Consider the following 144,179-nt stretch of genomic DNA (forward strand, 5'->3'; position numbering starts at 1 on the left):
GTCTTGTTGTTGCCGGGGCCTGGAGCCCGAAGTCTTCGCTGGTGTCTGTTGTGCTGCCAGCAGGCTTGTGCTCCGATCTGACGACGGTTTGGTCAGTCGTAATTTATTAATATCTGTTGTGTTTGATCTTCTGCAATCCTTTTAAAATTGTGAAGCATGTCTAAATTGTTTAACATCTAGTATTTTGCATTTTATAATTTTTCTTAAAACGTATCGTTAATATTTTCCTTTTTTATATATAAAATAAAACATTGATGATTGTATTCTGTTACTGTATTAGAAAACAACTTCTTGTTGATTAACAAATTTTTGGAGGAGGTACTTAATAACAAATGATGTTACCCCAGTCCTCCCTTAGGACCTGACTGTTTGTGTCCTCTAACTAGCCACACGTCCCTGGTCTAAGTTACAATCTTTACTTTCATCACCATATTGAAAAACAAGTCTATCCTCTGTTTCCCTTAGTGCCTCTGTATCCCCTCTACTTTTCATTTTCTCTAGGTCCCCTGCCGCTTTAGACATCCCATTATCTATCCCTGTTGCTGCGCTCATGTCTCCCGCTGCATTCATCTTTCCTATGGTTTCTCCGATAGCCGCACTTTTTAACATTCACGTCTGACTTCTTGTACACAATCGTTGAGTATCTCATACCTGAATCTTATTAGCTTTTTCGTCGGTATCACAGTCTACTAATTGTGATGTTCGCTTCAGATGTTTCTATTTACTTTACATACATATTAGTACATCCTTATAAATTGTGACAATGCTGGTCAACGCAGTATTCAAATCAGTAGATGGTGCTGCCACCAAAACCCACACAAGCTTATGCATACACTGGAATACAAGCTGGAAAGGAAAGGTACACGTATCATTATTCTTGTGCATGCTGTTCTACTATGACTGAAAAAAGCTGTTCTCTGCTGTCCAGAATTTTCACAAAGCAAATCCTTGCATGTCTATCTATCATACTATTTTTAAATTTTCTCACTACAATCGGAAGATACCACATGGGATCAAATTCTGGGTAGGATACGCCAGATGTAAGACTTGACTCTCTTGCGTACCCTTCATACATGACTGGTGTGATTGGTCTAATCAATTTTTCACGTGCTAAGATTCTCCAACCAATCGCCCATTTTGCCGCCAATATTTGACAGTGGCATAATTTTGTTGGTTGGTTGGTTGGGTTAAAGATTAAAGGGACCAAACTACAAAGGTCATCGGTCCCTTGTTTCATAAAAACACAGAGCACAGGGAAACTATCCACCAGTCAAGCGAAGCACTAAAAGAAAAACTCCAGGGGAAGAAAAGCCCCATGGTCCATTGTAAGACAACACGGAAAACAGAGCACAGCAACAAAAACAACATAGAGAACAAAGGCAGAAGGAATTAAAACTGCACAGCAGAGGACTGTGTCTGGCTGATCACGAAAATAATAGGATGAGCCAGCCACACTGCAACACGTTAAAACCTCCAGCCTAACAGTGTAGGGTGGAGTCGAATTACAACACAAAACTAATTAAAAGAGACAGCTCGAAAGAGGGTGATGTTAAAAAAAAAATTAAATGGACCTATAAAAGCCGCTTGCGCGAAGAAAACTTAAAACCCGATCTGCCATAGAGACATTGTCACCTAAAAGAGATGATAAAGCACCCTGGAGATTAAAAGTTCGCCTGAGGGCGGTTAAAAGAGGACAGTCCAACAATATATGGGCCACCGTCAAAATCGCACCACAGCGACAATGAGGGGGGTCCTCTCGACGCAGCAGATGACCATGCGTCAGCCAAGAGTGACCAATGCGGAGCCTACAGAGAACCACAGAATCCCTCCGAGAGGCCCGCATGGAGGAACCCCACACAGTCGTTGTCTCCTTTACCTGCCGCAGCTTGTTGGGTGCAGACAGAGTGCGCCATTCGTCGCCCCACAACCCAAAGACCCGACGGTGCAAAACGGTTCGGAGATCAGTTTCCGGGAGGCCGATCTCCAACGGCAGTTTGCGGGTAGCCTCTTTGGCTAACTTGTCGGCGAGTTCGTTTCCCGCGATCCCAACGTGTCCCGGGGTCCATATGAACACCACCGAACGACCACACTGTTCAAGAGCGTGGATGGACCCCTGGATGGCACCAACAATGGGATGGCGTGGGTAGCACTGGTCAAGAGCCTGTAGACTACTGAGCGAGTCACTGCAAATGACGAAGGACTTTCCAGTGCTGGTACAAATATGCTCAAGGGCACGAAAAATGGCTGTCAGTTCTGCGGTGTAAACACTGCAGCCTTCCGGCAAGGAGCGCTGGTCGACATAGTCCGCATGAGCATAAGCGTACCCCACACGGCGATCAACCATCGAGCCATCGGTATAGATAACCTCCGAGGCATGGTACTCGCCTAGGAGAGCAAGGAATTGGCGGCGCAAGACTGCAGGAGGAACTGAATCTTTCGGCCATCGGGAAAGTTCCAGCCGAAGCTGCGGCCGACGAATACACCAAGGTGGTGTATGTGGGCGGACCTGGAAAGCAGATGGAAGAGGCAAACACTCGAGTTCATTAAGGAGCGACCAAACACGGATCCCAAGTGTATGGCCTGATCGTGGCCGCTGGTGTGGGATATGGACTGCCGCATTTTCGAAAAGGAGACGATAGTTAGGGTGACGGGGCGAACAACGGACATGGGCAGCATAGTTGGCTAACAGTTGTTGACGGCGAATACGAAGTGGAGGAACCCCAGCCTCAGCAAGGAGGCTATGAACAGGACTGGTGCGAAATGCTCCTGTCGCCTGTCGAACCCCACAGTGGTGAACGGGATCCAGCAGTTGCAACGCTGAGGGTGATGCTGAGCAATACGCCACACTCCCATAATCCATTTGGGACAGCACAAGGGCTTTGTAGAGCTGCAGCAGCGTGTTACGGTCTGCACCCCAAGTTGTGTTGCTTAGGCAGCGGAGGGCATTCAGATGCTGCCTGCACTGACGCTTGAGCTGACGAATATGTGGAAGCCAAGTAAGCCGGGCATCGAACAGCAATCCCAGAAAACGGTAAGTGTCAACAACCCTGAGCATGGCATCCTGAAGATAGAGCTCAGGGTGGGGATGGACAGTACGACGCCGACAAAAGTGCATAACACAGGTCTTCTCAGGAGAAAATTGAAACCCATGGGCTAGGGCCCACGCCTGCGCCTTGCGTATGGCTCCCTGCAACCTACGTTCTGCAACACTAATGGTGGAGGAGCTGAAAAAGATGCAGAAATCGTCAGCATATAACGTGGGTGAGACAGACGACCCTACTGCTGCTGCAAGGCCATTAATGGCCACAAGGAAAAGGGGCACGCTCAATACAGAGCCCTGTGGAACGCCGTTCTCCTGGATATGAAGTGAACTATGGGATGTGCCAATTAAAACGCGGAATGTCCGAATAGATAAAAAATTCTGAATAAAAATGGGGAGAGAGCCCCGAAGACCCCACCCGTGCAACGTGGCGAGAATATGGTGCCGCCACGTCGTGTCATATGCTCTGGAGAGATCGAAAAAGACGGAGACGAGATGTTGGCACCTGGAAAAAGCAGTGCGGATTGCAGACTCAAGAAAGACTAAAGTATCGGCAGTGGAACGGCCCTGACGGAAGCCGCTATGGCACGGAGCCAGAAGACCCCGAGTCTCGAGTAGCCAACACAGCCGTCGACTCACCATGCGTTCCAAGAGCTTACACAGAGTATTTGTCAAGCTGATGGGCCGATAGCTATCCACATTAAGTGGGTCCTTACCAGGCTTCAGCACCGGAATGACGGTACTCTCCCGCCACTGCGACGGAAAGACACCATCGCCCCATATGCGGTTGAAGATGGCAAGAACACACCGCTGACAGTCCGGGGAAAGGTGTTTGAGCATCTGATTGTGGATGCCATCTGGCCCAGAGGCTGTATCGGAGCACTGTGCCAGGGCGCTCTGCAGTTCCCACAAACTAAATGGGGCGTTATACGCCTCAGGGTGGCGAGAAGCAAAAGAAAGCCGTTTGCCTTCCTCCCGGCGTTGGAGCGCGCGAAACGCGGGCGGGTAATTCCCGGACGCAGAGGCCCGAACATAGTGCTGAGCGAAATGCTCTGCAATTGCATCGGCATCGGTAGATACCGCCCCGTTGATGGTAAGCCCTGCGACACCTGTAGAGTGCTGCAATCCAAAGATGCGCCGAATCTTCATCCACACCTGGGAGGGTGAAGTACGGTAACCAATGGTGGAAACGTACCGCTCCCAGCACTCCTGTTTCCGCCTTTTGATGAGCCGCCGTGCCTGAGCACGGAGACGTTTGAAAAAAATGAGGTTCTCCAAAGACGGGTGCCGCTTATGTCGCTGAAGAGCCCGCCGACGTTCTTTAATAGCTTCAGCGACCTCTGGAGACCACCAAGGCACTGACTTTCGCTGGGGGCACCCTAATGAACGAGGAATGGTACGTTCCGCAGCGGAAACAATCGCTGCAGTCAGTGTCTCAACCGCCACATCGATGGTACCGTGGGGGAGAGAGTCAACAGTGGCAGCAGAGCAGAACGTGTCCCAGTTTGCCTTGCTAAATGCCCATCTAGGCGAGCGCGCAAAGGAGCGACGCTGTGGTAGTGAAAGGAAGATCGGAAAATGATCACTACCACACAAGTCCTCGTGGACTCTCCAGTGGACCGATGGTACAAGCCCTGGGCTGCACAACGACAGATCTATGGCCGAGAACGTGCCATGCCCCACACTGAAATGTGTGGCAGCGCCACTGTTTAAGAGGCAGAGGTCGAGTTGGGAGATGAGATTCTCGACCTCCCTGCCTCGGCCAGTAACCTTCGTTCCACCCCACAGGGGATTGTGGGCGTTAAAATCCCCCAGGAGAAGAAAAGGCGTGGAGAGTTGAGCGACAAGTGCAGCCAAGTCGGTCAGGGAGACTGTACCACCTGGAGGGAGATAGACACTGCAGACGGTTATGTCCTGGGTAGTCCTTACACGCACAGCCACAGCTTCCAATGATGTTTGAAGGGGCACAGGAGCACTATATACAGAGGTAAGGACATACACGCAGGCTCCACCTGACACACAATTGTAAGTGCTACGGTTGCAGCAATAACCCCTGTATCCACGAAGGACAGGGGTCCGCATTGCCGGGAACCAGGTTTCCTGTAGGGCAATGCAGAAAGCAGGTGTCAGGCTTAGAAGCTGCCGTAGCTCAGGGAAATGGCTAAAATAACCGCCACAATTCCACTGGAGGATTGTACAAAGCGTGTCCGGTAGGGGCATTCAGGCACAGAAAAGGCAAATTACTTGGCAGGGTCACATGCTGCCACCGACTGAGCGACGGACGTCACTACGGCCATCGTTTCTGAGGAGACAACGAGATCCAGGTCATCAGGGGACGCAAAGAGCTCGACCTCGTCCTCAGAGGCTGAGCTGACAGGGAGCGTTGGTGCGGGAACCACTGGGTCCTTATCCTTCTTGGAGAGCTTCCTCTTCTCTCTCTTGTCTTTGGGAGGAGGGTTGTCATGCTGGGAGGGCTTTCCTGACGCATTATCAGGGACAGAGGAAGAGCGTGAAGCCCTTCGACCAGCAGCTGGTGGCTTCTTCAGCCACTGGCTAGTGTCTTGTGAGACACTGGGGAAGTCCTTGGAAGGGACGCCCCCAAGGGATCCCTTCCGAACAAGTGAGGCCGGAGGAAGCTGTTGCGTCCCCGGCTGAGCAGCTGGAGGGAGCTGTCGCTTGCCCGGCTGAGGAGCCGGAGAGGGCTGTGGCCGCTCCGGCTGAGAGGTGGGGACCAACGTCCCCGGTTGCTTGGGGCGCACTGCTCCCAAACTCGGTGTTTTGGGAGCAGTGGAAGAGAGAGCGGCCTGTCCCAGCGGTGGGGCAGACGTTACCTGATTTCTCTGTGGGCCAACAGAGAAGGGAGTCTGTGCAGGAGCTGGTGGCGGCAGTGTGACAGTAGCATAACTCCTTAACATAGGTGTGGGGTTGAGTCGTTCTAATTTCTTCTTTGCCTCTTGGTAACTTAAACGGTCCAAGGTCTTAATTTCTTGTATCTTCCGCTCTCGTTGATAGACTGCACAGTCTGGTGAGCAGGGAGAATGATGCTCCCCACAGTTAACGCAGGTGGGAGGCGGAGCACATGGAGCATTAGGATGTGGAGGTCGTCCACAATCACGACACGTGGGGCTGGAAGTGCACCTGGAGGACATGTGTCCGAATTTCCAGCACTGGAAGCATCGCATAGGGGGCGGGACATAGGGCTTGACATCGCACCGGTATATCATGACCTTGACTTTCTCAGGCAAGCAGTCGCCCTCAAAGGCCAGGATGAAAGCACCAGTAGCGACCCTATTATCCTTCGGCCCCCTAAAGACACGACGGACAAAGTGTACACCTCGTCGGGCCAGGTTCTCACGTAGCTCGTCATCAGACTGGAGCAGAAGTCTTTATGAAAAATAATCCCCTGGACCAAATTTAAGGACTTATGGGAAGTGACAGTAACGGGGATATCACCGAGCTTCTCACAGGCGAGTAATGCCTGGGACTGCGCAGATGAAGCTGCTTGTATCAAAATGGCCCCGCTCCTCATTTTGGAAAGAGACGCCACTTCCCCAAACTTATCTTCGAGATTGTGCACGAAGAAAACAGGCTTAGTCCCCAAAAACGAATGCCCATCAGTTCTGCTGCATACAAGGTATCGTGCCGAATACGGCTCTTGTCTGTCTGCAGCCCGACGTTCCTCCCATGGTGTGGCTAGGGAAGGGAACGACTTCGGGTTATACGTCACAGCGTTAAATTCCACCTTACCACGCTTAGAGACATTGGCGGTCGGACAACCACCAGATTGAGATTTCACCCGCTTTATTGCGGGGCATCCACCCCGATGCCACCCACTCCGACCAGGGGCTCTCCCCACGGGCGCCACCCAGCCACAGCAAAGGCCACCTGGCAGGATGGCCGTTGCCGGGAGTCCCGATGCCCCAGAGAGACGAGCATCTACTCCTTGGCTTACGTGGGGAGGTGTCAGCTCAGGCATCGGCAGTACGATCCCTGTGTTGTCAGGGGGCTACAACCTAGAGGGTACATGACGACCCCACCACAACGGGCTGGCTACCGTGCTGGATTTTGGGTGCCATAGGTAGTCCATAGTGATCGTGGGTGCTGGTGGTGACGCACTAAGGGCGGTACTTACACAATACATCAGGTATCTATACCCAAAATGAGGGATGGAGGGTGCAGGTACGACGCCAAGACGATCAAGAGGGCCAAGGTCGTAGGGCACAGAGGACTGATGGTGCACCACGTAAGGTGTCCTTCCCCAAAAGGCTCGTACTTCTGTGGAATTTGGAAAAATGGAGGTCAAACCCTAATGGGGACCATCACATTAAGGCCAAAACGTTTGAGACTCCTTTTAGTCGCCTCTTACGACAGGCAGGAATACCGCGGGCCTATTCTTACCCCCGAACCCGCAGCGGTTCTGTAAAAACTCTGCTTCGAATCAACTTCTTCACTGCCCATCTCTGCCCCAGAAGTGTAACCCAAGACTCATGTCACAGGCCGTCTACCAACGACAGAGCACGCTTTTTCCACCAGCATGATTTCACCACTGTGGCAAAACAAAGAGGAAAAAATGCATTCTATTCTCTCATCCTCGACATGGAGAGCTATCAGCCGGGCACTGGAGTCACAGTCAGTAGTGGTTTTCATTTAAAGGCTTTCTAAAAACCTTATCTGCAGCCAGAGTCTGTAATTCTGCGCACACAGAATATTATATCTTTGAATTCCCTCACAATACCAACGAGTTTTTGTTGCCACCTTGTGGATGCACTATACCGACCGCACACTAGTCTGGAGAAGTGGGCGCGATTGCATTTTTATCACCACAGCCGCACCCTGCCGTATTGTCCTAGGCCGGTGTGCTCTTTGGCCCAGTGCCGGTCTGCCCTCTCACACAACGCCCATTACTTCTGCTTTCTCCCTGCCGTGTGTTCACTGCTCAGTTTATGAAAGGACAGCACCACCAATGTTCCATGGGAATGACCTCTGTAGTGGTTCCATGCTCCCTCATGCTCATCTGCCCTGGACAGCTCAGTGTCTTCCTCTGCACCTCCACACCCTGAAAGCTCACAGAGACACAAAAAGCACAGGAAGTTAGCACTGCCTCTACAGTCAATGTCATATCCAGCCCTACGATCCTAAGCGCAATGGTCCCACTCTACACATCGTTAGTGTACTATTCCGTTCCATCTCGAACTGTGGGTGAGAAGTGACTAACAGGAAAGAGTTGCCACCTCTCAAGTAAGCTAGCATTTCCTGTGCAGCATGACAGAATGCCTTGTATCGGCACCACAGTTTAAGATAGGAAAGTTAGATTCGGTGCAACATTCCTAAGTGCACAAGTTACAGCCAGGCACGGGCCTATTGACAGTAAGTTACGCCGACGAGGGGTTTCGAAGTAGAATAGAGGCCACAGGGTCGTCGAACTGCTGAGAAGAGTAATCGCAGTGGTTTGCATGGCGCAAGCTACAGGCAGAAGTGGGCCCACTGGAGCAACCTAGGTGTGGTGAGTATGTGAATCAGAGCGTCGCTTTAGCAAAACAGGGACACACAGCCCTGTATAAATAGGTGTCGTTTTCTAACAAGATTCGTTCAAGTGTGGAAGCTCTCCTGGACGGCAGGGCGTGTCACACCACCAGCTACATGCAGGAGCAGATGGGGTGCCAGTGTTCCAGTCCATAGTGGGTCACTGCTTTGACCCTCTGAGGCTGACGTGGGTTCGGCAGCCAGCCAGTGGCGGGACACTCTTCGGCTCGCTACCACCCACGGGCAGTCGTCTTGGCTTCCAACTCACGCTGGAGGCATCCCGATGCGAGGGCTGCAGATTCGGACACCAGATGTGGTCATCGTGATCTCAGCTACGCCAGCGAGGAAGGACGTAGCGGGACGCTAGGTGGCTCCCAGCAGAGCAGTGCTGAGTCAACAGAGAAGAAGACCACTGAGCTGGCTGACAGCGCTGCCCTGATGACGCGCTCCTACGAGGCCGACACACAGCAGCAAGTTGCACTGGGTCACTGGGGCGGTGGCCTCAGCATTGCGGGACTCTGTGACGCAGACTGAGGTGAATGGGACACTGTGGTGGAAACAAATGAATCATTTGGAAAACTCGGATGAGTCTAAATACGATGCCTTCTACCTCTTCCCACTACATTTGGTCATCTTGTTACATTCGGTGGCAGAAGTTCTTACTGCAGCCTAATACCTACAGCCAGCAATAGAAAACCTGTCAGCATGTCTCGAAGGGGCATTTAAAGCTTATACCAAGTTCGCATTTGTGTCTATACTCCAAGAAGTACGGTGAGTTGCTGCGTAATTGACACACACCATAGCGACATCACACGAACATTCGACCACACACGGCATCAGAAATCTGCCTCTCAATGGTCTTTGAATGAACAACACAAGGGGGAGTCACTATATACAAATTGTGGCTTGTAGGAACCCAAAGGTAAATGTAACAGAGCTGCATGCAGCCGTTTTGGGAATGCTGTGCCGACCCAGTCTGTACTCAGTGACCCCCTTACGAATAATTTGGCGTCTCGGCATCGACAGTACAAACCTTGACAGGCTCTTCCTTTTTGTAATGAACTAAACTGAGTATCTACAGGGTTTGGACGGAAGTATACAAACAGAATGAGAAGTGCATGCTTGAACATAAATGCAGATCATAGCCAAGCAGGCTGCGTCGTTGTATTTGAGCTCGAACATCACCATTTGCAATGTCCTCAATATGTCGCAAATATTAGAAAGTCTTCTGTGTAGCTGTCAGCGCATTATTTCGGAAATAATTCGAACATAGAAAAAATGTTGGTGCTCATATGGTGACTGCTTCCGTATCCAAAGGGAGCCAAAATGTTTGGTGTTTCAAGAGGCACAGGTTTTTCCAAATGTTGTGACTGGTTTGATGCGGTCCGCCACGAATTCCTCTCCTGTACTAACCTTTCATCTCAGAGTAGCTGGATGTATTCCAGTCTCTGTCTTCCGCTACAGTTCCTATCCTCTACAGCCCCCTCTAGTATCAAAGAAGCTATTCCCTGATGTCTCAGCAGATGTCCTATCATCCACTCCCTTCTTATTGTCAGTGTTACCCATACATTCGTTTCTAGAGCGATTCTGCGGAGAACCTCCTCATTCATTATGTTATCAGTCCGTGGCCATTCGCAGCAATAATTACTGCTGTTATCAGTGCCAAAGGAGGGCATACCGGCTATTAGGTAGGTGCTCATAATGTCTTGGTTGGCCAGTGCATACCGGCCTGTCAAAGCCAAAACAACTGTTACATACAACATCACATACAGTGCACTGAATATATAGCATGGACACTTTCTTTAAAGTCGTTTGAGAAAGGTCTGTTCCCGCACTGCAGCCATTCACAACAGACAAACTGCATCGCTTAGTAGGCGAATCCAGACTAAGCCGGCTGCCCCTTCGGAACAGAGCGGTGGATTCGCCCATCGCTGACAACGACCACGTGTTTCTGCATAGCTCATCTGCTGAAGCTGTTAACTAATCTAAAACGTTTTTTCGTTATTCCGTCGTCAGTGGCACATTGCAAATCCAAAAGTTCAGGGTTCAAGCCCCAGTAACTTTAGGACGTAATCTGTCATTTATCACTTCATCACAATTTGCAATGAGTTTTTAATGTGAGAAATTATGTACTGTTGTTCGTTGTCCACGTTAAAATGCGGGTCCCCTGATAGATGCAAGCTAAGCCACTTCACAGATGGAGGAAGGCTAGAGCATTTAACCTCTGGAGGGACGATACCTTATAAAATACTGTGCTGCAAAAGTCACGTTCCGAACGAGAATTGCTTAATACTTATTGTCGTCAAGTAATCACGTATTTTAATCCACCAATTCACATACTTTTCTTTTGTAATTGCTTTTTCTCAGACCACAACTCACGTGAGCGGTATTATTTTCAATTAACGTCTGTAAAAGGACAACAATGGAATGTTAGCAACTTTCTTAATAAGTACCATAGCGTACAATAAAGGATGTTTTATTTAAATAATATAAATATATTTTTGTCATTTTTGTTTTTACTCATCGCTCAAAAATGAGACATCGTTACGGTCTCCTGGTTTTGTTAAAAGGGTGGTGCAAGAAAGGCGTCATTTGTTCGAATATCTTCTCGTAGACGAGCTCCTTTGCATGGATTCCCCAAATGAAATCCAGATGCGACCACTCGTCCATATCTACGCGAAATAATCCAATGGGGTTCTTCAATTCCTTATATGCTTTCTTCACATCCTGCAAAATAAAAATACAGTTATAGTGTTATTTCGTAAGATAATGATTAAGTGCGAAATGAAAATGATAAATTCTGAGTATAAAACAAAAGAGCAAATATAGCTGTTCTGCATAAGTCTCTGTTTGCCGATCTTAATGGATTGGTGTATTGTGGAATAATAATTTTATCGACATTTAGATCTACAAGAAAATTGCCCTTCACTACTTAATATGAAACAGGTTTGCAGAGCGAAATACATTGTTTCCTTATTATCGCAGGTACACTTTTACCAATAATTCATCCCTCATGTTACTGATAAGGCTTGGGAACAGCATCAGAGACGATGACTCGTAATGGAGACAGTAACACTTCAATTGCTTCATATGCGTACCCGGATCTTTTCCAATATTGTAACACACAATTTCATAGTTTGTATATATCTTTTAGATTAGTAGCATTTTACGTGTTTTTGAGTAGAAATAAAGAGTAACAGTTTATTTATCTCTTTTCGTATTTGCGATCGTTAGTATCCAGTGAGTTAATTTTGTAGTACAGATTCGCGTCACTGAAAACTTCAGTGACGCCTTACCTGCTTGATTCATTCTGCCTTTACAAATAGTAAACAATCAGTATATGTGTAACTGTAGAGCGGGAGAAGGCAAGCATCGCTGTTCATAATGTGTGTGTGTGTGTGTATCTCATTTAGATCCTACTATTCTTACGCGCTTCAACATCTATACTCCGCACGTCACCTTGAAGTGTGTGGCCGACGGTCACTATCTTGTCCCACTTTTCCTCTCCATTTCACGAATGACGTGCGGAAAATTATTACTATCGGCACTGCTCCGTACGAACTCCTCTTTCTCTAATTCTCTCGGCGCGATCATTTCGCGAGACGAATGTGGAAGTAATAAATTACCCTCTCACATTAATGTGACCACGTGTCAAAAGCCTGCATAACCACCTGTTGCATTTCGGACCGCTGCGAGATTTGGAGGAAGAGTGTCACTGAGTTTTTGGAAGCTACAGACGCAGTTGTGGAGCGATGCCGCCCCCAGTGCCCTGGGCAGCTTCGCTAGGTTTCTCTGATAAGGATCCATGCTACGTGCAGCACGATCGAGGTGGTCCCGTATATTCGTTGTTTTGTTTTAATACGTGGAGTCTGGCGACCAAGAGAGTACGGAAACTCTTCCTGGTGCTCTTCAAACCACCCAGACAAGACGTCGTTCCATTGATTGGTTTACGTCTTTATGGACTCGAGTACAAAATTTGATACTAAGTTCTTGGAGACAAACAAAAATTGTGGGTTGTAGTTTTCTGGAAATTATTGATCCGTGTCAGTTGTGATGATAAAATCTATTTAATAAAATTTGGAATCATTATTTCTTTTGCCATTAATTCCATTGTAATTCATGAACTCGCTAAAATATTGTCACGTATTACCACGACAACAAGAGAAAAGAAACATTAGACTGGATCTGAATACGACGCGCAACATTTCGAAACTGTGCCCTTAGTCACTGCGCTACCAACGCACTTCGTTTTACACAGCACGAGCATCGTTATGTTGTCGCGTCAAAACTTTGATCGCCATTTTCTAGAAAGCTATTGCGTGTTGACACCTGACCCAAAATAGGTGTCACTTTATTTTCATCCTTACATCACCCTGACAAGTTCTATGGTGTCGAAGAGCGACCTTTAGCGGGTGCCCCTGCAATTTGTATCCTGCCACTCTTGCTAACCGCAGATAATGCTGATACAGTACCTTATGATCACTGCTTTTCTACTCGACGTTAATTGCTTCCAAACGTTCAGGTATATTCTTTACTGCGATGAAACAAATTTCCGACGTTTGTTCTAATGTGACACTGAAATAACTCAATGGCGACTCATGAAAATTCGTACAAGTCCAAGATTAGAACCCTGATTTCCCGCTTTACGCGAGCGGTAGCCGTAATCGTGTTTTTTGTTTTCACATTAGATTACAGAAAATGACTGATTCGATTACTAATGAATCTTTATACTGAAAAACTACTTTCAGAATGTTTTTGTTATGGCTGCAACCCTATCCATTTTCTCATACTAGCAATAGGAGGCGAAAAGAAGTAGTAAGTACATAATTGAATTAACAAATAAAAAACATAAACTTTTCCTTCCATTATAAAACAATCTCATATGCTGATCTTATATTAGCAATGTGTCTCGCCGATCCCCGATGCTCCTCATGCTGGAGTCGGGCACGTCTTCTCGTGAAACTGCAGAGACGCACCACCGACCTCTTCTATTCTTGCTCTATATCATCATATATATTAATTAAACTCTCCTACTTGTTACCCCCCAAAGTGCATGGAAGAGTGGCGTTTATGCCACAGAGGTGCCCACCTTATTACATTTTAACATACAGTATAGGAAGATTTTGTTACGGGAGGTTGGCGGGTAGGTAGGATCACAAAGCAGACACAAAGCAGACATACAGCATGAGAACGGCCGGGAGAACAAGAGCCGTATCGTACTGAAGCAGAGAAAGACAGTGGGGATTCATCTATTACGCTTAGCGGCAAGAAGCGCTTATTGCTTGAATATTACTATACAGCTCCAATCGTTCTGAAGACGTTACTTGCACTGAGAACCTGTTAATAATAATTTCAGTGTTACTCAGGACACAAGGAAATGACAATTACAAATTTTGATTAGTCAGTGCTTATTGATGGAAAGGACAGGCAAATCACAAGTGTACCTTGCGAGGGCAGGCGTCAAACTGCTAAGAAAGCTCACTACCCGTCTACGATCAGGTTCCGAGGAGGTAACACATGAATCCGTGTATAAAATGTGATATCACGTAAGGAGGAACAGTTTGTTGAGAAATTGCTTCGAATTAGACACTTGTGCGTTATTGTGTTAATTCAAGGCCGTCTACGATCGGTTTTCGAGACGGCAACACGCGGCCTCGTGTGTGAAGTGCAACTCCTCATTAAGACGCAATTAATGGGTAAAGTTGCCTCGGAAAGCATACTTGTGCGATCTCATGTTGATCATAAGATTGTGTGAAGCATTTGGCTGACTTTTGCAGTGCTCGGGAAACAGTGATTAATTTCTGGGAACTCTGTTATGAATAGTAACGATAGAAATCTTTTTACTATTTTTGGGATTTATGAAATAAAACAAAAAGTCGTTGGCATCCTAACATTTTAAGATTCTTATTACGCTTAGCATTTAAACCTACCCACTTGTCAAGTTATTGCCGGCCGGTGTGGCCGAGCGGTTCTAGGCGCTTCAGTCTGGAACCGCACGACCGTTACGGTCGCAGGTTCGAACCCTGCCTCGGGCTTGGATGTATGTGATGTTCTTAGGTTAGTTAGGTTTAAGTAGTTCTAAGTTCTAGGGGACTGATGACCTCGTATGTTAAGTCCCATAGTGCTTAGGGCCATTTGAACCATTTTGTCAAGTTATTATGCACTGCTTAGGGCACAAGCGTTAGAGCTCGCAACCGACGGAAAAGAAACCAAGCGGAATAACAGCTACAGAACATATTTTATTGGACGTGAGGTAAGCAAGTTGCCTCTGGTTGTGCTAAGGAAAGTGATCGCGGCCATTCCTTGCTAAAACCCACCATGTTTCTTAATCCCGGCTTACCTTTAAGGCGAGAAGTTTCATTTACCCATTGTGTGGTATAAGAGGGTGAAATCTGCGTTTACTGTGTGACTACATTTTACCATTTCCCCTGATATTCGTTGCAGTACTTCCTAAAAAGTTACAGTAATAGAGTCTTTATATTGGATTTCCTGCAGAAACTTGCAAAATTCAAGTACATTCTTGCAGGCATCTAGAAAAACATAAAACATTGCATGAGTATCCAAAACATTCCACAGAGGGCACAGGGGAGTAGCCATCATATGAATAGCACGTAACTGGGAACCCATTTACTACCAGATATCATAGCGCAGGCGTCACTTCATCAAGGAAAACATGGTGCAATGAACGCCATAACACTGGCAACGCTGCTGTTGGTTGCTATCTCTCCCCCCTCCCCTTCCTTCCACCCTTTCCCCCCTCTATTGCCGGCCGCGATGGTCTCGCGGTTCTAGGCGCTCAGTCCGGAGCCGCGTGACTGCTACGGTCGCAGGTCCGAATCCTGCCTCGGGCATGGATGTGTGATGTCCTTAGGTTAGTTAGGTTTAAGTAGTCCTAAGTTCTAGGGGACTGATGACCACAGATGTTAAGTCCTATAGTGCTCAGAGCCATTTGAGCCATTTGAAGTCCCTCTATGATATTACTTGGCAATCCTCGTGACAATATATCATGTGCCGGTGCAAGCCTGGTACTCGGTAGGTCCGTTTGAACAGAGGTAGCTGAATTCGAGGATAAAGTTCGAATATGTGTAAGCGACAGTGAGACGTGATCCGCCTCTGCCGGCGCTAGTCGAGAGGGTTGTGCCAGTTCCTGTATCAGGGTACCAGGCACATTTGTCTGGTGTCGAATCCACATCTTGACATCGTACTAATGTAGATCGCTACTGTACGGTCTAGAAGGTGGACAAAGGCAAGGCCCTCTCGCCTAATTGTGAGGGTAAGGATTTCATAGCTGAATTTAAAAAGAAGACCTAAGCTCACAAAATTTCTTAACGTCGCAAGGAGCCGGCGCCATAATCATCGCCGGCATCGGCAGCACTTGAGCCAAGTTTGGGATATGTGACGCCACAGAGGTGCCTGTTGTGTCATGGTTAAAGCTCTTCACGTGTTACCTCGAAATCGTTCTAACTATTTGTAGGAGACGTTTGTAGTTGAGCGCTGCTGTGCGTCATTAGTGAATATTGTCCCAGAACATTTCATCTTGTTCATCATCCTTAACGATGCCACGCATCCGATAGGGAGCCCTCTGCCAATGTTCATTGCCCCCGTCTTCGCCATGTTCATGCAACTTTCTATAGCCGTCCCATAGTGAGCGATCCAATTCTGTGCCACTCGTACCTCGTCACTTTACCGTGCCACGAATACGAGGTCATTCGCATACGATTTACATATAAATGTGTGGCCCCTCATCGTCGGTCCTGAAGGCCACAATGTAACGGCTCGAGAGCTGTGGAATAAAGTATCGTAGACAGCGGTCGTACACTGTTGTCTCTACCGATCGAGGTTTGGTCAAGCAGAATGTATTTGAGAGGCACTGCAGGTATCCTGGTGTAAATCTTGAAGTCGCAGTTAGGAAGCGTCAACGGCCATAGTCCTTTATCCCTTTTCCTCCAGAAAGTTAGGAGATGGCAATAATCATGCCGTCCCTAAGGGCAGAAGGTATGGCGATGGGAATAATCGTACCTACCACAAAGGCAGGTAGGCGGGGCACATAGGGGGACATCGATTCGCAGTACATAGCAGTCCATCGAGGAGCCATGAGATCCTTAGATGTCCGATAAAACTCAAACGGAAATCCAATATATCAGATATCCCAGATAGTGTCCAGGGAACTTCGCGGAAGGCTGCCACATCGTGTTCCATTTCTTCCTAGAGGCGACTGTAATGTTTCACAAAAGAATTGGCAAATCGTTTTGCGATATCAGACAGCTAGCATACGGCATGTCGACGGCGACAGCTCCTATTACAGCTCTCAGATTTCGTTGTTTCTTTCCTATTACGTGATGCATAGACGGCGGTTTCCCTGAAACCGATCAAAAGCTTCCTCTCGGACTAGTGCTCCCTGTACGTTGCGTCGCACTAGGAAAGTTATCTAGCCCCCCTTCCGGTTAATTGCAGCTTGCCAATCTTGTGAAGGAACTTGGACAGACAGCTCCCATAGCATCATAAAATAAGATACCATCGTACTACGTCTTCACTCCGACTATTCCCATCCATTTGCGAAAAATGCCCAGTTCAAAGCAGGCTTGACACAATCCAGGCTCTATCGAAGAGCCGGAGGATACGTCAGGAGACGTTGTTCACATGTATTCCAGGTGTTTCCTATTACACTTCAGCGCTCCGCGTCTCGGAGGTGTGCTGTATTCCTCTTCCACGTGCCTCGAGTCCTCTACCCCTGCTGTCGTCGGAGCGGGGCCGTACATATATGCGCTGTATGATCGGAGAAGACCACAATTCTGCAACATGGATAACATTTGTGAGACTGCGTGGGATACAATGTCGATCGATACGACTTGTAACATATGTATATCCGCGACGGGCGCCATGCACACATTCCCAAGATCAATCAAATTCATAGCCCGCACCACCACCAGCTCGTGGCATGAGGTATAGCTTAGCCACCGACCTTCGGGGCGAGAACTCAGCTGGAATCGCCTACAAATAGAAAATGGTCATCTCTACCCAAGACGGGGAAATCTGCTCCGCATGAAGTCTGGAACGGTCTCGCCGCCTCTCTGTACCAGACGGAGCATTATTGATAATTCCGAAGTACAGTCACTGTCAACGCGAGTCATCTTGCAGACAGAAGATACACCACATTCTCATCCTCATTCTCATCCTCCTATTAGGGATGGGGAAAACAGACCAGTTAAAATCGATACCGGTATTTTGGTTCTGAATAACTGGCGTTTTTCGGTTTGATCTCGTTTATAACAGGTCGTCTTCATTTTTTCTAATAACCTACTAAGAAAACGAAATATCGATTAACTGTAGCAACAGTGCTAAAATTTTTCGTTTTTAAATAAATATTTTTTAAAGAAATTAATAATTTTTATTCGTAATTTTCATTGGTTTCAAATATTGCGTTAACACAGAAAACTGGAAAAGCCGTCAGCGCTATTTTAATAACAATTTTGAAGTGCGATACACTTGCAGATAGACGACGCGCTAAACGGAAGGGACTGCTCACTAAATTCCGAAATCCATTCTTCGCCGAGGATGTAGAGCGAATATTATTACCACCAACTTTCAAATCGCGCAATGATCACCATTCAAAGGTAAGGGAAATTAGAGATCGTACTGAGGCATTCAGACAGTCGTTTTGCCCTCGTGCGATCCGCGAGTAGAACAGAGGGGGGAGGGGGTGGGGGGGAATATGACTTTGGCGCGAATTGTACCCTCCACCACACACCTCTTGGTGGCTAGCGGAGTATATATGTAGATGTATGTAGATATAGAGTGGGCAATAAACAGGTGACATAATAATTGTAACAGAATTGCTGAAACAAATCTGTCCCTTTTGCCCTGTGTCGTGGCTTAAGTTATGCGTCTACGTACAGTATGCAAAACTTACCCCCATCTGGTCTATATGGTACTTTTTCTCTGTCGCTACCGACATACGTTGTATTGCAGAATAGCACCAACCCTAGTGACGTAGCAACCAAGTACAGTGCTTCATTTGCTTTAAGAGTTTAAAGACTTGTCTGCCATTTCTATCATAAGTATTGTTTCTCATGTCAACCTCACTTTTTCTCGACACATATTAATCTTTCAGGGAAGAATGAAACATAGCTGGAAAGGTTTCGTATCCGTTTTCTGACATTCCGTATCGATTTTGCGCTAAAACTTACTGTTTTAGGAAAGTTTTAACGTAAAAGAGACTTAACTACCTCAGGCAAAAGGGCATCATGGATGCCGAAGTTCATAACAGTATTTTACGAAGATGGCTTATCAAAACGAATGAAAGGTTCCATTTTCATATCATCTCATTACAATTACCGTTTTATTTGTTTTAAAATATTTATTAACTGCATAATCTGTATAGAGCATTGCGATGGTAATAACCGTTACCACTGTGATAGTCTTATCTCTGCCGTCGTACAACCTGACTTTTCTAAATGAATCTACATATTTCTCACTGTCGCCTTGAATTACGAGTTACCTACTGCTTCTAGACCTAACGTACTTACACAAAGTACGAAGTGCAATCAAGATTTCTAAATTCAGTTAGAGGTTATTGCGACCTTAGTGATGTTCCAGGTAACAAGCAAACACTATGTTCTACGAGGGTAATCCCAAAAGTAAGGTCTTCCATTTGTTATAAGTACATAGACCAGTTTATTTCTACAATGGTTTACGTCAGCTTACAGCTTGAACATTTAGCTATTTTTCGACATAATCATCATTTCTGTCAATGCATTTTTGTAGACGCTGTGGCAGTTTCTGTATGTCCATGTCATACCAGCTCGCCGCCATGCTGTTTAGAAAGTTATGAACCTCTTCTTTCACCTCGTCGTCGGAGCTGAATCGCTTTCCGGCCAAATGTTCTTTTAACCTAGGGAACAGGTGATAGTCACTGGGCGCCAAGTCAGGACTATAGGGTGGGTGCGTGATTAAGTTCCACTGAAACTGTTGCAGGAGGGCAATGGTTTGCCGAGCGATGTGTGGGCGAGCGTTGCCATGGAGAATGTGTACGCCCTTGCTCAGCACTCCTCTTCTCCTGTTCTGAATTGCCCGTTTGAGTTTTTTTCACAGTCTCATAGTATCTGGCAGCGTTAATTGTGGTCCCAGCGATTCAGCTCCGACGACGAGGTGAAAGAAGAGGTTCATAAGTTTGTGAACAGCATGGCGGCGAGCTGGTATGACATGGGCATACAAAAAGTGTCACAGCGTCTACAAAAATGAATCGACAGAAATGATGATTATGTCGAAAAATAGCTAAATGTTCAAGCTGTAAACTGATGTAAACTATTGTAGAAATAAACAGGTCTATGTACTTATAAAAAAATAGGAGACCTTACTTTTGGGATTACCCTCGTAACTTATACATTTCGCATTTATGTACATCCCTGTACTTTATATTCTTATTTCTCATTAAACTTCTCTTCAACAACAGTTAAATGTAAATATGACTGTCGAAAGTTAGAAATTACAAGCAATAATGCATGGATATGTGTATACAAGGCTGTATCATAAATTCATGATTATTATTTCACGTCATTCGGTTGATTTTTAAAAATGTTTTCTCTTCAGTTCCACGACTACTCTTATCCCAACGACTTCACTTATTCCAAATAGTGAGCTTATTAAAAAATATAAAAGCCCTACACTTTCGCAAGGGTCTCCTGGTGAATTAATAAAAGAGGAAGGAAACTATGCTAACACTAATAAATTAAAAACTTAACATTTCAGTCTTCGTATACGATAAAAATAGAATGTAGCTGATCTGCTGCTTATGTTCACATAATATTCCTTTATCTGCTTGTAGCCCTTGAAAGAGGACAAATTAATACGAAAAAGTGAGTTTTTCAACCTCAGTTCTGATTAATGGTAATGCTCAAATAGTGGTATGGTATCCGATTTTTGAGTAGAGTTTCAAAAAATTAAAACCTGTAGGAGAATACTGGTAATTTTTTGTAGAATTCGACCGCTTATCACTTTTCGAGAAAAGCTGTGAACGGATTAAGTTTTCTTTTTAGTTTTGCCTATTTAATTTAATATTTTGCTTCTTTGTGGAATCTTGAAACTGAGATTGTTTGAATTGTGAGGTGGAAAGTGCCTCCTCCTGAGAGTCAATGTGGTCATTGTCCTCGCTGTGCACATCGCTGTCTCCCGTTGAGCGCATCAGGCAGGTGGCCCACCGTGCCAGGCGTCGTTCCTTGCGATGTCTCCGCGATATTTGTTTGCGCGTCTGCGCCTCCATATCCTAATGAGGATTATGTGATGGTTAGCTGGCGTTCATTATGTCATTTCCATTTCCTTTTACAAATTATTGTTTACATAACGTTGCTCAAATCAGATTAGGTACTACCATCTTCATACTCAACAGTTTCGGATATGTCATAGACTCCAAAATCCACTACATCGGAAGTCATGTTTCCCAATTCGTATTCTTCGCATCGTTAATGTGCTTTCAGTTTCTAGCAGTTCGATGAGAAGTTTCACTTGCACCACCTTCTTCAGTTGTCCATGTGATAGGCTTCTCTATTGCTGTGCTATTAAGTAGTTAAAACGTGAATAGTTGTCTATGGTTTTGACATGCACATTTAATAAATTTATAAGCTGTTCCTTCTCTGTTTTTCTCCTTCGACACTTATTTTATTCTTTACAGTGTTAAGACGGGAGACGTTGTATTGTATTTGTAGTTCCAGGTGAGTGAAGTCCGTAATTGGCGCTCGGGACGTCGCATCGCAAATTTTCGCTCGAGTAATCTTCAGTAGTGGAGTACCATATGAGACCTCTTTGTGAGTAATGATGCGTAAATTCAGTATCTTTCTTTGGAGTCAACAGACTTCATTGCGCATAAATCGCCTTAAACGCAACTGTAGTACAGTAGTACACATCGAAACATACATAGACACCTGCTGTCTACCATCTGCTAAACACCATACACTGATGAGCCAAACCATAATGACCACCTGCTTAATAGGTTATTGGTCCGTCTTTGAAACGAAGTACATCACTGATTCTACATGTCAGGGATCCAACAGTTTGTTGCTAGGTTTGCGGAGGTACGTGGCATTAAACGTGTCCGCACAGGTCAAGTAATTCGCGTAAATAGCTGATTTGCGTGCACGATGATAACGCATGCTAACGACCCAGATGCTTTCCATACAATATACATCAGGCGAATTTGGTGACCGAGACATCGTCTGAGTTCACTATAATGCTCCTCAAACCACTGTACACGGTTATGGCTCCGAAGCACGGACAATTATACTCGTGAAAGACGACATCACCGTCAGGGAAGACATTAAGTATGAAGGGATGCAGGTGGTTCGCAGTTGTCAGAATGTCTTCAGTTACCACCACAGATCCCATGCAAGCGCAGTAATATGTCTCCATAGCATACTACTGCTTCCACCAGCCTACGTCCGTCGCGCGCTGCACGTTTCGAGCCGCCGTTCACCTCACTGGCGTTTGTGGAGACGACCATTGACCTAGCGTAGCAAAAATGCAATTCACTCTCTGGGCCGACAGGTTTGCATTGTTCGACGGTCGAATCCCCAAAGTCCTGTACTTACTACAGTCGTAACTAACGATGCCGTTGGGTCAGCATGTGAACACGTAGGGGTGGTCTGCTGCGGAGCTCCATGTTAAACAATGTACGATGATCGATGTGCTCCGAAACACTTGTTCGTGCAGTAGTCTTGTGGTCTTTCGGCAGAGATGTCATAGATCACCTCTGTATTACTTTGCAGAGCAGACAAGCCCTCGAACCTCACGTTCTGTGAAGAGTCATGAACGTCCAGCCATTAGCGCCTAGTGCTACTTTCACCATCCTTCTACCTCTCTCCTAGATGCTCACAACAGTAGCACGTGAACATTCTACCAGCTTCGCCATTTTCGAGATACTCGTTCACAGGCTCTGTTTAATAATAATCTGTCAAAGTCGCTTATCCCAATGGGTTTCCTCATTTGCAGCCGATATCTTCGCTAGGGTGATCCCCCGCCCGTGTCTGCTCCGCTTACAAACTTTTGTTACCGCGGTACATGCTCGCAACGCCACCAGGCGGCATCCATTGTCACGATGGGCAGTGGTCATGTTTTGGTTGATCTGTGTAAGAGATTATCACGAAACACAGGACGGAGTGAGCTAGTATGCTCGCAAATGCAGATGCGTGCTTGTGCAAAGTTGAACACAAAAGTGTATCGTGTGGAGGCAGATATACCGAGGACAAAAACGCTCGTTATCTGAATCTCGAGGGTGCCTTCAGTTGTGGATATCAGTGTAGGATTCGCTTTGAAACGACAAATCTTATCTGCCAAAAGATAGAACTCACCTGGTCGCGGGCCAGACAGTCGTTGTTCCCGTAGTACAAGGCGACAGGCGCAGTGGTGGCGGACAGCCGGTAGTCCGGAGGGACGCGGCTGCCGTAGCGCTCGCGGTTCGCCGTTGGCCCGAAGTCGAACTGCCGGAAGTGGCCTGCAACACCAACGCTACGCGTCGCATTCCGTCGTATTTGTACTCACGGTCTGAGGTGTGAGGTTGCCCTGTTATTCTGTTATTCTGCGCAACGGATTAATCTGAGATGTACCCTTTACACTGTGACTCCTGCAAGATGCAATTTCCACCCCCACACTACTACAGAAGTTAGACAGACGCTGCTAACGTTCTAAAGAGAAATGCCTGAAAAACTTTCAGCAATAAATATCTTCTGGAGTCGTCCGTTGTAAGGAAATGACACAAAAATTCACAAAATTTCTCACGTAACTAGTGGGATACTTGGGTACTGGAGTAGTGCTAGTTAGTGTAAGAAAAACATGAAACTATCGAAAGTTATTATTTATTTTGCAAAAATTCTGAGAAATCACAATGGCACTTTTAGTTATGAACTGAACAAGTTATATCCTGGTTCTTTCCGGAATGTGAAGTTACCTCTCAAGGATAGCATTCGCTAATGAAATTTCTATACAAAGTTTAAGGTGGTTGTTGACTTGGCAGAATGGCTGAGAGGCGCACCTGCTCAACATGAATAATTATCCTTTAGAATGTTGCTAGGTACAGTCGAGGCTGTCGCGTGTGAAATGCAGTGAACTGTGCTGTTGTGGAGGAAAAATGGGGCTCGCAATAGCTGTAGCGCACAATACCGTAAGCTGCGATGACTGCTGTCTGCGCCGCTCGCTGCTGACAAATAAGATAACTCTCGTTCTATCTGGATTGACCTTCGCCAATCAAACTCTCCCTATGCCTTGATGAAGTCAAGGATTCCTATTCGCCCCTAGTCTAACTATTGTCATGGTACACCAGTCAGATAACCAGTCCACCGCGATGCCACTCAAAATTCGCTCGCAGGCGTTTAACTATAACTCTGTCCGTTCACACCGCACATGAGTGTGTCGGCCAAGACAGTGAACTGGCCGGAGTGGCCGTGCGGTTCTAGGCGCTACAGTCTGGAACCGAGCGACCGCTACAGTCGCAGGTTCGAATCCTGCCTCGGGCATGGATGTGTGTGATGTTCTTAGGTTAGTTAGGTTTAAGTAGTTCTAAGTCTGATGACCTCAGAAGTTAAGTTGCATAGTGCTCAGAGCCATTTGAACCATTTGAACCAACCCAGTGAACAACGCTTAATCGCAAGGACTCAATATAGAGTAGCATTTCGATTCGCTCTCGACAGAGGTGCTCTCCCAGTGAAGTACTGAAGAGGGACTTGTTCCTCGCTCCAAGAGCGACAATGGAACGGCGCCTCTCCATGCCAGACGTTAAGGGGTATATCTTTCGGTGTCTTCCATTATTCCTTCACTCAAGGCGTCAGAAATATCGTCTGCCAATCAGCATTGCTCTTCTAAAACGGGAGAATGACGTTTCGTTTAAGGCGACCAATCCGGAAACCTGTAGCACTGGCGTTTGGCGTTTGCTGTCTCCCTGTGAAAATCTCTGAAACTGCGTGCTATGTGTAAAGAATGCGTAGGCTGGCCGCTCCCACACAACGTAGCGGAATTTGCTTTTAAGCCGAACACGGGGTTGTTCCCCCCTTTCACTCGGGCCCACGCTGTCTGCTACATGGGGAATCACCGGCTGACATAGGCTGGGTCGTCCTCTGAAGGGACCGGCGTCCCGTTGTGCGGTTACTATCCCGAACTAAAAGCTTCTGTGACCATCCTGTCTGGAATGTATGTGTGTACGCCAGCCTCGAGTATTTCAACCACAGTGCACTTACTTCTTAACTGCATATCGTTTACATGAATTCATACAATGTTGACTTTATCTTATCGAGTTTGGGTTCGAATGAAGCGTCTTGATGTGCAGAATATGATTGTGAGGGCGGAATATGTAAGCAATGAAGGTCAGGAGACCATGATGTCTTACAACGGCTGATGCCAAGTTGCTACCAAAATTAACACGGTAGTTACCAAGCCTTCCACCAACGTGTGCAGGCGTGATCATGGGGAAAGGGCGGGACGTGGGGGTGGAAGATGTGGAGAAAGCTACATGGACACATGTGTGAATAAAACCGCATAGTGTCCCTCTAAGACCACCCAGTTCGGCCTCGGTGGCACCTGCGCACCTTTGCTGATCACTTTAAAAATGTACCTGTACAGAACAGCCAGTCACCGATTACTTGGCGCTGGTGTGAGAGGCAATCATTTCGACACCCCTGAGATGAGTGGCGCTCTCTCTCTGAACTGCGCGCCTGCTGACCGCATGTGAAATGCAAGGTGTGTCGAAAGGGATGCCTGTCACACTGGCGGCTGGTACTCAGTAACTGACTGTCTCTGTAATGATATTCTGGGTGATCGGAAAAGCCCATTACAAACTTCTAGGACTTGCAGAAGGGAGTGAGTACATAATATACTGAGTAGGACCCCATGTCCAGAAACGTCCCGTTTCTGCGCTACAGCCTTTTGAAAACATGTTTGCTAGGTGGGTTTGCAACAGGGTAGTGATTGGGGGGGGGGGGGGAGAGGTGGCTGCTTACGTCGTATTCGCCAATGTCACTTGACGTCCATCCTTCCTCTCTCACCTGGTTTGAGCCTCAATGACGTGTCTGAGTGTTAGAGCAACATGGTTGAATACATCTTTGCAGAATGTACCGACATGACCCTATGACCCTTCTGACTACGGGAGTTCGCGACAATTGAGGAGCTGCTCTGCGCTGAGCGAGAAATTGGCGATAAATACAAGCTAAATGTCTGTGCCGTAGAGTACTCTGCTTGGAATCGAACTGCGAAGCCATCCGTACCTGAGGACTCATTTGTTTTCAACTCTCTCAGTTGCTTCTCTGTGCCAGATATGCCAATTACTATGTTCTCCAGAAGAAGTCTGTGCGACGGTCAAACTACGGTATGTTTGTGCCATCCTCTTGTGTGAATGATTTCATAAACGCTATATTTAAAACTTCAATTTTCCTTTTGCTGTCTTCTATTGCCACACCAGACTAGCTGAAGAGGGGCTGAGCAGAATCCTTCGATCCACTTGGCGATTTTATATAGGACCAGAATTTGCTCGTGTGCTCGGCAAGACCTTTTGCTAAGGGATGACGTGAAAGTTGTTGTATGCTTCCTATTTCGATCTTTTTACAGATATAAGACTTTCTATCAGCTTTTGCTTGCCGTCAATTGCGCGTTCTTTCTTTAACCGAAAGTGCAACCGTCCCTGCTTCCTCTGCATTTTCAGCATTCTGTCACTAAACCAGGGTGAGTCTTTTCCAATCTTAATCTACTTATTCGGCATATACTTCTCCAGAGTGTGATTTACAGTCCGTTCGAACTTAGTGTGATTTATAACCCTTTTAAACTAGACCGATAATTCGCCTACGTTCGTCATATTGGAACTAAATGATGTACATTCATTGTGTAAGTGGGATACCAACAACTGCCTATCTAATCTTTCTAGCAAAAATGGTTTCCTAGCTTTCTAAGTGGATTTATAAACTTCAGTAACCACCGTCACTTTGATGACGTTATGATTACTAATCCCTGTCTGACACTGTCGATAAGATCAGGCCTGTTTGCATCTGCTAAGTCCAAAATATTTAATTTGCATGCAGGCTGTCGAACTAGCTGTTCAAGACAGTTTTCGAAAAACGTGTTCAGAACTACTACACAGCCGCCCGGAATTAGCCGAGCGGTCTAAGGCGCTGCCGTCATGGACTGTGCGGCTGGTCCCGGCGGAGGTTCGAGTCCTCCCTCGGGCATGGGTGTGTGCGTTCGTCCTTAGGATAATTATATTAAGTAGTATATAAGCCCAAGGACTGATAACCTTAGCAGTTAAGTCCCATAATATTTCACACACATTTGAACATTTTTTTAGCTACTACACAAGACTGTCCATTACCTACAGCGAAGCCATAGACGTCCCAGTCTATACTTTGTATGTAAAGGCGCCTCCAACTAATTCTGTATGATCTGGGTATTTCCGTGCAACTGAGCGTAGACTTTATATGAATGATTTTAAAACTGTCACCATGGAATCGGATGGTCAGTAAAAAAAACCCTAATTAATTTTGAGTTCATAAAGATTTGTTACATGCGTCCTTAGTCCGACTCAATTTCAGCCTCAACATACACAATATTTTTGTCGATAGCGATCAACACTCTGCTCTCCTATGGCATCTAATCAGTTTTTTCTATATACAATCCATATTTCGCTTAATATTTCTGAGCTTTCTTTTGGGTTTCACCCATCTCTCGGATCCGAGAGTAATTTGAGCTTGAACTCCCCTGGTGGGCAGTCAATTCAGTCAACACTTTATTATAAATATAATAGTTTCCTATTAAGATTTTGACTTTCAACGTGTTTTTTCTTTGACCACTGTCTGATTTCAGTCTCTGTGTATCAGATATCGAGAGTTCATCAGAGGACCTCATATTACAACCGAACATAAAAAACGCACATGTGCAATTCATACGAACTCTGATAGCCCCTAGAAGACACTGAGCGCACACTGGACTTCTTTTCAGCCCTGTTCGACGCTCCATGATACGCCAAACATTAGAGTTCCCGATAACTAGTAAACTCCTGTACCCATGTCCCAGCTGAGACCCTGCTAAAGGAGTGACCACCTGTTCACTCACAGGGTGAATGGGCGATGACCAGATGGCCCGACTCCACGTCGACTCTCCCCCTAAAGCGACGCATCTACATCTACAGGGATACTCTGCAAATCACACTTAAGTGCCTGGCAGAGGGTTCATTGAACCACCTTCATGATGTTGTTGTTGTTGTTGTGGTCTTCAGTCCTGAGACTGGTTTGATGCAGCTCTCCATGCTACTCTATCCTGTGCAAGGTTGTTCATCTCCCAGTACCTACTGCAACCTACATCCTTTTGAATCTGCTTAGTGTAGTCATCTCTTGGTCTCCCTCTACGATTTTTACCCTCCACGCTGCCCTCCAATACTAAACTGGTGATCCCTTGATGCCTCAGAACATGTCATATCAACTGATCCCTTCTTCTAGTCAAGTTGTGCCACAAACTCCTCTTCTCCCCAATTCTGTTCAATACCTCCTCATTAGTTATGTGATCTACCCATCTAATCTTCAGCATTCTTCTGTAGCACCACATTTCGAAAGCTTCTATACTCTTCTTGTTCAAACTATTTATCATCCATGTTTCACTTCCATACATGGCTACACTCCATAAAAATACTTTCAGAAACGACTTCCTGACACTTAAATCAATATTCGTTGTTAACAAATTTCTCTTCTTCAGAAACGCTGTATCATTTCCTTGACTCTAACCCCTATTTCATGATAGTAAAACACGTGCTGCTCTTAGCTGAACTTTCTCGATGTACGCCGTTAATCCTACCCGGTAAGGGCCCCAGACTGCGCAACAGTGCTCCAAAAGACCATGGACAAGCGTAATGCAGGCAATCTCTTTAACAGATCTATCACATTTTCTAAGTGTTCTGCGAATAAAACCTAGTCTTTATTTTGCCTTCCCCACAACATTTTCTATATATTCTTTCCCATTTCAAATGATTGGTAAGTGTAGTTCCTAGATGTACAATTGCATTTACGCCATTTAGATTAGACTGATCTATCGTGTAATCGAAGTTTAACAGATTCCTTTTGGCACTCCTGTGGATATCCTCACACTTTTCAATATTTAGGGTCAATTGCAATTTTCGCACTATTCAGATATCTTTTCTAAATAATTTTGCAATTTCTTTTGATCTTCTTTTTTTGATGAGTTTACTAAGCGATAAAAGACAGAATCATCTGCAAACAATCTAAGAAGGCTGCTTAGATTGTCTCCCAGTAGTTTATATAGATAAGGAACAGCAGAGGGCCTATAACAGTACCTTGGGGAACGCCAGAAATCATCACTGTTTTACTCGGTGACTTTCCGTCAGTTACTACGAACTGTGACCTCGGACAGGAAATCACGTATCCAGTCACATAACTGGTGTCCAGTCACATAACTGAGACGATATTCCATAAGCACGCAATTTATCTACAAGCCGCTTGTGTGGTATAGTGTCAAAAGCCTTCTGGAAACCTTTAAATATGGAATCATATTGGAGTCGCTTGTCAATAGCACTAAATACTTCGTGTGTGTTGAGAGCTAGTTGTGTTTCACAAGAACGATGTTTTCTAAATCCGTATTGACTGTGTGTCAATAGACCGTTGTATTCGAGGTAATGCATAATGTTCGAATACAATACACGTTGCACAATTCTTCCACATATCGACGTTAATGATATCGGCCTGTAATTTAGTGGATAACTCCCACTACCTTTTTGAATATTGGTGTGAAATGTGCAACTTTTCAGTCTTTGGATACGGATCTTCCGTCGAGTGAGCGGTTGTATGTGACTCTTAAGTATGGAGTTACTCGATCAGCATACTCTGAAAGGAATCTCATTGGTGCACTGTGTGGACCAGAAGACTCGCCACTATTGAGTGGTTTAATTTGGTACACTACTCCGTGGATTCTACTTCTAAGTTACTGATTTTGGCAGCTGATCTTGATTCGAATTCTTGAATATTTACTTCGTCTTCTTCGGTGAAGGAATTTCGAAATTCTGTGTTTAATGACTCTGCTTTCGCAATACTGTCGTCGAAAGTATTTCCATCGCCATCGCGCAGAGAAGGCATTGAATTTGTCTTGCCGCTGACATACTTTACAAACGACTAGAATCTCTCTGTATTTTCTGCCAGGTTTCGAGATAAAGTTTCATCGTCGAAACTATTATAACCATGTCGCATTGATGTCCGCCCTAAATTTCAAGTTTCTGCAAGAGATCTCCAATCTTAGAGATTTTGCGTTCGTTTAAATTTGGCATGCTTTTTTCGTTGCCTCTGCACAGTATACCGATCTGTTTTGTGTACCAAAAGGGATCAGCTCCGTAGTTTCTTAATTTATCTGGTATAAATCTCTCAATTATTGTCGTCACTATTTCTCTTAATACAAGCCACTTCTGGTCTACACTTACGTTGTTAACTTGGTAGGAGTGAAGTTTGTCTCTCAGGAAGGCGGCAAGTCAATTTTTATTCTCTCAGGAAGACGTCAAGTGAATTTTTTCTCTGCTTTTTTGAATAGGTATATTTTTCGTTTATTTTTGGAGGATTTGAGGGTTACAACATTCAATCTCGCTGGGACAACCCTATGTTCACTAATCCCTGTACCCGTTTTGTTGCTCGCTATTAGCTCAGATTATTTGTTGCTAAGAGATCAAGTGTGGTTTCACAACTGTTTACTATTCGTGAGGGCTCATGAAGTAACTACTCGAAATAATGTTTATAAAATGCGTTTAGCACAATTTCAGATGATGTTTTATGCGTACTTCCGTATTTACACACGTATTTTCACTAACATATGGAGGGTAAACTGAAGTACCACCAACTAGAATTGTATGAGTCGGATATGGGTTTGAAATTAATTTCATTTTCTTTGAATTTCTGAGCACCTGTATCACTTGAGTCGGGAGGTCGGTAAAAGGATCCGATTACTACACTACTGGCCATTAAAACTGCTAACCCACAAAGGTCACGTGCTACAGACGCGAAATTTAACCGACAGAAAGAAGTTGCTGTGATATGCAAATAATTAGCTTTTCAGAGCATTCACACAAGGTTGGCGCCGTTGGCGACACATACAACGTGCTGACATGAGAAAATTTTCCAACCGATTTCTCATACACAAACAGCAGTTGACCGGCGTTGCCTGGTGAAACGTTGTTGTGATGCCTCGTGTAAGGAGGAGAAATGCATACCATCACGTTTCCGACTTTGAAAAGGTCGGATTGTAGCCTATCGCGATTGCGGTTTATCGTATCGCGCAATTACTGCTCGCGTTGGTCGAGATCCAATGACTGTTAGCACAATATGAAATCGTTGGGTTCAGGAGGGTATTACGGAACGCCGTGCTGGATCCCAACGGCCTCGTATCACTAGCAGTAGAGAAGACAGGCATCTTATCCGCATGGCTGTAACGGATCGGTCAGCCACGTCTCGATCCCTGTGTCAACAGATGGGGTCGTTTGCAAGACAAAAACCATCAGCACGAACAGTTCGACGACGTTTGCAGCAGCATGGACTATAAGCTCGGAGTCCATGGCTGCGGTTACCCTTGACGCCGAATCACAGACAGGAGCGCCTGCGATCGTGTACTCAACGACGAACCTGGGTGCACGAATGGCAAAACGTCATTTTTTTAGATGAATCCAGGTTCTGTTTACAGCATCATGATGGTCGCATCCGTGTTTGGCGACATGACGGTGAATGCACATTGGAAGCGTGTATTCGTCATCGTCATACTGGCATATCACCCGGTGCGATGGTATGGGGTGCCATTCGTTATACGTCTCGGTCACCTCTTGTTCGCACTGACGGCACTTTGAACAGTGGACGTTACATTTCAGATGTGTTACGACCCGTGGCTGTACCCTTCATTCGATCCCTGCGAAACCCTACATTTCAGCAGGATAATGTACGACCGCATGTTGCAGGTCCTGTACAGGCCTTTCTGGATACAGAAAATGTTCGGCTGCTGCCCTGGCCAGCACATTCTCCAGATCTCTCACCAATTGAAAACGTCTGGCCAATAGTGGCCGAGCAACTGGTTCGTCACAATACGCCAGTCACTACTCTTGATGAACTGTGGTATCGTGTTGAAGCTGCATGGGCAGCTGTACCTGTACACGCCATCCAAGCTCTGTTTGACTCAATGCCCAGGCGTATCAAGCCGTTATTACGGCCAGAGGTGGTTGTTCTGGGTACTGATTTCTCAGGATCTATGCACCCAAATTGCGTGAAAATGTAATCACATGTCAGTTCTAGTATAATATATTTGTAGAATGAATACCCGTTTCTCATCTGCATTTTTTCTTGGTGTAGCAATTTTAATGGCCAGTAGTGTATTATATTCCGATTGCCAAGAATGACCTCTGCCCATACTAGCTCACACTGACTGCCTGCTTCAATTTCGCTACAAGATAAACTACTTCTAACAGCAGCAACCACGCTAGCGCCAGCTGTGTTTATCCTATCCTTCCTGAACACCGTTGGGTTCTTTGCAAAATTTTCGCTGAACTTACCTCCGGCTTTAGCCAGCTGTCTTTGTCTGTAACGGTTTGAACGTCAGTGCCTTCTATTAGCGCTTGGAGCTCTGGTACTTCCCCAACACAGCTACGACAGTTTACAACTGTTGTACCGATGGTTCCTGTGTATAAATTCTTCCTGTGTTCGACCTGCATCTTGTGAGACTGAAGCCCTTCTTGTGTTTCCCCTAGACACTCTATCCTAAATAGCCGCCCAGTCCACGCCCTTCGTACCCGTGTAGCTGCCTCCTGCGTGACGTGGACTTCTGACTTATTCAGCAGAGCCCGAAACCCAACCACCGTATGGCGCAAGTCGAAGAGTCTGCTGCCTAAAAAGACGCAGAACCGTCTGAGCCTCTGATTCAGACCCTTCACCCAGCTCTGTACCAGAGGCCCGTAATCGGTCCTATCGACTATGCTGGAAATGGTGAACTCTGCTTTCATTTCACAAGCAAGACTGGCAGCCTTTATTACTTCTGTTAGCCGCTCGAAACCAGAAAGAATCTCTTTCGATAAAAAGCGACACACATCATTGGTACCGACGTGAGCCACCACCTGCAGTTTTTTTTGCAAAATGGTTCAAATGGCTCTAAGCACTATGGGACTTACCATCTGAGGTCATTAGTCCCCTAGACTTAGAACTACTTAAACCTAAATAACCTAAGGACATCACACACATCCATGCCCGAGCCAGGATTCGAACCTGCGACCATAGCAGCACTGCGGTTCCGGACTGAAGCGCCTAGAACCGTTCGGCTAGTTTTTTTTTCACCCTGTGCTCTTCATGATATTCGGAATGACCCGTTCCACGTCTGGAATGACTCCACCCAGTATGCACATGGAGTGTACATTGGCTGTCTCCCCTTCTTGGCATCCATGGTCTTAGGGGTGTCATTACGCGCCTAACGTTGGAGCTCCCAACTATCAACTATCCCGCCCTCTGTGATTGCCCGGATTTTGCAGGCTGAGAGGTTTCCTCTGAAACAGGACAACCGACTGCACCTGCCTGAGGGACAGTGTCAGCCACAGACAGCACCTGGAACCTGTTTGTCAGACTAACGGGGAAGGCCTTACGTGCGGCCGGCTGAGAGTCTTTCGCCGCCTGCCAAGCAAATATATTACAACTTTCCACCCACCACGCTGTGAGAGCAGTTCCCCCATGTCTGGTACACTGCAAGGTGCCCCTGCAGCAAAGCCAATGCACGAAACAAGACCTGAAATGTCCCATGCAATGCACCAGACTCTCCACCACCGTTACACTCTGAGGTAGAGGCCTGAAGATGGCCGACTACAGCCAAAAGCGTCTTCAGATGTTCATGAACTGGAGCCGGCTCTTCCTGCATCCGCATCCACCAGGCATAAATCCTATGTTAGAACTAATAACATAAGAATTAATTAAAAAAGCACGCAGACAGAGCCAAAATTTAACCGAGTCTCTCCTGGTGTCTCCGTGGCGGAGGCCGGTGCCTTTCTGAGCTGTGCAGCTGGCCAATCAAAACATGACAGCGGGAACTGCGCTACAGATTGCGCGAATTTACACTCTACGGTAACTAAAACGCGAGATTACACCTCTTCACTACAAAACCAGGCAAATAATTTAAGAATTAAATTACGAAAGCACACAGAAAAAGCTAAATATGTGACTTTCTACCCTCCTGATGTGGCACCAATGGCAGTTAGATCCTGTTTTAAGTAGATGTTCAGTCCTCCATTAACGTAGGCAATATGTCCTTTTTATATGCTCAAATTATCATCAGATGCACGCAAAACATTAAATTTCGATTCGGGGAAGGAACAAAATAATTTCAAAAGTAGTTGTAATACTATTTGTAATTCATAAACGAAAATTTGTAACTGTCATAAGTTATGAAAAAGCTTTTCCTTGACTTGGTTTGAGTTAAATCCGTGCTGACGGCACTGAGAACTAATTCAACCTAAGTTAATATGCTGAAGAATATATATGCCGCAGAACTAGGAACCAATTAAATTTAGGTCATGGGTTAGTGTCTTTTTATCACTGACTTATTCTGAATCATTTACTGAATAGTGAAGCATTGACACGACTGCTCAAAAAGCATGAGCATTGGTACTGGTCCAGGGAATGCGAGCCATCTTTTGAACAGATCAAGCAAGCTCTTTGCAATGCAAAGTTGTTATACCATCCAGACATGAGTTAGGATTTTCCCTCTCAACAGCTGCATCAAATATCTTTCTAGCATTGTATCTGTTTCACATACGACCAATCAATAGTAAATCAATCATTCGTACAATCGGTTTCAAAAGGAGGATTCTAACTAGTTGTGGCAGATCGTACTTCACCAACGAGTTAGAAGCTTTTGCTGTAATGATGGCTTTCAAAAGATTTCACTGTAACATATACAGCAATCATACAAATTTGTATGTGACTACCAAGCCCTCAGTTTTTTATTACATTGCATATTATTGCATGCAAGACTATCAAGGTTGTCGCTAGATGCAAAAGAGTACAGTTTTAACATAATACATGTCAGGGGCCAACATAATGTAGTGGCAAAAAAAATGTTCAAATGTGTGTGAAATCTTATGGGACTTAAGTGCTAAGATCATCAGTCCCTGAGCTTACACACTACTAAACCTAAATTCTCTTAAGGACAAACACACACACCCATGCCCGAGGGAGGACTCGAACCTCCGCCGGAACCAGCCGCACAGTCCATGACTGCAGCGCCTTAGACCGTTCGGCTAATCCCGCGCGGCCTCTAGTGGCAGATGCCCCACCTAGGCTGCGTGAAGAACTAGGAGACATGATCGTGAATGTGATATTCAACTATATTTATTGACGGATGAGTCAAATACGAATTGCTTCTTGGATCTACGCAAAACTATGGCACAGATGCTGGCAGAAAGTGGAACAACATTTACTAATTGATCCATCTGAGAAATTAAGCACTCATTATAAGATCCGCACTGGCGTGTTATTCAACAAGAGACATCCTGAGTTCAAGGCCTAGTGTGTTTGCATGCCTGCTGAGGCAGAAAATAAATTCATATGGCATGCTCATTGTGCCTGGGGTCATTTTGGAGAGATCATGTGTGCAAAACAGATTATAAAGATAGATGATGCAGTAATTATTTACAATTCATCTGCTTTACCAGAAGACAAGACCTCCATATACATGTAGGAAGTGTGAACTGCATCGTATCCTATCTACAAAAGAGTTACACATAGTTACTTCTAGCATCTGTGGATCCCTATCAGACGCAAAACAGGATCGAGGTATTGGTACTGTTATGACTTTTTTCTATATATGTTACACTGTATGAAACACGTACTGCTGTAAGTGAGCCTATCATCAGAAGGAATTCTTTCAGATAATGGCATTACTTTCACGGGTGATAAGTGGAAAGATTTTCTGCCAGAAACTTACATTAAGCATACATTAATATCTAACTACCAACTTGAAGCTACTCCTGCAGGGAGGGTTTTTAGGGACCTAAATAAGTATATGATACCTTACTGCAATCACAAGCACAATACATTTTACCAGTGTTTAGGAACATTTGAGGAAGGAATGGATGATTTTCCCCATACTTCCTCAGACTGAACTCCTAGGGAACTTATGCTAAACTAACCTGAATATAATGAATGGCGTTCACCCATTCAAAGCTTCCGTGTGATGAATCAGTGTATCAGGAAGAAATGAGGCTAGCTGTTATTACACTTACTGATAAAGCAATACAAAGTAAACAATATTGTGACAGCAAGCAAAGACTGACATACTGGTATCAGCTGGGTGACAAAGTACTCATATGATAGTTGTTGACAACACATGCATCAACGTCTGTGGAGAAGGCTAGCACCGACTCTCACCTCCATTACGAATCTCCTGGGCGTAGTGGTCGAGCTGCCTGACAGACGCTCCTGCCGGTGTGTGCGCCAGGTAGACGGGCAGCATTGTCTGGAAAGAGACACCAAAAAAATATTCCCTTACTCCAAATATGCATTTTCTCGTCATAGTTTAATACTGTACCAGTAGCTCGTTATCGGTCACTCATTCTGCTTTCTCATGAGGTATTTCAAGTGTAAAACGGGTAAAACTTAAGCAGCAGATTATATCCGAACAGGTCATGAATCCCCAACGGTACCGACCGGATGCCGTGTCATCCTCAGCCCATAGGCGTCACTGGATGCGGATATGGAGGGGCATGTGGTCAGCACACTGCCATCCCGGTCATATATACTGAAATGTAGACAATATGTATACATGGTGCGTCAGCTGCCCATACTGACTTCTGTTTATGCAACTCACAATGTTACCTTTTGCCTTCAAAAATCAAGCGCGAGATTTTCATATTCTCTCGCTTGCTCTATGAGCAGGATCTTTTTGTAGGAAATTTAATTTAGTTAAAGTTTTGAACATGGCTGCATGGTCAGCAAATGTTTACAAAGTGAACAGTAATAGCAGCCCTCGGTCGCAAAAAAGGAGTCTTCTGACCCAGGTTTCGGCACTGCTATGAGTGCCTTCATCAAAAATAAAACTCTCAAATTGTCCTATAACATAATTACAAAATTAGATAAAAGAAATAATTTTATTAATTGCAAGTACTAGCTAGTAGTGCAAAAAAAACAATACTTACACGTCACTTATTAAACTAAAAATCAAGCAATAAAGCTTTAGTCAAAAATTTGTAAAACAGAATACATAAAAAGGAAGCCACTATGGGCTGCTCACATGCGTCGAGCTACGGTAGTGTCAGACTGAGGCGCCCGCGTTAGCAATTGCGGGCAGGTGAACATTACACCAAGAGTGCCATCTAGTAGCCACAAATACCAACACACTAGTTAACATTCAAAATGTAGACAGACAAATGTTACGATGAACATTATTTTGTACACGCAGTGGAAGACAATAATTTTATCTGACAGCAGCAGACACGGTAACAAAATGTCTACATGAGAGCTTATAAATACAGTTTAAAGGCTGTAAGCGCCATTTTAGAATTACCAGGGGAGCTGAATAATTCAGCGAGCAGAAAATAATATATTTTTTTAAAAAACAGAAAAACTATGAGTCGACATAGATAGAAAAAATATTTCGCTAACTGCACGAGAGAACACGAAATCAAATATCAAGTAACGGCTTTATACCATTGAAGAAGCCTTTATTACGTTATTTCAGGGTTGCTGTATCTTAACCGGGGATGGTTTAGAGTTACGGGACGTAGGGAAATAGCCGGGAGGAGGCATCGTCAAAGGCGTTCTGGATGGGGTAACTCTTAAATCTCTACGCTCCCTCCAGATCAAATAACAGAGCTGCAAGGGCAAAGTTTTTTTACTGAAGATGTCCCGTATTATCTGAGGTAGGCGAAAGGTGAGATCATCATCGCAGGAGATTTTAATTCCGTCCTCAGCTGCCACAATATGGCCTCCAGTGGTCATAATAAAACGCTTAAGCGATCATTTTTCAAAATCTGTATGTTTTTTAGTATTAACAAATATTCTTATAATAACATAGCACACTGGTGTTATAAATAAATCTGTTCGTATTCTGGAGGCTATATTGTGGCAGCAGTCTTCGCTACTGCCGTCGAGTGAAACTGAAGCACGAAGATCGACTTGCAAGCCACCGGACATTCGCTGCCTCTTCTTCGTTCCGTCCTCTGCCACGGTTTCTGTGGTGGGTATCGCTGTAGTGCAACTGTGGATTCTGGCAAGCCATTACTATGGTAACCAAATGCAGTTGTCTCTGCTGCAGAAAGTACATAGAAATGCCCACAGGGGCAGTCCGCACACGATAGGGATTACGGACACGTAAAATGTATAAATACGTAATTTCTGTATTTATTGCTGTATCTATTTTTCTTATAAATTCGTCTAAACCAATCAATGTTGTATATCGCACGCATGACTGTTCATCAATGATGTAACGCTGTAGGCGATGGTCGGAGCATACATTATATAATCTCGTCCAAAGCTGCCTAATTCAGCAGTGATAACCATACTTCTAAGGATCTCTCTCCAACTGCCGCCACCGGCAGTCGTAATGTGTACAGCACTTTTTAATTATTTTAGCTCATATTCTAGACGTTGTTTAGGCGTATTTTCATTCCTCTGTACTGAATACGTATTGTTACTGTATTGCAACGGTAAAAAGGCTGACGATGGTATGAGGAAGGGGCCGAAACCGGATTCTAACAAATTAAAACTCTGCAAATACGATCTAGACTTTTTATATTTGATTTACAGCATTTTGTACTGATCGCTGTGCTCCAATTACAGAATGCTTTCTAAAATTTTACATTATTGTACAGCACCGGGTGCGCTGGTGTAGCGCCTCTCGCTGGGAAAATGTTACGATTGCACAAAGGGGGGGGGGGGGGGGGGGGCTGGTGTAGCGCCTGTAGGTGGGTCAATGATATCGAAGAGTTTCTGAAGCAGGACCACTGGATAGATCACTCAGAGCGAGAGGAACTATTAAAGAACTAATAACGAGTGAACAGAATAACAGGTAACTGAAATTCGGCTACATTTCCCTCTCATGACGTTAGACGCGACCAAAGCCAAGCCACCATAGGTTTCCTACTGTTGTTAATAAACTTTTCCGAATTGTTGGTATGTAAGGAGATGGAGCAAAAGGACAGTACGCATACTTCCGAGTTGACACAGACCAGTATCGCCAAGGAATATAGCAGTGAATGTAGCCGGCCGGTGTGGCCGTGCGGTTCTAGGAGCTACAGTCTGGAGCCGAGCGACCGCTACGGTCGCAGGTTCGAATCCTGCCTCGGGCATGGATGTGTGTGATGTCCTTAGGTTAGTTAGGTTTAATTAGTTCTAAGTTCTAGGCGACTGATGACCTCAGAAGTTAAGTCACATAGTGCTCAGAGCCATTTGAACCATTTTTGAAGCAGTGAACGACCCATTCTGATCATAGGTTAGTTTTGTTCCACATAGATGAAGACAAAGCTTGATCCATAGAACATGTATTTTTCTTGTAAGTTATTGGCGAAAAATAGTGAGTTACTGGTATAAACTGTTAGAAGCTGATGTGGAGAGGATTAGATAAGAGCAGACCAGATCGTAGTCGTAGAATGTCATGCTGATATACGTTCCCTTCCAAGTAGTGGAACCAAAAGCTGCTACCCAAAAAGAACTAATCTGATGAAGGACAAAGTATCCTACTAACAAAGACCTTTCCGTAGAACCAAATGGTAGTGAAGTCGGACAGAAAAGGCAAATGTTGCAAAGAAAAAAGTGACCTCGTTAGTGGTGGTTCAAATGTTCAAATGTGTGTGAAATCTTATGGAACTTCACTGTTAAGGTCATCGGTCCCTAAGCTTACACACTACTTAACCTAAATTATCCTAAGGACAAACACACACACACACACCCATGCCCGAGGGAGGACCCGAACCTCCGCCGGGACCAGCCGCACAGTCCATGACTGCAGCGCCGCAGACCACATGGCTAATCCCGCGCGGCGTTAGTGGTAGTAGAAATGTGAAGTGTATATGATTCTAAATAAACTAGTGACTGTGTTTGAGCAAAATTCGAGGGCGAACTTTTCCGTAGAAACGAGGAAATTGTAAACGGTAAGAGTAAAGATATAACGTGACTTAGACGCAGCGATAGAGCGCCAGGATGAATCAGGCCACAGATAAAGGCGGTCAGTGGTCACCAGAGGAGTGTCCAGTCAGCAGCTTTTCGACTGCCTCGGTGTCGACAGATCACATGTGCTGATGCCAGGCCAGCCTTCAGGGAAATATTACGGCCCAAATACGACAACTGGGTCGTCTCCACAGCGAAGAACATTCGACGCGACTCACTAACGTCTCCTTTACCGTGAAATCAGAAGGGAGCAGCAGCATTTAAACGTGAATGAACCAGCTCGGCATGTTCGAACAGCCCGGCAGTTTTGTGATGTCGAGCCTGTGCTAGTCAGCGTAGCGCTGATGGCGTGGACGCATCTCCCACCGCCGAGCACATCTGGGCCCCAATGCAGTCCCGCACTTTGCCACCATCCTGGGAATACGATGTGAGTGTCCAGCCACCTCTGCTGTCGCCTGTTCGAAGAAACACCGTACCGCGCCAGAGAATAGGGTACACTCAGAAGACTGTCTAAACTGAATAAGTTAAAGAAGAACTGCTGTACGATCGCCGTGAGTTTGTCTACAGCTTCCCCACACATCACACCTGCCTGCTAAACCACCTATGAACCTTACAACGCGCGCAGAAGATTCGAGCACAAACTCGCAAGCAAGAACTACTCGTGTTCCACTTCTGCACCGTCAGAAGTGGTATTGGTTTGGAGACTGATGAATCAATGACGATCAGGAGAGTACACATACTGGCAGAAGACTGCAAGCAGCGATTCAGCTGGGCAGCACGATATGTGAGTTGCATCCTGATTTTTAGAATCCACTCGTGGGGTTCCCTACATCCTTCAGACTGGTCTTTCCTTACTTTTCTCATAATATTGTGTTTGCAGTATTTGGTAAGAGATCGAGGGCCGAATCGTTAGCGTTTGTAATATGCAACCAGTACATTTTAACAGGGCACTGAATCACGTCCCGTAGTTCGTTTGGTTTGCCACAAAAAAGGGCGCTACGCCAGCCAGTGCAGACTCAGTGACTCAGGCGAAGAAAGCTTTGGGTGCCCCGAAAACTTCGGTAATTTTGTAAGGATAAACTAGAAGAGAGATAAGAAATTTTGCTGTAAACACGAAATGTAACTGTTCACGGATGTAAAAGGACGATATAAGTAACAAGTACATTAGTAATTAAAGATGGGCGCCATGTAGGATGTAAGATCGTGACTAAGTCAGGAACATTATGAGGTCCCTAGGGAAAATGGTTAACAGCTATGACTCATTCCATTAAAATAGGTTTGATCCGTGGTAGAACGCTGAGAAACTACAGTTTGAATAACACTAACCACCCCTATTTTGATAGTTTCAGTAGAAACTAATGTAGAGTCTGGATCGAGAATTCGAGAATCTCTTTCTGAAGCCCCATATGTTCTTGTGACGCCAGCGAAATTTGGTGAACTAACGTCTGAGCTGCGCGGGGTAGCCGTGCGGTGTAGGGCGCCTTGACACGTTTCGCGCGGCTCCCCCCCGTCGGAGGTTCGAGTCCTCCCTTGGGCATGGGTGTGTGTGTTGTCCTCAGTGTAAGTTAGTGTAAATTAGATTTAGTAGTGTGTAAGCCAACGTACCGGTGACCTCAGCAGTTTGGACCCATAGAACTTACCGCAAATTTCCAGTTTCCAACTAACGTCTGACCAGCCAAACGATATTTGACACTACGGGAGAAAAATCTCTATTATTGTTAGATTCTCGGGGTGGTCATTGTGAAAGAACCGTTTTGAGCGTAGTACCTGAGGACAACGAACTTATTCATCTGATGATATCAGAAGGCTATTGGACCTATACGACTAATAATGTTGGAAGAACTCTGTGAGAAGCTTTTCGTATCTAGTTACGCTTTTCATATCTAGTTACGCTGATATCAGTCCCCACTAGAACCACAATATAATCAAGCTACGGTCACTAGAACTTAGTCCATTCCCTTCGCCAACATTTTCAAATGTACTGAAATACGTCTCGCACAAATCCGGATGTTTAGCGGATCGCTCCCCATAGTTTGACAGCCTGCTGAATTATGTTTTATATTGTGTTGTCCATAGTATAGATCATGTGAAGAAATTTCATTCATTCTATATTTAAAATGCAATAAAACGTTATGTTTTAAGGATTTCTTTACAGATTATCGCTATCGTAATGATTTTTGTATCATACAAATTTACTTATTACTTTCCGTAAACAAAATACACATACGAGAAACGGATACTCCAACATCACGCTGTGTTTAGCTTAAGCACGCCATGTTTAGCTTATTTTCTAATAATTTTATTTCAGAAACCAGCTTTGTTACACAGGAATGGATCAGGCGTGAATGTGATCATATAGTTGTCAAGAACATTAATTACATTTCAACTTTTATGTGTAACACATTTTTTTTTATATTTCATGGTTTTAAAGACATTCCGTCTATAACTTAATGTACCAAATTATCTTTTGCGGTGTGTTCTACACGTTAAAAGTGAAAGTTGACAAAAACGAAAATATACATACTGCATTATTCTGACTCCTCCTCATATCCGCCTAATTTTATCAAGATCGTTTATTAACACCAGGTAATGTTCCCTTGTACGTATCTATGGCCAGAAAACTTGTTTATAACATGTAATGATACTCGTGAACCTTCCTCATAAATCAGTCTATCAGTGAAAAGCGTTCCTGGGATTAACCATCAAATACAGATAGAAAAAAGCATCACAGGCCTGAAATTTATAATATGTTTAGATTCTGGTCAACTTCGCAGTTGACTTGAGGTTTCAGTGTCTGTTTACTGCCCTTCCCGCCAGGCAACTCATTCTGTGTAGCTGAGCGGAACGTAGATCACACCATTGCCACAAGATATCATTCCAAACATCAACTAAATGTGGAACAAATAACAATATGTATAGCACCCACTGATCATTACTATAATCATAAACCGTATACACAAACCCTCCTCGTGTATCTTTCTACCGATTACTGAAAACTGAATCAAAATTCTTACAGTTGTTCCTTACATTATGCATAATACACAGAGAGAAAAACGTGGTGGAGGTTTAATTTATAATATTTATAGATTTCTGCGATATACTGCTGTATTTGAAACTGACTGTGTCACAAGTATTTGTGCTTTGCTGAATTCTTTAATTTTGCTTATTAATCTGCATTTATATGTGACATTTGTCAGAGATTATTTCCTCAATTTCTTATTGATCTAATTTCTCTCAGCCAGCCATGTGTCATATAAATGGTTATGTTATAAGTGGCGACCGTGGAAGAACATTGTAAGTTACCATATTTAAATTGAGATATAAGTGCTTTAAGAACTCTTTTGTAATTATAAATCTGTATATTTTTTGTATTTAATGTGCTTTTAATGTACATTAATGTACATTTAATGTAAATTACCTGTAGCAGATTTTTTTAATACTCCTTTTCATTTACCTTTCTTTACTTCAGAAGTTACGTTATCTTATGCATGCGTACAGGGCACTTCCCTCTTACGGTACGCTCAACACAGCCTCGTGGTGTGACAGCAGAACATGTATGCTGCCATGGGGAGTCGAAATTGTCTGTAACGAAGTCACGCCAGAAGTGCGGGTGAAAGACGACTGTAGAAGGCCACACGCCTGGCCTATGACACATGGTCTGCAGCAAGGCGTCAAAACTGGCCTACTCTCTGTCGTTTCCCGGAAATCATTCTGTGGAGAATTACGTCACATCGACTTCTGAAAAAGAATATAACTCTACCATGCGATCTGAGAAAGAAACTGCAGTGTACTGGGGAACATTATTACAATGCTGAAATGAGTTTCTGGCTGAGCTGACAGTTACCTAGAACCACCAAACAGTGAGACCAATTCTAAATTATTACTCCAGCGTTTGGAGTTCTTATCAAGTTGGCATGACAGACATCGAACAATTTCAAAAACTGGCTGTTGTTATTGCAATAAGCTATACCACACATTACGCAAGGGTAGCATAGAGGCCCAGCGAATGTATGAAAGAAAGGCGCAGCGCTAAATTCAGCAACCCACCTCGTTGATTTCCTTTCCGTTGTAACCAGCGACGAGGATGATGGCGTTGTTGCACACATTTTGCGCCAAAGAGCGGTCGCTACAGACAATGTCGGTTGCCCTCTTCGTAATCTCATTGGTGGGCTCGAATTCGTCTACTCCTACCATCTCCAACAAGACCTGAAGATAATTGAATACGAATTTTAAGTATCTGGGTGATATGAAATAAAGTGATAATGATGAGACAAAAAGGCCACACAGTGTGGGAATGAACGTTAACATGGCACTGCGGCTTGCGGTTTCTACAGGTGATGTACTCACAGGATAACTAGAGGCAAGAATCCCTGCTGGGAAAAGATAAAGGTAATAACCGTTGAGTCATTTACTTACATATCGCAACAACATAAGGGCTCTGGCATATGAACCAAGCAAATAATTACATATCGACGCCATAAAAAACAGCAGTAAAAATCTGACATAAATCAACTTTCAAAGACAACACAGCAGAAAATTGGAGAAAGAGAATAGGACAAAATTAATTTGAAGCAGTTCATATTTTAGATATCCGTGCGAAAAAAATTCACAAACACTCTGACGTGCCGAAACAATGTGAGCACCGGCCATCTAAGTAGGGGACTGATGACCTCAGATGTTAAGTCCCATCGTGCTTAGACCCATTTGAAGCACCGCCCATTGTACTCCGCCCGATTACACTGCGGGCACGTGACGCACTAAGGAAAGTACACAGTCTACTCACATTACTGTGACCACCGCCTGTGTTCGAATTCAACGTGCGATAACCACACATAAAGGGCAAGGTGGCAGCACTGGCTGTGGAAGGTATACAAAGCATGTCCAAGGGACGAGGAAAACAGCGCAGTCGTTATCGTAATGAGGAAACGGAGCGATTTATCTGAAGTCACAAAGTTTGTGAACCGTTCGCATGCAACCGTGGTTAAAGTACACCGTGCAGAGCAAAATGGCTCTATTCACAACCGGTGCCCGAGACAACTGTGGTACACCATGGGGCCCAATGACAGAGGTGGACGACAGCTGTGGAGACTTGAACGGGAGTACAGACGTCCAACTGTTTCGAATGGAAAACAGCTCACAGTTGCACTAACTATGTTTACACTAGATTTAATGTAAACATAATTAGTGCAACTTTGGGCTGTTTCTCATTCTAAACAATTTCGTAAAGGTTGCTGATGTTGCTGCCAGCCGGCAGGAGTGGCCGAGTGGTTCTAGGCGATACAGTCTGGATCCGCGCGACCACTACGGTCGCAGGTTCAAATGCTGCCTCGGGCATAGATGTGTGTGATGTCCTTAGGTTAGTTAGGTTTAAGTAGTTCTAAGTTCTAGGGGACTGATGACCTCAGAAGTCCCATAGTGCTCAGAGCCATTTGTTGCTGCCACGATGAAAATAATAAGACGCCCAACTGCTGAGCAACTGACCGCCCCCATGAACCGAGGGCCCACCAACAGTGTCTCCGCAACGACCATTAGGGAACGTTGCTGCGTTTGGACCTCTGCGGCAGGCGCCTGGTTCATGCACCCATGCTGACTGCTTGGGTGCGACGAAGGCTGGGATTTTCACGCCAATACTGAACTGACAGGCGACAGGTGGCATTTTCAGGTGTACTATCTTTTGTGCCCCATCGGACAGATGGCCATTGGCCTGTAAAGTGTGTAACATTTCAAAGCAAACACACTGCAACAATCGTTGGGAGGGACCAGGCCAGAGGTCAGAGCGTCATGGCATTCTCTGTGTGATCCCTAGATCAATACAAGCATATACAGGATGTTTCAAAAATGACCGGTATATTTGAAACGGCAATAAAAACTAAACGAGCAGCGATAGAAATACACCGTTTGTTGCAATATGCTTGGGACAACAGTCCATTTTCAGGCAGACAAACTTTCGAAATTACAGTAGTTACAATTTTCAACAACAGATGGCGCTGCGGTCTGGGAAACTCTATAGTACGATATTTTCCACATATCCACCATGCGTAGCAATAATATGGCGCAGTCTCTGAATGAAATTACCCGAAACCTTTGACAACGTGTCTGGCGGAATGGCTTCACATGCAGATGAGATGTACTGCTTCAGCTGTTCAATTGTTTCTGGATTCTGGCGGTACACCTGGTCTTTCAAGTGTCCCCACAGAAAGAAGTCACAGGGGTTCATGTCTGGCGAATAGGGAGGCCAATCCACGCCGCCTCCTGTATGTTTCGGATAGCCCAAAGCAATCACACGATCATCGAAATATTCATTCAGGAAATTAAAGACGTCGGCCGTGCGATGTCGCCGGGCACCATCTTGCATAAACCACGAGGTGTTCGCAGTGTCGTCTAAGGCAGTTTGTACCGCCACAAATTCACGAAGAATGTCCAGATAGCGTGATGCAGTAATCGTTTCGGATCTGAAAAATGGGCCAATGATTCCTTTGGAAGAAATAGCGGCCCAGACCAGTACTTTTTGAGGATGCAGGGACGATGGGACTGCAACATGGGGCTTTTCGGTTCCCCATATGCGCCAGTTCTGTTTATTGACGAAGCCGTTCAGTTAAAAATAAGCTTTGTCAGTAAACCAAATGCTGTCCACATGCATATCGCCGTCATCAATCCTGTGCACTATATCGTTAGCGAATGTCTCTCGTGCAGCAATGGTAGCGGCACTGAGGGGTTCGCGCGTTTGAATTTTGTATGGATAGAGGTGTAAACTCTGGCGCATGAGACGATACGTGGACGTTGGCGTCATTTGGACTGCAGCTGCAACACGGCGAACGGAAACCCGAGGCCGCTGTTGGATCACCTGCTGCACTAGCTGCGCGTTGCCCTCTGTGGTTGCCATACGCGGTCGCCCTAACTTTCCAGCACGTTCATCCGTCACGTTCCCAGTCCGTTGAAATTTTTCAAACAGATCCTTTATTGTATCGCTTTTCGGTCCTTTGGTTACATTAAACCTCCGTTGAAAACTTCATCTTGTTGCAACAACACTGTGTTCTAGGCGGTGGAATTCCAACACCAGAAAAATCCTCTGTTCTAAGGAATAAACCATGTTGTCTACAGCACACTTGCACGTTGTGAACAGCACACGCTTACAGCAGAAGACGACGTACAGAATGGCGCACCCACAGACTGCGTTGTCTTCTATATCTTTCACATCACTTGCAGCGCCATCTGTTGTTGAAAATTGTAACTACTGTAATTTCGAAAGTTTGTCCGCCTGAAAATGTACTGTTGTCCCAAGCATATTGCAACAAACGGTGTATTTCTATCGCTGCTCGTTTAGTTTTTATTGCCGTTTCAAATATACCGGTCATTTTTGAAACACCCTGTATCTATCCTTACGAACTACATTCAAGGTTTTGACAGGTGACCACATAGTGCGACTGGACAGTCTAAATAAAGCTACTGGATTGTTTGATTTGGCCACTTATTTATCATACTCTTCGTGAGTACGAGGAAGCAGCCTACCCGGTTAGCCATGCGGTCTAACGCATTGCTTTCTGGGCGGGAAGGCGTGCTGGTCCTCGGCGCGAATCCACCCTGCGGATGAGTGTCGTGTTCAGGTGTTGGTGGTTTTTTAGACGGTTACCTACCTCCCTCGGCGAATGTGGGCTGGTTCCCCTTATTCCGCTTCAGTTACACAATTCGGCGATTGCTGCCCAAACACTTTCTCCATTTACGCGCACACCATAATTACCTTACCACGCAAACATTGGGGTTACACTCGTCTTGTGTGAAACGGTCCTGTGGGGGGCCACTGGGGTCCGAACCGCACGATAACACTGGGTTCGGTCTGGGGCGGCCGTGGGGTGAGTGGATTGCTGTAGCCTGTTGTCGGGTTGAGGGCTACAGCGGGGACGAAGCCTCTCCGTCATTTCTAGATCCCCAGTTCCATACCTTTCAATACAAGATGAAGGAACTGACAATGTAAAATGGTAACGTTTCCAGAATTTAAAAGTTAAACACAAAAAAATGGCTCTGAGCACTATGGGACTTAACATCTGAGGTCATCAGTCCCCTAGAACTACTTAAACCTAACTAACCTAAGGACATCGCACACATCCATGCCCGAGGCAGGATTCGAACCTGCGACCGTAGCGGTAGCGTGGTTCCAGACTGAAGCGTCTAGAACCACTCGGCCACTCCGGCCGGGGCAGCCGGTTTACCAGTTGCTGGAAAGCAGTGCGTGAGTGGCAGTGGATGCTTGACATGTTGCCCAAATACAGCTTAGTGTCCGCATGATTTCGGTGGCGGTGGAAGCCACCAAATGCAGCGATATCTGTGCACATTCTGTTACTGCGTGTTCTTTAAACAGCAGTGTCAGTTTAATGACGTCACGCTCACATGGCGTATTTTTCTCCTCCGAGAGCGCACTTTTCTTCTTCTTTCTCTAATAATGCAGCCAACTGTAGCCTTATAGAGCATCAGTGTGAAACAAAGAGGTATCCTCATGAAAGCAGTGCCGTTACAGCTTATTTTCGAATATACAGTATTTGCACAATAGTGCAGAATTCTATGACGAATCCTGAATTGAACCTTACCCACAGAAATACGTCTGGATGCTCACCGTCAACGGTCCTTCAAATTCTGAAAACAGCTTCAGTAATGGACTGGTGATGTGGCGCATGTAGGCCACCGGTGCCATGAGGAATGCAGCCCTGATCTTTCTGTTGTACTCAGGCTTCTCGGACGCCATGACGAAGAACATGGTGGTGCCCATGGAATGGCCCATGTAGAAGAGGTCTCGATGTCCTGTTGTGTATAAGATGTGATCGATCACAGCTGGGATGTCGTACACCCCCTGCTCGTGCCAGCTGTAACCGATCAGAGCAGAGCACATTCCCATCGGCCCGTTACAGTTACTATCTACGGTTTAATATCTCTAAACAACAAGCAATTAACAACTTGCAGAACATCTGGCAAAGCAAAGTGCAATAAAATGTGCTTCATTTGTATGTAACAAAATGCCAGCAATTTGGTGTCTATATAATGTTCATTTTCCGCAAAGGATGATCTAATAAGATGTGAGTAGTAACAGATTACATCATCATAATTATTAAGCGAATCACGTAGGACAGACCTCAAAATCCAAACCGAAAGTTCACACCATGCAACTGCCGGTATTACTTCCCTTATGGTAACAATATTTATGGTCAGTTTTATGCCGATCAAAAAAAGTAGCCAACAAGTGCGCTGCTTCAAAGTCTGTCATCCCCTGGACTAAAAAAATGCTGGCTAACCCCTAAATGACATAACTAATATTAGGTCTCTGCTGACATTCGATCTCAGGCCCTTAAGACTGAGAATCGCTCGGGCCTGGGATGAGACTGCTGTGAACACGGCTCTGTTGAGATTTAAGTCTCTTTAGGTATCTCACCACAAGCTTCAGGCTCGGGCGGACTGTAATGCATCGAAGGCAGGGTTTTTGATATCTCTTCCGCCACGTGCAACCCTATCGGAGACAAGGAACAAGCTGTTGCGAGGTGGAAACAGTACTGTGAAAAGTTGCATTCTCGAGTTAACAAGTGTACTAGACATCAAGCAGTTGACAAGCTTACACTGGAGCATGCAATCTTACGCAGAGAAATATAGAACAAAATGCAACTATAAAGCCCTTGGTCTAGACAGTATATCTGGTGAGATGGTAAAGAAGATAGGTCAGGAAGGTGTTGATGTGCTGTATTCAGTGTGTACTAGAATATTTTAAACTGGGGAGTGGCCGAAAGACTGGTCGAAGTCTCTCTTCATCCCCATGCACAAGAAAGGGTCAATCAGAAACTTCTCCAACTACCTAATCATTGCTCTCATACCCAACGCAAGTAAAATTTGCTCTACATCTTGAACCAGCGTTTCATGGGTATGAGACATTGGCCCTTAAAGACAGAGATAAATAACGCATCAATGCGTTTGAGCTTTGGTGGTGGCGTAGGATGCTGCTCATAAGATGGACGGAAAAAAGAACAAGTATGTCCGTTATTGAATAACTCAGTATCTCCAAGCGCCTCTCTTCTAGTGTCAACCAAGACATTCTTCACTTCTTTGGCCGTATAACAGATGGGAAAAATATGGATAAAATACTCATAGAAGAGAGAACGAGGGCAGGAGACCAACGGAAATAGGAGGGAACACATGGACTGACCAAATCAAGAAGATCTCTGGATTACCTCTTCAGTAGGCTGTAAGTGACACAGGTAAGCATCCAGGATGGAGGCGCTTGTTGCATAGCGTCACGACGCTCAGCAGTGAGCACAACTATTTTTGATGATGACCGCGATGTGCAAGATGCTGGAACTTCGGTATTCTATCGCGATCGGATGAATATTTAACCTAAGGACGTCACACACATCCATGCCCGAGGCAGGATTCGAACCTGCGACCGTAGCTATCGCGCAGTTCCAGACTGTAGTGCCTGGAAACGCTCGGCCACCCCGGCCGGCAACTACAGAGTAACAGAGCAAATAGATAAATCGTGCGCTGTAATGGAAATAAGAAAATTAAAATATAGTCGTAGTAGATATTACAGAAATCACCGATTTGCCTTAAAAATAAAAAAATAAACATGTCACTGAAATTTATGTTGTTGCACCAAAATTCTCGCATTCTGATGAAAAGGTAACATGAACTCTATAAAGAGTTGCAGAAAGTAATGAACGGCAGTGAGATGGAAATCGAAGGTGTAAGGAAGAATTAAAATGCAAACTAAATAACGACTCTACTGCGAAAATCAATGTGCACGATTGCAGAAATGACATAGCTAATATGTTTGTCCTTAAAATATTGTTCCAGAAGAATGCAAATAGAAAATGAACTTCGCGAGTATCAGAGTAACTAAAAGTGAAACTGACTTATTTATGAAACAGTTACGACATAATATAGCATGTGCCAGTCCTAAACCATTTGCGAGTAGAAAGTGATTATGAACTCATGAGATAGAAAGAGAAAATATCTACAAAGCTAGAAAGAAATATATCTCATTGTCCAAAAATTTAGCATGTTAGAAAAATGAGAATTGTACACTAAATCTGGCAAATATGTCTCCATCCTTTCATGGAATGTATTTCAGATACTCGTTACTGGGCCTATCTAGAAAGTTTTAAGCGCCTTATGTTGGCAACCAGTATTCAGTACAGTTAAGAGAGTCTGTACTGATGAATACATTGATCTCGTAAGCTATAAGCCTACTATGGTCAGGTATCTAGTGTGCTATAGCCTTTAAAATAATAACAATGACATCTATGTCGAGACCAGAGCTTCATCAGTGAGAAATCAGCACACGTTAGTTGTTCTGCTTATATTAGTATTTGCTGAATTAAAGACTACTTTACTGTTGGAGACAGAAGCTCTTGTCACCATAAAATGGAACAGTTCATCATCTAAGTAGGTAGCGATGTCAAGAAAGCGAAGGCTATCGGTGTGACAGTGACGTGCAGCATTGGTTACTAAGTGTGATGTTAGTATGATACATTGGATGTGGAAATATACAGGATGATGCACCTTTTCTGTTCATCTCAGATACTTCCTAAATCGTTTAATATATCGTGATTCTGCTTACACCCAAATTAGTTGTGGAAATGTCCTCGATAAAAATTTAGACTCTTGTCATAGCGATATTAATTACAGACATATCAATATCAACTTCACTTTATCAAACAGAAATATAGTTATTTCTGCTACTGATATCCCAGTTCTAAAGGAGATTAATTCAATATTATTAAACTTTTAAAAACCTGATTACTAGATTTGTTGTTGTTGTGGTCTTCAGTCCTGAGACTGGTTTGATGCAGCTCTCCATGCTACTCTATCCTGTGCAAGCTTCTTCATCTCCCAGTACCTACTGCAATCTACATCCTTCTGAATCTGTTTAGTGTATTCATCTCTTGGTCTCCCTCTACGATTTTTACCCTCCACGCTGCCCTCCAATACTAAATTGGTGATCCATTGATGCCTCAGAACATGTCCTACCAACCGATCCCTTCTTCTAGTCAAGTTGTGCCACAAACTTCCCTTCTCCCCAATCCTATTCAATACCTCCTCATTAGTTATATGATCTACCCATCTAATCTTCAGCATTCTTCTGTAGCACCACATTTCGAAAGCTTCTATTCCCTTCTTGCCCGAACTATTTATCGTCCATGTTTCACTTCCATACACGGCTACGCTCCATACAAATACTTTCAGAAAGGACTTCCTGACACTTAAATCTATACTCGATGTTAACAAATTTCTCTTCTTCAGAAACGCTTTCCTTGCCATTGCCAGTCTACATTTGATATCCTTTCTACTTCGACCATCATCAGTTATTTTGCTCCCCAAATAGCAAAACTCGTTTACTACTTTAAGTGTCACATTTCCTAATCTAATTCCCTCAGCACCACCTGACTTAATTCGACTACATTCCATTATCCTCGTTTTCCTTTTGTTGATGTTCATCTTATACCCTCCTTTCATGATTTGTAGCATTTCAAATAATTATAACTTGGAAATTATCTGTTTTGAACATGAAACATATTGCTGTCTTATGCAGAAGTGGGTGTTGTTCTACTGAATTACCGCATTGATGAGGCACTCCAGATTAACACTGCTGACAGAGTCTGCTTACAAAAGCGGAATAGTGGAGGAACGCCTAATTTAAAAGTGATATTAGTCACTCTTGGCTAATTGTGGTTGGACTGACACACCAAATGGAAGGCAAAGGACTTGACATCTTGGGATGATTCACCAGTTAACTGCAGTAACAGTTCTGCTATTGTTTCTGCCAGAGCGTTCAAAAACCGTTGCGCATCATACGTTTGAGTTACCGTTGTAAAACAGAAAATTGAGGTATAACACAGTCTCACCAGCTGCGACATAGTCGCTTATATGAACAGTGATCCAATACTGTCAAATGTTTTTTATTCCAGTCTATGGTCACAATATCAGTTCTTTTGACGGTGACCAGTTTTAGTCCGTAATGACCTTATCACTTTATGACATGGTATAGAAAAGATCTGAGGATGGTCATTACGGACTGAAACCGTTCATCGTCAAGAGAATTGATATTGTGATCATAGACTGGAGTAAAATAACATTTGTATAACACAGTGTCATTAGTTTAATGTCCTGTTACACACCACTTACATTGCAAAATTACATCAGCAACAGCAAAACCAATGAAATCATGAATGAATTTTATAAATATTTCCTTAAAATTCAGTTTATGTCATCAAATTATCGAAATTCGCACTGCAACGCACGTTTGCAGTCGTTGATGTACGGACTTTTGACAAGCTGAAGAGATATTACTGCATTAGCAGCAACAATGAGAGGTTTTAAATGCTTGTGGGTCGTTGGAACTTGTGCATAGATTTCATCTCTGAGTTTACCCCAGATATGAAAGTAAAGTACTGTCAGATCAAGCTAAAGTGCTGGCTAACTGATAACCCCTTCATCTCCTGTCCAGCGACGAACTGGATGAGCGTTTTCATAGCCACACTCGAATAGCGAGCAGTCCAGCCATACATCTACGAATTTAAAGTGGTACTTCTCCCAGAACAGCCGGTAGCACATCGGTAAGAAATTGTGTGTATCATTTAGCCGTTAAGGTTTCTTTAGTGAAGTGAGGACAACTCCCCGCACCAAACGCTTACACTCACGGCCTCTGACATTCAACTTACATTAGCCAGTACGGACTCACAGTGGTTTAAAAATGTATATTTCTTACATTTATATTTCCATGATTTGTAAAGGTAGTTTCCACGATAAAGAGAATTCTCTGAAGAAAGAACTTATTTTTAATATCTCTGGTGATGGTCGATAGCGATGGTGGCTCAGAGGTGCTAGAGTTCACCAGGAGTGTGCGCGGCACATCACATGGCCTGAGCCACTTGCAGCAGCCTGCAAGGCAAGCAATTATGATTCAAAACATAAAGGAGTTACAGACTTTGGCTGCGAGTGGGCATTGATTTATATCACTGGGAAAAGTTGCCGGACCGAGATTCGAACCCGGATTTCTTACTCACTGGGCAAATGTTCTGACCACTAAGCCATCCAGACACAGGGGCCATGGCAACTGCACGGACTACGGTAGCACGCCTCCCGTCAGACGCAAATTCTCAACTTATCCCCATACACTGATGTAATGTCCCTTGCCCATTATCCTTATATATATATATATATATATATATATATATATATATATATATATATATAGCGATCCACCTGGCGCCTCGTGCAGCGGCTAAGTCCCGTTGAAGGTCACCCTGCTTCTAGAGCGTTATGCAATATAAACACACAGCCATGCATGAATACCCACCCACCTCCCCAGGGGTCGGAATCCCTGCAACCCACAGATAGATTATAATCAATAAACAATTAATTTATAGATCTAAAAGATAAGAATTTTTAAATTAAAATAGAGGTATACTATTTTTTTAAAAATCTCACGGGATAGATAACGATGGTTCGCAACTTTAAACTGAACAATAAAATAAAAAATAAGACATACACCACCCAAAAATGACCAATAGATAATCAAAGAGTACCCCAGAAAGCATCCCAGAGTGCCCCAGAGAGCATCCCAGAGTGCCCCAGAGAGCTAAAACACCAAGAAGAATCGCTTCTCGGCTTTTGGCAAGATCAATGTGTAGCAGTATGTAATAGATAAGATTGATGGAAATTAAGCGTTTCCGGACACATGTCCACATAACATCTTTTCTTTATTTGTGTATGGGGAATGTTTCCTGAAAGTTTGGCCGTGCCTTTTTGTAACACCCTATATATACATATTGTGTGAACTGCTATCAGTCGCATTGTAGATGGACTTTGTCGTTCTTGTTATAGCCGTTGATTCAGTGTTCAGCCCTCAACGAACTTGGCTTGGTTTGCACCCATATCGGGAGCTGAGAGAAAAATGATCCCTCCACAGCACATCTAATTTCTCTTGTTGGTCAAATACATTTAATTTTTCACACTGAATAGCACTCGACGCACAACAGAATGAGAGCTGCAGTTCCTCTGTGTCCCTAAAAAGGTTCAAAAATGGTTCAAATGGCTCTGAGCACTATGGGACTTAACATCTATGGTCATCAGTCCCCTAGAACTTAGAACTACTTAAACCTAACTAACCTAAGGACATCACACAACACCCAGTCATCACGAGGCAGAGAAACCCTAACAAGGTATTGTGGCTGTGTATAATTCAGTTTCCTCGTTATCTGACGACAATTTTTTCCTTATTGGACTTTAAAATCACGAATTCTCGCACAGGGTAGAAATTGGTATCATGTAGAAACAGATAAATTTTAAGTTTTAGATATTGTGTATATTCTAGGATTTTAAAGAACGAACGTCGCTGAATTCACATCCCTTACAGCTACGACGTTAGCAGCAGAAAGTGCCATCGTTCTATTTGAAAAAGGGATGGTGATACCGACATCTCTTAACTAACATAGCTATAAATAGACTTCACATTGAACAGCGTAACTAGATGACCCTGTATTATTCACTCACGGTAAGGGACACATGGGACGTATGGAAAACACAGACAAAAAGAAGGGTCCGGATGATAGGACGTTTGTTAAGACATGAGGGAATAATTTCCATAGTAATAAAGGGAGCTGTAGAGGGTAAAACCTGTAGATGAAGACAGGGATTGGAATACATAGAAGATGTAATTGATGTAGCAGGGTGCAAGTGCGCTCTGAGACGAAGACTTTCGCACGGAGAGGAAATAGTGGCAGAACGAACCAAACCAGTCGAAATACATGGAAAGTGAAAGAAGAAGGCGGGCGCACCGTTTGTGAAGTCGCAAAGGCATTGAGTTTTTCATGTACCGCCCTGTCAACGGGATACCAGAGTAGTCTACTTGTGTTGGGCGAAAACTACTGTCACCAGAGTCAACTACTATGGACACAACCCGTTGATGACAGGGTTCGCCGTCGACTGCTGCGAACTGCAAAAGCACGTAGACAGGCCACAGCGCATCGTTAAATGAGTGTTGGGCGTCTACAGCCAGTGAGCTACCGTACCACCCAGAATCGCCCCCTACTTACGGAGAAATAAAGTCGCCACTCCGCAGGTTCATCTTTAATAGCCGCGTGTCACAAAAGACAGAGGTTAGAATAACACTAAATTCAGAAGAAAAACTTCAAAAACCCATGATCACTAGTGAAGCGTTTATTTCTATGACCGGTTTTGGTAAGGCTATGCTGCCAATTTCGGGTCTTATCCTCTACAAATCCACATAACCTCCTCCACCTGTACTATGTTTCATCTTACATCATGAATATGCAAGTGAAGATCATGGAAATCCCTGGATACCCGCATGTCAGACTTAAAGTAAACAACACGTACAAAATATAGGATATTGCTCCGAATGCAAGTGTTCATGCAATTACAGACTCAACGTATACTTACAGAAACCAGTTATCAATATAAATGCTTTATTTGCGACTTTGCTTTTTGAAGTTTTCCTTCTGAGTTTGTTACACTGCAGATCGCCCCATTCTGGTACAATCTCATCTTGCATTGATGCATGCCTGTATTCGCCGTGGCATACTATCCACAAGGTCATCAAGGCACTGTTGGTCCAGATTGTCCCACTCCTCAACGCAGATTCGGCGTAGATCCCACAGAATGGTTGGTGGGTCACGACGCCCATAAACAGCCCTTTTCAATCTATGTCAGGCATGCTCGATAGGGTTCATGTCTGGTGAACATGGCCACTCTATTCGAGCGACGTCGTTATCCTGAAGGAAGTCATTCACAAGATGTGCACGATGGGGACGCAAATTGTGGTCCATGAAGACCAATGCCTCGTCAATATGCTGCCAATACGGTTGCACTATAGGTTGGAGGATGGCATTCACGTATCGTACAGCCGTTACAGCGCCTTCCATGACCACAGCGGCGTACGTCGGCCCCGCATAATGCCATCCCAAAACAGCAGGGAACCTCCACCTTTCTGTACTCGCTGGACAGTGTGTCTAAGGTGTTTAGTCTGACCGGGTTGCCCCCAAACACGTCTCCGGTGATTGTCTGGTTGAAGGCATATGCGACACTCATCGGTGAAGAGAACGTCATGCCAATCCCGAGCAGTCCATTCGGTATGTTGTTGGGCCCATCTGCACCGCACTGCATGGTGTCGTGGTTGCAAAGATGGACCTCGCCATGGACGCCGGGAGAGAAGAAATACAAAATGCAACCTACTGCGCACAGTTTGAGCCGTAACACGACGTTCTGCGGCTGCACGAAAAGCATTATTCAACATAGTGGCGTTGCTGTCAGGGTTCCTCCGAGCCATAATGCTTAGGTAGTGGTCACCCACTGCAGTAGTAGCCCTTGTGCGGCCTGGGCGAGGCACGTCATCGGCAGTTCCTGTCTCTCTGTATCTCCTCCACTTCCGAACAACATTTCTTTGGTTCACTCCGAGTTGCCTGGACACTTCCCTTGTTGAGAGCCCTTCCTGGTACAAAGTAACAATGTGGACGCACTTGAACCGCGTTATTGACCGTCTAGGCATGGTTGGACTTGACAACACGAGCCGTGTACCTCCCTCCTGGTGGAATGACTGGAACTGATGGGCTGTCGGAGCCCCTCCGTCTTATAGGCGGGTTTAATGTCATCTTTGAACAGTCAAAGGGACTGTGACTGTGATATAATACCCACAGTCAACATCTCTCTTCAGGGACTCTGGGAAGTAGGGTGACGCAAAACCTTTTTTGATGTGTGTATTGCATTGATTTCCACCTCCGTAGGAGCAAATAGCCATCACAATAAAAATAAAAGAAATCAGAGTTCACCTGTAAAGATTTAGATGTTTATTTTTCCCACGTCCTGTACGAGAGTGGAACACTCATTCTCTGCCAGGCATTTAAGAGTGCAGTTTAGTCATGTAGATGTAGATGCAGACGGTACAACGAAAATCCTGCGAGGTTCTGGATTCTGTTCCTAGACTGGCACACGGTTTTGAAATAGCACGTTGTTTCAAAACAGAGCACACTCCGCTATACAAGATACTGCATCACCTCACCACTTCCGAGTTGTTTCAAACCGTTTGAGAGGATTACCTCATGACTTGGATGGCATCCCATGTCAACTGATCTCGGTCTTATTGAACACATCTGGTTCATCATCGAGAAAGAGTGCATTTCCAGCATAAAAGGAGTTGCGGGTGGTGATTGAGCAGTCATCAATGACGACAGTTCCCTAAAATGTTCGGTGTTTCACGGCGTGCTTTGATGCCATACGGAAAGGGGGGGGGGGGGGGGGGAGTCACCGTCTTGTTAGGCAGAAGTCTGTAACTCAATCATTTATGATTAGATTTTCCTTAGTATCTATCCCAATGGCTATGCACCACACTTACCTGAATTTCCAGAATTTGGAATGTTTGGTGTTCAGACGGACGTGGTGCCTAGAGTAGACGTTACCGCGGCCGTTCCCCAGCCAGACATCGAAACCGGTGTCAGCCAAGAGGTACGCTAATGAAAAAAAGAGAGAGAGGTTAATACTTTCGAGGCCGTCATGCAAGCAACCAGGTTTTAATAAAATCTTCCCACCCTCCAGCCTAGTCGAGTGGTGCAAATCTAGAAACTTTGATGAAATCTTCTCAGGCGTCGATCCGGGTATCTGCGTCGAAAACCGCGACGTTTCGATGAGTGTCGATCCCATCATCTTCTGGCGAAGTGTCCACCCATCGAAACGTCGCGGATTTTCGACGCAGATACCCGGATGGAAGCCCGAAAAGATTTCATCAGTAGTATACATCAGTAGTTTGGCCTAGTTTTGGCTTCTCCGTAGACAACGGACGTACCCTCTCGGAATTTTAATAGCAGATCGCACCATGCTGCTTAATATTTCGCATGCAGCACCATCTCTGGAGCTGGATGAACATCTTACTGTCATTATAACGCTCACTAAACTGACTCTTGGCAAAACGTGGTGCTGTTCTTTGGCTCTTTTCCAGTCCCTGTAACATCACTGTCTAAGACTGCCGAGCGATATTAAATTATTGGTCGAACGACCGTTGTGACAGTTACCAATTTCGTGGGTGGACTGTACTTCCTGAAGAGTTTTCGAATGACTCTCACTCTGGTATCTGCCTTTCCTGATTGTTTTTGCATGGATGTTCCGCTTTAATCCACATACCCCCAGATTTTCTGTGGGCGTAACTGTTTCCAGTGATTGCTGGACAATCGTGTCATCATCTCTACGCGAGGAAGTCCTGACTGACGACGCTTATACACGTGTCCAGTGGACACTGGTGGCTAGCAGCGTGCCGGAGTGCTGAAGTGCCGGCTACAAACTATGGAGAGGACGGCGTAGCCGACGTTTCACGAAAACAACCTCCACCCCCCACCTCCACCCCCCAAAATGGTACAAACGGCACTCGTGTCGCAGCATGAACGGAGGAAGGAAAACTAAATAGTCAATAACACATTGGTGTGCAAAATTTAAGGATAAAAGTGACTTTCTCATAATGCGTCACTGCCAAGTAATATAGCTCAGTGCAGCTTGGGCTGTATATAGAAGTACTACAGTGTAGTACAGAATGTAATGGACAGAAATACGTAACGAGACGAACAGAAACAATGCTTTTATTCGAAGACAATAATTATACCAACGTTTCCGCTATTTATGATGGTACTCTGGACATTAAAAATGGTAGGACTTAGTGCTTAATAGCGTTGAGTGACCACCGTGGATGGTAATGTATGTCCTGTAACGTACCAAGTTGCTAAGGAGTTCTTCTTGTGGTACGGGGCTGCAATCCTCCACAAACGAGTTTGATAACTGCTGGACGTACCCTCATATGGGAAGAGTTGGCAACACATAATGCACACAGGAACACTGTCGAACACGAGCGTTTTGATGGTCCAGGTGTTATGCTGCAGGGGTGCATAATGCTGCATGGCCTTGCTGGCCTCCAAACCTATAAACACGGTACCATCTCCGGTCAACGTTATTGTGACGCTCCTTCCCCACGTGCCTCTTTTCAGAGGTGCATTCTACCATGACTATTTTTGTAGGTGACAGTCCTCGACCGCTTCGAACAGCGCAGGTAGATGAGTTCTTGGAACTACAGAATTTCGACAACGGGACTGGCCTTATCCTTTCCCTACCTAAATTCCATTGAGAACGAGCTAGGTGCGTTGGGCAGACTTGTTGTAGCAGTCCGCATGTACCAGTGACCGTCCAGCAGTTCTCAACCGCGCTGGTGGTGCAAAAGAACCCCCAGCAACTTCTTATCGACCTTATTACCAACGTGTAGGCATGGTGCAGAGCATACGTGCCGTCCGTGACGATCACACACCCTGTTAAGAACCATGTCCCGTCTTTCGTAATATCCAGTGGACACCATCACAAAATGCGATGATTTCAGTGTAATTATTTTCTTCGAATGAAAAGTGTCATTTCTTTTACTTATCTCCTGTACTGTACTGTACTGTAGAAGTTATTTCTATGTCTGGTCCAAGTTTCACCGAGCTTTGTTCCTTGGCAGTGACACGTCATGCGGAAGTTACTTTAGCCCTTAACGTTTGCACACGGTTGTATAGTCTCCATAAAAACTGAAAATTTGTGTAACTGCGTGTTACTAAATTAAATATATTCTACAGATCTTGTTTCAGCTAGCATTTCTTTGTTTTGATAAGAACAAGTTACGATGCTTACTTGTCACTATTTTATTTCGTACCTACACTGCTCGTAGAGGCAAAGCAACTGTAAATTGTAGTTCTTTATGCTTACTGTCATATGACTGTTAACTGTGGTTTTTATTCAATATTTGTGTGGACGATTCTGGCTTACCAGACTGACATTTCACTCTGGAGTTCACGCTGATTTGAAATTTCCTATGAGATTAAATCTATGTGCAGGACCAGGACTAGAATCTGGGAACTTCGCCATTCGCGGGGAAGTGTTCCATTTACTGAATTATTCAAGCACTAACAGCTTTCATTCCGTAAGCATTTTTTCCCCGTATCCTCCTAACTTCACAGAAGGTTCGATTCCCGGGCAGACAGGCAGTTTTAATCAGCGAGGAAGGTTTTAATCAGGGCATGCTTCACTGCAGAGTGAAATTTCATTCTGGTGACAGTTGCCTAGGATGCAGATAAGGCATTTATCTCCAGTATTCTCTCTTCTCTCCAAGCGAAGATACCTATAACAAATTCTGTGTGAAGTTTGGAAGGTAGAAGAAGAGGTACTGGCGGAAATAAAGCTGTGACGGTGAGTCGTGAGTCGTGTTTCGCTAGCCAAGTCGGTAGAGTACTTCACAGCGAATAGTGAAGTTCCCATGTTCGCGTCCCAGTCGGCCAGATTTAATATGGCACGAAGTTCCAGATTCTGGTTTTGCCCTTAGATACTGCTGTCGGTTCACTTCACTTGCAATCGTTACATTCTTTCTCTATGGCATTTTCGGCCATCGACATAGAAACGATCTTGATTTCAGCGTGCTACATGGTTCAGAGCAGTGACACAAAAGTAAGTAAACAGTTCGCTGTAGGATATTTCAAGGTCCAGGAACCCCCTGGGCAGAATCACAGAGTTGATGATTTTATGCGAAATTTTAAAATACACACATCAAAAAAAGTTTTGCATCACCCCAGTTCCCAGAACTCCTAAAGATAGACGTTGACTATGGCTATTGTATCACCGACACATTCGCTTTGACTGTTCAGAGATGTCACTAAACCAGTCCAAAGATGTAAGCAACCATACATGAGCAGGGCCTATTAGACGGAGGGGGTCCGAGAGCTGATCAGTTCCAGTCATTCTACCAGGAAGGAGATACACAGCTCTTGTTGTCTGTAGTTCAACCATGCCTAGACAGTCAGTACCGCGGTTGGACAGCGTCCGCGTTGTTACTTTGTGCCAGGAAGGGCTCTCAACAAGGGAAGTGTCCTGGCGTCTCAGAATGAACCAAAGCGATGTTGTTCGAACATCGAGGAGATATAGAGAGACAGGAACTGTCGATGACATGCCTTGCTCAGACCGCCCAAGGGCTGCTACTGAAGTGGATGATTGCTGCCTACGGATTGTGGCTCGAAGGAACCATGACAGCAACGCCACCATGTTGAACAATGCTTTTCGTGCAGCCACAGGACGTCGTGTTACGACTCAAATTGTGCGCAATAGCTTCCATGATGCGCAACTCCATTCCCGACGTCCATGGCGAGGTCCATCTTTGCAACCACGACACCACGCAGTGCGGTACAGATGGGTCCAACAACATGCCGAATGGACCGCTCAGGGTTGGCATCACGTTCTCTTCACCGATGAGTGTCACATATGCCTTCAACCAGACAACCGTCGGAGACGTGTTTGAAGCCAACCCGGTCGTGCCGAACGCCTTGGACACACTGTCCAGCGAGTGTAGCAAGATGGAGGTTCCCTGCTGTTTTGGAGTCTCATTTTGTTGGGCCGACGTGCGTAGCTGTGGTCATGGAAGGCGCCGTAACAGCTGTATGATATGTGAATGCCATCCTCCGACTGCTAGTGCAACCATATCGCCAGCATATTGACGAGGCATTCGTCTTCATGGACGACAATTCGCGCCCTCATCGTGCACATCTTGTGAATGACTTCTTCAGGACAACAACATCGCTCGACTAGAGTGGCCAGCATACTCTGTAGACATGAACCCTATCGAACATGCCTGGGACAGATTGAAAAGGGCTGTTTATGGACGACGTGACTCACCAACCACTCTTAGGGTTCTACGACGAATCGCCTTTGAGGAGTGGAGCAATGCCTTGATGAACTCGTGAATGGGCTGGACCAACACCTCTGAAGGTCTCGCTGTATGGTAGTATAACATGCAATGTGTGGTTTTCATGAGCAATAGAAAGGGCGGAAGTGATGTTTATGTTGATTTCTATTCCAATTTTCTGTACAGGTTCCGTAACTCTCGGAACCGAGGTGATGCAAAACTTTTTTTTTATATGTGTAGATACCTGGGTAGTCGAGTTGGATTGACAGCGCAATCTGTTGTTAGGTGCTGTAGGCGTAACGGGTCCCCTGAAGCTTTCCAGGTATGCGGAAAACCAAGCTGACGTGCTTTGACCACTGTGTTTCAGTACACATGTGTTTCCTTTGCGGCCGACTGAGATACTTTAACGGTAGCGGGGCAGATAGGGGCAGACAGACAGGAAGGGGGATTTGTACGCTTCTACTCCAGACCCGGTCCTACCTGTCCTATTGCGTAAGCGCATTGAGAGAAGCGGCGCATCACCTGCGCAGTGGCGAGTGCTCACCGAGCGCCTTGGCGGGCCCGCTGACGACCCAGTCGTCGGAGCTGGAGAGCAGGCCGTGCTGCACCAGCACCGGCGGCATGTCGACAGGACGGTGGCGCGGCGGTATCCGGAACAGGCGCAGCACGTAGCCGTCCTCCGTGACGACGTAGTGCTCCTCCACTCGGTAGCCGTGCTGCTGCAGCATCTGCGCCTGCCACACCAGACAGCGAGGCAGCGGGTTACAACTCACAGTAGGCTAGTGATTTTGGACGCTCATAAGTGGATCCAACAGTTCCCCACTGTCGGTTAGTGAACAAAGACTAAGCTTACCCAGTGTCGTCCCAGGACTTTCTCGCAGGTAGAACTCAAATGGTTCTTTAATGAACGAAATGACAATCCTAGGAATAAATTACGATGGTTCGAATCCCTCGGTTCCGACATAAATTTTCCGAAGCTGTAAGTAGGATGTTTGGGTTTTTATGTTGGTAACGCCACGCAGCGCTCTGTATGAAAATCACTGACTGTATTGCGTGCAGTCTGTGGCTGGTTGGACTCATTGTTGGAATATTCGAATATTCGCTTGTACTGTTGGGCAGTTGGATGTGAACAGCGCGTAGCGTTGGACAGTTGGAGGTGAGCCGCCAGCAGTGGTGGATGTGGAGAGAGAGATGCCAGAGTTTTGAGAGGTTACTATAAGCGGACGATTTGGACTTGGGTCCGCCAGAAAAAGGAAATTTGTAAAGATGAAGGTCATGAATTGATATATATATATATATATATATATATATATATATATATATATATATATATGTGTGTGTGTGTGTGTGTGTGTGTGTGTGTGTGTGTGTGTGTGTGTGTGTGAGAGAGAGAGAGAGAGAGAGAGAGAGAGAGAGACCACTTTTCAACACTATGAAAGGTATAGGTTATTCTTAGTTAGAGCCATTCTTTTGTAGGGATTATTGAAAGTCAGATTGCGTTGCGCTAAAAATATTGTGTGTCAGTTTAGTGATGATCAGAATAAGTAAAGAGAAAACTGTCTGAGTACGTTCAGTTTTACTCAGCTGTCTCTGTATCAAATAACGTAGAAGTTTAGCAGCACAGTAGTGCAGTTTGTGATTTTTATATAGAGCGCGACGTGGAGTTACCAACATAAAAACCTAAACAGCCTTCTTACAAATGTTTCCCCTGGATGTAAGGCGAATGCCAGAACTAGTCAGTTCCTCCCATTTATTCTCAATTATCATCCATTTGCCCATCAGCTCGTCTGATAACTGGATGAATAGAAACGCGACCCTTTAATCGCCTGGATCTACAACAGTCTGCTCCACTCCTTCGAATGGAGAGCGTAAAGACTACTTCAAAAAATAACCTGTAACGGTGACGACAACACCCAGCACTCCGCTCCGTTCAGTAACACATACACACTCATGCAACACAAATACACATTTTACACATACACAACATTTTAATTTTTGGCTGGGACATCGTTCTCATCGTAGCGTGTTGTCGCAGAAATAAATTAATATAATTCCAATCCTCCAGTCCCGACTAAGATTTTCGGAAGTTGTGCCTTGTTTGTAAAATGTGTGCCGGAAATGGTAAGCCCCTCCCATCTGTTTCCAAATTGGCTCCCCCTTTTGCCCCTCCGTACCAGCTTGTCTGATACTTGGATGAACAGAACCATGATTCTTCAATGAGCCGGATTTCGAACAGCTCACTCCAGTCCTAGCAGTGGATAACTAAAAGAATAAAAATAAGGACAAAAGAGATACAAAGTTAGTTTCAGATGTACCCGAGGAGGTACGTATTAAATGGACGTTAGTATTTACACACAGAGCAGAGAGGGATTTCCATTGTTTAACGTTGGGGAGAGAGTGGATATGTGGAAGGAATACGCATGAAGAGTGGAAATCTCGAACATTCTAAGCGCCACTTCTTCACAAAATTCATTTTCAATGCTATTGTGTTCTCGGTTCTCTATTGAATGCCCTTGACTTCCTCCAATTGCTAAACGTTTGACAAAATGTTTCAAACAATCATTGCTTGAAGACTCATCGTTTTTATGCCAAGCAATGTTTCCCTCTAGAGTTCCAACTGCCTTGTGTCAAGGTCTTTTCCTCCATTTAGTTGATGCAGTATTGATGGTAAGCAGAATTAATTTCAGCTTTAGTTTGTATTCAATAAAAATATCCGTAATGTAAGGAGAAAATTTGGCTTTCAAAACTAGTAAAAGCATTTGGAGAAGTAAACATGCAAAACAATGTGTGTCTGTAAAATGTTAGGAAAAGCCATTTCTTGCTCAACAGCACAGGAGTTCTACAGTAAACTTTGCAGCATCTGATTCTAAGACTGGAACTGTGCAACAAACATAACTCAGTACTAAAAGACTTTTTTTATTCTCTTGTAAAAAAATTAGAAAATGCTGGTAATGATTTTTTTATTATACATCTACTACTTAGAACAGTAGTGCTGTATTATTGTACTTGTCTCATCATAACCAAAAAGTGGTGTCTCTGTGGTAATCACATCTGCAACCACTTTTTTATTGGCCCTTCGTACCAGTTAGGTACCTGGTATGGCGCTTAGAAAGTGCTTAATAAATTATTTATTTTTTAATTTGCCTCATTTTTTTCAGTGACGAGGTCAGTAGCATAATTCTCTTCTCAATGTTTTGGATACAAGTAAGCTATGTACAAAAAGAGAGACATTATCTTTTTCATTAGCCTGACAAATTTGAGATGACATTTTTTCCTCAGTGTAAGTGAAGAAGAGATGCAGGATTTGTTGAATGGAATGAACAGCCGAATGAGTTCAGATTATGAATTGTGAGTGAACAGAAGGAAGATGATAGTAATGGGCAGTAGCTCAATTGGGCTTAGTGATAAGTTGACGTCAAAATTGGGGACCACAAAGTGAAGGAGTTCTACTACTCTGAAAGTGAAATAACATTCGAGGTCCAAAGCACGGCCACAGAAAGCGCAGGTAAAAAAGGCATTCCTGGTCCAAACAAGTCTGCTAGCGTCAAACATAGACCTTAATTGGCAGAAGAAGCTTCCGAGAATGTACGTGTGGAGCACAGCATTGTACAGAAGTCACTCCTGGACTGCTGAGTAACAGGGAAAGAAGAGAATCGAAGCATTTGAGAAATGCTGCTATGGCAGAACGTTGAAAATTAGGTAGACTGGTAAGGTTCTCCACAGAATATATAATATAATACGTGGAAAACACTTAAAAGAAGAAGAGACAGGTTGCTAGAACATGTGTTAAGATATCGTAGTACCGTAAAAGTCGGCAACTTTGAGACGCTTTCAGCACTTTTTGTAAAATAACTTGCATAAATATGAACGAAGACCTTTAATTTACAGTATATTGAAGTTTATGACCTCTATGCTTTAATATTGACTCAAGTAATGTTTTTATGTGCAATGAGATTTACGGAATATGGAATATTAATTGTCACGTTGTTATTCCTTGCTCAGGACAGAATTGTGACATGAAGTCTAAGACAGGTAAGGTAGCGTTAAATTCACCTATTACAACGGTGGGCTGACCTTGCGTTACTTTATAACGAACAGTTAAAACTTTATTAAAAATTTGCCACGTTTTATGAGTTTTATCTGTAAACATAATATTTGTCACATAGTTAGCCATAATTTTACTAGCTTTCTTAAAATCCTAATAATTACGGACCTATCCTCAATGAACTAAAATAAGAGTGAAAAAGTAAACTGCATTATGCAAAGTTATACACTTATTTAGGCATCTGCTAATTGGAACGATATAAAAAAATCAGCTCACAACAGATTTAACACAAAATCCTGTAAGCGAGGTAATTGGTTCAAACTGTTAGACTTTTCTTATAAGTTGAGTAGTATCAGAAAAAAGAAAGTTCTGATACATTCACTGCAATATTCTGAGCAAGTGCATATTATATTTAAAGAGTTATTATGCGAAAAAACATTCATAATTCCATTTGCGAGACTTGTTTTCTACCATTTCACTTGCCGCATATGTTAATGCAGGTATTTGTGCTGTCACAAAGTTACCTTCATAATGTATGGAAATAACTGTTTTTGTTTCCCAATGGCTGCAATTGATGGTAACTTACCTTCCATTAGTCAGCTCTTCAAAGAGTAGTCAGCAGCAAAATGTTTCTAAGAAATCCACAAACACACTTTTCCACCTTACAGCAAAATGGCTTTGTGATCATTGATCTGCTTGAACTACAATTTGCTTGAGACATATGGGTCTCAACCTTATCTTCGATAATGATAGAATCTGAAGAAATGAATTAAAATTTGCACCACAGCCAGGTCTTTTACCCATGTCTACTGCTTACAAGGCAGACGTACTATCCATTACAGCACAGTAGAGGTATAGCTAGCGCGTCTTAATGAACTTCACCAGTCCATCGCTGTCCCCAACAGAAATTTCGGTTCACGCCTTCAGCCCAGTTTCCAGTACTGGAGAGCCTCGGGAATGCCGACAGTTTAAGGAGGAGAAAATAGGCTGAAGGCGAGAACGGAAGTTAGTGTTGTGTGAGGGGGGGAGGGAGGGAGGCACTGGGCTAGGATAGTCCATGCAGCTGTGTTAGCTCTACTGCTAAGGTGGTATAATGGCTAGTATAGCTGCCCAGTAAGCAGGATACTCAGGTTCAAGTCCTAGCTGTCACACAAATTTTAATTCATTTCTTCAGCTTCTCTTATTAACGAAGTCTTTGTGACCAGCTCATTTGTAACTTATTCAATTTAAAAAAAATTCCAGTGAAAACCTCTTAATACGTCAACCGCAATTTTCCTATAACAATTACAGTGTGATAACTAGTCTCGATTGCTATCTACAACTGTCCTTAGATCTGTAAACAAACGGAGGACGAGTAGCCGAAGAAAATTATGTAAAACCAAATAGTGCATAAAAACACTGTGTAACAGCTGACCAAAACATATCATGGGGAGCCAATTCCAATGGTAAAAGTAATTGTTTGACAACTCGATTTAATAGTGTAATACATAATATGTTACCAATAATAAGACGTCACACTATTCAAAATGTAAAAAAGTATTGAATATGCATTTTAAGGCGTCATTAGCTGTAGTCGTGCAATGACATGTATTCGTAGTACCAAGACAATGATAGCACGTAATTTAAAAATATCACTTTGAGCAAGCCAGGTTGTAGACCTGCCGAAAGAATTGTAGACAATAAATCTGAAAAAGTTCGTATCTACATCGAAGCAAAAATAAAGATAACAATAGCATGAAGTTAAAATTGCAAGTAGGGATACTGTATTACATCGTTAACTGGCAACATGCCGTATGTAGGAGGGAAAACCTACATAACTGGAATAATTCTCGATTAACATCCAAGAAGATTGTATCTAAGTACAAATAATTTTTAAAGTATAAAAATATCGAAGGAACGAAGTTAAAAATTACAGGGAAGGGAAGCTGCCTTCTATAACTAACTGGCGATGTGCTGTACGCAAAAAAACGGATCCTACGTAAGAGTCAAACGATAACATCGAATATGCTACGTCTAGACCGCCATCTCCTCTTTGACAATGTCAGGTTTCACTAATTATTTGTAATGCATGTACCAGTAGTTTCCATTACAATTGCAGCACCACGTAGTAACACACTGCAGAATCCTATTGTCGAATGCTGACTCGAATTACAGTCAGTTAGAATAAAAAGCTGCAGCGCGTTGTTTTCACGAATTAATACGTCTGTGACAAAGTTGTCCACTTTCACGGTACTAGAGGGAGCTGTAAAGAGCAAAAACGGAGGAGGAGAGAGAAATTAGTTTATATCCAACCAATAGCTGAGAACGTACGGCGTAAGTAAATGTTAGGCTGAGATGAAGATGTTGACACAAGAATACCTACAGAATACCTATTACAGAATACCTACAGTACCACTGCTTCCATAAGTATGTGAATACTTGAACTATAATAAATGTAGGCCTACTGAATTGTAACTGTGGTGTATAACATTTATAATTATATGTAACCATGAAAATTGTTCTCTGTAATGGCTACAGTTAAGTCCAGCCTTAGAGTGAACATTGTACTACATACGAAAAAATGACTAAACAAATAAGTAAAAAAATAAATTATTGACATGAAGGGCATGCGAGCATCACCCCGATTTATTGCACAGTGTACAATGAATGCACACCAAGTGGTGACGAGATGGCTGTTTGTTTCTATCTCATAACGAATACAAGAGTGTATATGTGCTCTTGGGTGTCACACCTCACACTGATATTGATCATGTACATCAACTCCCACTTGAATAAAGTTTTAATTATTTAAGAAGGTACCCGTGGTCTAGGGGTAGCGTCTTTGATTAATAATAAAAACGTCTTCGGTCCCAGGTTCGATCCCCGCCACTGTCTAAATTTTGATAAATAATCAGCATTGGTGGCCGAAGACTTCCGGCATAAGAAGTCAGCCTCATTCTGCCAACGGCCTTGTCAAAGAGGGCGGAGGAGCGGATAGAGGTTCAGGGCACTCTCTTGTCCTAGGGGTGGGAAATTGCCCCTAAAGGCGGAAGAATCAGCAATGATCAACGACATGACGATGCAGAAGGCAATGGAAACCACTGCATTAAAGACACGTAACGTGTATCCACAGGACATGTGGCCTGTAATTGAAGAAGTGTCATGATGATCTCTCCATTGGCAAAAGATTCCGGAATAGTCCCCCATTCGGATCTCCGGGAGGGAACTGCCAAGGGGGAGGTTACCATGAGAAAAAGATTGAATAATCTACGAAAGGATAACGTTCTGCGAGTCGGGGCGTGGAATGTCAGAAGCTTGAACGTGGTAGGGAAACTAGAAAATCTGAAAAGGGAAATGCAAAGGCTCAATCTAGATATAGTAGGGGTCAGTGAAGTGAAGTGCAAGGAAGACAAGGATTTCTGGTCAGATGAGTATCGGGTAATATCAACAGCAGCAGAAAATGGTATAACAGGTGTAGGATTCGTTATGAATAGGAAGGTAGGACAGAGGGTGTGTTACTGTGAACAGTTCAGTGACCGGGTTGTTCTAATCAGAATCGACAGCAGACCAACACCGACAACGATAGTTCAGGTATACATGCCGACGTCGCAAGCTGAAGATGAACAGATAGAGAAAGTGTATGAGGATATTGAAAGGGTAATGCAGTATGTAAAGAGGGACGAAAATCTAATAGTCATGGGCGACTGGAATGCAGTTGTAGGGGAAGGAGTAGAAGAAAAGGTTACAGGAGAATATGGGCTTGGGACAAGGAATGAAAGAGGAGAAAGACTAATTGAGTTCTGTAACAAGTTTCAGCTAGTAATAGCGAATACCCTGTTCAAGAATCACAAGAGGAGGAGGTATACTTGGAAAAGGCCGGGAGATAGGGGAAGATTTCAATTAGATTACATCATGGTCACACAGAGATTCCTAAATCAGATACTGGATTTTAAGGCGTACCCAGGAGCAGATATAGACTCAGATCACAATATAGTAGTGATGAAGAGTAGGCTGAAGTTGAAGACATTAGTCGGGAATAATCAATACGCAAAGAAGTGGGATACGGAAGTACTAAGGAATGACGAGATACGTTTGAAGTTCTCTAACGCTATAGATACAGCAATAAGGAATAGCGCAGTAGGCAGTACAGTTGAAGAGGAATTGACATCTCTAAAAGGGGCCATAACAGAAGTTGGGAAGGAAAACATAGGTACAAAGAAGGTAGCTGCGAAGAAACCATGGGTAACAGAAGAAATACTTCAGTTGATTGACGAAAGGAGGAAGTACAAACATGTTCCGGGAAAACCAGAAATACAGCAATACAAGTCGCTGAGGAATGAAATAAATAGGAAGTGCAGGGAAGCTAAGACGAAATGGCTGCAGGAAAAATGTGAAGACATCGAAAAAGATATGATTGTCGGAAGGACAGACTCAGCATAAAGGAAAGTCAAAGCAGCCTTTGGTGACATTAAAAGCAACGGTGGTAACATTAAGAGTGCAACGGGAATTCCACTGTTAAATGCAGAGGAGAGAGCAGATAGGTGGAAAGAATACATTGAAAGCCTCTATGAGGGTGAAGATTTGTCTGATGTGATAGAAGAAGAAACAGGTGTCGATTTAGAAGAGATAGGGGATCCCGTATTAGAATCGGAATTTAAAAGAGCTTTGGAGGACTTACGGTCAAATAAGGCAGAAGGGATAGATAACATTCCATCAGAATTTCTAAAATCATTGGGGGAATTGGCAACAAAACGACTATTCACGTTCGTGTGTAGAATATATGAGTCTGGCGATATACCATCTGACTTTCGGAAAAGCATCATCCACACAATTTCGAAGACGGCAAGAGCTGATAAGTGCGAGAATTATCGCACAATCAGCTTAACAGCTCATGCATCGAAGCTGCTTACAAGAATAATATACAGAAGAATGGAAAAGAAAATTGAGAATGCGCTAGGTGACGATCAGTTTGGCTTTAGGAAAAGTAAAGGGACGAGAGAGGCAATTCTGACGTTACGGCTAATAATGAAAGCAAGGCTAAAGAAAAATCAAGACACTTTCATAGGATTTGTCGACCTGGAAAAAGCGTTCGACAATATAAAATGGTGCAAGCTGTTCGAGATTCTGAAAAAAGTAGGGGTAAGCTATATGGAGAGACGGGTCATATACAATATGTACAACAACCAAGAGGGAATAATAAGAGTGGATGATCAAGAACGAAGTGCTCGTATTAAGAAGGGTGTAAGACAAGGCTGTAGCCTTTCGCCCCTACTCTTCAATCTGTACATCGAGGAAGCAATGATGGGAATAAAAGAAAGGTTCAGGAGTGGAATTAAAATACAAAGTGAAAGGATATCAATGATACGATTCTCTGATGACATTGCTATCCTGAGTGAAAGTGAAGAAGAATTAAATGATCTGCTGAACGGAATGAACAGTCTAATGAGTACACAGTATGATTTGAGAGTAAATCGGAGAAAGACGAAGATAATGAGAACTAGTAGAAATGAGAACAACGAGAAACTTAACATCAGGATTTATGGTCACGAAGTCAATGAAGTTAAGGAATTCTGCTACCTAGGCAGTAAAATAACCAATGACGGACGGAGCAAGGAGGACATCAAAAGCAGACTCGCTATGGTAAAAAAGGCATTTCTGGCCAAGAGAAGTCTACTAATATCAAATACCGGCCTTAATTTGAGGAAGATATTTCTGAGGATGTACGTCTGGAGTACAGCATTGTATGGTAGTGAAACATGGACTGTGGGAAAACCGGAACAGAAGAGAATCGAAGCATTTGAGATGTGGTGCTACAGACGAATGTTGAAAATTAGGTGGATTGATAAGGTAAGGAATGAGGAGGTTCTACGCAAAATCGGAGACGAAATGAATATGTGGAAATCACTGATAAGGAGAAGGGACAGGATGATGGGACATCTGCTAAGACATGAGGGAGTGACTTCCATGGTACTAGAGGGAGCTGTAGAGGGCAAAAACTGTAGAGGAAGACAGAGATTAGAATACGTAAAGCAAATAATTGAGGACGTAGGATGCAAGTGCTACTCTGAAATGAAGAATTTAGCACAGGAAAGGAATTTGTGGCGAGCCGCATCAAACCAGTCAGTAGACTGATGATCAAAACAAAACAAAAATGTGATACCATAGTCGACTTAATCGTCTTGAGAGATTCAGCGACTGTATAGATATACATTTTTCATTTATCGTTCCGTCTCAGGTGCACATGTTCAATTGGATTACATGTTTCGATCACTCTGGATTATCTTCAGATCTGAAGACGGAACAATAAATGAGAATTAAATATTATGTAATGAATATCTCTTCAGAGGTTGATAAATATCAGACCAACAAAATTTTCATGTACTTCTGCCACCTCAAGTGATCATATATCCACCAGCTTCTCGACCATTGTCGAGTGGTGGCTGTCGCACGATTCCTCCTTTTGCCCTCATACAGGGTGGTCCATTGATTGTGACTGGGCCAAATATCGCACGAAGTAAGCATCAAACTAAAAAACTACAAAGAACGAAACTCGTCTAGCTTGAAGGGGGAAACCAGATGGCGCTATGGTTGGCCCGCTAGATGGCGCTGCCATAGGTCAAAAGGATATCAACTGCGTTTTTTTTAAATAGGAGCCCCCACTTTTTATTACATATTCTTGTAGTACGTAAAGAAATATGAATGTTTTAGTTGGACCACTTCTTTCGCTCTGTGATAGATGGCGCTGTAATAGTCACAAACGTATAAGTACGTGGTATCACATAACGTTCTGCCAGTGCGGACGGTATTTCCTTCGTGATACATTACCCGTGTTAAACTGGACAGTTTGCCAATTGCGGAAAAGTTCGATATTGTGTTGATGTATGGGTATTGTGATCAAAATGCCCACTGGGCTTGTGATATGTATGCTGCTCGAAATCCTGGACGACATCATCCAAGTGTCCGGACCGTTCGCCGGATAGTTACGTTATTTAAGGAACAGGAGGTGTTCAGCCACATGTGAAACGTCAACTACGACCTGCAACAAATGGTGATGCCCAAGTAGGTGTTTTAGTTGCTGTCGCGGCAAATCCGCACATCAGTAGCAGACAAATAGCGCGAGAATCGGGAATCTCAAAAACGTCGGTGTTGGGAATATTACATCAACATCGATTGCACCCGTACCATATTTCTATGCACAGGAATTGCATGGCGACGACTTTGAACGTCGTGTACAGTTCTGCCACTGGGCACAAGAGAGATTAAGGGAAGATCACAGACTTTTTGCACGCGTTCTATTTAGCGGCGAAGCGTCATTCACCAACAGCGGTAACGTAAACCGGCATAATATGCACTATTGGACAACGCAAAATCCACGATGACTGCGACAAGTGGAGCATCAGCGACCTTCGCGGGTTAATGTATGGTGCTTCACTATGGGAGGAAGGATAATTGGCCCCCATTTTATCGATGGCAATCTAAATTCGGCAATGTGTGCTGATTTCCTACGTAATGTTCTACCGATGTTACTACAAGGTGTTTCACTGCATGACAGAATAGTGATGTACTACCAACATCATGGATGTCCGGCACATAGCTCGCGTGCTGTTGGAGCGGTACTGAATAGCATGTTTCATGACAAGTGGATTGGTCGTCGCACGTTCACCGGATCTGACGTCCCCGGATTTCTTTCTGTGGGGAATGTTGAAGGATATTTGCTATCGTGATCTACCGACAACGCCTCACAACATGCGTCAGTGCATTGTGAATGCATGTGCGAACATTACGGAAGGTCAACTACTCGCTCTTGAGAAGGTTGTCGTTACACGTATTGTCAAATGCATTGAGGTTGACGAACATCATTTTGAGCATTTATTGCATTAATGTGGTATTTACAGGTAATCACGCTGTAACAGCATGCGTTCTAAGAAATGATAAGTTCACAAAGGTACATGTATCACATTGGAACAACCGAAATAAAATGTTCAAACGTACCTACGTTCTGTATTTTAATTTAAAAAACCTACCTGGTTCCAACTGTTCGTCTAAAATTGTGAGCCATATGTTTGTGACTATTACAGCACCATCCATCACAAAGCGAAAAATGTGGTCCAACTAGAACATTCATATTTCTTTACGTACTACACGAATATATAATAAAAAGTGGGGGCTCCTATTTAAAAAAACGCAATTGATATCCTATTGACCTATGGCAGCGCCATCTAGCGGGGCAGCAACCATAGCGCCATCTAGTTTCCCCCTTCAAGCTAGACGAGTTTCGTTCTTTGTAGTTTTTTCGTTTGACGCTTATTTCGTGAGATATTTGGCACGGTCACGATCAAAGGATCACCCTGTATGGCCGTGCTAACGCCTCTGGTTCCACTGGTGCTCACTCCAGGGCGGTATAAGGTAATGTTTTCTTCGCGCGACCCCTCCAACCTCCAGGTAGACGCGTCCCATGCTAAGCTTAGCTGCAGCCCGCCGTCTTTAACGAGAATATTATCAGACATCTTTCACTCTATCGTCTCCTTTATTTCGCTTTCGCAGAAACCATTTGTCCATTTAATGAAAGGTATTTCATGTAACGCAATTCGGAGCGTGTTCTGCTACCGCTGATTTCTATGGATACTTTAGGCGGAGACACAAACAAACACAATACCAAAAAGGCAGGGTTCTGCGTGTACTCCTCGGAGGGACTTCTGCTTACGTCCCTTCTGTGAAATTGCTTTAGAAATTTGCCGTTTGCTGTAGTCGTTTTCCCTGAATACTAGCTGTAAGTCGCTCAGTTCTTGTAGCAGTTTTCGACGTACCTAACAGCTTCCGCTCGGTGTACGAAGATCTTCGCAATAGACCGTTTGTGTAGTCAGTAGTGGCAGCTGGTAGTGGACTGTTGTTTCATCATGTAACATCATTTCCGACAGCATAACAGATCTAGTGGGTAACGTCGTAAGCTTCGTGAGACTGTTCTCCGACGATGGTTGCGTCTATAGGAAAGTTGAAACGCCAGAAGACTATGGGGAAATTCAGAGGAGCAACTTTCGGTTCGGGAACCGGAAATTCATCCTGAACATAAATAAATGGAACGTGTTGTGAATAATTAGGTGAAGAGATCCATTACTGTTCCATTACGCAATTCGCGATGAATCATTGGGATAAAAAACAAACGTAAAGCAGTTAGGAGTAACCGCAAGGAGAAGCCTAAAGTAGAGTTATCATATAAAATTAAATGTAGCAAAGCCAGATACCTCGCTGAGATTCATTGGAGGAATGTAATTCATGCTCGGAAGACGTGGTTTACAAAACACTACTTCGACCGCTTCTTGGGATATTTATCAATTTAGTACCTGCTAGGCTGCTTTAACAGAAAATATACACATCGTGTTTCATCATGGGATCGTTCAGCAAGTGAGAGAGTGTTAAGGAGATGCTCAACAAACTGCAGGGACAGGCGCTGCAAGAGAGAAATTGTGCATCAGGGAGCAGTTTACTGCTGAAATTCTGATAAAGTACTGTCTTAGAAGAGTCGGCTGCATCTTTCTTCCGTCCTCAAACGTCTCACGAAATGACGACAACAAAAAATCAGAGAAATCAGAGGTAATATGGGGGTGAATAAGAGTGTTACAAACTGGCGCACTCTGACTACAATTTATACAAAATAAAGACACCACCAAAAAATTACGTACTGTTTCTAGTAGTGGTTTCAGCACAGTCTGAGTAGATACAGTGATGTACATACACAAATTTTTCGTTCTAAATCACATTTGTAAACACAATTCAAAAAAGTCAGATTGTATCCAAATGTAAACAGGGTACATTTCTACACGTGCACACCTGTTCTTTTATAATGACACAAAATTGTTACATTATTATTTATACCTAGAAGTCATTAGTAAAACAATTATTTGTGCAGTTATCAGATGTGACCTTACGTTGAGAAGCCGTTGCACCATTAAATACATGTTTCTTTAAGAGAAATCAAACTTTTAAAATCGTTGAAAAACTGTCGCTATTAAATTCTGTTTGTTCATTTAACATGGTTTCTGAAAATTGTCTAACATTATTTGTTACGTTTCTACTGGCCTAACTGCACTCGACACAAAAAATAATTATAGGGAGAAATCTCTTAGAACAATCAGAAATAATCATTTTAATTGATTCAAATGAGGATTCCCGGTGAAATATTCCTACACATAGAAGGAAAAGGTGCAAAGCTCCTTCAGTTAGACATTTTAGAAATTAAGAAACTACTTAATAAAGATGAAAGAGATATGGTGCAAATTAACACCATTTCCGAAAATGAGCGGTTGGATTATTTCCAACACATATGGAGAGATGATCGGAAAAATATGAGAACTGCAGCTACTGACGAGTATGTTGATTTTATAATAATGGAAGAACTAAGATTGGGTTAAAAACATCTAAAAACAAAAAAATGCCCAGGACAATAAAATGTCAATGTGGAATTATTTAAATATGCCGGAAAATCGATACCCATAAAACTATTGAATTTTGTAAATGCTTGTTGGAAATATAGCAACGTACCAGAGGACTGGCAAACAGCAGTTATTATCCCATTATTTAATTAAGGGGATAGCAGAAAATTAGACAGCTGCCGAGATATTAATTTTCTGAATTCTGGATGCAAAATACAGGGTAATTATAATTAAAGCTAAACTTTCAAACCGTTGTAGAAATAACACCACTGGTTGGAATGACGTCAAATTGCAACGGAATACCATCGGGGAAGGGGGACACGTATGGCAGAAGAAAAATAAATAGTTATAAAATTTAGCAATATATGACACTGTAATCGTCATAATTTGATAGTGGTCGACTAAAAATTACAAATGAATCATACAACAATGCCTAAGGTGTTCGTTTGACACTAAACAAACTGCACTACTCAGTGTGCATGGGTGTACAGGTGTGATACTGTTAGTTACGTAAGGCCATCCACCACAGAAGGTCATATCACATCAGATGGGAAAAATCGGCTTTTAATTGTCCTGAGACCAAAACCCGCATAAAAAGCATCACTCACATCGGTTTTTAACTGTCCTGAGGCCAAAAAGGGCATAGAAAGCGTCAATCAATATCAAATCAGATTATTAATTTCCGTATGACTGGCGCAAAACAAATTCAATATGCTGTCCACCGTTTCCTGCAACAAGTCGAAATCGAGAAACAGCATATTCCACAACTGATCGAAGTGTTTCTGGGGTCACGTTCAGAATGTGCTGCGCAGTGTGCGCCTTCAATGCAGTTACTTTTGCAGTCGGAACACTGAACACAACATCTTTCAGATAGCCCCGCAGCCAGCAGTCACACGGATTAAAGATCAGGTGATCGAGACGGCCAGGTTGTAGGGAAATGGAGGATGATAATTCTAGCATTTCCGAAAAGACCCTTCAGCAGCTGCTTAACTCGATTTGCAATCTGCGGAGGTGCATCACCTTGCATAAAAATGATCCCATCCACACATCCACACTGTTGGAGAGCTGGAATGACGTGGTCGCACAAACGACACTCATAGTTCTTACCAGTGACGGTACAGGTAACAGGACCGGAAGCACCTGTCTCTTCGAAAAAATATGCCGCTATGATAAATGATACCGTAAACTCACACCAGTGACCTTTTCAGGATGAAGTGGTACAGGTTGATTTGCATGTGGATTTTCCGTTGCCTATATTAAACAATTCTATGTATTGACGTATCCTGTCAGATTGAAGGCGGCTTTGTCTGACAACAAAATCTTCCACGGCCAATCGTTGTCCACTTTCATGCGAGCAAGACATTCTAAAGCAATGTTCTCTCTTGCTGGCAGGTCAACAGGAAGCAACTCGTGCACATTGATAATTTTGAATGGATAGCAAAGAAGGCTGTTCCGTAGGATTTTACGCACCGTGCTCACGGTTATGTCCAATATTCGGGCAATTCTCCTTGCACTACACGTTTGAACACCACCACTCGTCTCCTCCTGCACTGCTGTGACCACTGCTTCCACAGACGTCGAATCAATTAGTTTCCTCCCTCTACCAGGTGCACACCAAAAGAATCCGTCTTTTCGAATTTCCGAATCATTTTCTCCAGACCCACGGCAGTCATCGGACCAACGCCTTTTTCAAACCCTTCAGTGTCCGGAATTTCTGCAGAGCGAGTTTGGCACAGTCATTATTCTTGTAATACAGCTTTACAAGCAGAGCGCGATCCCGCATTGAGACAGTCATGGCGAACGTCGCAGACGCGAAAGGAGGAAAAGCAGTGTACCCGGCGTGTTTATACAAATTTCAGTGGGCCGCGCCACATGACAGGTGTTTTCATTTACGTATTCTGACACATAAACCGTCATCTTTTGATCAATTTTCACACTATTTTTTTCTTCTGTCATACGTTTTCCTCCTTCTCCGATAATATTCCATAGCAATCTGACGTCATTCTGACCAGTGGTTTAATTTCTACAGCATTTCGAAAGTTTGACTTGAATTACAATCACCCTGTATTCGCAAAACTAATTACAAAGAGACTAATGGTATTTTTGGAAACGTTTCTTACTGAAGAACAGAATAGGTTTTGGATGGGAAGATCTTGCTTAGACAGTGATTCTCTAGTCCACCAAATTATTGAAAAACTCAAAGAATACAATAATACCACACATATTGCCATTATTGACCACACGATGATATTTGGTAAAGTTAACGGAGTTAAATTATGGGAAGTTTTAGAAAAGAATGCCATACCCCAGCCTCTAATAAGTGTAGTTCAAAGTAAGTGCGTACACAAGAAAATCAAAGTATAAAAGGAAGTCTGCTTTCGAGAAACATCTGTCAAGGAATGAGACTATGGTGTCCTTTACCACCCATATTATTTAATATATACATAGAAGACCTCATAAAGACATGACAGGAAAAAGTAGTATACCATTATAAGCTTAATAACAAAGTTATGAATACACTCCTGTATGCAGATGTAAATAATTTTAGTGGAATCAGAAGATAAACTGCAGAGAGCAATTTGATCCTTGCACAAGATAGCAAATGATTGTAATGTGACAATATCTAAAGGTAAAACTAAAATAATGGCATTCCATTGCAAGGAGCACTCAGGGGCAAAAATAGTAATTGATGACAAACAACTGAAACAAATAAATTATTTTAAATACCATGTTCAGTGAGGTTTCATATATCACACACAAAGATCAAGAACACAAACTGCAAAAATTCCAGCAGCTGATAGGTACTATAAATCGCACTCTCCCCGACAAAGTTAGAAAACAGACAGTACTAAAATTTTATGATGTGAATGCAGTGCCTGTTCTAATGTATGGATCAGAGACTTGCCTCTAACCTCCAGTCAAAGTAGGAGGATTGAGGCGCAGAGATGAGACTCTTAAGACTTCTATCTGGTTACAGACTCATAGAGCGAACAGAAAAAGCGAAATAAGGAATGAACTGGATGTCAAAGACATACCACAGAAAATACAGAAGTACAGAAAGAAATGGCATTCAAAGAGATGTCAGAAGAACGAATATCTAATTAATACACAAATATACACCACAAGGGAAAAGGGATTTTTGGCGTCCTAAGAAGAGGTGGAAACATCAGCTGCATTATGCTTGAAACTGCAACAGGCAAGGATGTCTAAACTAAAACTGGATATGATGATGACGAACAAACATATGTGTGTATCCTTACATTCATTACTGAATGAACAAACGCAGTTCAATTATTCGCCCGTTCAGACAATTTTTCAACCCCTACATGCAAGAATAACCTTGATGCCTTCATCCACATAACATAAAATTCCATTCCTGTGCATAGAGCTACACCAATGTATATTTAATCGTAGTTACTGTAAATGCCGTTCTAATTAAATCTGTATATCCTAAAGCAATTTGCGCAAAATTATCAACATAGATAATTTTTACAGTTTAAGTTAAGAATCGACAGATTTAAAAGCTGACATGTTTACCTTTGCTTGGTTCTCATCTTAGAGATCAATTACGTGTTGGAAAATAAGCTTATAAACCGAAGCAAGCTTGTGAAACAAGGCTAAAGAAGTGTTTGCTGAGTTAAGAGAATTAGAAATAACATTACACTAAGGAAATTCTCCGTAAACTTGTTAAATGGAAATACACAGTTTAACTTTTACAAATGACTTCTTTGGATAGCTAATAATACAACAACTTTGTATCATCTTGGGAAAAAAACCTGTGTACATATACAGGGTGGTCCATTGATCGTGACAGGGCCAAATATCTCACGAAATAAGCACCAAACGAAAAAACTACAAAGAACGAAACTCGTCTAGCTTGAAGGGGGAAACTAGATGGCGCTATGGTTGTCCCGCTAGATGGCACTGCCATAGGTCAAACGGATATCAACTGCGTTTTTTTAAAAATAGGAACCCCCATTTTTGTTACATATTCGTGTAGTACGTAAAGAAATATGAATGTTTTAGTTGTACCACTTTTTCGCTTTGTGATAGATGGCGCTGTAACAGTCACAAACATATGACTCACAATTTTAGACGAACAGTTGGTAACAGGTACGTTTTCTAAATTAAAATACAGAACGTAGGTACGTTTGAACATTTTATTTCGATTGTACCAATGTGATACATGTACCTTTGTGAACTTATCATTTCTGAGAACGCATGCTGTTACAGCGTGATTACCTGTAAATTCCACATTAATGCAATAAATGCTCAAAATGATGTCCGTCAACCTCAATGCATTTGACAATACGTGTAACGACATTCCTCTCAGCAGCGAATAGTTCGCCTTCCGTAATGTTCGCACATGCATTGACAATGCGCTGACGCATGTTGTCAGGCGTTATCGGTGGATCACGATAGCAAATATCCTTCAACTTTCCCCCACAGAAAGAAATCCGGGGACGTCAGATCCGGTAAACGTGCGGCCCATGGTATGGTGCTTCGACGATCAATCCACCTGTCATGAAATATGCTATTCAATACCGCTTCAACCGCACACGAGCTATGTGCCGGACATCCATGATGTTGGAAGTACATGGCCATTCTGTCATGCAGTGAAACATCTTGTAGAAACATCGGTAGAACATTACGTAGGAAATCAGCATACATTGCCGAATTTAGATTGCCATCGATTAAATGGGGGCCAAATATCCTTCCTCCCACAACGCCGCACCATACATTAACCCGCCAAGGTTCCACTTGTCGTAGCCATCGTGGATTTTGCGTTGCCCAATAGTGCATATTATGCCGGTTTACGTTACCGCTGTTGGTGAATGACGCTTCGCCGCTAAATAGAACGCGTGCAAAAAATCTGTCATCTTCCCTTAATCTCTCTTGTGCCCAGTGGCAGAACTGTACACGACGTTCAAAGTCGTCGTCATGCAATTCCTGTGCATAGAAATATGGTACGGGTGCAATCGATGTTGATGTAATATTCTCAACACCGACGTTTTTGAGATTCCTGATTCTCGCGCTATTTGTCTGCTACTGATGTCGGATTTGCCGCGACAGCAACTAAAACACCTACTTGGGCATCATCATTTGTTGCAGGTCGTAGTTGACGTTTCACATGTGGCTGAACACATCCTGTTTCCTTAAATAACGTAACTATCCGGCGAACGGTCCGGACACTTGGATGATGTCGTCCAGGATTTCGAGCAGCATACATATCACAAGCCCAATGGGCATTTTGATCACAATAGCTATACATCAACACAATATCGAACTTTTTCGCAATTGGCAAACTGTCCATTTTAACACGGGTAATGTATCACGAAGTAAATACCGTTACGTGATACCACGTACTTACACGTTTGTGACTATTACAGCGCCATCTATCACAGAGCGAAAAAAGTGGTCCAACTAAAACATTCATATTTCTTTATGTACTACACGAATATGTAATAAAAAGTGGGGGCTCCTATTTAAAAAAAACGCAGTTGATATCCTTTTGACCTATGGCAGCGCTATCTAGCGGGCCAACCATAGCGCCATCTGGTTTCCCCCTTCAAGCTAGACGAGTTTCGTTCTTTGTAGTTTTTTAGTTTGATGCTTACTTCGTGAGATATTTGGCCCAGTCACTATCAATGGGCCCCCTGTAGTATTGTAGAATCTTTACATTTGGACTGTGTTTAGCAATATACTGTAGGACGAAAACTTTGTGTATGTGCATTTACGTCTATTAATACTGTGAATGAAAACCATATAACTACTATCGAAAACGGTAATTATTTTTTGTTGTCTTATTTTTATAAATTTTGCTGTCACAATGCCCCACTTTGTAATGTACCTACGTACTCTTAACATGATCAGCAGTAATCTAAATTCGAAAAATGATGTAGAGCTATGAAGCACTCGAAAGTGGGTAGTCAGGGCTCTAAATATACCATGAATTGAGATAAAAAATTACGATTTGTTACTGAAGGTGGTTTGTTATTTTACGGAAGAAATACAACACTGAAGCACCACTGACAGCAGTGGATAAAATGAATATTTATTTTATGCAAGATGTCTCCACCAAGTCCAAGAAATTGTTCTGATTCTCGTATTTCTTTTTAATGTTGTTTGTTTTTCCCATATCTCTACCCTAGGGACAGACAATGAAATGTAGGAACAGCTGTTCAGAAAAAAGCTTCATGTATGTGGTAACATGCTTCGTAACTTATATCAGTGAGCTAGCAAAAGGACTGTACTCCACCCGGCGGTGTTCTTTGTTCAAGCGTGTTCTTGCACTTCGCTGCTTAACTTCGATCTCTTTTCTTTTTTCTTGTAGTGCGCTGTCGACTCAGTGTCGACCAGAAGTCAGAGTGCAGATCTATGCGCATGGGAGTCGAGTGATACGCGCCAAACAGTACGATAGTCTCGCATGTGTTGGATCATCAGGCCAAAAGTCTTATGCTATCTTGTTGAAAGATACCATCACAGAGACCTCGAAGACAGGGCGCATCCACCAGCCTAAATACATTTGAAATGTAATGGCTACTGCCCAAATTACTGGAAAAGTGCACATAATCAACTGAGCCAAAACAGTATAATCGCTTCCTTAAATTAATTAATTACATATTCCATAGATGATCTGAACGATTCTTTTATCAATATGATGTGGAACGAGTCAGTTTACAAGATATGTGAACATGATTAGTGCTAACATTGATGAACACGATCATTTTATTCCTACTCACGCAACTACACTTAAAAACAACTTTTTTTGGCTACCTGTTCTTAAGGCACATGTGTGCGGCCCACATATCATCAAGGAACTTGGAGACAGCCTACCTTGTAAAGCAGGATAGGCGGCAATATGTGGCGGAGTGATGATACAGTACAATGCTATTGCACGTACAAGTGATCAGCCACCATTGAGTCAACGTGGGAGTAGGGGACGGAAGCGCTGAATTGTGTGCTGCTGATCACTTGTCCTCTGTCGTCATATCTGCCACACCTTGCAGCCTGTACTACTTTACAGGGCAGGCTATCTCCACGTTCCGTGATCGATGTGGACAGCAATGTGCGCCTGTGATGTTAAGAAATACTACACAATGTTCCTTCGGACATCCATGCATGTCGAAGGTACAAATGCTGCAGCAACTACAGCTGTAATGAAATTCATGAAATGTATTCGCAGTTGCGAATACGGACAACCACCAGCTGTGTAATGAAACGACGACATGGAAAATTTGTTCCTGACCGGAACTCGAACCCATATCTCCCTCTTTTACAAGAGTGGCTGCCTGTTCCTTCCCTTACAGGAATTATATAATGTATACGAGTGCAGGTTGTGAAGCATGAACGACGACATACGGAAGTTTTGGACTGGTCGTGAGTCCTGCACGGATAGCCTAAGCGATTAAGGCGCTTTCTGGCATAAAGCGGGAAATCCGTGTTCGACACCTGGTATGGCACAAATTTTCATGTCGTCATTCCATTACACAGCTGATGGTTATCTGTATCCGCAATTGCGAATACATTTCTTGAAAGTTCATGCTGTCGGGTTTCCCTATTTGCTGCCCTTATCGTATCTAGAATGATTCCCAGTTCGTCTCTGGTTTTCTAATATACTTTGCTTACCACGTCAGGTACCTGCTTCGCCAGAAGGAGGCATTCCATTTCGCATTGCGTAACGGTTGTTCTGACCCGTTAGTGTGGCCGATCTTGCTGCGTACCCAGAGGCACACCATACATTAACGACAAGTGAAAGGCTCTTATGACGACTGCGAATACAATCCGGCAAAGTTTGTTCTTCCCTAGAGCTTCCATACTTGGATACATCGATCGTGGGGCTTTGTGCTAAACATAGGCTCGTCTGAATAAGTTAAGTAGTTCCATTCCAAAGTTCACTGTTGTTGCTGGGCCCTCACTGTATATGTGATGATGATGATGATGATGTTTGGTTTGTGGGGCGTTCAATTGCGCAGTCATCAGCGCCCGTACAAAGTCCCAATTTTTACACAGTCCAATTTTTTACATAGTCTAACCCAGCCACTGTCAAGAATGATGACGACAAGATGATGAGGACAACACAAACACCTAATCTCCGAGCAGAGAAAATCCCCAACGCGGCCGGAATCGAACCCGGAACTCCGAGATCCAGAGGCAGCAACGCTGGCCACTAGACCACGACCTGCTGACCACTGTACACGTGCCGCTCTCTACTGTCACGTCAAGTGCAATCGAAAAAGTGGTCGTCGGGTTGGTAATCCATGGAGTTCCGAACATCGGGATTATCAAATTTTGTTGCACTGTACGTACGGATATCTGCCTTCTATCAAATAAGAACATTTCCTGGCTCAAGCAAGGTTCGTTACGTGGCTGAATCTGCACAGCCAAGTGAACAATGTGTCTGTCCTCTGGGGCGCTAGTCATACTCTGCTGCTAAGAAAAATTGGAAATTTGTGGTAAGGACTATGGGACCAAACTGCTGAGGTCATCGGTCTCTAGGCCTACGCACTACTTAATATAACTTAAACTAACTTAATCTAAGGACAACACACACACACATGCCTGAGGGAGGACTCGAACCTCCGACGGGTGGAGCCGTGCGAACCGTGACAGGACGCCTAAGACCGCATGGCTACCCCGCGCGGTTGCTGCTAAGAACCTGCATGGCGTTGATTATGGCTTTCCTGAACCAACCCATACTCGCATGACAGTCATGAAATACCGACCAACACTAGCATGTCTCCATAGGCTACAATCCAGTTGCTGTCGAATTCCTAAACGTGACAGTAGATGTTATTATAATTAATAAAATATTCCGGGCTATTATGTCGTGGTCGAATGGATTTCACCTCAAAACGCGTCGTTTCGTCTCCATCTGCGGATGACATTTTCAAGAAAGATCGTAGCTTTTTTGAATGTTCAATTCACAACTTGGCTAGCGAGCCATTTCCGGCCGTACCAGTTTACATTTTACAAGTAGACGTTACATCTTCTTACACGAAACCTAGCACAATCATCTCCTAAACAAACAATATTCATACTCTAGTTGTGAAACAGGAAGTCACTGTGTAATCTTTCGTCATATACCGAAAATGGATGGCGTGACACACAGCTACTATGTACAATAGTGCTGAAGTGCTAATCATTCACATATCAGGCACCTAGTACTCTTAATGTCAATTTGACATCCGTTGCATGTCGCACTCATGTTACAATTTTAATTGCTAGCATTGTATCTATGAAACATTCACACTAGCCGAAAAGAAATGAATCAATATCTGAAACAACAGTCCTGAAACAGGCGCTTATAAGCTATAATCTGCCATGAAAAATTAATAGTTTGTTTTCTTGTGTAATGAAGAGAATTAAACACAAAAATAGAGCCGCACGGAAGAGTTACAGTGACCCATTACTAATAAATGTTTCAATCATGTTGTAATTAGCTGATGGCGACTGAGTTTTGTAAATTTTGTAACAAGTGCTTTATTAGGAACAGTATATTCATTCCGCACGTTTGCAGAGTATAATTCACGAGTGAAAATGCATTAGGTTACCACAAATGCTGAGAATGTGAAGGATAGCACTGGTAATTTCGAGTACAATGAGTAGTCCATAACCATTAAATTATATATTAAGGTCAGAAGCAGCATGTCAACCTGTTATTAGGTACACACACTTGCTACGAGGTTTGCATTATATTGTGACTTATCTCTCTTGATAATTCTAATTAAATAGAGAAAAGGAGGAGTTTCCATAAAATTATAACCTTTTACTATTCAAAAAAGAGATATCTCAGCATGCCTCTACATGTTTTTGTTTCTACACACATTTGCCTCATTTCACTTCTGTCCCTACGCACGCGTTCCCCTACATACTTGTGCCTCCACACACTTGTACCTCTACATGAATGGGAAGATACGTTAATGTGACTCTGACTGTGGCTCTACTTGCCTGTGGCTCCACTGATATTTTGCGGCACATGGCTGCACCCTTATCATTCTGCTCCACTCAGCATATGCTTAATGCATGACTGACAACCACAAAGGTGCCTCCTCACTATAGCCATTTAGCACTGTTGCACCGCTGAGAACCTCGTGGGAATTAGTCAATGGATCCTACAGTTCTAACCAAGGTTTTTGGGAGTTTTTCTTTGGTTATGAGGCAAATGCTAGACGTGATGCCCCCTCCCATTGATTTATAAAGTGAGAAGTTGTGGAATAGTTGATGTTACTAAAAAGAGGTCCATATCCAAATGATCTCGCATGACAGGGGATGATACTGCAGTCAGTATTCACCATGTAGTCCTCTGGATGTGTGCTACGGCTGTATAAATTTCTAACATCAGGTAGACAGAACAGAAAACTGAAAATCGCAGTGATGATAGTCCCTTCTGGTGGCCATAATAGAAGTAAGATGGCAGTGCAGTTGATGGCAGTTTAGTAAAAGACCGATATCTGCAGTCTAGTTTTTAAGTATATAATCTCCCGTGTATAAATCAGCAGTGTTTGCTATCATCAAAAGAAGGAGACCCGTAAATAGGACAGCAAAGGAAAAACTTGTACACTATGGGAACAGCTGTTGACAGAATCTAGTAAGGAGAAAAGAATCATGTGTGACAATCTTGAAGTGTGTATTTGACATGGGCTCATGCATTTCAATGGTCAGTAAAATACTGTATTCTGGTTTGCTGTTTCATTTCACATCGTGATATGGATTTCACCAACTTGGATTATGATGTCATGATGGTATTACAATAAAGGGGTTTTCACTGTGATGTTATGGAAAAAGTTCTGACTTGCACACGTGATATCACAAATCTGACAAAGCGTTCTGCTTGTTGGAACAAGTCTTGACTTGCAGGCGTTGATATGTCTCAATTTGCTGACTAATTGATTTTGCTTGTTGGAAAATGCGCAGACATGCCAGAACAAGTGTCAAGTTGCTTAGTCAGTTATGTGTGGGGCAGTGTGTTACAATTTTGTATAAAATTGTGATACATGGGGAAATTTTGCTGTAACACATCTATGTATCGGGGCAATCTTTTACAATTTCATCTCATAATGGCGATGTATAGGGCAATTTGCTACATTTTGCTGTAACATGTATGTGAGCCATTTTTTACAACTTTTTTTTGTAGATATCGATGTATAGGGTACTTCGTTACAACTTTTGCTGTAATATAGAGATGCATGGGGCAGTTTGTTCCAATATTGCTACAACAAGATGATGTATGGGGCAGTTGGTTAAAATTTCGTTTGAGGCATGGCGAAAGATTTCAGATCATAAGTATATCTTCTGACATCTGGCCAGGTGCATTGACACAACTCCGAGCACATCATATTTCACTGAGTTCGATGAGGTAATGACAATCACTATGTCAATTGAGAAACAATCCCTAACTACAAACTAACAATTATTGCTCCAGAATAAAATCAACCATATACAGGGTCAGTCACCTAACGTTACCGCTGGATATATTTCGTAAACCACATCAAATACTGACGAACCGATTTCACAGACCGAACGTGAGGAGAGGGGCTAGTGTAATTGTTTAATACAAACCATACAAAAATGCACGGAAGTATGTTTTTTAACACAAACCTACGTTTTTTTAAATGTAACCACGTTAGATTTGTTAGCACATCTGAACGTATAAACAAATACGTAATCAGTGCCGTTTGTTGCATTGTAAAATGTTAATTACATCCGGAGATATTGTAACTAAAGTTGACGCTTGAGTACCACTCCTCCGCTGTTCGATCGTGTGTATCGGAGAGCACCGAATTACGTAGGGATCCAAAGGGAACGGTGATGGACCTTAGGTACAGAAGAGACTGGAACAGCACATTACGTCCACATGCTAACACCTTTTCATTGGTCTTTTTCACTGACGCGCATGTACATTACCATGAGGGGTGAGGTACACGTACACACGTGGTTTCCGTTTTCAATTACGGAGTGGAATAGAGTGTGTCTCGACATGTCAGGCCAATAGATGTTCAATGTGGTGGCCATCATTTGCTGCACACAATTGCAATCTCTGGCGTAATGAATGTCGTACACGCCGCAGTACATCTGGTGTAATGCCGCCGCAGGCTGCCACAATACGTTGTTTCATATCCTCTGGGGTTGTAGGCACATCACGGTACACATTCTCCTTTAACGTACCCCACAGAAAGAAGTCCAGAGGTGTAAGATCAGGAGAACGGGCTGGCCAATTTATGTGTCCTCCACGTCCTATGAATCGCCCGTCGAACATCCTGTCAAGGGTCAGCCTAGTGTTAATTGCGGAATGTGCAGGTGCACCATCATGCTGATACCACATACGTCGACGCGTTTCCAGTGGGACATTTTCGAGCAACGTTGGCAGATCATTCTGTAGAAACGCGATGTATGTTGCAGCTGTTTGGGCCCCTGCAATGAAGTGAGGACCAATGAGGTGGTCGCCAATGATTCCGCACCATACATTTACAGTCCACGGTTGCTGTCGCTCTACCTGTCTGAGCCAGCGAGGATTGTCCACGGACCAGTAATGCATGTTCCGTAGATTCACTGCCCCGTGGTTTGTGAATCCCGCTTTATCGGTAAACAGGTAGAACTGCAACGCATTCTCTGTTAATGTCCACTGACAGAATTGCACTCGATGATTAAAGTCATCGCCATGTAATTGCTGATGTAGCGACACATGAAACGGGTGAAAGCGGTGACGATGCAGTATGCGCATGACACTACTTTGACTCAGTCCACCGGCTATCGCAACTGAACGTCGGAGGTTTCAAGCGTCAACTTGAGGTTACAATAACTCCGGATGTAATTAACATTTTACAATGCAACAAACGGCACTGATTACGTATTTGTTTATACGTTCAGATGTGCTAACAAAACTAACGTGGTTCCATTTAAAAAAACGTAGGTTTGTGTTAAAAAACATACTTCCGTGCATTTTTGTATGGTTTGTATTAAACAATTACACTAGCCCCTCTCCTCACGTTCGGTCTGTGGAATCGGTTCGTCACTATTTGATGTGGTTTACGAAATATATCCAGCGGTAGCGTTAGGTGACTCACCCTGTATATGTTCAAGATAAATTAAAGTCATCCATTGCACACACACACACACACACACACACACACACACACACACACACACACACACACACTGTAAGCATCTAGTGTTTTTATAATGTTTTAAAAACCAAAAGTTGACACCCCCTCAATAGCTGATCACTAGCTGAAACCGCCAATAGCTGACGTCTTCACAGCTGACACCCCAACAGCCTACATCCACTGAACATACATACTGTCTTGCTACCTGAGATACATTAAATGACATCCATTGAGTGATTATGGTACATATACTATCTCCAAGTGTTTGGATGAATGATGGTCACCATCATTGTCCCAGATCATATATGGGGTAATGACAGTCATCCTTTAAATTGGCCATCATTGCCCCAAAAAATACAAATGGGGAAGGGGGAGGGAGGACCTGCCAACTGACCATAATTACCCAGTTGCGATCAGGGAAATATCAGTCACCACCTTGGTAACTGACCACAATCGCTCCCCCTTCCCAGAGTCAGTTTGGGTAGTAGTAGTCACATCATCATCACCCATCATTGTCTCAAATGCTTCAGCTGTAATGGTAGGCAGTGCATGCCAACCAATCTGGTCTAGGTTTAGCATCTTTGATTAGAAATCAAAGCATTTTTGGTCCCAGGTTCGAACCCCACCACTGCTTAAATTTTGAATTAAAAAAATCTTATGCAATGGCGACTGAAGATTTATGGCATAAGATGTCACCCTCATTCTGCCAATGGCCTTGTCAAAGAGGGTGGAGAATCAAGCAGAGGTTCAGGGCACACTCTTGCCTTTGGTGGGAGAGGGAGGTTGGAAAATTGACCCTATAAGGCGAAATAATCAGCAGTGATCAACAGCACAAAGATGTAGGAGGCAATGGAGACCACTGTGTTAAAGACACGTAATGTGTATCCACAGGACCTGTGGCTTGTAATTGATCAGGTGTCATGATGATCTTGCCAATGGCAAATGGACTAGTCCCCACATTCGAATCTCCTGGAGCAGGCCGCCAAGGAAGATGTGGCAATGAGAAACAAATTGAACAAGCAACGAAAGGATAACGTTCTACGTCGAAAGCAGAACATGAAGAGATAGAGAAAGTTTATGAACATATTGAATGGGCAATTCAATACAGGGAGATGAATATCTAAGAGTCATGGGGGATTGCAATAAGGCTGTAGGGGAAGGTGTAGAATATGGGCTTTTTAGTAGGAATGAGAAAAGAGAAAGATTATCTGAGCTCTGCAATAAATTTCAGATGGTAATAGCAAATACTCTGCTCAAGAATCACAAGAAGAGATGGTATACATGGAAAATGCTTGAAGATACGACAAGATTTTAGTTGATGACATGATCAGGCAGAGATTTCGAAATCAGATACTGGATTGTAATGCGTACCGTGGAGCAGATATAGACTCAGATCACAATTCATTAGTTATGAAGAGCAGGCTGAATATAAGAGACTATTCAGGAAAAGAAATCGGATAGGAAAGTACTAGGGAATGAAGAGATACACTAAGTGCTCTGAGGGTATAGGTATTGCGATAATAAATAGCACAGTAGGCAGTTCAGTTGAAGAGGAATGGGAGTCTCCAAAAAAAGGGCAATCACAGAAGCTAGAGAGAAAAACGTAGGTACGAGGAAGGTAACTGCGAAGAAACAACGGGCAACAGAGGAAATACTTCACCTGATCGATCAAAGAACAATGTACAAAAATGTTCAGCGAAATTCAAGAATACAGAAATACAAGTCACTTAGGAATAAAGTAAATAGGAAGTGCATGGAAGTTAAGGCGAACTGACTGCATGCAATATGTGAAGAATTGAAAACTATATGATTGTTGGAAGGACTGACCCACCATACAGAAAAACCAAAACAAGTTGCGGTGAACTTAAAAGCAAGGGCAGTAACATTAAGAGCGCTATGAGAATTCCATTGTTAAGTGCAGAAGAGAGAGCGAATACATGGAAAGAGTACACTGAAGTCTCTAGGAGGGGGAGGACTTTCAGGTGAAATGATAGAAGAAGAAACAGGTGTCGACAAGGAAGAGATTCACATCCGTATGTTAAGACACTCCAGACAAAAGTTTTGGCAAACTTTTTTCCTACGTTCTGTGTTCTGGTTGTGTCTAATTATTTTTGATTCTCTTCTTCCTGTATAATCTAACAGCCTTCTGTTCCCATTCACTTCTGTTAAGACCTGTCCATTACTTTTTCACTGACTGGAAGAAGGATGAGTGTGATAGAACGTCAGATAAGACATCAGGGAGTAACTTCCATGGTTGCTGTAGAGGGCAAAAACTGTAAAGGAAGACAGAATTCCGTAATTCTTCTTCCCTTTCATTGAGAATAGCAATGACATCGGCTGACTGGAATGAACAGTTTAATGACTACAGAACTTGGACTGAGAGTAAATCGAAGAAAGTAATGAGAAGTTACAGAAATGAGAAGAGAGAGAAACTAACATCATATTTGGTGATCATGAAGTAGACGAGATAAGAAATTATGCCACCTATGCTGCAAAATAACCTATGATGGATAGAGAAAGGAGGACATAAAAAGGAGAGTAGCCCTGGCAAAAAGGACATTCATGGCCAAGAGAAGTCTACTAGTATCAAACACAGATCTTAATTGAGGAAGAAACTTCTGAGAATCTACGTTTGGAGCACAGCATTGTATTGAAATGAGACATGGACTTTGGAAAACCTGGAACAAAAAAGAACAGACGCATCAGAGATGTGGTGCGACAGAATGATGTTGAGAAGTAGGTGGACTGATAAGGTTTCGAATCAGGAGGTTCTCTGCAGTGTCGGCGAGGAAAGGAATAAATGGAAAACACTGACTGGAAAGAGTATGAGTGCGATAGAACGTCAAATAAGACATCGGGGAATAATTTCCATGGTACTAGAGGGAGCTGTAGTGGGCAAAAACTGTAAAGAAAGACAGAGATTGGGATACATCCAGCAAATAATTGAGGATGTAGGTTGCAACTGCTATTCTGAGATACTCAGAAGACTGATGACTCAAAAAAGAAAAAGAAAAATCTGGCATTCTGACTAGTTCTCAATAGTTCCATCTTGTTCTGATTAGTTCTAATTAATTCTAATTAGTTCTTTGTTGCAACAATCACCATCATCAGAGTAATGGTAATCATCCTGTCAAATGACCATCATAGCCTCAATTAGTTACAATTTCGTATAATAATGTTGATTTAAGAAGGTCTAATTTGTTACAGTTTTGCTGTGATCAGGTTTAGTAGGTATCTACAGATTTTATCCGGATTTTGACAAATTATCTGAACACTGTTGGGCTAGTTTGTTGAAACATGGTGATGCATGGAGCAATTTTCTATAATTTTGCTGTAAGATGACGATTTATGGAGTGATGTATTACATAGTCTTCACTGTGCTATAGTAGAAGGTGACTTGATAAGGATTACAGATAAATGGGGTGTGAAAATATTTAATTTGATGGTTCATTGTGCGATGGAAAGTGTGGTACGGTTATCGAACTTAAGTCATCAACAAGAGCTGCCTACCCTGTAAGTTTTATCAGTAATGTCAATATGCGAATCGTTTCTATTTTTCTTTAATGTTTTGACCAATGAAACTACGACAGTAGTGCCACATGCATTTTGTTCTTGAAATCTTACTTTTTTTTTTGAGAAATAATATAATTTTATTTTGGTACAAAGTTCTGAATGTCGTTCACCATTGCGTATTACAATAAACAATCTGCATGCATTCTGATAATCTTTAATTGTTTGATAAATAATTTTATTCTGGTGAAAACGTTGTATTTTCAAGATATCGAACTTTCATCTCTCTGTGTGGAACATTGTGCCTCTTTAGCTTATGGCCATATTTACATTCATATTCCATGGATTATGTTGTATTTAATTTGAAGGTCCACTCTGCTTTACACAAAGATAAAAGTCAAACGTCAACTGGTTGTAACAATTAATACATGGACATTGCATTGTTACACTTAATTTGAGTGTCTACAGTCATATCTAAGGCATCGTTGACGCATCGTTGGACGTGGGAATACTACTGGCAAACGCTAAACTGACAAAAAAATGAAGTTTACATATTTCTGCAGAAATTTGTGATGTTGAACTAACACTGTGAGTCTTGACAAGCACATTTGTGCTGTGGAAAAATTTAGATGTGAAAATATTTAAGTGATATGATTGGCTGATTCGTTTTAATGGCCGCTACCATGTTGTGTAGCTTCTTGGATTGTGAATAACGTCATAGGTAAGGGTGATGTCACCTGTAGGTAGGGCACTGACCTGCTTACATGATGTCGCAAATGTAAACAAAGGGATCAGAGTCGGCAGAGCCTTACTACTATCTTCATTCCTCACATTTCCATACATGTCAGTTAAATGTTCGTGAACTGCGATAGGGAGAACTTTTTTCTTTCAGGAACCGTATTACACTATAAGCCTCACACTTGGCGAAATCGTTAATTTTGTCACAAATTTTAAAATGACTCAAATGAACAGTAAACAGCAGTTCCTGATAGCTTTTATAGTCATGGTAATATAAAGTGCTTCAAAAATATTATGGCTGTTATTACCAACTGAGGAATTAAATTTGCCACATTTATTTCTTTTATCACACATACCATCATCTGCAAGAAAAGTACCACAATTGCACCTAGAACATTGACCAGAATTACACAAAACATTATGTGGGGAAACTTTCCTCGCGAAATTGTCATGGCGTGCAGAAAGTGTTTTTATTAAGTATACAGGGCGCTTGTTTTAAGTTGAGGTAACTAAATATCTCGAAAACGATGCTTCGCACAAAAAAAATGTTGTACGTGAAAAGACAATATTAGCAAAGGTGACATATGACTGTGCCACAATTGGCCACCTCCTAACAACTCCTCCATGGTGACCTGTATTTTCAGGTTCATTGCATTGAATGGAAACACCCCGAAATCAGTTACCCTGAAGACGGGGTTCGAGAGCGGCCACCGAAATCAAGCATTCCAATGGTTTGAGGGCTCACCAAAATCAACCCTGTAGAGAGAGAAAACCATGTTACCATATAAGTAGCTTATTTACAAGAAATGTCAATGTCTAGCCACATTGTCTTGTACTGTACAATCACAATTGCAACACTCAAAAATCGTCTGAACATCAATATCAATCGTTAGAACAGAGTTTTACATTTACATCATAAATGAAATGTAGAATCTAATGCGTCGACTCTTAGTTGCAAAAATAGGCACACTTGACATCTGTTGATTACAGCACCATCTACTAGGAATGATAAACAATAGTTTCATAAGTCATGCTGATCTTTTGGCGTAGGATCCGAATATCCAATAAAAGTAGGAGGCGGGTTTCCCATTTGAAAATACAAAGTTGACCCCAACTACTTAGGACGGGTGGTTAAGAAGTGGTCAGTTGCACCACAGACAATATCCCCATTACTAACATTAATTTCTCACCTAGAAAAAGAGACTAAGAAGTAAATGGTATGAATATTCACGATTTGCAGACCATACAGTGGCAGGGCTTAATTACTATTACTGTATGGAACTTGTATGAAGATCAGCTGTTGTAAAGAAGAGAACGTTCCAACGGAGCCATTGGCTCTGGCCCTAGAACTCACAGTGTCCAGCCGCTCTGCTTCCTTGGCCGGCTGGTGGTTCTTCTCCACCGGCTGCGGGTGTTTCTTCCCCACTGTGTTTACAATCGATGTCAGCGACAACAGTCCCATCAATGAGACCGCCTCGAACAATTGCCACCTCATATCCACAATCTGTCGGAAGGTCTTCCTGTGGCGTACTGCCGATCCTGAAAGGTTCGAAAAACAGGTTTAGGTCACAGAGAGCTAGTTCTGTAGTGTATTTTGTAGGTGTTCACTTGTTTTAACAAAATGACCTACATAGAACATTAGTTACAAGTCCAAGGGAAGATGAGGGATTAGAGTTTAATGCCCCGTCGACTATGAGGCCATTGCAGATGCTCAGCAAGCTGTGATTAGAGAAGACTATTGATCGTACGCTTTCAAAGGAACCAGCTGAGCGTTGACCTTAAGCGAATCATCTGCATTTGAACTGCCGCCTTCCACAACGTGAGTCCACTGTCCTGCACTGCGCTACCGCCCTCGGTGGCAACAACACAGGATTCAGTCAGCGCATTCACAGTCGCTGCTTCAAAGCAGACATTGTGACCTGTTAACATCGATAACGATGCAGTATGCACAAATTCTGAAATAAGTCCTTCGCGTTCCCTATGCGCAGTATGTCAAGTGCTTATTGCATATAGTCTTGGGTGCAAGGACGCCCATACTCAGGGGTAAAGGGGCGCCGCACCTTAGCTCTCAAGGAAAGGAAAAAAAAGTATAGTGTAGTCATGTGTTTTTCTTTCAAGAAAATTATTTAATAGTCAGTATTAGGGAGGTTTTTAACAGGGTCGGAAGTGGAACTTTTTTTATAGCTACTTACAAGTCGCCATTTGTTTTCCAAAATATTAAAATACCCTATACCCACAGGTTTAGCTCCCCCGGCCTCCACCCCCGCTCCCGCCTCTGCCACCGCCCCTACAATCAATCTATCGTATGGGCGCCCTTGCTTTTGTGTCTCTGTTTTCATGAATTTTCATAGAAATTGAAGGAAGGAGAAGGCTGGAACTCGGTAAGAGCGTCCTTCGTAATCTCTAATGACACCAATGGTTCAGTGTATCTGCCCGACGGACAGACCAACATCTAGGTGATGTAATAATACAACCTAATGTTTTTCCTTCTTAGCTGCTTGTTGCACCAGGTAGTTTGAAACTGACTGCTGCGACGAACTAAAGCACACGTAAGAGGTACTGACATCAGTTTTTTTACTCTTCACAACTTGCTCACAGCTACGTAAACATTGTACTAAAGCAAAAGAATCATAATCAGCAGGATATTTCAAATATTTTCGAACCATACTGTGACATTAAATACATGTTGCATGGTCCACTTCTCCAAAAAAAATTTTCGCAAATTGTTCTGAAAGGAAGAATATGGGATTTCTTTATAAAATACTTTCAAGTTTATAGATTTAGATTTGATATCAGGTGGCCTTATTGAGGCAGGTACATGTGTTTGGTCTATATGTGACATATTAGTCCGTAATCATTACGTAATAAAAAACAGCGATAGTATATAAATGGTGATCAAGACGGATAATTATACTGGTATATGTTCAGGATAACAAATAAATACGTTTCCTTAATATATAACAATTTTAGTAACCAATCGTCGATTCCAAGGTAACAATATCACTATAGATTTTTGTTGAGTATAGCCATCTTCAATTTCTGAGACTTACATCTCCAGACAATTTTCCACATATCATTCTACTACAATTTTTGCTAATTTGCATCTCCATTTGACGGATAACTATTCTAGCCAATGATCCAAACCGTCGAAGCACACACCAGTTACAGGTTGAGGTGCTTTTGCTATTTTCTTTTCTTCTTCGATGTCTTCTTCTTCTTCCTCTTCTTCGTCTTCTTCTTCTGTTGTACTGTAAAGTACGATGGTTGACCTCTGTTTACTGTTTCGTCATTTAATGTTTCCAAAAGATATGCAGCAATTTAGCATTCAAAATTAAGCAGTGGCTGATACGAAAGGATTGTCTATACACTGCCGTTTACCCAAGAGTTGTGTATTGCTCATGGCATATTGATCAAATGAAAGATTATTCTGACAGAGAAGCGATGAACATTGCTGTTGGTTTGATGGAGCTTCACCAGCATATCAGAGAGATTAACGCGTCCTGTCTATGTATTGTACTGTTGTACTATGGTAAGCGAATCGATTTTCAGTTTAAAATCAAAAGTTCAAAATATCATCTTCGTAACACGGATAGCATCTAATCGATAGTCCATTTCTCGCTATATACTGTGAAGCCTATGTGGGGTTACCAACACAAGCGTATTAGAAAACAGTATTTTGTCTTTTTGACTTGCTTTCGGCTAAGGAGTCACATTGTCAGAATCTTTTATATAACCTGTAAAAAGAAAGCCATGGATGTCAGATTCAGATATCTTAGTGTGCAAGTACAGAATACATTGTTGTCAGGTCCAGTTCAAGAGGTCAACGATTTGGAAGCAATTTACAAACGTGTAATCCTCTATACCCAAGAGTGGGGAACTCAATCTTGCTGAAACATTTTCTACTTGGAATCTCTATCAAGCCGTGGATTCACCATTTCTCAAGCGTGACGATGCAAATGTTTGTTAAAACACGTGGCCAGCCAGTACTTTATCCATAGCAAGGAATTCTGTTTCATCAAACTGCCGTGCCATCTGCGAATGTTGTTGGCATATGGAGGTGCTTCATTGTGTGGCTACAAGAAAGAAAGACTTTACTTCAGCATTTCTGTAAATCGCATCTTCGCCGCAGTGTGATGACAGAACGACCATTGTTAAATTCTAATAGGCAGAACGCCTTCTGCATGCACCCACCATATTCACACATGACGCACGACTTTTCACCATGCATGCAGCGGCTTCCGATTCACTGCGCTTGCGCAACGATCGAAATTTTGAACTGTTTTATATATTCTCTGTAATGTTTGTTATGTATCTCTAAGCACTGTGCGCAGCAAACGTGAGAGTGGAAGATGGCTGGTGATATTGAGGGCATAAACATTCTGAAATGCGTAAATAAAATTTGTTAAACAGTATAATAACTGAGAGCGGATACACGGAAAGAAACAAACAAGGAAACAGCGCTCGGTTTATCGAATGACATTAGAACTCTAATACAATAATATAGTAGTCCATGATATATTTCTTAGACAGTAATTAAGCAAGTTTTCGATAAACAGACACGAATAAATATAAGAAAATAACAAAACACTAACTTAAGACAATATCACAAAGTATCAACCCATCTGAGAATAAAAACCTTACAACAGAGGGGGCGCGAATTGAGACACCGGATACAAGGAGCGTTCTATGAGTAATGCAACGACTTTGTTCTGAAAGAGGGTTAGTTTTATTCATAATTCCCATACACTATATTACTTCCCACTCTTTTGGCTACAAAAACGTATTTTTCAACATCATCTCTGTGCAATGAGACAGTCTTACGCCATTTTACTGGGAGGACCTGTATGCCAGAGTGGCACCACTCTACTGGTCGACGTCGGATCGAACATCTCGCTGCATCAGTAACCTCCCTATCATCCACGTACTGCTTCCCGCGGAGTGCATCATTCATTGGGCCAAACTGATGGAAAGCCGAACGTAAGAGATCGAAACTGTAGGGTAATTTCCAAGAATGATTGCCTATCGAAGTCGGGGGGTCCAAATGATTCATATCGAATGTGCGATTGTAAATCGATCATGCGGCACTGGTGGCGGGCGTTATGAGTATGTTTACGGAAGTCACTACAGCAACGACAAAAGAAGAACGTTACAAAAATACTTGTAATTTCAGAGGAGACGACTTACCTTACTCGGCGTCGGTGTTGTCATGTGGAAGTCCATGTGATGTGTATGTTACGGGAACAATTCCATTTTTGCTATAGCCTGGATAAACTCTGCCAATATCATGCAAAAATATGGGTAGAATGTCAGTTGCATTAACTTTTGCCTGCAAACTCTACTTGTGGAAATAGAGGTACTGAAACAATTATAGTTAGTCTCTTTGTCCTGGACGCTCTTCTCTTTTAATGGAAGACTTCACAGATTTCCATAGCCGCTCGATGTTCTGCATGTGCACACTGGGATTATCCGAAGACACGAACCCTACAGAGTGGTTGATGAACTCGTGGTCGAATCCCTCTGCTTTGAGTGTCTTGCAGGACTGAAACCCGTCCGTATGACTTTAATACCAGGCAGTATGAAGTGCCTTATCAGACGCACTAAGGTGACATTGTCAGTAGACAATATTGTGACAACGAAACACTTCCGGGACTCTCGTTCTATTCCACCGAATTCCCAAATATGATGGATTTCACTCTTTGAAGGTCGTCCTCTCTGCTTCTTCCTTATTGCTATGTGAGATTCGTCCACTTCAACAAGTTTACTCGGTCCACCAATAGGTACGCTGTCGTTCGTCACTATCACACAACACACTTCTCTGCAAAACCCGAAATATTCGTACATGGTAGTAGCAGATAAGTCAGTTTCCGATGCTGTTACTTGTAAGGTGCAGTCTCGAATCCAGCAAGATAGAAGAAAGACGCTGGCCTGGATGGATAATTTTCAAGAGTCGAACCATGTATTCTTCCTGATACTCGTTCGTTTTCCGCAATGACATTGTAACGGTATTTGAGCATCGAAACTGTTCTTACGAAGTTTTGCACACTTCGCACCACCAGTCTACACGGTCCCTCCTTTCCTCGTCTGGTAGTACTCCATATCTGAGACAAAAGTGAAACAATTTTCTACGCTGGATAAGCATCGGATTAGATTTTTCCATGTGAGAGAATCTTCGGAAGAAACGTCAAGAACACCAGACATCCCACTCACTACCGACATAAATCTCTGGGTTTCCCTAGCGACTCACAAATAATTCGTGGATGTATGTAATTTAGAGTAACTAAGGGAACGACGGAAAACAGATATAAATGACGATCACAAATAATTGATCATAAAGCTCGTCACCAGTCGCATGATCGATTTACAATCGCACGTTCGATTATATCGTTTGGACCCCTCGACTTTGATAGGCAATCATTCGTGGAAATTACCATCTGTAGAATGAATGAAGAAGAAAAGTGCAATGAAATTTTGTTAGCTCCACTCGGGTGTGTAAGGCCTTACGTTGTCATGGAGAAGTGCGATTTTATGGCGGCGATACTGCAAGAGTCAGAGCTGTGTGCGGCCTGCAGGCACGCGGGAGGTCGGATATGTTTGCGCGACTTTGCGATGATGATACACGCGTCGAACAAGCACTCACTATGCTTTGTTCACCACCAGTTCTCTGTAGACATTCTGCAAGCGCCTGTGAGTATCTGCGATGCTCTGGTTTTCTGCCTAAAGAAACTCACAGCAGTCTGCCTGGAACATAACTCCGTTACAGACGCCATTTTGAAGACAATGTATAGAGCCGCCACTTCTCGGAACTTCATGATACTACAGAGGCTGAAGCGGGAATACTGCACTATGTCCCACAAAAGCTTCCACATTTATTTCAACTGAAGCTGGACGAGAAAAAAAATGTTTCATCACTTATTGGACGCCCACGTAACTACACACTCAGCAGCAGGAGAACGCAATGATTCCCAATAAAATATCTTATTCCAGTACCTAGTCATAAAATACATCCATCTAAATACGATATTACAAGCTAACACTTGACTGGCATCCAAGTACACAGACTGAATCAACAGTAAGACATTAGCCTTAAATGCAAGGTGGCTATTATTAAACTTTCGCTACTTGAGTCAGTGTAGACGGAAAACTATAGAATGAAGGCTTTCACGACCGGATGACATAGCTGCTGGGTAACCGTTCGGGACGTGAGGTCGTGGTCCAAAAAACTCTTCTGTTCCTGACGTTTCGTCCATGACTGCGCTGGACATCCTCAGAGGCGCTCCTCCGCTGATCTTGCAGACTGACCGGTCGGACGTACGAGAGCGACATAAATACTGTAGGAAAGGGGGCGTGGTCAAAGTAACACGTGATGAGCAGAGATAATCCTTGTCAGAGATAAAACTTAACTATCGGTTGTCGCCTTGTCAAAGATAAAACCGTCTAGCGTTTCTGCAGAGCTACTGCCCATATTCCGAAAAGTTTCATTGCCTCCTCTTTCCTATTAAAATTGTCTTGATGTGTATAAATTTCAGTGGGTTCTCTAAATAGTCGAGGATAGTAATTTGACAGTTTAGATAAAATTTCTGCTTCAGAAAACTTCATTCTTGGTTTCCTGACTGAAGAGCATTTTATTTTTTCTAGTCGGCAAAGAGTTTTGTTCTCTTTTAGCCACGTATTTATGCTCCTCTTGGTAGTTCCAATACAAATTTTACCACAAGTACACGAAATTTTGTATGCACCACATATCGACAGAGAAGGGCGTTTATCCTTCATAGATCGGAGTACTTATTTTCGTTGTAGGTCTTTCAGACTGATGTCACGTTTCTGTAAAATTTTAGCCATGTATTTATGCTCCTCTTGGTAGTTCCAATATAAAGTTTACCACAAGTACACGAAATTTTGTATACACCACATATCGACAGAGAAGGGCGTTTATCCTTCATAGATCGGAGTACTTATTTTCGTTGTAGGTCTTTCAGACTGATGTCATGTTTCTGTAAAATTTTACCGGCGTACCCTGTCAGACTCGTCGCCGAACCAGAAGTCCTGCCTACAGCTGCCTATAGCAGCTCAGGTAGATGCGGCAATTCTATTCCAATCGTCAAGTTGTCAGATTCTAAACCGCGCCGACTCCATACCGCTTCTCACTTCGCCGTGGCGCTGCGCTCGCGAAGTTCTCATACACGCACACTCTCTGGTACGACTGCGAGGCGTGTACAGAGCTGGTCCAACACCTGGATGCGTTGCGAACTTAACTGTGGCGCCAATAGCTAACACACGGCACGGCATTAAATATTTACATCTGCTTCTAAACACTATGTTTACACTGAGGGGACAAAAGTCATGGGGTGCTTTCTAATATCGTATCGGAGCTCCTTTTTCCCTACATAGTGCAGGAACTCAGCGTGGCATGAACTCAACAAATCGTTGGAAGTCCCCTGCAGAAATACTGAGCCATGCTACCTCCATAGCAACCCACAGTTGCAAAAGTGTTGCCGGCGCACGAAATGTCCTCTCGTTATGTCCCGTAAATGTTCGATGCGATTCATGTCGGGTGGTCTGGGTTGCCAAATCATTCGCTCGAATTGTCCAGAACTTCAAACCAGTCGCCAACCACTGTGCTCTTCCATCGTTGTTTGGGAACAGGAAGTCCGTGAAAAGCTGCAAATAGTCTCCAGGTAGCCGAAAATTACAATTTCCAGTCAATAATATGTTCATTTGGACCAGAGGACCCAGTCCATTTTGTACAAACATAGCCCACACCTTTATGGAGCCACCACCAACTTGCACAGTCCTTTGTTGGCAACTTGGGTGCATGCTTTCATGGGATCTGCGCCACACTCGAACCGTATCATCGGCTCTTACCATCTTAAATCTGGGCTCATCAGACCAGGCCTTGATTTTCCATCGTCTAGGGTCTAATCGATATGGCCACGAGCCAAGGGGAGCCACTACAGGCGATATCATGCTGTAGGCACAGGCATAGGTCGTCTGCTGCCTTAGGCCATTACCGCCAAATTTCACGACACTGTCCTAACGGATACGTTCTTCGTATGTCACACATTGCTGTTGTTTCACGTAATGTTACTTGTCTGTTAGTACTGACATCTCTACGCAAACGCTGCTGCTCTCGGTCGTTAAGTGAAGGTCGTCGACTACTGCGTGGTCATTGATGAGAGCTAATGCCCGATATTTTTGTATTCTCGGCACACTCTTGACATTGTGCATATCGGTATATTGAATTCCCTAATGATTTCCGATATGGAATGTCCCATGCGTCTAGCTCCAACTACCACTCTGCGTTCAAAGTCTGTTAATTTCCGTCGTGTGGCCGTAAACACGTCGGAAACATTTTAAGATGAATCACCTGAGTAAAAATGACAGCTCCGCCAATCCACTGCCCTTTTATACCCTCTGTAAGCGACACTACTGCCACCTGCATTTGTTCATGTCGCTACCCCATGACTGAATTTAGCCAACCAGGCCGTTGCGAGCGCAAATTCTAGCGGCCCGCCACAGATGGTGTCGCCAAAGGTGTTCTTAATTTGGTTCCCTAAGAGCGATCAAGACAGCTAAATAAAAATTGGACACGGGGCAGTTGAGGATCGAACTCCACCCAAAGGCTGAACAGTTTCGTGCTCTTATCATGAACGCTATGAGAACAACCGACACTAATTGCATGTGGCGGGCTGCTTGAATTTGCGGGCGCAACTACCTGATTAGCCAACTTCTATGTAAATTAACTCGGAAACGGAGCAACATATCGATTTTTTTCTAATAGTTATTTCTCAGCGCAACCTGTCCTGCAACACCCTTACAAGCTTTCCATGCTGTTTCTAACGACCCTGTAATACATCAGCTGTCAAACAAATGACGCAAAGATTGACAAAGAAACATTGTCATGTAGGTCTACAGTCCATGAAACATTACCCCATTTTTATTTCAGTCCTTGCGTCATAGGTTTGACAGCTGATTTGTATATTTTACCGCTGACATTCACTTACAAAAAGACAACTGAGAAAGGGTCTTTTTATCCTAGACACTGCTGTGTAGGCCTACTGAAAGTCATTGAACTATCAATTTTCCATTGGCAAATCGGTTTCGGCCTTTGTTTGCAGAATGCACTGAATGCAGACATAATTTGGCCCAGTTAATTTCCATTTTTCTGATGAGCACATACTTAACATAATTTCATTAAAACTAAAGGAAAGTAGAGGTATTGGCGGTGGTTTCCATTCTGATTCAGCCTCATAACTGTGGTCCTCAAGGACAGATCGATCTGTACTCTCTTCACTGTCCATTTTTCGCATTTTTCTATGCAAATCAGGTGATACTGAGGAAACTGAATTAGGAAATATGACAGTAGAAATAGTACACGGGTTTTAGCCCGCCCGGGTGGGAAGAAGCGCCTGATCCCCGGCACGAATTCGCCCGGCGGACTTGTGTCGAGGTCCGGTGAGCCGGCCAGTCTGTGGATGGTTTTTAGGCGGTTTTCCATCTGCCTCGGCGATTGCGGGCTGGGTCCCCTTATTCCGCCTCAGCTACACTATGTCGGCGATTGCTGCGCAAGCAAGTTCTCCATGTATGCGCACTCTACCACCCAAACATAGGGGTTACACTCAGCTGGTGTGAGACGTTCGCTGGAGGGTCCACCGGAGGCCGAACCGCACAATAACCCTGAAAGAGTGGGGCGGTGTGGGGCGCTGCGGTGGGGACGGTGCCTCTCCGTCGTTTCTAGGCCCCCGGTTAACATACAACATACATACATACACAGGTTTTGCTATTTGGGCAGCAAAATAATTGACTATGGCCGATATAGCGAAGATATACAATGTACACTGGCGGTACCAAGGAAAGAATTTTTGAAACGAGAAATCTGTTAACATCGATTATAAATCTGAGTATTAGAAAGTCTTTTCTTATGGTATTTGTCTGGAGCGTAGCATTGTACGGAAGTGAAACATTGGCAATAAACATTTCAGAGAAGAAAATATTAAAAGTTTTTGAAATGTGGAGGTTTAGAAAAATGCTGAAGATTAAATAGGCAAATGAAATAACGAATAAGAAGTTAATTAATCCAGTCGGAAGAAAAGAAGTTTATGGCCCACCTTGACTAAAACGAGGGATCGGGTTATATGACACATCCTGAAGAGTCAAGGAATCATCAGTTGATGCGAGGAAAGTAAATTTTATAGAGGCAAAGACTTGATTACAGTAAAGAGATTCAAACGGATTTGAGTTGCTGTAGTCATACTGAAATGAAGAGGCTTGCACAGTATAGACTGGCGTGGAGAGCTACGACAAACCTGCCTTCGTGCAGAACACCACAACAACGCCGTCCTCAGCAGCCAGCCAGTTCCCGACAATGAAGATGGTGAATACTTTGGAAACTCAAGTTTTAATACAGACGTGACGCAGCTTCAAACTCGAGTGAAGTTTTTAGATAGAAGCAGCACCGAAAAGAAAGTAATTGGAGCAGAAAATGTAACTACGACTAATCATAACGTCTTGCGTTGTATCGGAATACAGAAAGAGATCCGAACGGTAGTCAACAACTAGATACCACTTATCAAACTGTTTTATTAGAGTTAACTCATTAAGTAATTTTTCTTCAACACAAATGTGTTACTGTACCTCATTGTTTGAAACTCTGAATGGTTAAATCAACATTTAAACAGGTGTAAGATACCAGGTTGTCGAACAGTTTACTGCATTGACAAGAGCAGCGTCAACTGATCAAATTATGGTGAGAAGAGGAAAGGTAATCATTAAACGTAAGCCAGAGAGATGATATCTGAAACAATCACCGGCATTTGCTGTTACACGACATACATTTAATACACTACACTGAAGAACCAAAGAAACTGGTACACATGCCGAATATCGAGTAGGGCCCCCGCGAGCACGCAGAAGTGCCGCAACACGACATGGCATGGACTCTGCTAATGTTTGAAGTAGTGCTGGAGGGAAATGACACCTTGAGTCCTGCAGGACTGTCCATAAATCGGTAAGAGTACGAGAGGTTGGAGATCTCTTCTGATTCGCACGTTGCAAGGCATCCCAGATATGCTCAATAATGTTCATGTGTGGGGAATTTGGTGCCCAGCGATAGTGTTGAAACACACAAGAGTGTTCCTGGAGCCACATTGTAGCAATTCTGGACGTTGGAATTGCCCAAGTCCGTCGGAATGCACAATGGACACACATGGATGCATGTGATTAGATAGGATGCTTATGTACGTGTCAACTGTCAGAGTCGTATCTAGACATATCAGGGGTCCCATATTACTCCAACTGCACACGACCCACACCCTTACAGAGCTTCCACCAGCTTGAACAGTCCCCTGCTGACATGCAGGGTCCATGCATTCATGAGGTTGTCTCCATACCCGTGCACATCCATCCACTCGATACAATTTGAAACGAGACTCGTCTGACCAGGCAACATGTTTCCAGTCATTAAGAGTCCAATGTTGGTGTTGACGGGCCCAGGCGAGGCGTAAATCTATGTGTCGTGCAGTCATCAACGGTACATGATGTTTCGTTACATGGTTCGCATGCTGACACTTGTTGATAGCCCACTATTTAAATCTGCAGCAGTTTGCGGCAGAGTTGCAGTTCTGTCACGTTGAACGGTTCTCTTTAGTCGTCGTTGGTCCCGTTTTTGCAGGCTCTTTTTCCGGCCCCAGTGATGTCGGAGATTTGATGTTTTACCGGATTCCTTATATTCACAGTACACTCGTGAAACGGTGGTATGGGAAAATTCCACTTCATCACTATCTCGGAGATGCTGTGTCCTATCGATCGTGCCCCACTATAACACCACGTTCAGATTTACTTAAATCTTGATTACCTGCCACTGTAGAAGCAGTAACCGATCTAACAACCGCGACATACACTTGTCTTATACAGGCGTTGCCGATCGCAGCGCCGTATTCTGCCTGTTTACATATCCTTGTATTTGAATATGCATGGCTATTTCAGTTTCTTTGTCGTTTCAGTGTATTTAATATACTACATAGTTACTATTAATCTTCTCCTATTATTTTAACTCTGTCTTCCTCAAGTAACTGAAACTGCATAGAAATACACATAAAAAATATTCAGGAAATAAAAGTATCCTATCTCGTAGGACAAAAAGGAAACACTATCTGTCTATAACAGCTGATAAACTGATTCTGTAGTTTGTTAAATACTGCAGAATACGAGATGAAGAAAGTCAGTTCAGACAATAAAAAACGACAGTGTTATAGAAATTGATTAGGAGACTGGTACAATCAGTGATGAAGAGGAGCGGATAATTTTGGCAGTTAAACAATAGAAGACAGTGGTAGCTCTTTTGCAAATAATGTTTCACATCATCAAGGATTCCATCGCTATGGGTGTATGAAAGAACAACTATCTAATTTACTGTAATAAATAAGTTGATGTTACATATCAGGCAATGGAAAATTCAGGATAGAGTGTAAGAATATTATGAAGAGGAAGGTTGCTACTCACCATATAGCGGAGATGCTGAGCCGCAGATAGGCACAACATAAAGACTGACTCCGCCAGCTGTCAGATGCTACCACCGACAAAACTTGCCACAGTGACCCCATTCCGGAAATCCAGCAGGATATCCAGTCACTCTTCAAATCCTTAGGCCCATCTGAGAACCTCTCCCCAGAGTCCATCTCTTTGCTCACCCCCATCATTCCCCGAACTCCTGCCTTCTACATGCTTCCTAAAGTCCACAAACCCAACCACCCAGAACACCTCATTGTGGCCAGTCACTGTACCCCGCCCCCCTCCCCCACTGAGAGAGTCTCTGCTCTCGTAGACCAACAATTTCAACTTATTATATGGAACCTACCCACCTGTATAAAAAATACCAACCATCTCCTCCACTGACTATCCATAGTTCATGTCCCTCTTCCACATGGTGCCCTGTTCGTCACTATTGATGCTACCTCACTTAATACTAGCGTCCCTAGTACCCATGGCCTTACCACTATTGGGCACTGCCTTTCCTAACGCCCAACGGATTCCAAGCCAACAACCTCCTTCCTGGTCGCTATGACCGACTATATCCTCACATATGCTTACTGCTCCTTTGAAGACATTACCTACAGACAAATCTGGGGCAGGCATTGGGCACCCACATGGTACCATCCTATTCCAACCTACTCATGAGTCATCTAGAAGAATCCTGCATAAACACCCCGAATGCTAAATCCCTGACCTGCTTCAGAATCATTGATGACATCTTTGTGATCTGGATTGAGGGTGAGTACATCCTGTCCCCAGTCCTCCAGAACCTCAACAGCTTATCTCCCATTTGCTTCACCTGGTCCTACTTAACCCAACAAGCCATCTTCCTAGGTGTTGACCCCCACCTCAAAGATGGCTACATCAGTATCTCTGTCTATATCAACCACTAACCACCAGAAATACCTCCACTTGAACAGCTGCCACCCATTCCATACCAAGAAGCCCCTTCCAGACAGCCTAGCCACCTGTGGTCATCACATCTGCAGTGACGAGTGGTGCCTCCCAAAATACACCACACGTCTCACTGAAGTCTTCACAGACTTTAATTATCCTCCCAACCTTGTACAAAAACAGATCTTCTGTGCCTTATCTTCCAGTCTCCTGTCACCTCCCAAAGTCTCACCGTATGGCCACAGAGGAGCATTCCCCTCATAATTCAGTACCACCCAGGACCATATCAACTGAATTACATTCTCCACCAGGCTTTCGACTACTTCTCACCATGCCCTGAAATAAGAAATGTTCTGCCCACTATCCTTTCCACCATCCACCAAACCTACACAACATACTCATCCATCCCTACACAACCCCTGCTCCCAACCACTTACCTCAAGGCTCATAGCCCTGTAATAGACCTAGACGCAAGACCCATCCCATACATCCTCCCACCATCACCTAGTCCAGTCTGGTAACAACGATCACCCACCCCATCAAAGGCAGGGTTACCTGTGAAACCAGTCATGTTATCTACATGCTAAGCTGCAACCACTGTGCTGCATACTATGTGGGCATGACAACCAACAAGCTGCCTGTCTGCATGAACGGCCACTGACAAACTGTGGCCAGGAAACAAATGGACCACCCTGTTGCTGAGCACACTGCCCAACATGACATCCTTCATTTCAATGACTGCTTTACAGCCTGTGCTGTATGGATTTACCACCACTAACACCAGCTTTTCTGGATTGTGCTGGTGGGAACTCTCCCTGCAGTATATCTTACATTCCCATAACCCTCCTGGCCTCAACCTTCGTTACTCATTGCCCTCAATCATACAGCCCCTTCCCTGTCTCCATTCCAGCACTAAACACAGCCCTCATTCCACCAACACACCCAGAATTTTCACTTCTCTCCTTTTCCACTAACCCCCCCCCCCCTCCCTCACCACCACCACTCCCCTGCACACCATCTAACCTCCCAACAGCATCTAGCTGCCGTGCCCTCTCTTCAACTCGCCCCTGCGCACTCCTCAGCAGCACTTCACTGTCCCACACCCCTATCCTACTAGCCCTCCCCACCTCAGCCTCCTTACCGCCACCCAGTTATCAATCTAATCATGCATTGCTGCTGCTGCTTACAGTGTGGCTTCAGCTGCCAGAGACTACAGCCATGTGTGTGTGAGTTTCATTTGCTTTAGTGTGTGTGTGTGTGTCTGTGTCTGTGTGTGTGTGTGTGTGTGTGTGTGTGTATTTTTGAGAAAGGCCTTGTTGGCGAAAAGCTTATTTGTGACAGTCTTTTTGTTGTGTCTATCTGCGACTCAGCATCTCCTCTATATGGTGAGTAGAAACTTTTCTTCTCATAATAATGGTGTTACATACCAGTTATTGATCTCCTTCCCACCAGGTGATATACAGAGAGTACACAACTTGAATATCACTAGGAGGGACAATAAAAAGATACATCACGTTTTATGCTCTCACTCCATTATACAGGGTGCTCCATAAGAGCGTGCAAAAATGTAACAGGACATCGAGAATGCTCCACTGAACAATTTGAGGCAGGGAATCTGGGGTCATAGAAGACATCTTAAGGAGACATGGGAGTAAACTTGTTGACCGCTTTACCTAGCATTACTGTTTTCCAGCTCATTAACAACTAAACTGTGTACAGGTTTACATGTACTGTGCTGTTTATTTGTGTGTACATTCTTTATTTTCTGCAAGGAAACGAGGAGGACAAGCTTTCATGTCTTCTAAGTGGCCATGTGATGGTTCGTCAAACAGTTCTACCTGAGTTGTTTGGGATGTACACTTGGCTGTTCAGGAGAGGATGGGGATTACACATGACGCACACACGTCACTTCAGTATGGATGTCCGCAACCATCTCAATGCTGTATTTCCTTATTGCTGGATTGGAAGGGGAGGTCCTATTCCATGACCGGCGAGGTTACCTGAATCCACTTGATTATTGCCTATTTGGATACCTAAAGTCACTTGTGGATCAGACCCCTTTGGATATGGAGATGGAATTAGTAGCCTCAACTGTAGCTGTCTGTGACGTGATTCGAAGCACCGCAGGTATAAATGTAAGGGTGCTTCAGAATCTTGTTCGTCAGTGGCCAACGTCATGCTTGCATTGAGGTTGATAGCCATCAGTTTCAGCTCACTTTGTAATATACAGTACAAATGGCACGTCCATTATGCCAGTGATGGTGTTTGCAGTTAACTGTAACTAATATAAATAAAAAAGTACACAGGAATGTGATTTTATTCCTGTTATCTCCGTAAGCTGGCTTCTCCTATCCCAGCTTCTTTACCTCAAATTGTTCATTGGAGCATCCTTTATGACATGTTAAATTTTGGCACACACTTACGGAAACACCATGTGTAGTGAAGAGACATCTGACGTTTAATCCATGGCACGTGCACCATCTGGTGATCACAGTATTTCCGATTTATTCTACTTGCCTTTTACCGTCTAAATACAGCAGCAGGATTCGCATAGAATAGTTTCGAATCATGTGAAGATTATTTGTGTGAGACAGCGACTTTCAGCTAAGTGGGGGAATGCTTTTCAGCCTAGTAATGGCACAAAAGAATATTCAGATCATTAGAAATATCGAATACAGAAATCCATATTACTCCTTAAGAAACAGTTGTATAATGTCATCAACATACAAGATGTCCCAGAAATGTTCAAGCTTCAAGGGGTTGTAGAGGTTGTATTGAGCAACAAATCTAAGATAGGAACCCATGCCTGGGGACGTCATCCAACAACGCTACAGAGTGTCGAAGTTGTAGGCGCAGTAACTGTTTCGGACACTGTGTTCCACCTGCAGTTTACTTTCTTCTATATGCCGAAAAACATTGGAAATTTTAAGGGTTCTAGGGGAAAAATAAACTGCAGATGGAAACACGTGAGAGAAACTGTCGTCCACTGAGGCTACAGAGCATCGGATTCATAGGAAACATGGCCTTTCTACGGAGCAGCTAGCCTCATCTTCTCCATAGGCGATAGTGGCGAGCAGTCGCGGTCACAGTAACAAACAGCATCGCGAGATGTACCGCCTATGGTCCATCAGCGGACGCAGTCACGTTTGTTGGCGAATCTGTGGTCTAGTGGTAGGAGTCGGCACCTGTAACTACGACGCACTGTTGCGCTGGATGACGTTTCTGGACACATGTTCCATATCCTCAATTTGTTGCTCGAGACACCCTATACAGCCTTTTGAAGTCTGTCGCAACATTTCTGGGACAACCGGTATATACCTGCTTTATAGAATGCTGGTCCACCTTTGTAACGCAGTACAGCATCCTGAGTGCCATGGATGTGACACATCCTTTGTACACTACTGGCCATTAAAATTCCTACACAACGAAGATGACGTGCTACAAACGCGAAATTTAACCAACAGGAAGAAGATGCTGTGATATGGCAATGATCAGCTTTTCAGAGCATTCAAACAAGGTTGCTGCAGGTGGCGACACCTACAACGTGCCTATCGCAATTGCAGGTTATCGTATCGCGACATTGCTGCTCGCGTTGATCGAGATCCAATGACTGTTGGCAGAATATGGAATCGGTGGGTTCAGGAGGGTAATACGGAACGCCGTGCCGGATCCCAACGGCCTCGTATCACTATCAGTCGAGATGACAGGCATCTTATCTGCATGGCTGTAACGGATCGTGCAGCCACGTCTCGAGCCCTGAGTCAACAGATGGGGACGTTTGCAAGACAACAACCATCTGCACGATGGTGTACTCAACGATGAACCTGGATGCACGAATGGCAAAACGTCATTTTTTTCGGATGAATCCAGGTTCTGTTTACAGCATCATGATGGTCGCATCCGTGTTTGGCGACATCGCAGCTGAACGCACATTGGAATGGTGTATTCGTCATCGCCATACTGGCGTATCACCTGGCGTGATGGTATGGTGTGTCATTGGTTACAAGTCTCGGTCACCTCTTGTTCGCATTCACGGCACTTTGAACAGTGGGCGTTACATTTCAGATGTGTTACGACCCGTGGCTCTACCCTTCATTCGATCCCTGCGAAACCCTACATTTCAGCAAGATAATGCACGACCGCGTGTTGCATGTCCTGTACGGGCCTTTCTGGATACAGAATATGTTCTATTGCTGCCTTGGCCAGCGCATTCTCCAGATCTCTCACCAATTGAAGAAGTCTGGTCAATGGCAGCCGAGCAACTGGCTCGTCATAATACGTCTGTCACTACTCTTGATGAACTGTGGTATCGTGTTGAAGCTGCATGGGCAGCTGTACCTGTACACGCTATCCAAGCCCTGTTTGGCTCAATGCCCAGGCGTATGAAGGCCGTTATTACGCCCAGAGGTGGTTTTTTCTGGGTACTGATTTCTCAGGATCTATGCACCCAAATTGCGTGAAAATGTAATCACATGTCAGTTCTAGTATAATATATTTATCCAATGAATACCCGTTTATCATCCGCATTTCTTCTTGGTGTAGCAATTTTAATGGGCATTAGTGTAGGTTTCCAGAGTCGTGTTGCATCAAATGTTTACCCACAGTTCACTCAGTTCCCGTGCTAGTTAGTTGATGCAGGGCTGGTGCCTGACAGCGTCCTGGATGAGGATCGCCAGACACAGTCCCGACGCATTTGGTGACCGAGACATCAACTTGAGTTCACTATCATGCTCTTGAAACCACCGTAACACGTTTCTAGTCTCGTGATACAGTCAGTTATAGTGCTGATCATGATGTCACCTAACTGAAATGTTCACGTATCTGCAAGCATTTTCCATGTATACCATCTCCTCTTGTGATTATTGAGCAGAGTATTCGATATTACCATCTGAAATTTATTGCAGAGGTCATATACTCTTTCTCTTTTCTCATTCCTACTAAAAAGTCCATATTCGCCCATAACTCTCTTCTACATCTTTTACTACAGCCGCATTGCAATCCCCCATGACTTTTAGATTTTCATCTCCCTTTACGTATTGAATTACCCATTCAATATCTTCATAAACTTCCTCTATCTCTTCATGTTCTGCTTGCGACGTCGGCAGGTGTACCTGAACTACTGTTATCGGTGTTCGTTTGCTATCTATTATGATGAGAACAACCCTATCACTGAACTATTCACAGTAACCCACTCTCTGCCCTACCTTCCTATTCATAACGAATCCTACTCCCATTATTACACTTTCTGCTGCCATTGATATTACCCTATACTCATCTGCCCAGGAATAATTGTCTTTTTTCGTTTTACTTCACTGAGTATCCCTTTATCTAGATTTCCCTTTTCAGTTTTTCTAGCTTCTCTACCACTTTCAAACTTGACATTCCACGCCCCGACTCGTAGAACATTATTCTTACGTTGCTTATTCAATCTGTTTCTCATGGTCACATTCTTCTTGGCAGCCTGCTCCAGGAGACCCAAATGGGGGACTAGTCCGTTACCATTGGAGAGATCATCATGACACCTGATCAATTACAGGCCACAGGTCCTGTGGATAGACATTAGGTGTCTTTAACGCAATGGTTTCCATTGCCTCCTGCGCCTAAGTGCTGTTGATCACTGATGATTCTTTCTCCTTTTAGGAACTGTTTTCCAATACCTCTCCCTCCCGCCAAAGGCAAGAGAGTGCCCTGAAACTGTTTGATTCTCCACCCTCTCTGACAAGTCCATTGGCAGAATGAGAGTGACATCTTATGCCGGAAGTCTTCAGCTGCCATTGCTGTAGATTTAAGCAGTGTTGTGGTTTGAACGTGGGACGGAAACGTTTTGATTACTACTCAAAGACGCTAACCCTAGACCATACTGGTTGACATGCAGCGACTACCATTACAGCCAAAGCATTTGAGGCAATAATGGGTGATGATGGTGTGACTACTATTACCCCAATTGCCACTGCGAGGGGGAGCAATTATGGTCGGTTTCCAAGGTGACTGGTATTTCCCTGAGTACAGTTGGACAACTATGGTCAGTTGACCAGTCCCCCCTCGCCCCTCCCCGCTGTTATTGTGTGGGGCAATGGTGGTTAGCTGATTGGTGCCTACCATTTCCCAGAACGCAATGGGGGGGGGGGGGGGGGGGAATGACAGCCAATTTAAAGGGTGACTGCCATTACCCCAAATATGATCAGGGACAATGATGTTGACTATCATTCATCGAAACACTTGGATATAGTATATGTACCATAATCTCTCAATGGGTGTAAGAGGCAGGGTGTATGTACAGTGGGTATAGGCTTTTGGGGTGTCAGCTGTGAGAATGTCAGCTATTGGCGGTTTTAGCTACTGGGGAGGAGTCAGCTACTGAGTAGGTGTCAATTTTTGGTTTTTAAAACAGTGTAAAAACACCAAAGGCTTACAGTGTGTGTGCAAAATGGGTGACTGTCCTTTATCCTGAACGTATGATTGGTACTATTCTGGAGCAATGATGGTCAGTTTGTAGGTGAGCATTGTTTCTCAAGCGACATAGTAATTGTCATTACCTCAAGCATGCATCTATCTCGACTCAGAGGAATAAGACGCACTTGGAGATTGCGTCAAGGCACATGGCCAGATGTCAGAAGGGTCTAATCCTGATCCCACGTCTTCCGCTATGCCTCAAACGAAATTTTAACAAACTGCCCCATACATTATCTTGTTATAGCAATATTGGAACAAACTGCCCAGTGCATCTCTATATTATAGAAAAAGTTGTAACGAAGTACCCTATACATCGATATGCTACAAAAAATGTAAAGAATGGTTCTCGTACAACATTGTGTTAGAGCAAAATTGTAGCGAATTTCCCTATACATCACCATTGTCAGACGAAATTGTAAAAAATTGCCCCAATACATAGATATATTACAGCAAAATTGGCCCATATATCACTATTTTATAGAAAATTGTAACACACTGACGCACACATAACTGACTAAGCAAGTTGAGACTTGTTCGGCAAGTTGGGACATTTTCCAAGAAGCAAAATCAATTGGTCAGCAAACTGAGACATATCAAAGCCTGCAAGTCAAGACTTGTTCCAACAAGCGAAACGCTTTTTCAGATTTGTGGTACCATGTGTGCAAGTCAGTACTTTTTCCATAACATTACAGCCACAACCTCTTTACTGTAACATCATCAGGACATCACAATCCAAGTTGGTGAAATCCATGGCATCACAGTGTGAAATGAAACAGCCAATCGGAAAATAATATTTTACTGACGATTGAAACGAATGATTCCATGTCATACACGCACTTCAAGGCTGACATGATGCTTTTCCCCTTACTAGATTCTGTGAACAATTTTTCCCACTCGTGCAGTCGTCACACTGAACAGTACTGATGGTGTAATATCCAATTCTAACGCAGTCTGTTGATCATTTTTTTTTTTAGTGTCATTAAATCCCCGTGTCATATCAAGTAAGTGTGTCAACTTTCAGCGCCCTTCCTATATTATTCCGTGAAGTAAATAGTTTTCAAATGTTAATGAACTTTAAGGTCACCATGTATATCACGTTTTTACGCTAACACTTCCAGACGTACGAAACTGAAGTAGTTCTCATAGAAATATGTCTTGTTTAGAATGCTTTTCATTAAGAAAGATACCCGCAGTGAAGACATTACGGCCTTGGTAACGAGATTTTTTGTTAAGTGAGTGGCATTAGATTTACGCCATTAATGGCGCTGAGAAACACTGCAGTGAACGAAGGCATTTTTTACTTCACGTTATGTCCCACTGTAAATCACTGGAACTGGCAATTAAATTTGCAAGTATTTTAAATGGAAGTACTTCCAAATGCAGCTAAACGATACACTAATGGAGGACTACAACTGCTCCTTAAAGCTGAGCATTATACAAATTACACGGCTTCTTTGTCAATTCATTTAGCTTTTAATAACTGTCAGTACCTTAATGTAGGCTGAAACCCCACGAGAAACCAGCTGTGAATGTGCTGCATTCAATGCATTTAAGTAAATTTGTGCATGTGTGAATTCTGAACGATCTATCTTGCGCAATCAAATTGATAATTTGACGTAATTCTTCAACCATATCATATCGCACACTGGGGATCGCAGCCAGATGTGTGTGTTTGCATTCTTATTGCTATTAAACTTTTAAGATAAAGTTCCTATCTTCTGAGCAGGACGAGACGAAAGTCGCTGAGAACAGGGTTCTTTGCGGGTAATTATGAAAGAGGTGACACCCGAAACGGAACTTCCTGTTACTCAACACTTATGCGATTAGTGTGGAGGAACGGGTACACATGGGGCACTACACAGCAAAGGCAGAACTCACAGACTTTCTTTGGCCTACAGATTAGAGAAATAATTGTGCTACCCCACACAACAAGTGCAGCTTAAAGCTTTGCCTCTACCCACTCAATTCAAAACGTTTCGAGACCGGTTTAATAGAAATAGAGAACCGTTGATATGATGGTTGTAATGTTTCAGTTGTTGAACATACTCTCCCCCCTCTCCTTCCCCCCTGACAATTGATTACAACGCACAAAACATTCACGTGACCACGTGAAACTGTCAGAAAACTCTTTCTTTGGGGTGTTGTTCAAATCACCCTCACTTTGGTTTGAATGTTGGTTTTGTTGTAAAAGCGTTGAATCTTCCTGTGAATTTCTGCATTTTGTCGGTTTGTAAAAGTTTCGTATTAATAACATCAAGTCTCGTCACTCGCGATCATCTTTTCCAGAAAAGAATTGTCTGCGTTTTTGCATTTCAATCAAGTCGCGGCAGGCGTCCACGCGTCGTATTTTTAATCCGCGAGTCAAGATGTGTGGGAACAAATGTTGCACACACCTTTTATTTCGTCAAAACATTCCGGAGAATGTCTTGAAAGCTTGTTTTAAGGATGTTGCTCTATTGCAATTTGTGACACAACAACGCTGACACACTACGGTCCCACGTCAACTGTTTAACACTACCTGTACAAATCTGACTGGTCGAATGAACATCTGTTGTTTACAGTTATCAGTTTAAGCTGACACCGTTGTTACTCCACTGATGTCGCTTGTACGGCAGGAACGTTTTGCATGGGCAGTGTACTCGTATATACCGATAGCCAATTCTTCACAGTAGCGAAAAGTGGTTTGAGAGTTGTAATGGAACAGTGATGTACTCTCTCGCATATTTTGAAACATACGCCTACAAACAGTTGCAGATTTGCTGCAATAAATAATTATAAAAAGCGTTGTTATTAAGCTGTTTTTAAACGTTTACAGATGTTATAAATATAATCTAAGTGTTGTGAAATTTGTGGAAGTGTTAGTGAAGTGTAGAATAAGATTAAACGGGGTAAGAAGCGTATTTTTCTCCATGCGCCTGTAGCACGAATCCTAGGCCTAGTTTCACGCGTGCGAATCGTAAGTAAGCAGTGAATTAAACTTATAGGTAAACGTTTCCAGTTGGTATAAATGTAAGTGTTGTTACATTAGTGGAAGTGTTAGTGAAGTGTTAAAGAGGATTAAACGGGGTAAAAAGTTTATTTTCCTTCTCGCGCCTATAGGACGGATTGTAGGCTTAATTTCACGCGTGCGTATCGTAAGTAAACAGTGACTTAAACTTATATGTAATCACCAGTTTTTTTATTCAGTACTCTCTCAATTTATTTATATCAGCCTGAATAGTTTCTAGGGTCCTTTGTTTACGTTTTAGTCAGTACTTAAACCAGTTTATACGATTTCTGTTTTTACCATGAGTGAGAAGTATGTGACATGCCGTAGGATCGTTAGTTCCGGGGTGTGGTGTGACGGGTGCTGTAGTTTCTTTCATTGGGGCGAATGTAGTGGCTTGGGAAATGGGGACATAAATGAGGCTCACCAGTGGTTTTGTAGGATCTGCAGTAGAGATAGGAAAATATTGGAACAGGAAGGGAAAATTGCAGCTCTTCAATCTGACCTAGACAAGGCAAGGGAGGATCTGGACAGGTTAAAGAGGGAGAAGGGTGAACAGAGGTGGGAAGTGGTAACAGGTAATGGGGGGAACAGGCAAAGAAGAGCATCAGACAGCTTTGTCACAAATCTTGAAAATAGATTTGACCTGTTGCCTTACTCAGAATCGGATGAGACTCATGTAGCTGAAGCTGTGGAAAGGGCACAACAATCTTTCAAGGACTTGAAAAAGGTACGGAAATTTGTAAAAGGAAAGAAAGTTCTGTTGTTAGGTAATTCCCATGGTAGAGGTGTTGGCCAACTACTACAGGAAAATGTAGGTGCAGAGTACCAGGTCACAAACTTTTTCAAACCTAGTGCAGATCTGGGTCAGGTAACAAGGGTGTAGGTTCTTTATGCAAGGATTTCACAAAGGAGGATGCCGTGGTTATAGTGGGTGGTCCAGGAAATAGCACTGACAGAGACTCTGAATATTCCATAGAGAGTGACCTGGTGAAGATAGCATCAGCAACGAAGCATATGAGTGTGGTACTTGTGTCTGTGTTGAGATTCCATGATCGGCCTCATTTGAACTCTTCCGTCGGGAGGGTAAACTTGGAGTTGGAGTGGCTGCTTAGGACGGATATAGGGTCCCATATTGGTTTGATTCCTGTGGATGCTATTGATAGGTGGGACTACACTAGGCATGGTCTTCACCTCAATAGGAAAGGGAAGGGAAAGCTTTCTGGGTTGATTGCAGAAAACTTAAGGGGGGACACTGTCACAAGTGGTAAAAACCAGTGGTCACAGATGTCAGAGGGATGCCTTTTTTAGGATAGGGAAGGGGTAAAGAAAACGAGTTTTAAGAGAGATTGGCAGACACTCTCAGATTGAGAAAAGAGATTAACAGGAGTCAAATTTTAGCATACAGCCTCCATTTAAACAATGTTTAACAGAAAGTAATCAGAAACTGCCAGTTCATCTTCGCCAAAGCAGTTATAGTCCCATTAGTATGCAGTATCAGTTATCTTTATTACACCAGAACATTCTGGGACTCAGAAATAAAGTTGATGAAATACTCATTTGTATTGATGAATTGAATTAATCTAACCAAATTGACATAATCTGACTCTCTGAACATCTAGCTTCCTACTTCTGCAGAGTAGATATGGATGGAGGAGTTGCCACATTTATTAAAAACTGCCATAAATTCAAGAACATTGACATCAATAAATTCTGTTTAGAGCAGCATCTAGAAGCATGTGGAACAGAAGTAGAGTTCCATAACAGATCCTATATAATAGTAACTATTTACCGAGCACCTGCAGGAAATTATAATCTATTCATAAATCATCTAGAAGCTCTTTTGGGTTATTTAACAGGAAGAAACAAAGAAATTTTGATTGCTGGTGACTTTAATACAGATTTTCTAATGCAATCTTCCAGTAAACATTTACTGCAGTTAGTAATGTTGGTTTTCAATCTAACTCACACTGTAATCTTTCCAACTAAGCCCACTAAATCCTCGAGGATAGCCATTGATAACGTTTTTATAGACAGATCAAAGGAACAAAATCATATCATAAAACCTGTAATAAGTGGACTATCAGATCATGACATGCAGCTCTTTGTTTTAGATGTAAATTCTAAGCAGATTATCAAGTCTTCTAAATCTGAGTACAGGAGAGTAGTCAATCAACCAAAAATTGTTTTAGAAAACCGCTCAAAGAAATAAACCAGAAAAATGTTTATAGTGCTCATGACATGAATGAAAAGTATAACACATTCATGAACGATGTCAGTACCATGTTTGAAAACTGTTTTCCTCTAAAAGTTACTCAAATTAAACAGAAGTCCATAATAAAACCATGGATTATACAAAGAATATATTCTGTCCACCAAGAATAGCTCCAATGCTGAAAATTTAGCTAAATACAAGGAATACTGTAAAATATTAAAAAAAGTAATTCAGACATCTAAACAAATGCACTACGAGAAGAAGATCGCAATATCAGGGAACAAAATAAAAACAATATGGGATGTAGTGAAAGAGGAGACTGGTAGAACCAGAAAGGAACAGGAGCAAATAGCATTAAGGGTAAATGAGACATTAGTAACCGATGGGCATACTGTGGCAAATGTGTTTAACAAGTACTTTATATCCGTTACTGATAGAATGGGATTGTCAGGATCAGTAAATAATGCCCTTGAATATCTGAAACTAGCCTTAACAAATAGCTTCGGGTACATGAATATGTCACTCACTTCACCCAAAGAAATAACATCCACAATAAAATTTTTAAAAATAAAGCATTCTAGTGGTTACAATGAAATATCAACAAAGTTAATTGCGGCATGTTCTTGTGAGTTTAGTACAATTCTAAGTTACTTGTTTAACCTGTCAATTATAATTGGGACATTTCCGACTGGCTAAAATATGCAGATGTTACGCCTCTATTCAAGAAAGGGGATAAAGAGCTTCCATCAAACTACAGACGGATTTCACTTTTGCCAGTATTCTCAAAAATTTTAGAAAAAGTAATGTGCAGGCTGCTTCTCAACCATATGCCCACAAATAACATATTATCAAGAACACAGTTTGGATTTCTGAAGGGTTCTGATATCGAGAAGGCTATTTACACCTACAGTAAAAATGTACTTAATTCATTAAATAACAAATTACAAGCAGCAGGTATTTTCTGTGATTTGTCAAAGGCATTTGATTGTGTGAACCACAACATCCTTTTAAATAAATTAGAATTCTATGGTGTCACAGGCAGTGCTGCAAAACGGTTCTAGTCATACCTCGCTAACAGGAAACAAAGGGTGTCAGTGCAAGGGACTAGTGAATTAAGTCATCAGTCATCATCAGAATGGGAAGAAATTACATGTGGTGTCCCACAATGATCCATCTTAGGGCCATTGCTTTTTCTTGTGTACATTAATGATCTCTCATCTGTTACACTGCCAGAAGCAGAGTTCGTTTTGTTTGTAGATGACACAAGTATTGCAATAAATAGTATGTCGAGTGTAGCTCTAGAAAGATCTGCTAATGATATTTTCATGGATATTAATAAATGGTTTAAGGCCAACTCAATGACATTAAACTTCGAAAAGACTCACTATAAGCTTGGGAGGGGCACACCACAGAACTGCAGAAACACCTTAACAAATCTGTATTTGCAGTTCGAGTGTTAGCAGACATAGGCGACATAAAAACGTAAAAGCTTGCATACTTTGCCTACTTTCATTCCATAATGTTATATGGTATAATATTTTGGGGTAACCCTTCAAGTCAAACAAAAGTTTTCAGAGTCCAAAAGCGTGTAATACGTACTATTTTTGGATTAAATTCAAGGACGTCCTGTAGAAACCTCTTCAAAGAACTAAGAACTGGGTATACTAACTACTGCCTTTAAGTATATTTACTCCTTAATGAAATTTGTCCTAAATTATATATCTCTTTTTCCAACAAACAGCTCAGTTCATAAATACAATGCCAGGAACAAAACTGATCTGCAAAAGGACTTAAAAGCACTTAAGTTCATAAAGGGGTCCACTACTCAGGAATACTCATCTTCGATAATTTGCCAACAAACATAAAAAATTTAGTTACAAATAAAGATCAGTTTAAAAGGGGCCGGAAAGACTTACGAGTGGCGAACTCCTTCTACTCCATTGACGAATTTTTTAATAGAAACAAATGATGTATTGTATATTCTCATACTATTAGTATTGTTATTTCAGCTTTAAAAAAAAGACGTGTTTCACATCCACGAGGATCTCCTCAGCACGGATATATGGAACGAAAAACTAATCTAATCTAATCTACTGCGCATGGGACATGTGGAAAAGTTTGCAGCAGAAGCAGACATATGGCGCTATGTGAAGTATGGAGGCACATTTGTAAACCATGAAACATATACGTAATATGTTTCGCGACTTTAAGTAGATTGAGCAAGTAAAACAAGGAGCAGGAAAAGCAGATGCCAGCTTGGGAGTCATAGGAAGAATCTTAAAGGAGTGTTACTCATTTACGAAGGATGTGACTTACAAGGCGCTTGTTCGATCGATTCTTGAATGCTGTTCATCTATCTGGAATCGTAACGAGGTAGGGCTGATAGAAAAGATCTAACGAAGAGCGCAGCGCTTCGTCACGGGATAGTTTTGTCGGCCCGAGAGCATTGCGAAGACGCTGAAACTCCAGTGGCAGACGTTACAAGAGAGGCGCTGTGCGTCACTGTGACGTCTACTTTTGAAATTTCGGGAGAGCATTTTCCGGGAAGAATCTGGCAACATATTACTTCCCACCCACCCCCCTCCCACGCTCCCAGATATATCTAGTAAAATAACCACGGCGAGAAAATTCGAGAAGTCAGAGCTAATACAGAGGTTTACCGACAAGCGTTCTTCCCACACGTCATTCCCGAGTGAAGCAGGGAAGGGAGATTCAGTTGGCGGTAGCAGAAGTGCCCTCCACCACACACCATTAGGTGCCTTGCGGAGAATGATGTAGATGTAGATTTAACTCGAAAACTTCAATAAATGTTGATTTACGCATCACAACAAAATAGATCCTTCTTAATACAAAATTATTCAAAAAAATTTTTACAGTGTCGACACCGTTCACAAAACAAGGATTACTTCATGTTATGTGTTTTTATTATTGTTGAAAAACATTTCAATACGCGTTTCGATTTCATACTAATCGTTAGAGGACCATTCGAAGTACATATTCGTTAATGCACGAAGCTTAAGGTAAATTCCGAGACGTCAGTAGTGTGAAATTCTGCAGTTCGTTGCTGATGTTTCTTACTCCTTGTATTCGTTGAGTTTTTGTCGCCTAACAGATAAAGGACGAATGGAACTGATTCAACACGAAATTTTTTCTTAAAGTCAAAGAGTTATTCTTATGTATTTTTTGGGTGCTGATTTCAGGTAATTTATTCCGAATATTCAATCACATGCAATTTTGACAGAAATTTAAAATTTCCTTGAGGTATGCAAAATGTAATTATTTAATCGTTGTAATAACGCCAGTATTTATTTTTGAAGGTTTGTAATGTAACCTGTTTGAAAAAGGTGTTTCATTTTATAGTCTCTAATACAGCTACCTATACATTTCGATGATATTGTAATGTTGAAGCCCATACGTTTGTTTCACATATCGTTTCTCACGCAAACTTCATCAACGAGTGATAAATCGATTGTAGCACGCTTCTCAGAATGTAATATCTGTGGTGTCACCGCCAGACACCACACTTGCCAGGTGGTAGCCTTTAAATCGGCCGCGGTCCGTTAGTATACGTCGGACCCGCGTGTCGCCACTATCAGTGATTGCAGACCGAGCGCCGCCACACGGCAGGTCTAGAGAGCTTCCTAGCACTCGCCCCAGTTGTACAGCCGACTTTGCTAGCGATGGTTCACTGACAATTTACGCTCTCATTTGCCGAGACGATAGTTAGCATAGCCTTCAGCTACGTCATTTGCTACGACCTAGCAAGGCGCCATAACCAGTTACTATTGATGCTGTAAAACATGTACCGTCAAGAGCGATGTTCACCAATTATGGATTAAAGTTAAGTATTCCAGAAGCTACGTACGTTTTTTATTAGTCTCAGTCAGTGTCCTGTTCCAGACCTCACGCCAGCCTGCGTGAGCTTACACGCGTGCCTTTCGGCTTTCTGTCATAGTGGATTGGCTGTCTTGCCAGTCCACAACAATATGTTCAAGAATTTATATTAATTTTCCTGGCCACTTCTGATGCAGCTGTGAAAAATTTGTAATGGAACAGCAGCGGACAATCTCAGATTTTGTCCAAGAAGTTTATTTTGCGTACTTTGGCGTGAAGTTTGGAGACCAGGGCAAGTCATGGGCCCCACATGTCGTATGTTCGAGCTGTGAGGCAGTAACCACCAACCTATGCAAACGGGTCAGTTGCCCAAAAGACAAGCTGCAGTCTCACAAACTCTGGCCAGTTAGACCACCAACAGTTGGAGGCGGAAACTAGTATTCTATCCAAAGGTGGACGCAAAAGTCTTCTGTTTCTACTTCACAGAACACTTGACATTATGAAAAAAAAATTGATTAAAGCCCTACCAAAAGATGAGCTCCCGTTCGTATATGTGGCAAGTAAGTTACAGTGTCCATCGGAAGACTAAGGTGAAAGAAAGGAGTTTTCGTCAGCCCTGACCGAGTAAGGTGGCACCACGGTTAGCACAATGGCCTCTCATTCGGGAGGATGACGGTTCAAGCCCGCGTCCGGCCATCCTGATTTAGGTTTTCCGTGATTTCCCTAAATCACATGAGGCAATGCCGGGATGGTTCCCTCTCCTTCCCAAATCCGAGCTTGGCTCCGTCTAATGGCCTCCTTGTCGACGGGGCGTTAAATACTAATCTCCTCCGGATGGTTCCTCTGACAGGGCTCGGCCGACATTCTTCCACATTCTTCCCCACTCCGATGAGACCGATGACCTCGCTGTTTGGTCTCTTTCCCCCAAATCAATTCAACCAACCCCACCAACTAGTCTCCTCCACCTCGTCAGCCCTGAAGTTCGAAAACGAACGAGAGACAGCTGAAAACAAAATGAATAAATTTTCGTCCTGTATATCCTTTAACCCCCCCATGAACCATGGACCTTGCCGTTGGTGGAAAGGCTTGCGTGCCTCAACGATACAGATAGCAGTACCGTAGGGGTACCACAACGGAGGGGTATCTGTTGAGAGGCCAGACAAACGTGTGGTTCCTGAAGATGGGCAGCAGTCTTTTCAGTATTCCAGGGGCAACAGTCTGGATGATTGACTGATCTGGCCTTGTAACATTAACCAAAACGGCCTTGCTGTTGTGGTACTGCGAACGGCTGAAAGCAAGGGGAAACTACAGCCGTAATTTTTCCCGAGGGCATGCAACTTTACTGTATTGTTAAATGATGATGGCGTCCTCTTGGGTAAAAAATTCCGGAGGTAAAATAGTCCCCCATTCGGATCTCCGGGCGGGGACTACTCAAGAGGACATCGTTATCAGGAGAAAGAAAACTGGCATTCTACGGGTCGGAGCGTGGAATGTCAGGTCCCTTAATCGGGCAGGTAGGTTAGAAAATTTAAAAAGGGAAATGGATAGGTTAAAGTTAGATATAGCGGGAATTAGTGAAGTTCGGTGGCAGGAGGAACAAGACTTCTGGTCAGGTGAATACAGGGTTATAAATTCAAAATCAAATAGGGGTAATGCAGGAGTAGGTTTAATAATGAATAAAAAAAATAGGAGTGCGGGTAAGCTACTACAAACAGCATAGTGAACGTATTATAGTGGTCAAGATAACCCCATGCCTACTACAGTAGTACAAGTTTATATGCCAACTAGCTCTGCAGATGACGAAGAAATTGAAGAAATGTATGATGAGATAAAATAAATTAGTCAGGTAGTGAAGGGAGACGAAAATTTAATAGTCTTGGGTGACTGGAATTCGACAGTAGGAAAAGGGAGAGAAGGAAACATAGTAGGTGAATATGGATTGGGGCTAAGAAATGAAAGAGGAAGCCGTCTGTTAGAATTTTGCACAGAGCATAACTTAATCATAGCTAACACTTGGTTCAAGAATTATAAAAGAAGGTTGTATACATGGAAGAATCCTGGAGATACTAAAAGGTATCAGATAGATTATATAATGATAAGACAGAGATTTAGGAACCAGGTTTTAAATTGTAGGACATTTCCAGGGGCAGATGTGGACTCTGACCACAATCTATTGCTTATGAACTGTAGATTAAAACTGAAGAAATTGCTAAAAGGTGGGAATTTAAGGAGATGGGACCTCGAAAAACTTACTAAACCAGAGGTTGTACAGAGTTTCAGGGAGGGCATAAGAGAACAATTGACAGGAATGGGGGAAAGAAATACAGTAGAAGAAGAATGGGTAGCTCTGAGGGATGAAGTAGTGAAGGCAGCACAGGATCAAGTAGGTAAATAGACGAGGGCTAGTAGAAATCCTTGGGTAACAGAAGAAATATTGAATTTAACTGATGAAAGGCGAAAATATAAAAATGCAGTAAATGAAGCAGGCGAAAAGGAATACAAACGTCTCAAAAATGAGATCGACAGGAAGTGAAAAATGGCTAAGCAGGCATTGCTAGAGGACTAATATAAGGATGTGGAGGCTTATCTCACTACGGGGTAAGATAGATACAGCCTACAGGAAAATTAAAGAGACCTTTGGAGAAAAGAGAGCCACTTGTATGAATATCAAGAGCTCGGATGGAAACCCAGTTCTAAGCAAAGAGGGGAAAGCAGAAAGGTTTATATAAGGGCGATTTACTTGAGGACAAATTTATGGAAATGGAAGAAGATGTAGATGAAGATGAAATGGGAGATAAGATACTGCGTGAAGAGTTTGACAGAGCACTGAAAGACCTGAGTCGAAAGAAGGCCCCGGGAGTAGACAACATTCCATTAGAATTACTGACGGCCTTGGGAGAGCCAGTCCTGACAAAACTCTTCCATCTGGTGAGCAAGATGTACGAGACAGGCGAAATACCCTCAGACTTCAAGAAGAATATAATAATTCCAATCCCAAAGAAAGCAGGTGTTGACAGATGTGAAAATTACCTAACTATCAGTTCAATAAGTCACAGCTGCAAGATACTAACACGAATTATTTACAGGTGAATGGAAAAACTGATAGAAGCCGACCTCGGGGAAGATCAGTTTGGATTCCGTAGAAATGTTGGAACACGTGAGGCAATACTGACCTTAAGACTTATCTTAGAAGAAAGATTAAGGAAAGGCAAACCTACGTTTCTAGCATTTGTAGACTTAGAGAAACCTTTTGACAATGTTGACTGGAATACTCTCAAATTCTAAAGGTGGCAGGGGTAAAATACAGGGAGCGAAAGGCTATTTACAATTTGAACAGAAAGCAGATGGCAGTTATAGGAGTCGAGGGGCATGAAAGGGAAGCAGTGGTTGGGAAGGGAGTGAGACAGGGTTGTAGCCCCTCCAAAAATTTGGAGTAGGTATTAAAATCCAGGGAGAAGAAATAAAAACTTTGAGGTTCGCCGATGACATTGTAATTCTGTCAGAGACAGCAAAGGACTTGGAAGAACAGTTGAATGGAATGTACAGTGTCTTGAAAGGAGAATATAAGATGAACATCAACAAAAGCAAATCAAGGATAATGGAATGCAGTCGAATTAAGTCGGGTGATGCTGAGGGAATTAGATTAGGAAATGAGACACTTAAAGTAGTAAAGGAGTTTTGCTATTTGGGGAGCAAAATAATTGATGATGGTCGAAGTAGAGAGGATACAAAATGTAGACTGGCAATGGCAAGGAAAGCGTTTCTGAAGAAGAGAAATTTGTTAACATCGAGTATTGATTTAAGTGTCAGGAAGTCGTTTCTGAAAGTATTTGTATGGAGTGTAGCCATGTATGGAAGTGAAACGTGGACGATAAATAGTTTGGACAAGAAGAGAATAGAAGCTTTCGAAATGTGGTGCTACAGAAGAATGCTGAAGATTAGATGGGTAGACTACATAACTAATGAGGAAGTATTGAATAGGATTGGGGAGAAGAAAAGTTTGTGGCACAACTTGACTAGAAGAAGGGATCGGCTGGTAGGACATGTCCTGAGGCATCAAGGGATCACAAATTTAGCATTGGAGGGCAGCGTGGAGGGTAAAAATCGTAGAGAGAGACCAAGAGATGAATACACTAAGCAGATTCAGAAGGATGTAGGTTGCAGTAGGTACTGGGAGATGAAGGAATTTGCACATGATAGATTAGCATGGAGAGCTGCATCAAACCAGCCTCAGGACTGAAGACCACAGCAACAACACATCCTTTAAGTAAATTGTCAATAAGCTTATTGGAAACTGCAAATATCCTGACTACGAGAATTAATAAGAAATGTCGCGATTATCTTCTGTCTATTAGATGCCTCAATCAGCTTGAAACTTCACTTTCTAGACTCCCGCGTCAGTTATTTTCTAGAAAATCTAGAGGCTGTGAGTGAGCAAAGCGGAGTAAGGTTCCATCAAAAGACTAAAGAAATGGAACGGCAGTACCAGGACGTATGGAGTGTCAGCTACGTCAGTGCACATCACAAGACACTACGGAGATCTGAGAGGAAAAGGAAGAGAAACATTAAGATTTACCCTTTTGTATTAGACCTGAAGAACTTAATACTTCATTACAATCTTAAAAATACCTTATTTTATCATTTTAATAAAGATTTTTTAAATATATGAGTTTCGTATGAATTTTCTGGATCTTCGCCTTTACTTTCTGATAAAATATTATGTGATAGAGGAAAACCCTTAGAATTTTTTGAACCGAACATAGGGCCTATCGAACGACATTAGAGTCACCTAAAATGATTACGAAGAAGTTGAGAAGAATAAATTTGTAGACCTTCCAGAAACAGCTAAATTGTACCTTCCAAGGAGTTTTATTGCTCATTGTTTTCTGTAAGACAACTAAACACACTGAAATACGAAGAGCCCCAACAACTATCATTGCACGAAAACTGGGACAGACTGCTGATTTTTCGATACGCAACCACATATAACTACCAGTCGAATGGTGTTGGTCCGTAGTGGAGAAAGGCTAGTAGCCTCAGTAATTACAGCTGATTTCGATATTTTAGTGGTACGGCGGAAAGTGGTACCACTGCAGGGACGCCGCCTAAAATTGAGAGTTCACACAAGCAACTGCGGCATCACTGCATTACGCCACGAACAGAGGCGGTACGGCGGAAAGTGGTACCACTGCAGGGACGCCGCCTAAAATTGAGAGTTCACACAAGCAACTGCGGCATCACTGCATTACGCCACGAACAGAGGCGTCACATTTGGTTCATTGGTGAACGCTGCTTTATTTTCCAGTAGATGTGCCATAAGGCGTCCTCTCACAGAACGTTAAAACCTTCTTGGACGAGGAACTGGTGACTTCACAGCGTGAAATTCCACGTTCCACTGCACTGCGAAGCGTGAAAGGAAGAATCCGCCATGTCAGATTTTTGCCTCGTGGAGGGGAATGTGGCCTGTGAGATGAAGCATCGATTTGGCGTCACAAGCAGAACTCAGGAGAAGCTATTTTGAATTAATTTATACAGAGTTGAACTCTGTATTTAGCGATTTTTATATTATAGTGTATTTGTTATGAATATAAGCTATTTCAAAGTACCAGCACAATGAGGATTTTTCGAAAATGCGTCGTTTTAGATACGATTTGTTACAGTAAACTTGTGTGCTCTGAAAGTATACCGTTTTAACGCTTCGGCAGGATTATGAGTTATCGAAAGCGCGCCTTTTTTGGTACAATTTTTCATCGCTAAATGACAGATAGTGACATCATTAGTTACGGTCTTTACATATTGTAACACATAACTATAATTTAGTTGTTAGTGTCACAAACTGTAAAGATAAAACCGCATGTCGGGGTCTATCCACTTCTAAATCTTTTATTCATTCCCTGATTTCAAAAAGATTGTAGGCCTTTCTTATTAATGTAGTAGGATTATTATTTGCAACAGTAAAAGTCATTTATTATAAATAATGTATTTTTGCGTAGGCTTCTGCGGCCAGAGTCAGGCGACATAAAAGTTTTCTGGGTATGGTACCGCGTCATATCGTATAAAACTACTGCTGGAGAAAACGAACGTTTCGGCCACTCACTTGCCACGTTCAGTGCGCACCCAGTTAAGCTCCGTCTATTGTCCTCGGTTTAATTCAGTTTCCAGAATGTTGATGTTTTCTTTAATTAATTTTAATGGCTTTTTGTAGCAAACAATACAGCCATTACAATTACTTAGGTTAGCAACTCCAGTCAAATTTTAAAGACACAGCTATTTTGTACATGCATAAAATTACCAGTTATTTTGTACATGCATAAAATTACAAATCCAGTATTTAATATGTCAGAGCTTCATATCTGCTCTTTGTGGCTAACGTACTGTTAAACCGCTTAATGTGAGACTGCTCTCATTAATATTTTAATATTTATTGGCATGGTAATCTTCATTCTTGCGAGATTTTCCTACAAGTTATTTTGATGCTAAACATATTTGGAAAATCCCTCTGCGATATGGTCAAGATCTCCATCCTTAAAAAATCGTTCAAATGGCCCTGAGCACTATGGGACTTAACTACTGAGGTCATTAGTCACCTAGAACTTAGAACTACTTAAACCTAACTAACCTAAGGACATTACACAAATCCATGCCCGAGGCAGGATTCGAACCTGCGACCGTAGCGGTCTCGCGGTTCCAGACTATAGCGCCTAGAACCGCACGGCCACTCCGGCCGGCATCTCCATCGTCTTCTGGATGTCGGAGAGTCGACTCGTATTCTGTAGTGTGTGCGGAACACATGCTTGTCCCAACACTATTCTAGTGATATCAGTTACTAAATTAGGGTTGGAACAAACATGAGGAGACTTTTCTGGCTGTAGCACGGTTTGTAAAGTGCACTGAACTGAAACGAACGAGAAGCCTTTTTCCGTTGCGATATTTTCCATTGCGTTTCCCTTTAACTCAAGCCTCTTTTTTTTATATACGTGTATAAAGTCGGAATATGGAAGCTGCGTAAATAGCGGGCTCCCTTCTTTGGTACTTTGTTTAACAAGACCACTATTACTTCTTTATGCCGAATACCTGAATGTCCTTTTACCCACATTAGATGTTACGGTTGCAGCTGTGGAATAGTTCTCGTAACTGTTCGTTTGTTGTTTGATTCCAGTCACGCGTCCATTCATCACGTAACTCATAATCGTCGTTTAGAAGTTTTTCAGGCAGGCGTAGCTATGCTTGTCGGGACTTTTGACGTCTACGGTTTAGTTGTGGAAGATCTTCGTGGACTGGCAGCCCTCGCTTTTTAACAATGTTTCGTAATTCGCGTAGGAGGGATTCTTTTCTACGCATCTCCGGAGGTAACACGCTATACAACACCGGAAAGCCAGTATGTAGGTGCGAATTATCCCAGAGATCAGTCTCGCGGTGTTGTTCAATCGTCTGTCAACAAGCTGGGAATAACAGCTCTTCATTCATACCGGGGCACACAAAGAATACTAGAACAAACGATGAGGTGCGAAGAATTTCAGCAGTTGCTCTGCAAGTGGTTCCACAGATTTTATGAATTATGTTACTATGAACTGATGTTTTATTTTGAGCTAACATTTTTGCTGCGATATTCGCAAGGTGTTTTCCATACATGAAAGTGCGGTCGAATGTCGTCTCTAAACACTTGGCATGCTTTTTATGAATCCGTTTAACCCTGCCAAGCTGCGCACTCATTCATATATTTGCCACCTTATTATTAAGATGAAAGTCGAGACCTCAGTTTTAGATGGATTACGTTTAAGTCTCCATCTCTTGTATTATGTATGTAGTACAGTAAGAATGTCGACTGAGAACTAGTACTGCTGCAACAAGAGATTCGTACAGTAATGCCAAAGCTATAGCATTTGCCTAAAAAAACTTTTTTCCCTCTATGGCTGGGGGATCGGCTAACTGGTGTTAAGTCCAAATATTTTTGCATGCGATACCAGTTATACGTACACACAGTGATGTGCTGGTGGTTTTTTTCTCCCCACAAACAGGTCACATAATTTAGAATCTGATGTTTTCTGCATGGTCGTAACTGCACCGCTAAGTGGACTACACCTGTTTTGCATCCACGTGTTTACGCTTGAAAACACTTGATTCGCTGTTCAGGGGAAAATAAGCGTTAATGGTTTGCTCTTGCTACATGTACTTGGAAGTACTAACCAGCCTGAAAACATACTACTCCTAATAGCTATAATTATTAGTCCTCAAATAAGGTAAATACTGACGTAATGTTGTTCGATACACTGTTCTCAGTCACCAATAAAAGTATCTGCACTTATACCCATTACAGGTTGAACAGGAAGGGTACCAAGACTGAGCTTTGGCGTCCATTATTGATAATCCTGGTGTTGCTCGTATTATGATCAAGTACGACGTGAAAACATCTGTTACTGAGCACATTCTGTGTAAAATGTGCCTTTGTTTGACTGGGTATAACACTTAACAGACACGTATATCACTTGGACAGAGATGTGTACGATTAGTATGCAAAGAAATAACGTGATGGAGCTTACCACTGTTATTCGTCAAGATATAAAAATTTTCGGGCAATATAATACAACAGTTATTATTCTGTGAGTGAGTTCGCAAATACAAATAGAATAACGAAGATAAGCAATGTCAGTGCTGAAAATCGTCTGCCATTACTCGAATCTGAAGGGAAACAGACCGCGACGGAATTCCTATTAGATTTTAGACAATACAGAGCAGAAATACGTCCTGTCCAGTTTCATACTTACCAACTATCTCTTTGTTTAATAAGAACACGTATGACATCACGAAAACACTTCATTGGGGTTACAAATTACTTCACGAAACCAGGTGATGAAGCTTAAATAATTTTAATAAAACATAATCCAGTCGCTAAAAGAATTTTCTGTACTGATTCTATTAATTGCCTATTTTTATAGTCTAGGCCCGTGTCAATTTACTTTCAAGTGTAGAAAATGTTTGTGTCTGATAATTTTATGCGCATAAATAGAACAAATGTTTAAATCATTTACTAAAAATTTAAAGTACAAAAGGAAGATGACGGTATCTTTGTTTTGCCGTATCTCTGATTACAGCTTGGACATAAATCTTTCCTTGTCGATCAGCTGTTTCAGACGTCACTCCCTAGTTGTATTCCTTAGGTATTCTTGATTTTGATTCTCTGAAGGGTGGAGAAACTACGTTCATTCGTGCCCGTTGTCACTGGTAGAGTTGGCAAGAGGTGTACAAACCGAAACACATTAGGATAGACTTGACGCTCGCAGGCAGACAAAGCTTCCATTGCGTTTTGAGGCAACTGCTCCAGTCAACTCAGACGTTGATGAAAGAGTCTCAGCTCAGCCGTTGTTGTTGTTGTTGTTAAATAGGCGACTAATGGATCTGAAGCCTAAAATGAATGGAGTTTCGTAACTCAGTCAATGATACGTATGTCTTCAGTTTTTCGTGGTAGAGGACAGTTCAAGTTGTTATCAAGTTCACAGTGCGTCAAGAACCGATCCTGCACACTAATGAAGGCATCCAGAAAGGGCATGAACATGGACACTTTGATATAACCCTCAAAATTAACACTCGTATCCCGGTTTGCACGACGTGCTGGCTTGGTTGAAATGCGTGATTGCTTGATTTCGGCTCCATTGACTGAAGCTAATTCCTTGACTTCTAAGACTAGCCGGCTGAAAGTATCATCAACATTTTCTCTTTGCCGGCAGTTCACTTTTGAGATCCCCGGCAACGCTGATTCACTCTGCAAAATCTATATATTGGCGCTAAAGCTGGGGGTGGAATCACCCAGCGCAAATAGTTCAGAAAGAATAACCGAGCAGACGACAAAATCTGCTAGTGATGCCTGCCAACAGAATCAGGGCACAGTGGAACGTGGTCTTGTTGCCAAATTCTTGTATCTTTCCCAGAGCTGAAACAAAACGACCATGTATTACCTTGAATTCATTTGCGCTGCGAAGACGCTCAGTCCACCTAGCGAGTGCCATACGTTTCATACTCCTGTCTCGAATATCGGATAATGATTGAAAGGCGTCATATAGTATTTTCCTACTCTTTAGAGGCCCAAAGAAATTATGTACTACCTGTAATTCCAGTATTCCTAGTGAATTCCTGATATGTGGAATATTGCATGTATCGGTGACTACCAAACTGAAACTATGAACTGCACGATGAGAGCATAGAGCTAAACGATAGTACTGTTGTATGAATGCATCAGCCCCAAGAGCTTTTCCCGACACGCATGCAGCACCATTCTAGTTCTGTCCTCGTCAAAATGACATATAAAGACCAAATATTTCAAGTTTCCAGCTAATCCTTTGCCCTTCACATCGAACATTGGAACAAATTGGAGGAAATCTTCACTAATCTTAAGATAGGGGAAATACAACGAACACAGAGAGAGAGTTGGTCTATTTCAGCAACGTACAAAGTTTTATCTGCAAGAATCTGAAACCTTTGACATTATTAATACGCTGCACAATCCTTCCCAGGAGTTGGTTAATGAGGCAAATGGTGATCCAGTTTTGGATTGTGGCACCAATTTACTTGTCGCGTTTACCAGTTCCTTCCAGATTTACTCGTTTTCGTCATCTTTAGTGCAATATTTTAGAATAGAACGAAAGTTAGCCATATTCTTGTCAAATTGTTTGTCAGCTTCAATAGACCTGAAGCCCCTGTGTCCCCTTAATGCAATCTCTAGACGTCCGCAGAGTAACAGCGCCTCGATGATAGGGACTTTGCTTTTTTTTCACCTGATCCTCCAAGCCTTGGTCCAGGTAATGTTTAATATCTTTTGTCTTGTTCATCTGCATGTGAAGAAAATTGTCACCATCGATTACAGCAGCCTTGTGGTGAGCAATGATCGCATTGGGATGCAGAAATATTCAAGGGCATGCTTCTACTTCCGAAACTTGGTGCTTGGCATACCTCCAACATTTTTATGACCACCGTTACCCGATCTTGTGCTGTTAGCGAAAGACGCACACTGCTTACAGAAGGCACTCTTTGGAAAAGTATACTAACCAAAAATATTTCTCCAGCCAACTTAGTTTGAACTTACGATTTTGGCCACTTTGCAAGGTGAGGGGAAATTTGTAAGTTACGTCGGGCCAAAAACGTTTAGGAAATAGTGTAGCTTCACGTGGTCATCTACTTTTTCGTTATTTCATAGGAAACACTCACATATGTCCTACTTACAGCCTGGTGATGGATTGTCAGAGCTTGATGTGTCAATGGAAGATGTCGATTTCGCTCCAGGAGCAGTCAAATGTGATTTTGAATCAGCAGTAATGCTTCCATTGTTTGAAAACAGCAGCGGTGTCAACTGTGGAGGATAATCCATTTTTCCGGCCTTAGAGGACAGAGTTTCTTCAAGACGTGGTGTTTTGGCGAAGTAGTTCACAATGTTTCCAGTATTTGTTTTGCGATGCGTTGTCTTAGTTCTTGATTTTGAGACTTCAGTATGCCAGCTTCAGTAACACTGGTTTTCGCAATTTATCATATCAACAATTTAACAACTGGTAACGCAGAGAATCATGTACGAAACAAATTGGAAAATTTCCTGGTCAGCACATGTTCCGATAATGTGTCCACCATCTCTATAATGCGCATTAGTTTTATATTCATTAAAATGTGCTGAGACTGAGCTCATAAGCTTTGCATTTAATTCAACATTGAAGTTAAATTGACACTTGTTACTAAAACTGAAAATATATAATGTTGCTATGTACTGGAGCATGTTGTTTAAATTAATAAGCTATAATGCTTTAACATTGAGTAGATCTCAGTGGAGGGATTTCGGCGATGATAGAGCGTTCGACATTGGCCGAAACTGAGTATTCTTCCGACGCATTTTCGTACGCGGGGGAGACGAGAGAATTGTGGAAGGACTTCGCCTTCAGCCATCGAGCGGTACGGACTTGGAAACGGCGTCTTGGCCATTGTCTTCGAAGGGAGATATACGGTCTGTATCGCAGCATTGCACCAACGTGTGTTCCGTGCAGAGTTCTGCTGTTAGAGCTCTTTGTGTGCTCTGCAGCGAGATTTTCACCAACGCCTAACCACTTCCAACAACTTACCTAATATTCTCGATCTGGAAGTTATCCTTGCGAGGTGCCGAGTATTTATCAACGCAGCTGCCGGTAATAGGGGCGCGTAATTGCAAATTGTTAATGTGCCATTCTCACGAGTGAGTGGGTGGACAAAGATTCACATTTTTTCTTGTAAATTTTGTCAGCTGTGGGGAATATCAAATTAAAATGTCAATATTACGATCGAATTATCGACTTCATTTACCCTGTACCAGTAAGCTTTACATGTACTCTAGTCACTGCACAGCTTGCCCAGACGGGAAGAAGAGAAGGTTTGCAGTCTTCTGTGTCAGCGACGGACTGATAAGCCTACAACCAGTCTCACGTTGAACCATGCCAGCTATCGGCGGTTCTGTTTTGTGCGGAGAGTTGTTCGGAAAGTCTTCGTTGGCATAATGTAGCAGCAAACAAACTGCCTTTGAAGCAGAGGTATTGTTAACCCTTGTTTTCTACCCATAATATTACAATTTTGTGTGCAGGTGTCTAAGACAAACATGTCTTTTATATAGGCAGAGCGATTGCAAATGTTAATGCTAAATGGCTTGTTCTAGTAAAAATATATGGTGACTTAAGCCGGGGAGTCCCACCCACCCTCCTCTTACATATGCAGCTGATCTGTTCCATACGATACTGTCATATGACCATCAAAGTCAACCGATCTTCCGCCATCAGGTAGTTCTTTGTGTGGTTCCCATCGATGTGAAAAAGCCTGAACAAGAGAGTGAAATTGCTTTTTCGCTTTTTAAAAACTCTCGCGCATGCTGAAAAGGATTATTGAAACCAATTTCTATTAGCAGCACATTTTTTATGTACTAAATGTGTTGAAGTTGGCGGCTTTAAGGAACATGAGTTGTATAGGGAAACTGGCAGTAAGACATCAGTCTACCGTTATTAACACTAGACTCTTAGATGTCAAAATACCTATTTATTTACAAGCTACAAGTCTTTCAAGTGTCAGAACGAGGTATCGTAGTAGTTAGACAGTTGATCCAACTCGGAAGGAACGGAGTAGAAACCCCCATCCTACCATACGATTTAGATTTTTTATGGTTTCTCTAAATCACCTTTTTTGTTCATTCCAAGGGTGTGCTCCGGCTGTAATGATCTCGACGTCGACATGGCCTTTAAAACCTAATACGTTTTCTCCAGTCAGATCAATAACAGGTTCTTCAAGTCAAACTGCAGTGGTTTACTGTCATTCCAATTTTTGACAGTTTGAGACAGCTGTATCTGGGAAACGATTGAGAGCAGAGTACAGGGCAAAATGAACATGGTGATTACAGACGGATAAACAAAGCGATACGTCGATAAGAATAACAGAGACTGAATAGAAAGTTGAATTATTTTACATACTTTGTAGGTGTTGGATATGCGATGCGTTGGTCACACGGACATTATCTAACCAATAATCCATTTGACTCTATAGATTCTGTAGAATGTGTGGAGTCAGCGACGTGACCGCATTGGAAATGTTTATTTTGAGTTTCGGAATTGTTTTTATTAAAAGAGGCACTTACAAACGTTCTTTCCTTTAATCCCATAAAAAGATATCCATGGGTGTCAGATCCAGAGGGTTAAGGGCAGAATAAAACAGAATCCAGTCCAGTTACGACCGATTTATCTGTTTGAGAGTTGTACAGTAATATCAGAAATTGAGTCCGCCTTGATGCAAAACACCTTGTTATTCGTTTATTTCTTTATTATCCCAAACTAGCTTCGGCGACCTATAACACCATCATCAGTGGCGCAAAGATCGAAATTTTGTACTTTCTTTAATATTTTCTGCAATTCTTATCAATGTGCGCTATGTGTTATAACCGTTCTTAATCACTATATTCATTTTGGTATCATGTGCTAGTATATGTCAAGTTCACTAAAACATGCAGAAAATAGCTTGGTTATACAAATACAGTAAAACATTATTACATTTTTACTATTCGTCTTTTGAAATGTAGTTTTTCTATGGATACTTTCATACTACTTTATTTACTGTATGTTACAGCATGTTTTAAATAATTATTGGCGCTGTTTGCGACATACTTTCTGTGCTCTTTTTTTTCCTGTTGCCGTTTTCTTACTTAGCGAACATCATATTATCTGCAACCATGTGAGCGGCAGTTAGTAAACAAAATACTGAAAGGTGAACTTCGAATGTCAGCAATATATACTTGGGGTTGTGGTAGTGTTGTGGAAAGCATTTGTTTGGTGTGTACTGAGCTGATACTTAGCTATTCGTGTACTCACGTTCGTTGGATGGTATGTGGCTGATTTTATACACAGAAAAAGAAAACTTTCGCTCTTTGTTTCTGATCCAGAATGTTACTAGTTTGGGATAATAAAAAAATAAACGAATAACAAGGTGTTTTGCATCAAGGCGGACTCAATTTCTGATATTACTGTTTTACTATGCAAACACGGACGAAATGAAAGAGTTCCAAAATAAAATCATTGATTGAAAGTTGTTAACTTAAAAATATGAAACTTCTATTCGCTGCACTTGCGCAAAGATCGAAGTTTCGTACTGTCTTTTATATTTTCTGTAATTCTTATCGATGTGCGCTATGTGTTATAACCGTTCTTAATCACTATATTCATTTTGGTATCTTGTGCTAGTATGTGTAAAATGGCTCTGAGCACTATGGGACTTAACATCTGAGGTCATAAGTCCCATAGAACATAGAACTACTTAAACCTAACTAACCTAAGGACACCACACACAACCATGCCCGAGGCAGGATTCGAACCTGCGACCGTAGCGGTCGCGCGGTTCCAGACTGTAGCGCCTAGAACCGTGGCCGGCTTGTATATGTAAAGTTCACGATGATTAGCACGTCATTACGTACGCCGGATTCATCCTTAAATACCCTTCTCAGGACGAGCTTCAGAAGTACCAGGATCTTACGTCATATCACACTTTAACCACAACTTCATAGTCGTTAAATTCGATAAGAATGGATAGGTTTTTGATAATAGCAAATCCCACTGTATGATTTCCAACTACTAGGTGAATTGTTTTTACATTTGTACAGAGGTAAAATAGTTATATTATGATTTACCCATTAAACTTTAAGGACGAGAGGAACTAATCTCTGGGTGACTAACCTGCTGAGAAGACCACAATCCTTGTTGCAATGGTCGGCGACTGTGCCAGAGATACTGCTGTATCCTCAGCGCGGCGTCCGGCAGCTACAGAAATTGTCGTGTTTGCCCAGCGGGCTGTCAGGTCCTGGACGGCAGCCTTGCGGCTCGCTGACAGACGCACGAGATAGCGGAGAGTGGCTTCCGACGCGTGCCGCACGGAAAGACACAACAACACGCCGCCTGTCGCCAGACTTAAGTGCGGTGGTTCCGTGAAATCCGTCTGCAACGAATCATTAGGCAGGAGTCCTAGGGAACCGTTGTTGCCTCAGAAGTGTCCAGAAGATATGCTTTCCTTCCAGGACGCTTTGTGTACAAACTAACTTGGCAGTTCGAGGAGTGCAGATTTCTAAAAAATGGAGACAGCAAGATCGTGGAAAGGACAGACGCGGAAATGTGACGTGAGCGAAAGAAATTAACTACGACTGACCACCACGCACGATGACTTAACAATAAAACTTACAGTAATATCGGCCATTGGGGTATTATGGAACAATATTTTAAAGGCCGGCCGGAGTGGCCGTGAGGTTCTAGGCGCTACAGTCTGGAGCCGCGAGACCTCTGCGGTCGCAGGTTCGAGTCCTGACTCGGGCATGGATGTGTGTGGTGTCCTTGGGTTGGTTGGGTTTGAGTAGTTCTAAGTTCTAGGGGACTGATGACCTCAGAAGTTGAGTCCCATAGTGCTCAGAACCATTTGAACCATTTTTTGAATATTTAAAGGTAATCATAGAAATTAACACACTTTCGCAAGGGAAAGAAACTAACAAGAAGTGGTATTGTAACTCTACCGGCCCTTACCAAATTGGCAATCGCCGACAATGTCAACCTTCTGTGAAGGGTTCAGCCTGACCGTGACAGTACCTGATGACAAAGAATCGTACAATAATTTTGTAATCGCGAAATACGTGATTCAGTAAAACAGCAAAGCAAACAGGTTTTGAACTGACGTTCTACTAATACGAAAGTAAACTGTAACTATGTGTACATACGAGCGCCAATCTAATTAGGCAATGCGGTATCATTTTTATGGCAAAGCGGAAATAAGCTTCACCTAAGGAAACTAACCTTACTTGATACCCGAACTAATTTCTTGTAACATACTTACTCCAAATGTAATGGAGTAACTTCCCCTAGCAAACAACTAACCCTTATGCAGAACATAGAATGGCCAATAAATGTAGCAGTACACACTGTCACAACAACACTTGCTATTGGCAAAGAATATTACCCAGTATAATGAACAAATTCAGAATAACATATGATAACCTACTAACAAAATCTCCCTGACAAAATCATGGACTATTATTATTTTAATTAACTATCTAAAAAGACCATCATTTGAAATAGTACTGATTACTATCGGCTTCAGAAATTTGCACATGAAGTTACTCTATACAAACGGGCAGTACAGCTAATTTATAAGAATAAATGACTGTACTGATTGCTACACTTGCTCAGAAGCAGCGTTTACTTTCATTCCTGCGTTTTGCATTGCTACCAGAGTTGCTCCCTTTTTAATACTAAGCTTATTTCAAATCAAGAAACAGCTGGTGGACATCGATGTCATAACATTTTTTCAGGTATCTGTCTGATAGTAAAAATCTGATCTGTAGTCGATCTATTACTTCTGAAACCACACTGGTAGTCTTCTAGACACTCTTGTACACAAGTTATGAGTCGCCCCACCATGAATTTTCCTAATACTTTACGTACTATACAGAGCAGTGCAATTCCTCTATAATTCACACAGTCGTCTTTCTCATTTTTCTTATGTACAGGGCAAAGTATTGCTGTATTCCACTGTTCCGGCATATTTTCTTTCCGCCATTTTTCCACTACAATCTAATGCAAAACCGTTATTAGTTCTTCTCCGACATATTTTAATCGTTTCTGCTGTAATATTATCTTCTCCCGGAGCTTTATTGTTTTTAAGAGTCTTGATACTAGATTTAACTTCTTCCAGTGTAGGTTCCTCGACAGATTCCTGGTACTCTTATTCTCTGTTTACTTCCTGTTGCACCTCTTCTACCACAGCAGCATCTACTTCACCTTCGTTTTTCGATTCTGTATTCAATAGTTCACAAAAGTTGTCCACCCATCTGTCTAAAATCTGATCTTTTCCTCCTATCAGATTTCCCTCCTTATCTTTACAGAAGACTGTTTTGGGTTGGAACACTTTCTCGATATCCTTCACCCTCATATAGAATTTCCTTGTTTCCTGAGCAGTCTTCCTCTCTCCACCGTGTTTAAAATTCTATTTTTTTTCCTCCTACATACCTTATCTGTTTCCTTTCTCTTCTCCTGGTATTCATCTATGGTAATTCTTGTTCTCCTCTGCGGCATTCTTTTTCTTGGCTCATTCCTTTATTCTATCTTCCTCCTACAATCTTCATCAAACCAGACCTGAGTTCTCAATTGCTTCTTTCTGCCCAGTACAGTTTCAGCTGTCTCCTGTATTATATCTTTGACCGTTGGCTTCATTAAGTCTATTTGTCATAATAGTTCTACACTGTTGTACTGTAAAGTCATGCCGGCCGCGGTGGTCTCGCGGTTCTAGGCGCTCAGTCCGGAACCGTGTGACTGCTACGGTCGCAGGTTCGAATCCTGCCTCGGGCTTGGATGTGTGTGATGTCCTTAGGTTAGTTAGGTTTAAGTAGTTCTAAGTTCTAGGGGACTGATGACCACAGATGTTAAGTCCCATAGTGCTCAGAGCCATTTGAACCATTTTTTTGTAAATTCATCATTTATTAACTTGAGATCATCAAGCGTATCATCTATCTATGAGTATGTGATCAATCCGATTTTTTGTGATCCCATCTAGGGAGCACCTTACAACTTTCCTTATATCCTTCCTTTGCATCCATGTGCTTTTAATAATCATCTTCCTGCCTTTTGCAAAATCAGTTAGTCTGGCACCATTGTCATTAGAAGCTTCATGCAGACTCTCCTTACCAGCTGCTTTCTTAAAGAAACCTTAACATCATGTTCTGACACCTTGCTATTTCCTGTTCCAGTTGCTCATAGAATATATCTTTTTCCACCCAGTTCTGCATCTTCTATTGCGGCATACGTACATATGAAGGACATATTGAATATTCATTCCTAACAAGCAGAGTCATTCACCAACAGGCTTAAATTTCAATAAGACAGCCTTTGAGCATTATCAACCAGAAAACCTGTGCCTCCATATACTCTGTCTCCATAGCTGTAGAACGATGTGTGTGTCCCAGAAGCTAATATTCCACTTCCTTTCCATTTCATCTCTTGTATTGCCACTATGATCACATTATATTTCTTTATTTGCTTTTTCAGATTCTGTAGTCCTCCAGTCTTGATCAGTGTACGCACAGTCCATGTCGCCAATTACCAATTCATATGCCGTTTCCGTTGTCAGGTCAGTTTATCCGTTACATCCACCCGTGTTCATTTGTCCTTTGGTCCCGCAACCAGCCCTTTCTTTCCGGGGTAGTGTTGTTAGCGCTATGTCCAACCCTCCTTTATCCAGGCTTGGCGTTGGCACTGGGATTTCCATCGTATCTCTCAGTAGCGGAGTTTGATCACCAAAATAATTTCGTAAATACAGGAAACTCTCAATTATTAGGGCTCAAACAGTCTACAAACTCCATGCTTAACAAAAAAAACACGAATCATCCAAAATACGCATGTTGTCACCGGAATCTGCCGTTTGCTGTATTTTAAAAAAAGTACCACATGTATTTACTAAGATGGTATCTGTTCTTTCGGATATATCCGAAAGAACAGATACCATCGGTGACCAACCAGCTCGTTAGAATGAAATTACAATGAAATGAACACCCTTAGCTGCTAAGCAGCTAAGGGTGTTCATTTCATTGTAATACCACATGTCACTTTGAAAGTCGATTACATTACTAACGTAGTGCTCACCGGAAACTGACAAATTATCTACAAAATAACTTTTAAAACACACTGTACTTGTATCACTTTCTTGCAATTTCGGGAAATTGTGTCAATTTTTATTCGTTTCTGTTTTTCATTCAGTCTTTGTGCCTGAACACGGTTCTAATTTACAGACAGTTGAAACATCGGCACAGTCAAACGAATTTATCCTGCATAGTTGCATAGAACGATGCTTCACAGGCGTCACTATTTTAACACATCTGTGAGTCTTAACTACCAGAAATTTATATTCTAAAGAAAATACTCAGTCTAATTGTAACAGAAAACTTCTGGATTCGTTTCTAATTTTTTCAAAAATCTCCAGGTTATACAGGGGTAAACTTGCTGTACTGTTAACTAGTCCGGCAGAACAGTCCAATCCCATAGTCTTCTCATTTAATACGTAGTACGAATCTCGTCAGTAAAACATACGCTATTAATTTAAACACGATGTTCCTTTATCAGGGACAAGCAGCAGTTATTGAACGTATTGCTTCAATTACTGTTATAGATTTTGAATTAACTTTACTGCTGCAGCTGCTGTAGCGCCACAAAACATGAAACGGTGAACTCAGGAACAACGTGCGCTCAGGGAGCTCAAAAGTGGAAGAGACTCTGAGTTGGTCAGAGATACAATACAAACTGGCCTTTCGAATAGCGAGAACAGCCAGCGAGGCAGCGAGTACCTTAGTGATACCAGGACGGCACTATCGAACTTCCAAGCAGTCTTCATGAGCAATTACGATGCATGCTGTCCATCCTACCAACCAACAGACGCCGCGGGGTCTTAATTAAGCTCCGGTTTCGCTGCCGGGGCGCCCTCTCCTGGAGCTCTCAGAGTACTACTATAGAGCTCAGCGCAAACTGACGCTTGTTATCTCCA

General features: G+C 42.8%; 1 protein-coding gene across 1 annotated transcript; it reads right to left on the minus strand.

The window, feature by feature from the left end:
* Positions 1 to 11,107: 11,107 nt before the first annotated feature.
* LOC126412966 (lipase 3-like) lies at positions 11,108 to 95,722 on the minus strand. The gene is made up of 7 exons (XM_050082858.1): positions 95,582 to 95,722; positions 62,964 to 63,153; positions 58,076 to 58,190; positions 48,302 to 48,548; positions 35,959 to 36,046; positions 22,903 to 23,045; positions 11,108 to 11,290 (listed from the first exon to the last, which is right to left on the minus strand). The coding sequence occupies exons 1-7, from the start codon at positions 95,720 to 95,722 to the stop codon at positions 11,108 to 11,110; spliced, it is 1,107 nt and encodes a 368-aa protein (XP_049938815.1).
* Between the last annotated feature and the right edge of the window lie 48,457 nt (positions 95,723 to 144,179).

The sequence above is a fragment of the Schistocerca serialis genome, chromosome 7 (assembly GCF_023864345.2).
Source record: "Schistocerca serialis cubense isolate TAMUIC-IGC-003099 chromosome 7, iqSchSeri2.2, whole genome shotgun sequence".
In the NCBI taxonomy this organism is placed as follows: Eukaryota; Metazoa; Arthropoda; class Insecta; order Orthoptera; family Acrididae; genus Schistocerca; species Schistocerca serialis.

Coding starts and splice junctions, on each gene's coding strand:
- LOC126412966 (XM_050082858.1), bottom strand. CDS start 95,722: ATGAGGTGGCAATTGTTCGAGGCGGTCTCATTGATGGGACTGTTGTCG. Junction 63,154..95,581: donor AAGCAGAGCGGCTGGACACT/GTGAGTTCTAGG, acceptor CTGGTGTGGCAG/GCGCAGATGCTGCAGCAGCA. Junction 23,046..35,958: donor CCAGGAGATTCGTAATGGAG/GTGAGAGTCGGT, acceptor TTGGTGTTGCAG/GCCACTTCCGGCAGTTCGAC.